General features: G+C 42.4%; 2 protein-coding genes across 4 annotated transcripts; one reads left to right on the forward strand and one right to left on the reverse strand.

Moving 5' to 3' along the window:
• Nucleotides 1–7305: 7305 nt before the first annotated feature.
• PRDM1 (PR/SET domain 1) lies at nucleotides 7306–30598 on the reverse strand. Of its 3 annotated transcripts, XM_030447754.1 has the most exons (7): nucleotides 30480–30598; nucleotides 28491–28739; nucleotides 21202–21321; nucleotides 17792–18044; nucleotides 8948–10056; nucleotides 8508–8636; nucleotides 7513–8088 (listed from the first exon to the last, which is right to left on the reverse strand). In XM_030447754.1, exons 2-7 carry the CDS (start codon nucleotides 28671–28673, stop codon nucleotides 7513–7515), a joined length of 2370 nt encoding a protein of 789 aa, XP_030303614.1. In that variant the 5' UTR covers nucleotides 28674–28739; nucleotides 30480–30598. The 3 variants fall into 3 exon arrangements, with proteins under 3 accessions (XP_030303612.1, XP_030303613.1, XP_030303614.1); XM_030447752.1 differs by lacking the exon at nucleotides 30480–30598 and having other exon boundaries at nucleotides 7306–8088; nucleotides 28491–28772; XM_030447753.1 differs by lacking the exons at nucleotides 8508–8636; nucleotides 30480–30598 and having other exon boundaries at nucleotides 7306–8088; nucleotides 28491–28673.
• Nucleotides 30599–32969: 2371 nt separating this feature from the next.
• On the forward strand, nucleotides 32970–109716 carry LOC115598067 (oleosin-B6-like). Its single transcript, XM_030447555.1, has 3 exons — nucleotides 32970–32995; nucleotides 107217–107605; nucleotides 109492–109716. Exons 1-3 carry the CDS (start codon nucleotides 32970–32972, stop codon nucleotides 109557–109559), a joined length of 483 nt encoding a protein of 160 aa, XP_030303415.1. The 3' UTR covers nucleotides 109560–109716.
• Nucleotides 109717–144179: the final 34463 nt, after the last annotated feature.

Consider the following 144179-nt stretch of genomic DNA (forward strand, 5'->3'; position numbering starts at 1 on the left):
TCCTTCCCTTCCCTTGCTGCTGTCTCTAATCTTGGGCACAATTTTGGTTGGTGGCTTGAAGCCAGGCTTGCTCAGGGCTGGCCCAGGCAGGAACGGGGATGGGCACATGCCTCCTGCAGCTGCCCAGTTTGCAGTGGCCAGACAGGGCTCCTGGTACTGGTGCATTGGTGTGAGGGGCTGCAAGAGGTGGTTCAAGGCTTTAAGGCAATGAAAGGAGAAGAGCCTCAGCCCTGGGGTCCTGACTCTCTTCCCCAGGGTCCTGGCTGTGGCCCCACAGGGCAGTGCCAAGGTTGTGGTTTATTGCCCCTCTAATCAGAGGGTGAGTGTTCTGGCAGATTGGGATGCTCGGGTGAGAAAAAGCCTTCTGGTCATCACCTCCCTCACTGTGCTGTGCTTAAAGTGTATTTTCTCACTTTGCAGTGTCAGAGGGCTGGGTGCACCATGAAGTTATTTGGATTCTGCCTTGATAAGGTTAAGTGCGAACTGTCCCTGCAGCTCTGGAGAATCAAACTGAAACTTGCCATTCAGAGTAGAAAGCACATAACACCCACAGCTACAGACATGCACAAATTGCTGCAATATAGGTTAGAAAAGGAGCCCCGTTCTGCACCCTCTGGTCTCAGTAAAAACACACACACACACACACACACACACACACACACACACAGTTTTCTCCGAATGACTATAAGCACCAGTGCATGTTCCCTCCTGAACACCCAACTAACCTATACCAGTTTATTAAAAAAGCAAATTTTCACTTTTCATATATCCTTGATCCCTTTTGCACCTGGTGGCAGTTTCTGCAACATTTTTAACTTTTGATTGTTTTTTTCATGACCAGCCGTGAATAAAATGAGACTTTTCAGGGGACACCACTCAGCCTGGCTAGCTGGGTACCTGCCTGAGGACACGGCTGAAAAGTGACCAAAGGAAACCAAATCTTCCCCACTTACTAAGGGCCTAACACTGAGAAGAATTTCTGCAAGAGGCTTTGAGGCTGATGTCAAAAGTGAATTTTGTCTTTCAAGATACACTGGTCCTGTCCTTTCTGAATAGAAGAAAGGCCATCTGAATACACAAGGTAAACTAAGGACAGGGAAAGGCAAGTATTTCCTGTGGTTCACAGAAGGACAGTCCTCATGCAGAAAGTTTCATCATAGGAAAGCTGAAAGCTGGGAACTTTCTTGGACTATACTGTCCAAGAAATCCCATAAGGACTGCTGCCTTCCTTGGTCTTCTTCCTACCCTAAAACTACTCTCTGCTTGTCTCCTTTTAGTTAGGATTTAATGTGTAAATCCTGGTAAAGGCAGGAATGTGGAGGTGTCCCTAACTCTTAAGTCTGATATGGCTGAGTCCTCAGCACAGGAGAACTGGGAAAGAGCCCTTCAGCCTCTGTTTTTGCTGTGTGCGGTTTCAATATTGCAGGAATCTTCCTGGCACAGGGCAGCCACTTTAGGGCAGGAATGCTGTAAGGAATCTCACTCAGTCTTTGGATAAGGAAATGATCAAGGACTTGCCTATTCACAATTAATGGGAAGAAAAAAAAAAGAAAAAAAAAAAAGGAGCTGAAGGCCCTTATTAATCATTGCACAATAAGGAAGTCATACTGGTTTGGCTCCCTTCAATAGGCCTATTTGGTCACACCTACCTAAGTGGTTTGGCATCCCAACCATCTCCCTGCACGCAGCCAGGGAGGAGAAGGAGGGAAGGGCCACTCCAGCCGTGTCCCACCAAGGTGCTTGGCCACCAGCTCATGGGGCTGGGAGTGCTCAGCTCCCTTTCCTGGTAGGGCGGGCATCAACCCTCTGCCCAGTGCAAAATGTCCCCGTGCTTTGGCCACAAGTTTCTGCCCCAAGCTGGAGAGGGTCTCCTCCCAGGGGGGCATGCTACCCATGCAGTGACTGCAGCTCCTCGCCCCACTGCTGGGCTTCTGCTTGGGGTCCTGTCTCACCAGGTTTAACCCCCAGATCCAGAAAACTCTGGCTGGATGTGCTGGCTGGTGGCTGCCTCTGAAGTACCAGGAGACAGACATTCAGGTGCTGGGCTTTGGCTGACACACGGGGCTGCATCACCCTGCCCCAGGAAACAGTGCCAGGGAGAATTTTACAGCAACTGGCAGGACAACATCAGCATGGGATGAGGGACTTCAAGAACCCTGACTATAGTTCAGGTGCCTTTGCTGGGTGAGCTTGTGCAGGCTGAAGTTTGCAGAGCTGAACAGCCCAAGGATGCTGGAGGTGGAAAGCATCCCCTCAGTTTCCTTATGCTGGGTTCAGCCATTTGACTTGTGCCAAGCTTCAAGCTGTCATGGTGGAGGTGAGGCCTGGCTTTCAAGCAGGTAAGCAGAAGTGATGTCTTCTTGCATGTATGTCTAATTACCTGCCGATCCCTCTAGCATGAGAATACAGCTTTGCATCCAAAGTAGGCACAAAGGGGCTCAGCAAGGATTAGCAGTTCCCCGTCTCTTCCTCCACCTCAGTGTCTGTCAAAAACGAGCAAAAGCTCATTCAAAAGCAGAGTCCTGTGACGTGTCAGACATCTTGATCCTTTCTTCAGCCTTTGCCTGCAGTTGGTGCAAATGTGACCTGGGTGTGCAGATGTGCTATAAACCAGCACTTCCAGCTGCCTCTGGTGGCAGGATGGCCCTTTTTCAGCATCTGGTGCCAAATTAAAACACCCGTGGTTTTGGGAAGTTTTGCATCTTTTACAAGAAATCATGTTTTCCTGCTGTTCAGGCAGGACTGGTTACTGCTGAAGTCGACAAAATCGCCATCTGTGCCTCCACAATCCCATCCCAGGCAGCTGCTTGTTCTCTGCCATTCCCAAAACCCTGTGTCTGGGAGGGAGACCTCCCTCTCCGTGCCGGGGCGGCTGCCTGGGTGCCGCTGGTGAGTTTCCTTAGGCTGCCATAACAGCGTGTGTGTTTGTCAGATACCTGCCCCGTGACGGGCGCATTCCTCAGCCGCACCGCATCCACTCAGCCCCGGCTCACGCCGTAATTAGCCAAGTGTTTCCTGGCTGCCTTTAATTACAGCCACAACTATTTCCCTCGCTCGAACGTAACGCCTCGAAATGACAGCAAGGGTTTTGGGGCCCAGTCCCACACGGAGCGTGGTCCCAGCACTTGCTGGGTTGCCACCACCGTGCCGGCAGCCGCTGATTTGAACCTGAAAGGCTCATACCCCCTCGCTGAGTCACATCTTTAGTTTTCAACCTCAAGGTCATAATTGCTCGCACTGGGAATTAGCGGTGTTTCCCCAGCACCCAGCTGAAGGATTCTGGGTTTTATAAACCAGCCAGAAGGGCAAGATCCTCCTTAAATCTGCCTTTGAGTTTTATCTCCACTGTGGTTTTTTTCACCCCCATCCCCCAGCAAAGCATCTCAGCTGGAAAAGCCAAGGAAAGAGAGTGCACAGCGCCTTCCTGGCTATGTCATGCTTCACCCCCAGTGCTTTGCTCTGATGGCAGGGGAGGTGGGCATCAAGCCCACCTGACCAAAGGCAACCCTTGGCTCTGCACTGGTGGTGACACAGGACTGTATTTTCCAGCAGCTCCCAAAAGGTTGAGTGCTCCCCCTCCCCCCGCTCCCCGAAACTTGTGAACTCTGTTGCAGTTAGCTGACCTGATGGTGGTGGTGCCATGGCTGAAACCTGCTGGGTTTCTGGTTGCAAGACACCTTCAGTGCCTTCCAGCCAGCTCAGGGGCTGCCAGAAAGCAGTGCAGCAGCTGCCAGGCTCAGCCTCGCGAGGCTGAGATCTATAACATGCATTGTCTTTTTATGTAATGTGTTTTATTAAACATCTTCTAAAGCTTACAAGTGTCCCCAGGACATAACTCTCCAGCACAACGTAACGCTTTGCCAAGTAATGAAGCATGATTTATGGTGGTAATGGTTATCCTATGGTTGTTTTTTTTTTTTTTAAAAATTATTACAGCAATAGCTCCGTCGAATATAGGAATATAACATGCTGCCTTTGGCACGTTTATGACAACCGTGCTCTGGTTTTCTTAACTCCACAGTTCGGTGCTGGCAGTATTTCAAATTCTTGAGACAGATGTTTAAATGAATTTTTTAAGAGGACAGTGAAATACTTTTAAAACATCATACGGCGCTGAGTGTCTCAATATGAGCAGGAACATTATTTCTTCAGCATTCAGGTAGGGCAGGGCAGCACATGGCCTCTCTGGTTTAGATCTCACAGTAGATGATGGAAGTAGCAAATGTTGAATTAGCTTTTCTAGGGCATCCTGGCCTGTTGTTACTTTTTGGCTGAGGCTGTGCGGGGAGGGGGGGATGGACACTTGACCTTCTCCTGGATTTAGTTTGCATTCGCGTCTCGTTTGTGAGCAGTGAAAACAGATGCACATTTGTTTTGAATGCAGTTCCCACCACACTGATACAGGACTAAGTGGTCTCACGCTGACATTTTGAGTGTGTCATTGTGGTCCCAGTGGTTAGGGTTTCAGGCCAGAAATGACAATCATTTGGAAAAATGTAAACGAGAACCCTGGTCATGTATCTGCGGGGAAGATAGCATTCGAGGCTTTCCAACGAAACGCTGAAAATTCTTCATTAATTTTTTTCAAATTCCTTTCTTTGTTTTATGTTTGTTTTTTTTTTAAAGGTATTGGCTGAAACTGAAGACAGTGCCATACTTAAGAAAAAGAGGCTCGGGCACTGCTGTTTGTGACTTTCAGACGTGGAAAAATCAAGAGCCCACAAAGGCAGAAGTAGGCATTGTTGGAGACATCATCGCCCTCGGCGTCGCGCGTGCCTGCGGCTGGGAGGGGAAGCTGCCTGCGAGGAGGCTGCCCACGCAGGCCGTGCGGAGAGATTGAAGACAAGAGAAGCATCAGTAAAGCAATGAACACTTATATTTAATTTACATTTGACAATTTGCACATAAATAATGATGTAAACCAATACGTAAACATATGATAGTTTGTTGTTCTAGCAAAGTAAAAAGCCTGTTAACTTTGGTCAGAGTCTTTCTTAAGAGAGACAAAAAAAAAAACAAAAAAACAAAACAAACCCCAAAACACTGTTGATTGTTGCTACATTCACATGTAAAACTTCTAAGGGAAGGGGGGGAAACAGTAAAGAGAAGTAACAATTCTTAAAGCTGATGCATATAAATTCTTGTAAAATTTGTATCAAATACAAGAAAAGCACTACAGGCAAATAATAGGAAAAGTGTGTGTCCAGTGACAGAGTAGTGATACTTTGGTTTATCCTACAAGCAAGTACTATATTTATAAGCTATTGCTACATTTAAAAGATGTCAGCCTCACAATTTGCAGGAGTGGAAATGTAATGAACTGCAGTCCTTCGAAAGCTGTGCTGAGAGACTTGTATTTCAGGATCGTTTCCTCTTTTTTTTGGTTTTTTTGTTTTTTGTTTTTTTTTTTTTAACAGAAGGCATTGTTTGCTGACGAAAAAAAAAAATCACCAAATCCTGTATTGCTGAAGTGGGCTATTTTAAAATTTGGAAGAACATAACCAGATAAAAAGATACGTGGAGGGGAGGTGTGTAATAATGCTACTTATATTTACACGAGTTGAGTGCCCAGCTCGCTACTGGCAGGGTAAAAACGAAGATGAGGGGCTTACCCCAGCTCAGTTCCATCCTGCCCTTCACCAGGTGTTGTGGACACGCCACGCTCGGGTTATTTGACTTCTTGTCAAGGTCTTTCAGTTACATTTTCTGGCTCTTTTGTTCACTGACCACCCGCCTCCTTCCCTCCTTCCAGTCCAGGCTGCCGGGACTGAGGACCCCACCCTGTCCTGCAAAGAGGGTCGTTTCCACCAAATCTGCTGAGATGCCACAGGTGAGTGACATGGCTCACATAAGGTGTCTGCAAGTGCAGGCTTCACCTGGACAGCTGTTCCTGCTGACTTGCAAGTGACAAATGCCTTTAGTACAACCTTCTGGTTTTTGAGGTCATCGGTAATATGTAAAACTGTATAACATTTGCTTTTCACACTTCGATGAAAAATAGGTTTTATTACATGGTTTGGCTCACAACTTAAGTGGTATAAATATATATACATATACATATATCGTATAGTGGTATAAATATATCTATAAATATACATGTATTCTTTGCTACACCTCAAACGTCACCGTATCATCTTTGGGCTTAGCAAAACAAAAAGATTAAAGGATGTGCATTCTATCTTTCCCTGTGCACATTTTGGTTTCTTCTCTAAAGTAGCAAAGCATTTAGATAAAACAGCATTGTCTGCACCACTGGACACAAGCACTGAGGTAATTGTTGTTCAACAACTTTGCAATGCCCTTTTCTTCTTTAATTAAATTAACCACAAAATGTACAAACACAAATACTGAGAAAAATATGAATCGTACAGGAAAGAAGAAAAAAAAAAAATATGTTATGTGCCAGGAAAGGACTTTGTTCCCCACTTCTACCCAGGCAAAGTGGGAGAAGAAAATACAAGTAAAACCGAACCCCTTCTTTCTCAGGGAATCTGACAATTTATTTATTTATTTAAATCCCTGGAAAGCTCTGGCCAAAAAAACACAAAACCCATGAAATACCCCCCAAAAAAAAGAGAAGAAAGAAATCTGCCATAAAAAATTCCTTTTAGGCAGAATATTAAGAATATTTATGTGTTTGCTTTTCAACTGCTTTTGAAAGCAAATGAATGTGAGATTTTTGTATTGGAAAAGCCACTTGAAGCTGATGCATTCCTTTGGTCATCAAGTTATATGACAATGTGTGGGGCTGTAGCTGTTTATTCTAAAGACCTGTGGTATTGTCCACGGCAAGTAGGTGTTTGCTGTGCCACATCTGTTCCAAGTAGAACCAAGCAGGTAGAATCTCTCTCCTATCATCAGAGAGGCAGGGGTAGCAATTTCTTCCCTGCTTGCATTTTGGTTTCGTTTGTTTTTTTCCTTTTAAATTCCCAGTGGGGTGATTTGCACATAAAAGTACACAGTTGTTTTTTTTTTTTCAAACCAACAGATCTAGGATTCTGCATGTCAAATGTCCAACTTTGGCAATATGAAAAACCACATTTGTTTAAAAGACATTGGTACATAAAACACATTTACTGAAACCCCAATCTTAGGTTCTTAAAACAGATGTGCAGAAAAAAAATATCTACAAAGAATGGCCATAAACCAAAAAATAAAAACATTTAAAGTAAAAATTACAATGAATTTTCCAGTCATTGTAAACATTTTCCTAATTATTGCTTTTAGAATGATTAATTGCATAATAAATTATGAAGTACTATAATTGAAAAAATAATTATGGATAGATGATTGTCTTTTAGTAACTGGCGAGGCAACGCACTGTCCTTTGCCCCTTTTTATGCCCTGAGAAAACAGTAACTTTGGAGTTCCTTCTTTCAGCTGGAGAGCGTAGGGAAACTACTGTAAGCCAAGATTGCTTTGCAGCATTGAAACTATGTACAAGCAACTGCTACAGGCACCCTGACTTGCCAAGTCATAAATAAAAAAGAAAAATCACTTTGCCAAAAAGTCTTAAGGGTCCATTGGTTCAACTGTTTCTTGCTTGACCTTTACAGGTAACAGAGGTAGTGGGTGACCGTGAGGCAACTTCATAATTGACATATCTGACGACTCGTAAAGGTTGCATCCTGAGGAGATAAGTCCATTTCCCAGGTTCCTCTGTAGAGACACTTTCAGATTAGCTCCTTCCATTTCCCTCCTGAGCATGTTCAGTATATCCTTCTCCACGATCGATGTTAAGTCGATATTGTCCTCCATTTCTTCCAGCTTGTCAGCATTGTCACTGATGTCGAACTTCTCGATCTCCTCGTTGATCCGATTCAGGTCCTCCATGGAGAGGTTGGAGGCGGGGGCGACGGGGCAGTTGCCCTTCAGGTGGACCTGGAGGCTGCAGAGGTGAATGTAGCTCTTGTGGCAGTGGATGCATTTGTGGGGACGTTCCCGGGTGTGGAGACGCTTGTGCAGCTTCAGGTGCACAAACTGTGTGAATTTGGCTGGGCAGAGCTTGCACTGGTAAGGCTTCTCTCCAGAGTGGAGCCGCAGGTGGGTTTTGAGATTGCTGGTGCTGCTGAACCGCTTGTGACAAACCTGGTGTTGGGGGTGGCAGAGAAAGAGTCAATGAGTGGGAGGGGATTTTATGAGTTACATTACAGACACCACCTAGGAGGAGACAGCAGGATGAAGCAGCAGCTTTTTTTATCTTTGCACGTTCTCACAAAGGAGAAAAAAAAATCCCCACCTTTTTTTTATTTAAATATTGCTGAACAGCACTTCGAGTATGTCTGATGGCAAAACTGTATCAGGCAGATGTTTGCTCTAGCAGACTAAAGGCAACCCTACTGTCTCACAGATGCTGCTGCACCAGGGCTGGAAACTTCAGCTGTGACAGTGACTACCAGCCCTGAGCAGCCAAGGGTTTGTGCCACAGCTTCCCCCTGCACGTCCTACACAAGCCCTGCTGTCCCTTTGGCCTCCAGGGGAAGTTGTCTCTCTGGCATGCTACTTACCTGACACTCGTGGGGTTTTTCTCCCGTGTGTACCAGATAGTGCTTCTGGAGGTGAGCCAGCTGTGTGAAGCCTTTATTGCAAGTCTGGCATTTAAATGGTCTCTCTCCGCTGTGTACTCGGAGGTGCACCTAGGGAGAGACAAAGCAATTAACAATTTGCAGCTTCCAGTACTGTAAAGAAAGTACTTTCAGATGTTTCCTAATGTTAGCGGAAGACTCCCATTGCCAAAATACAATGTTATCTAGTTAATTATGTGGTGTCAATATTAAAACCCTGCCTTTACAACCATGCTTTCTTGCTGGGAGGTTCTGTATTAAGCCCAGATTGATAAACAGCCTAACAAGCAAGGCAGGCCTGCTCCTATTCTCCCTGGATAACTTACAGGGAGGAAAACCCAGAGACTTCCAAGAGGGCTCGTGTCTTATTCTCCACTGCCTACCTTCAGGTTGGAGAGCTGGCCAAAGGTCTTGGAACAGACGTTGCACTCGTACTTGATCTTCCCGTTCTGCTTCTTCAGTGGGTATGGGAGGGTTTTGTAACCGGTCACATTCCTCTTACTTTTAATGAGATTCATGGCTTCTTCACCGCCGGTGGCAGCCAACACCACTGAGGTAGGTTTAGGTTGCATTATGTGTTCTGAGCTGGCTGCTGTACCAGCTGTGGGAGACCCACTGGTGGGGCTGCATGGCTTGTCCTTCATGCTGGCAGCAGCGCCCGTGATAGAGAAGGCACTGTTAGGTGCTGGTATGAGGAAGTCTCTTGGATGATCAGGCTGCAGCAATCGACGGCCTCCTTCACTGGGCAACGAACTGGGGAGCGTGGTGGGGTTCAACATGTGGTGGGAAAGGCTACCTCCACTGAGGAGGTTGCCATAAAGAGGGTACATCCTTGGGAAGAGATTGAAATTGTTGATGCTGTTGATATTGTTCAAAGCGCTCAGGTTGTTACAGCTCATATTGAATGGAGGTAACAGGAATTTGGGGTAGTGGGGGTTATAGGATGGTAGGAAGGTGGGGGGGAGGTGGCCAGGGGGTGCGTATCCAGGATAAGACCCCAATCCTTCTGAGCCATACGATCCGTTCAAGTAAGAGTATGGCTCTCTGTGCTCTTGGGAAGTAGGTGCCAGAGGGGAAACCGTGACCCCTGGACTGCTGTGAGGGCTTGAACTTTTTAAACTTTGGTCTGGGCTGCTCCTCCCAGAAGGACTCGACGTAGTAGATGTCTGGATGGGTGAGTGAGTAATGTAGCTGGGTCTGTCCATCCCATATGCTAAGGAAGCTTTCAAATAGTCTTCTGGAATGTGAGGTCGGATCGGGTAAACAACTCGAGGGAAGAAACACCTCTCCGGGCTATAGTTCTTACGCAAATCATCCAAGTCTTTTTCTGGAGTAACTGGTGAAATGTTGGTCTGGAAGAAATCTTTTCCTTTTGGAGGATTGGATTCCATTTTCAGGATTTCTTTCACACTGTGCTCCTTCTTTGGGATGCTTTTCTGATAGAGGTCATCTTTGTCAGCGCTGTACTGCTTTGGATTAACATGGGTTTGTGCTGAAATACAGAGACAAGGTAATGATTATTTAGACAGGCCACCATCATTATCTCTTTTCAAAACACAATCTAACTCCTGCAAGTTTAGTGGGAAGGAAGGGCCACTCTCAGGGATGAGCAATCATTGAACTCACAACAAAACTAATTCCTGTGTGAAGAAATGTCTGCTGGTAATAAATATTAATAAATCAGTATTGTTCATTTAATGGACATCAGCCAGAACATACAGATCCAGAAGATGATTAATTTGCAGAGTGGTAGTCTCCACTTTGCAAACTGATTTCACCTTTTTTTCCCCCTAGCTTTTACTAGCTTTGCTGTTAAATGTCTATCGAAGCAGTTTTTCTAACAAATGTTGTAACAAGCATTTGTTCTCAATACAAGTTTAACAGAAGGACTATGCAGAACACAAGCTCCCAGAAATGTTCCTCAGTAAAATAACAAGGCATGACAAATCAGCTTTTGCCAAACCACAGCAGTCACTTCACCAGCCAGTTCAATTACTTACAGTACCAAAAAAACCATGGCTGGCTAGGATGAAAGCCTTCTTCAAAGAGAAGGTATTCTCCATCAGTAAACAGATCATTACTCATTAAATATACTGCTTAGGAACATCTACAACAAAGCAGACTATTTACTGCAGATTTCTGTGGCATTCAGTCTATGCAAAACTCCTCTGCTTACAGCTGTACTTTATAAAAAAAATGCTGAAGCAAAGCAAAAGAAAGCAAGACTGGTTGGCTCCAGCCTAAGTTGAAATGTACTTTAAAAAAAGAAAAAAAAAAAAGAAAAAAAAAAAGGAAAAAGAAAAGTGTTTAAAGAAGGAAGTAGAAGCTAGCATCCATTCAGCTCATTTCAGTCCATACGCTGTTTATTTGTATTCAAAGGTTCTACCTTGTTATCTAGACATAATACAATACATATAGTACACTGAAAGATGTCTTCAACAGAAAAAGAAGGCTGCTTTTATCTGATCTCCCAAAGTTAGTAGTTATGTAATCTTAAAATGATGACTAGCAAGATATTTTATTATAGGGAAAAAACAAGAAGGTTTCATGTGTGTGGTTAGTTATGTGCAAGGTTTTCTATCAGAAGGTACAAGTCAAGGCTGATAGGTATGTGAGTTAAAAGCACTGCAGCCCTCTAGCCAGGTTTCTACTTTTGGGGCTGACTATTCTTACTTCACTAACTGGGGTGAGAAACATTTTTTTCTGATTTTTGCAGGACCAGCTGAACACAGCACTGTGATGAAGATGGGAACAGGCGATGATCATGCTGCTTTCAACACGTATTCTTTGCTTCACTATTCACTACCCTGATGGAATCTATCATTTGGCAACATTACCCTATAAGGCAAAGCAAGAGCCATTTATTAAACGTATCCAAGAAAACAGAGGCTTTCAAAGCACGCTCCTACTCACAGCAACCCACTTTTACAGTAGCATCCTTTTTCAAACGGCATTAGATTATTAGCAAGCAAATTTCATTTGGAATACGTGGGCAGTTTGTGTATTTTCAAGTTGCAGTAAAGTGCAATTGAGCACAGTTGTGTTCTATTAAAATATTTATGATAAAACATAGGGCGTGTTGTACAGCAAGCACGTACACACACAAGTGTGCAGATACCTTCTTATTTCTCTTGATGTTAAAGTTTAATGCAGAGCTGTTTCAAAAATACATGAAAGGCGTGCTGTGTTGTTGGGCATTAAAAATCATCAGCTTTCTTTGGTTGTTTTGTCTGTACTCGTGGACTGGCAACTGGTTTTCTAAAGGTCCATGCTGATTTTTGGGTGTAACATAGAGGTCCACAATGGCAGGGTGGATAAGACTATCTACATCTTCTTATCAGCTGCCTGTCACCACGCCAGCCTCTCAGAGCAAACATTCCCGGTGACGCTATCAGCACCGGGAAGTATCGAGACAGGGAAGTATTGAAAGCTGGGCGGGGAGGGGGAAGCAGGACTTGTGAAGCCCCAAAGTAGAAAAAATAAATATATACCACCTTATCAGGCCCTTATCAGTTTCTCAGTGGGGTCTGTCAGGCAGGAAGTTCAAATTGACACTTTTCTCTTTTAAAGGAAAAAAAAAAAACAAACAACCAAAAAACAGGGGGAGGGGAAGAGGAAAGAGAAGTTCTGGTGCTGCTGGAACAGAAACCAAGGCTGCTGAGAATCCAGGACTGCTTCAGCTGGAGGATTGGCTCCTACTGTCACAAGGTTAAACATTAGGGTGGGGATGTACGTGCCTTATGTGCCAGAGCAAGCTGGCGAGTGACAGAAAGGAAGCTCATACTGAGAATGTAACATTTTTGGGCAACAGGCCCATATCCCCACTTGACAGACTAAAGATAATTGCTCTTTCCCAACTTTCAAAGTTTTCCCAGTAAAGCCTCCCCTCCTACTAATTTCCATGTGTAGACAATATTGCAAGAAACTTGCAATAGTTCCAGATTATTTTTCAAGTCCAACTGTGACAGGTCTCCTTAGTTTGCCAGCTATCATTGGTCCATAAAACTCTTCCTGGCTTTTTCCCCTATTACCTGAGCACAGAGGATGCTCAGGAACATTGGAGAGCTCAAAACATAAACAAGTGTGTTAGCACTATGTAAAATAAGAAAAAGAGAGAATCAAAGAGAGATTCTTGGTTTATCCTGAATGTGAATTTAAACCAGGGCTGAAACTGACTGAGAGGCTTACAGCCTTTCTTTTTTGTTGCTCTTAAAGGAGCCATCTTTCGAAGTTAGAGAAGTGTTTCTTATAAATGGATTTTTTTTTTTAATGTGTGATTTTAGATTTAAGATCCTAGTGATCACCCTCTCACTCCTGAAATGCATTTCTCCCTCCCACCCCCATATTTATCTATACCGTAAATATAGGCACATACTCTTCCAAGATCTGTCTAGTTCCCGTGCTCAGACTCACACAGAAAAGAGGTTCATAACAAAGTAAGAACAGTGCAGTTGCATTTATAAGTTACTGATCTGAAAGGAGAGGGGGGAAAAAAATAAAGAAAAAAATCATGCCTCTCTCTAAGTGCCTGATCCACTCCTAACTGAGTGGATTATTTGCTTAGATGTGAGATTAGTAAATGCATGCAAGAGGACAAGGGACAAAACTCCTGTTATTTTTACATACTTAAGCAGAGGGGCTACCTGCAAGTCACTCCAATGTGGGTGTTGCTGCATAGGTGTAGGTTCTGCTCTCATTTCTTGAGTTCTGAGCTGAAGCCTGAGAAAGACTTCATAAAAACAATAACCTGTTTTTTCTAAAAACTTGAATAACGGTTGTATGCACAGTCATTTTAATAGTAATTTCAGGAGTGAGCTGGTACTGAACGCTTCAAGTGGTGGTGCTTAATTATGCCAATTCACATTTTCAATCTAAATTTAAGTACCCTTTTTGCTAGCAGAAAGAGAACCTCAAAGTTGTGAAGTGGGCAAAACAGAGAGTGTTTCCACTCAAAATGAGAATGGAGACCAACATTTAGAAGTATATAATTTGATCATCTGTTTTCTAAATGTGTCCAAGGCAGGGTGACATGCCTTTGAAAACATTTTGCTCAGAGAAGATCTTTAAGTGAGCCTTCACATAACTCTCAATATTAAGTCAACTTCAGCCCCCAAATTCTGGTTTCGTGAAGACAACCTTTTATAAAATTTCAAAATAATTTTCCTGAGCCCTTTTGAAGATTCCAGGAGGCATTTTTTTTTTTCTTTAGCAAGTACAGATGTTTCCTCTCAATCCAAACAGAAAAGCATCAAACCAGAAAGTGAAACTGCTCATAAGCAAAAGGGAAAGTGGGTGGCAGGGCTTAACTAACGGCTGGTGTGTCAGGGCCAGCAGGAACAAGAAGGGAACAAATCACATTTAAGAAAAGAAGCAACAAAAACTTAATCTTCATAGATTCTAAAGGGTAGCTCATAAACCTGTTAATGAAACAAAGAGATTGCCAAATGCTTTCTAAATATACAACCCGTCTTCCTCTAATTCAAACTTCTTTCTGAAGCTTGACCAAAAGATGTCACCTGCCCATACTTGACTGAGGAGACAAACATGACATGAGCAGCAGGAAGTTGCATCATATGATTGCAATACACAAGCATTATCATCAAATAGCCATGTCCTGAGTCAAGGCAATTTTCTGTGTTTTGTTTTGGTTTTTTTAATATTTTTTTTAAAAAACTGTTACCTTCTCTGCTCTCCATCCCAAAATAATCATCCTACAATGAGGTAGGAATGAAATTCTAAACTATGTGGGATCCTCAGCCTGTCCACTAGTCCAAAAACAAAACACCAGGGATTAAAAGACAACCTGAGGGCTCAGCTGACTCAGGTTAAGCACCTTTAACAAACTACCAAAAGCCGATTTTTTTAGCCAGCAGAACATAGAAATCTTGTGCCACTTGGTATTTAAAACCATTTACTAGACAAAGGTTCCTTCTGAAGGTTAGGTATCTCAAATCTTGATAGAAAAGAACACCAGTGGCCTCAAAACAGGAAAGAGAAGGGGATTGTTTGAAACAAGCCTGAGTTTCTACTGCTAGGACATCCTGGAGTCTTGCCTCCACCACTATTGTGCAACTCCTTGCAGGCACTTCAACAACCAGTCCAAGTTACGTAGTTCCACGCGGAGCTAATCATGCCCGTGAAGGTAGGTGTGTGCTTCAGCGTCTGAAGGACTGGGTCAAAGGCCCCAATTGAAGAAAACACAGAGGACAGGGTTAAACCCATAACTAAGTACATGCCTAATTGCTGTCTTGAGCCTGGATGCTTTCCTTCTATGGCACAAATGAACTAACGCTGGAGAAGTTACCTTTAATTTGAAAGTTTGCTGTTACAGAGGCAAGTAGATGTTATATGTGGATGTGTAAATATATTTATGCTCTAAAGTGGTAGTTCTCTCATTTTTGAGGCCGCTAATTACAGGAAATAAAACCAGAGAAATTCTCTGATACATTTTTCCCTGGAGGCCCATTCCACTCAGGTGCTTAAAGAGGAACTGAGGTGCTGAACTCCAAGACCGTGATCCCCAAGCCCCTGAGGCACCTAAAGCAGCTGCCTATATTTTTAAGTTGGCAAGACTGAAAGCTCTCTGTAGGTGTGTGTCCCAGGTGGCCTCTCCTCTGCCGGGCAACCAGCCAAGACACAGCTCTTCCAAAGCCTCCCGCGGGCACCAGCATGCTCTGCACACCCGAGAGGTGGTGGAGGGAGGGAAACTGGGTGCAAACACAACACGGTGGTGGGGCTGGCACTGCTGCTGCCCCACACTCACGCTGGTGCCTGTCCCAGCAGGAGAGAGTCTGGACTCCAGCCTGTGGTGGGACCCAGACCCAAACTTTCCCTCCCTCTTCCTCAGAGGAAGGAGGAAACCAGGAGCTGGGAGAGCAGTGGTGCTTGCATGCTCCTCTGAGGAAAGCTGTGACACTTTAAAAAAAAACAAATGACTAGCAAGCCATTGGACTGAAGAAGGCTGTGAGCAGTGAGGGGGATCCCCCCGAGCAAGACTTTTGATGGGGCAAAGCCCCATTTCTGCAGCAGAATGTCAGTGATTTGGGGACAAGCCTTCTGTACTTTACTCAGTGTGAGGGCACCGTGGCCAGGTTTGCACTGGAGAGAGGCTGGAGAAGGGCTGGAGAGGCAGTGGGTGCTCACTAATTTTAGATTTAACTGGAAGAAGTGGCCTGGAAGGAAGAGGAAGAAGAAAACTAAACAGTGCTGACATTCACTTTAAATTCAACTGATTTCAGGACTAACACTGGAAAAAACATCTGGGCTCGCATTCTTGCCACAGGGCCTTCAGCAAATTAGCATATTTGGGAAACTTCTGGAATTTTTTTTCCTTATTTTTCAAAAAAGGGCACTGAAACTTTATAAAATCTCAATCCTTACTGTACCTGTAGGGCCTCTGACTGAACTGCAGGCTTTAGGCTTTTTGTTACAAAGATTAAGAAAGTGAGATTTTTTTTCAAATAATTTTTCTGAACTGCTGTTTTCTTTAGGTGGAAGAGGCTAACACAAAATTTCTAAATGGTTTCAATGGAATTATATTTAAAAAGAAGAAGGGATATTTTGATCTCAGTGTCTGGAAACTCTGGTCTTTTGAATGTTAAGGCTGAACTATACAATTATTGCTCAAGACCCCGTCTCCTAAAATTCACGTTTAGCCCACTTTTACTAGAATGGATTATTCTGCACATGTTCAGATACCCCCAGTTTTGACCTGACTAAGAATAATCAGGCAATTGGTTGACACTTTACAAATGCATTCCTCACAGCTTCTGAAAGGCAACCTAAGATGCCTGCAAATGCAAGAAACTGAGCTTGCACTTGTGTATCCTCCTAGGTAGTGGCCAAATGCATCTTGATGGATCTTTGCAAACTCCTCATCCACGGGCACCCTTAATATTCTTGTCTCATCCCACCTGCAGGTCCCACTGACAAGCCAACAACTCATTGTATCAGGAAGTAAAACCACCCAGTGACTGGTGAAATGACATGTGCAAAAATGACAGAACCAGTGAGATATGTTTTGAATAGGAAATATTGCAGCACAGGACCTCCCCTCCCTTTCTTTCTTCTGCCACTAAGAGAAAGCAAATTTTCTTCTATAACTTGTTACACTTAGTAGGGAAAGGACAACAGAAGTCCTGCTTAAAGGACAACATCTATGGAGGAGATGTACTTTTGATTATTATGAATGCCTGACATTATTTTCTGTATGTGGGGTTACATTTTTGCTCTAATAATCCCCAAAGTAACACTGTTATTTTAAAAACCATCATTTGTTGCCAAATAACAGCAAATAGTCTGTTTTATTTTTTAAAAATGCTTGCAGTTTTCCCTTCAGATTTTGGTGGAGGCACTGGCAGAAGGACAAAAGAATGCTCTGCTCTACCTCAAAGCAGGTAGCAGGAGGGAAGGTAGCCTGAGTGTCGAATGAGAAGTCAGAAAGAATCTCTCTCTCTCTCTCCCTCTTCAAGAGGCTCTGGGTGAGGTGATGGGCAGTGATTAAGCTATGAGTAAAGTGCTGAGGCTAGAAATGGTCAGAAACCACAGAGGAACATAGAGCTAAAGCCTCTCCCCCTGCTACCAGTGCTATTACTTTTTAACAGAAAATGAAAGCTATGATACACAGCCAAGAAATGGGGACAGAATACACTGAGCTTAAAAAACAAGTAAACAGATGAGAAGATGACAGCAGGTTTGCTCCCGAAAGATAAGCAAATGTAAATGTAAGTCTGAAAGAACATTATGCAGTCAACAGGTATTTTGTAAGACACCTAGACAGAGTCATGGCACGTGGCCATTTCCTTGTACAGTGAAGGCAGCCCTTTAGGAGCATGACTGGACAGCCTTTAGTATATGCTATCAAAGCTGACTTTTGCTCAATGCACTATGAGATCTGGACTTGGAAAGTCTGAGAGTGAAATGACATCTACAGTTCTGAAGGCAGAGGATATATGCAGGTTGTTTGTCCAGAATATGATCAGATAAGACTCAGACTGTAAACATGCAGCTGTTCAGATTTTTTTAAAAATCTGTTTACATTTGAATGGGCACAGAGAACTCATTCTCTTTTCTTGCTGTGTTTTTTTTTTTAATTCCCCTTCTCCACTCCTAGCTACCTACTGTGACACAATAGATGATGCAGCTGTGTAATTATACAACTTATTATTAGATCACATAGGCAGAAGAAACATTACTAGCATTCCTTGTTTGTACTGTAATCCACTTACTGAGGTTCAGCATTGTCAGCTCTCTGGAGGAGGGATAGTGCAGCCTCTCCGCAAAGTCTCGGCAATACCACACAAGCAGCTCTTGGTTGGCAGGGATGGGCTTGATGGTGTAGAAGTAGATGTTCATTCCATTCTGACAAGCAGCCAAGTTCTGTTCCTGAACAGAGTAGCCAGGATTTACATAACGCATCCAGTTGCTCTTGTCCTCATTAAATCCATCAATGAAGTGGTGAAGCTCACCACTGGAATAGATCTGGAATAGAGAGGAAGTGCCTGTGAACACACACACGTGTGATACACAGTACATGTGCACAGGGTCCATAGGGACAAAAAGTTGTATGTTTGGGGGTTTTTTTGGTAAAATGACAAGGTATTACTGGAGTAAGAATTCAAGCTGGGTTCCCCACTTCCCGGCTATGATATCCTCTGTGTTAAGAAAAGAGATGCTTTTTCAAAATTAAGTCTACAGTCCCCTTTTCCATTTCTGCTTAGCCTGTGTCTCTCCAAAATTTGAAATGCAGAGTACTCTCCCTGCGTGAGCAGCCTACAGGAGAGTCCTTTTCCTGGTACTATGACCAACAAGTGGGTGATGCTAATGACTGCAGGTCTGAGTGCATGCTTGCATTAATGGTTTGAGTCACCTGTGTATAAGACTGACTGGCTGCGCTACGTCAGAGTCTTTCTCGCCTTTTTCTATGGCCTCTGTACTTGCAGTTTCCTACCACCTCCGCCCAAAGGTTTAAACTATGCAAACATCCTCCACCCCCCCAGAGTCCTAAAGCAACACTTGCTCATAGTTGGACTGTAGCCCTTTTGTAGAAAGGCTGGGTGAGGCGAAGATGAACTTCACCTGCCATAACTTAACGAGAACCTGGAGAGGGGCCAGCGGATGAGAAGTCACTTTTCCTATTGAGGGACACGTTCTGGCTTGTCCACAGAGGGGAAAGAAAACATTCATCTAAAAACTGTTCAGCGGCTTGGGGGGAAAGAAGTCCCAATCACTCACAGAAGCTACCGTTTCTTAAGGTGGTAAGAACAAGAAAAAAAACACAACAACAACAATCAACAAAAAGCCAGAAAACACATTTGCTGAAGGCATGTCCCTTCCTCCTGGGGGGAGCTAGCTCCATACTGAATGACAGGGTCTTCCTGGGTTTCATGAAACAGATGATCAGGCAAAAACCCAGGCCTTGAGGACGGAGCAGCTTGCTCCAGCGAGGCACCTCGCTGAGCAGGAAATGCCTTTCCAAAGGGGAGACAGAGCTTATCTCAGGGGGAAAGAACTCCACAGCACGTTCCTGCCTTTGTGTTGGCACCACTTTCTTTCACACCTACCTGGCCAGGCAGCTTGCCCTGCCAGTGCCCTCTGGCCGGGACCTCTCCTCTTCTCCCTGAGTGAGCTGCCAGCAGGGAGGGAGGGGGGAGGCAGCCTGGCCCTTTAACGTGGGCCGTAAACACCAGAATCACTTTCTTTTAAGAGTAACTTCCTGTAAACTGAGAAGGGGGAAATGCATGTGGCCTCATCAAAGCAGCTTGCGAGAGATTTTGTGGTGTGTTTGTTATGAGAAAATGGAAGGGAGACGGGCGAGTTGTGCTGCATCAAGAGGAGCCTTTGGGTTTCTCTGCTCGCCCTGGCTCGGAAACTTCCAGGAACGCAGGGCTCCAGCTCTCGATGCCTGCCCCTGCTTCCCAAACCGACCCTCCACAGCTCCCACAGCAGGGCCACGGATGCTGCCGGCCACCATGCTCTGGGGTGAAGATGCCCCCCACTTCTTCTGGGGAAGGAGAGACCAGATGTGCTGAGTCACAGTGCCGTTCCCAGAAATGACGCCAGTCCCAGGTGGCCCTGCTCCCTGTGGTGGGCACCGCGCAGGCAGCGTCCCCCTGCGCCCGCAGCAGCAGATGTTCCCACTCCTGCCAGCAAACCCTGGATGCCTTTAATAACATGTGGGAAGTTATCTCCCACAATTTCCTTTGCGTATGCAAGCCTGTTTCAGACCCCTAGGAAGGAACTCGCTTCTGTTGCAGCAGTGTGTCTCGAACGAATCAAGAGATTGTAACAGGGAATTTAATGATGCTTAGATGGTTCCTAGGATATTATCTCTGGAGATCCCCCTACATTAAGGCTTAAAATCACACCAGGAGAATGATGTTGTATTTCTCACTGCAATATATGAATGAAGACCTGCATGATGCTTAGCAGCACTTCTCCCCAGTTATTCCATCTTACTAGGAACTGGCAGGGCTAGGGCCGGCATTAGCAGCCTGTTCCTATGCAGGACACAACCTCATGAAAAATTCGGCTACAAGAAACATTTTGTAGGCTTATGAACATAAAAACAAGTCTCCTGCTTTGAAAAAAAGCACTCATGCAAATAACTGCCTGTGCAACGCTGTATTACACTGCATGAAGACAATTTGGGAAAACCAAAATGATGTAATTAGGTAGGAAGAAAAGGGTGTGGGGAATGCTGGTGCTTGCCCCGGGTTTCACCTGGATATGAGGTCGGGGTATTGCTAAGGCAGGCAGGCACCTGGGTAGAGAGGGTTGGATATACTCCCAAATCCACTGACTTAAGACACAGCCTAAATGGCTAGAAGGCAGCAAAACAAATCCATGGAAGTAGATGAGTCTGAAGGAATGTTCTCTAACAATTAATAATGGGTCTGCAAAGGAAACTGAGGATTATGTGAACTGATAAACTGGAAGCATATTCTCCAGCACAGAATTCTCTAGCCAAAACAAATTTGATGGTGCTCCCTTCCAGCTTATTCTTAGAGTACAAATTAGGCATTACTTCTAGTGTTTGTCTGGCATGAATGGATTTTTCACTTCACTAAGATCTATGGACTGCTCTTTTAACACTTTCTGAAGTGGACTTCAAAAGCTTATAACTTGAATAATATATGCTGAAGACCACTACCACTGAGGTATAGCAGTTCTATTCAAAACATGGAAAAATTGCCACAAAATGTATCACAATTCCAGAGTAAAAGATTATGCAGTACTTTCACAGCCTCTTTCTTCATAGCTGGAAAATCAAGGATACGTGACAATTGCATAAACAAGAACTACTTTCTGCTGAGAAGAACTGCAAAAAACCTGCCCCTGCAGCAAGCAGCAGAACTATTTCTTCACACAATCAAGCACCAATCTTTTTTGGAAGCTGGAGCTGGGATGAGATGTGCATCTCCTCTGTTCTCTCCACCCACACTGTCACTACATCCAAGACACCCAAGGCTTTTACTTGTCTTAGTCCACCCCACCGGCTCCGCTGGTGCCTGGCAGTGCAGAGAAGTTGCCCCCTGCATGCACACAGGTCTGAAGCAGGAAGTGACCCAGCTTTTCAGCTGTACTCATTTAGTGATCTGCTTACTGCAACAACATGGTGCTGTTTTTTCCTGCTTACCCGCCAAAAGTATTTTCTGTTCGCATTCTTGGGAACTGTATCGCTGGTATAGATCTCTCCTACCAAGGGTCCGAAGCGTGTTCCTTTTGGGATGTACTCTTTGCTTATAACTCCAGTGACCTACAAGAAGAGCAGCACAGGATCAGTCCGCTGACAGAAGAATTTGGAAGTTTCCCTTCCTCTCCCCTCTTCCCTGAACTTAACAAGGTAAAGCAACCAATGAAAGAAAAATTTTTAGAGACAGGTCAGCAAAACAGAAGTAAATTAACAATTATTTTAGATGATACTATCACCTTTGTTAGGTACTACAATCTTACCAACACAGACAGAAACCAAAGATGAACAGTGCCTGAAAGACGTGTTTTGTGGGAATACATACACAACAAGTAACAGTAAGAGAAATACACAGAGACTGTCATGTATCTTCAGAAGTTATTTTTCCTATCAAAGGAAACCCCCCAGAAAGTCTAGTTCCAGCAAACAAAAAATACTCAATAGCTATCAATCACTTCACTGCTACAGAGCTCACTTTCCTGTTACGTTAGGAACTGGAATGACTGCTCCCCCGATCAAAACGAAACCTGCCCCCCACCCCCACCTTTTTCATGCTATACCCATCCTGATAGCTAAAAGGAGAACAACAACAACAAAAAAGACAACCTACAATTCCCCTACCAGCTTACCGTGGCATACAAAACAGAATATTAAATGGCTATGGGGCGTGTACTCACAGATCACCTTTTATAAAAAGGAGGCAGTAGTTCCAGTAACATATGTTAAGTGGGTTTGGTCAGAAAGGCGTAAGGGTTTTGATGAAATGCTCCACTATGCTAGGTCTAAGAAATGTACTTGAGTTGTTCAGCTTCCTTCTTGACAGTAATTATACCAAAAAAAGTCACTGACCACAAATCAGGAAGCAATTCATCATTATTCAGAAGAACGTGCCTTGAAGTAACCCTTTGCAAAACACTGCTGAGTTATTGGTTTTGTCTCTCTCTGTTCCTCACCAATCTTCTTAAATTTGATGTATCCAAATGATTTTGTAAACAGTTTTGTAAGCCAAAAACCCCAAGCCTTTTCAAGATTGATCCTGCTGCTCAGATAGTGGAAAAAAAAAGAAAGTAAAAAAAAAGTAAAAAAAAAAAAAAAAAAAAAAAAAAAAAAAAAAAAAAAAAAAAAAAGAAAGTAAAAAGACCATTAACTTGGCACTATGACCAAATTTTCATGGCAGTATTTATTAAACCTATCTCCTTTGCACATCTTGCTACTGTACTTTTTGCTTGCCTGGGTTTCAGAACAAGACAGGAACAGCAGAAGTGGCTGACAAACACCAAGAGTTAGATTACTGCTGTCTGTACTCTGCAAGGAACCAATTTTCTTACCAAAGCAGATAAGCACTGATGAGACCTTACAGATAACTAACTTTAGTGAGCGTTTAATTTTCTTCCTTACAGTCCTTTGCAGAAAAGGATGGTAAAAACCCTGGACTGTAGACAGCACTTCACAAGGTAGCTAAGATTTTCTCATGCTACATTTTCTTCTGTTGTATCACCCTTGGTGTAAGAGAAGGAGACAGACTGAGAAATACTGTCCCGTGTATTGGTAAAGATTGAAAACCCCAGTAAACAACTAACGCCTAGCATAATTTCACATTAAATGTCAAAATAAAGGGAATAAATAACAGCCAGGGAATCAAGGAGGTAATCCACCCGGAAACAGATTGCTGGGTGTACGAGCTGTTTGCACCTGTCTGTATTTCAACATGTGTTTCAGCACACTACAAAAAAAAAAAAAAAATTAAATGTCAACAGTAGAGGTAGTTAAATGCTCCAATAATCTGTGCATCTGGACTTAAGAGAGAGAAAAGGGACTTCCAGAAAGTTTCCTACACCTAGCACAAGATGAAACAAGTTCAGTGGCTCAGTTTTATTTTTGTCTTGCTTGTACATTTCTCATATGCTGAAAGAGAGCTGAAAGAGGCAGATGGTCTTCTCGTCTTCCCCATATATCTTCATTTACATCCATCTGCCCTCTCAAGAACAGTTCAGAACCAAGCTATGGCACACCCTACCAGTTTTACTGCATGGTAGCTCAAGATTTTTCATGCTTCTAAAAGATCTTGGCCTTCATTAAAATGACTTTAACGAAATTCTCAGAATCTCTAGAAATCACTCCTTGAACTAGTCAACTTGAAACACTCACTGAGCTGGTGTCTCTGACACAGCAGATACTTTTTGATATCCATCTTACATGTGGTGTTTGCTTCTCCCTGATGCAGCTGAAGACGAAGATGATTTCTCACCCTGTACCCATCAGAAGGTTATTTTGGCAGAGGATGTTCTCCACATCCGTGTGTGTGCCAGCACTGAAGCTTTGCTAAACCAGACTAAAGCTGTCCAGAGGACTTTTAACCAAAGGTGGCTTTCAGGTCAGTAGTTCTTGGTTTCTGTTGTGCTCCCCCACAAGCTCAGCTGCTGTGGTCAAGGAGGGGTACCCTCCAGGAGAGGGGTGCTAGCAGTGCCAGGACAGCTCCACCATAGCCAAAAAGGGGTCCAGCCCTGCCGCGGCTTGGGAAGAGAGTAACTTAACAAGAAGCCACGAAGTACAGAGCTGCGGAAGGCTTGCAGACAAAACAGCAAAGGAACTCTGTATCCAGAGCTGAGGGGGAGCGATCGCCGGGCTGCCGAAAAGCTGTGGGAGAGGAGGCATTTTAGACTTGTGTCCACCAGGTGTCCTTCAGCACACTGCTGCCTCTCGACGAGGGGACCTTCCCCAGCAGCCTCGCAGAAGGGAACCACAGGGGACCGTGACCTGAGCTCGCTTCCCACAAATGAAAGCCTGCTACCCGAATGCAGCCTTCTGGGTCTGAACCCTGCCGTAAAGGAGCAACGCGCTATTTTCAGAACAATTTCCTCTCTGCAGACACCTACCCCCCTCTCCTTTCAAAGGTCCAACTTTCAACACCCCTTTATGCGGGCTGCTACCACATTTTCCCTTCCAGTAATGCGGCGTTTCTAGCACGAAGATGAAGCCACAAGTTACCCCGAAGCCGCACAGCTGGTGTTCCCGGTGCTGCCGGCAGCTGTGGCTCCTGCCGAAGCCGGGCTGTGAGCTAAGCCGCTCTCCCCTCAGTCCCAGCCCCGACAGGATGCGCCAGGACAACCCGGCTGGCGAGAGGGGGAAGCCGGCTGAAAGCCGGAGGCGCTGCAGTGGCGGAGCCTAGAGCCGGGGAGGGGGGAGAATCGGAGCCGGGGGAGGACCGGAGCCGGGTTGGGGGGGGAGAGAGGGGGGCGGAGCAGCCCGGGGCGGCGGAGGCGTCTCTGGAACTGACCAGGGTCCTAATGCGGCGCCGGGGGCCGGCGGAGGGAGCCGGGAGCCGGGCGGCGGGGCAGGAGCCCGGAGCCCGGCTCCCGGAGCCCGCCCGGTCTATTCAACGAGGCTGGCTAGGGGAAGAACATCCCGTCCTGCTCGCTACCCAGATGGGTGAACTCCGGTTCTGAATTTGGTATTAAAAGAGACTTTGAGAAACGAACATTGCTACATCTCTGTTTGGGCAGAAGGCACTGGAAGTATGCCACCAGCCCTGTTAACTCTTGTGAGGGGAGGATGTTTTCATGGAATCACAGAATGGTTTGAGTTGGAAGGGACCATAAAGGTCACCCAGTTCCAAACTCCTTGCCATGGGCAGGGACACCTCTCACTAGACCAGGTTTCTCCAAGCCCTATCCAACCTGGCCTTGAACACTTCCAGGCAGGGGGCAGCCACAACTTGCCTGGGCAACCTGTTCCAATTCTGCAATGCATCCACTAAATTGCTTTAAATTAGAAAACAAAACAACAACAAAACCCCAACCAAACAACACCCCCGCCCCCCCAATTAAGTAAGCAAACAAACAAACAAACCAACCAAAACCAAAACCCAGCAAATGCCAAACAAACTCTTGGCTTCAGTGAAATAACAGTATTCTCCAAATGCAAACAGGGAAGGCCATCATATGTCCTGAAATAACACTGTTTTTTTGTTGTTTTGGTGGTTTGTTTTGTTGTTTTTTTTTTAACTAATAGTTCTACAGTTACATAAGCCCACATCAGTTTTACCCCTTCCTTCAGTGACCAGTTTTCGAAGAGAGATGCCATTAAATAAAATGCTCTCAAATCACTTCCTCACTTCCTCGGTGATCATATATAAAAGAAAGAAAATGAAAGGAATAGTGGGGAGCAAGTGTCTGAGGTCAGCGAGGCACATTTCATAACAGCTCAAAATCACTGCTTTCATCAAAATCAGTGATTCAGGTTCTGTCGCTAAGGAACAGCCTTATCAGAGAAATGCAACAAGTAATGGGTTTGCTGAGATATGCTTCTGTCAAGCTCATGGATCAGGATGAGGCATTAGCAATATTCAAGACAGCAGAATAACTGGCACTTTGTATCAAGAAGGGCTGTAAGAAGGGATGTTTGGGCTTTAAGAACTGAGACCAAAAGAAAAAGCTATGGAAAGAAACGTTTTTAAATGTCTGCATTAAAAAGTTCATTCACATATGGCCTTCCAGAGAATCATTTTGGCACTGCATTTCATCATTTTTTGTCAACTGCTAAAATAAATTGCTAAAACTGGAGAAAAGGATAGTTCATGTATAGATATAAATAAATTACTTCATGTAAATCTAGAATCCTAAAATGTTATGAGCAGTAGTTATTCGTTTTTTAAAATGCTGACACATACTGTGAACTCATAATGAAAAATGTGTCCTTCAGAAAAATCCCCGATCAAGATCCAAGAATAAACAAGAATATGATGTGTCATAGACTCCCTTGCAAATTCAGTAAACCTTTAAAGAGGAGCTACTTGCCTCACAATGCATGCAAGGAAAAGAAACATGAAAAGTAAACCTCTTCAAACAACAGCAATTGTACTTCCTCCCTCCTAAGTAGGCACGCAGTACTTTTCCTACTCCAAGTGGAGATAGACTACTAATCATGACAGCACTAAGATTTCGTGATCTAATCATGACAGTATTAGTGTTTCACAAGCAATGTATTATATGTTTTTGTCAATAAACTGACTCAGCATTTAAAACTCTCAACCTGATGAAGACACAGCTCTCCCCAAAGTTAACAATGAAGACAGCTCACATCTGAAACCCACTGGCAAACACGCACACATGCATCCCCTGAAGTCTTACCTCATCCTTTCACAACTGAAAAAATCCCACCCTATTGAGCTGTCAGGACTTTCATGGTTTTCCATGAAGTCAAAAACAGAATCAGGCTCCCTTGCTGACCCCACAAACACTGATGTGCAATAGCAACATGTACCCAGTCCTGCCCCCCTAAACAAAATCAAAATTGTAAGGAAGACAGAAAGAATGTTTAACACCAGAAGGTGCTAGAAGGAAGGCTGATTATGCCATTTGCAACTATTTCACCCTGCAGACAAGTAGCAAAGGAGAGACCTGTCTGTATATTTGCAGGACTGTAGCTCTCAGTGAAGGTGGGGGGAAGAAAGGATCAGATAGGCCTTTTCTTTCAGAGCTACCTTAGAAATAGTCAGGGTTCGAAAGTTTGTATTGCTCCTTATGGTAGGTGCTATTCAGCTCAAATAAAAGACCGGGGAGAACTCTGGAGAACAAAAGGAGGATGTCCTATATTCAGACTCCCACTAGCAGGGAGCTGCACGGGTTGCATTTTTACAAGGAAGAACCAGGAATCTTTCAGTGACTTCTCTTTCCCCCCACCTCTTACACACAGATGGCAGCAATCCTCCTACCCTGATTCACTGGCCTACACTACAGCGTAAGGGAATCACACCTCGGCATTTCCAAACACGGTGCTGGGAATTTTGAGAGCTCCTCCGAAGGTCTCCTGCTGCAGAGGGGCAGAGAGAGCAAGCAGCCTGAGCAGCCAATCAGTCACCATCCGGCTGCCGAGGATCTGCCCGAGCTCTCCTGCTGCAAGCTCATCTCTCAAGCAAAAACCCCTTCCCTATCATGCAGAGGAGTCTCAGCTCTATCTCCCTCCCCACCCAAGCAAGACCTATTTAACGATGCAGTAACACAAAACAAGGTTTCACACTTTTTTTTTCTAGAGCGTATCCTTTCTCTGCCAATGTTCTGCAGGGCAGGGCAGGGCAGATGGGGAGAGAGGAGTGATTTTACAGGAGAATTTAGCTTCAACCTCTTACCAAACCTAATAGGCACCGCATTAGGCACTGCCAAGCTAAATTTCACAGTGCCAATACCCTGCAGCTGGGGGGTCCGACCCTATTTCAGTACACAGGATTAAACAAGTATCTACTTCGGAAGGAAATATTTGATAGGCATGGATGAGTGTACCTCTTCTTTTCAGCTCTGTGGTCACTGTGTTTAGCCAAAGTAGAAGCACAGGTAATAGCTGCTATACCACAAGTCCCGGCACAAGGAGAAATGAAGGGTTGTCCCTTGGGTCATTACCCTGAACATCACACCTAGCTATAATAGCTACTCTATATGAAGGAGTAAACACAAAACCAAATTGCTCATCCGGGCTCATTTCTTTCCAGCCCTTCTGAAACAACAACAAAGAATGTACCCACTCCAGGGACAAGGATAGGACAGACTCGCACGGCTAGCTACCAGTGAAGATACTGTCCCAGATAAACACAAGTTAATTTGAGCTACGGCCACCTCTCTGTCAAGCTTGCTACTGTTCTGCCATAATTTCCTTAACCGATATGCCGGAGTTTTTAAGAATTTAGGAAGCTGGGAATACAGCAAGCTTATGAAAAGAATAAAGCAATTTCATAACCAAAGGAAAAACAAAAAAAAAATAATTAAACACATTTCCAGGAATTTGGGTGTTGGTTTTTTGTTTTTTTTTTTTCCCCTCTACTTTTTTTAAAGCTATTTATTGGACAACCGAGGCACTTTAATCTCTGAGCCAGAGGCAATGAATGGTCCTGGCAAACAGCAGCCTAGAAATTGGCACACAGAACTACCCCACAGTTTAAATATGCTTATTCAGATGCTGTTCAAATTGTGTGAAAATTTAACTGTTTGCGAATTGGAACAGAATCAGTTTTGGGGATAGGCTGGCTACTATTTCCAGTGAAAATATTACATGACAGATGACTAGCTCACAGGTCCTTAAAAGCTTGATCTGGATCCCATCCTAAAAGCCATCGGGCAGCATTTGGTGGTGTATATGTGTGTGTGTGTGCATTAAAGAATGGAAGCCAGGGTGAGCACACACTTCCCAAAGCACTGTGATTTGGCCTGTCTGACTCCAGTCTTCCCCACAGCATTGCCTCTTACCTCTTTGCAGTTAGATGCGTATTTGAAAGTCAAGTTCCTTGGCAAGGAAGCCTCTGCCTGAGTTAGGGTGCCTCCATCGGCACTGGGATCCAACGGGTGATCATTTACAATGTATGTGCACTTCTCTTCAAAATCAGCTTCTGTCCACAGAGTCATGTCAGCATCCTCCATGTCCATTTTCATTGTCCACTCTCTCCCTTTCACCAGATCCTTGAAACTCACAGCGTCCGAGCTACACTGTGTAGCAGCCTGGAAAATAAGAAAACAGCCTTTAATCCTCATTGTCCTTCAGTGTTGTGGTTTCCGTTGAGACAGCGTGACTAATACAGTAGTCTGTGACACTTTGAAAGCGTATGCAGGATAGTTGGTACAGTTGAGTAATAGCCAAAAAGCAGTGTAAACGAAGCTGCTCCGACTGAAGCAGAGCCTTAAAACACCAGCCTCGGTGGTAATGAGGAGGAAGCCAAAACAAAGAGGGAAAAAAAAAATCCCTAGGCTGACAACTGCTTTACCTTTTTCAGACCCTTTTCCTTACTGCCTCAAAGAGAAAGAAAACATCCCATGCTGAAGAAAACGTGGGGTCATGGCCGTGAGACCACTTAAGTTGCCTGTGGAAAAGCTGCCTCAGAAGAGTGTCACAAACAAGGAGAGGAAGAGGAAAGGAGCTGCTGTCTGCGTCTGAATGAAGCTAAAAATGGAAAGCGCATGTTGGAAGAGCGGAACCCAGCCTTGCCTCTTCCAAATGGGGAAGCCTGAACTTTCCCACCGGCTTTCAACACACAAACAACTTTCAAAACAACCTGCCCCCCCCCCCCTCCCTCCTTCTCCCCCCCCTTTGCCGCCACCTCCCTCCTGACGGCCCCTTATCCTTTGGCATGGAAGGCTGAGAAAGCCGACATCCTGCCAGCATCACTGCAGCAGCAGCCCTGCACAAAGCACTGCAACATGCTCCCGGGGGCCAAAAAATAAAAGGAAAGGAAATGAGCAGGGGAAATATATAAAATAAAATTTTTCCAAAAGTTCTTCTATCCCTTTTGGTTCTGATGGTACCTCTGAAAATTACTATCTCAAAGCACCGGATGGGAGCCTCGCAGGACAATTCCACCAAATCCTCCAGCCCCTCTGTTTGGGACAGAAGCACTATTATCAAACCTATCCACGGACAGGTACTCGGTCGGGCTCTTTCCATAAAAGATTCATTCGGCACCAAAATGTGTACCTACGCCGGCAGCTGGAAACGGCGGGTCAAGCCCGCTATCAAATCCCTTCATTTTTCCTTCTCGGATACGCAGCTACTGCTAAATTCACACCCCTCCTCCGGAAAAAAAAAAAAAAAAGAAAAAGAAAAAGAAAAAAAAACAACAACAAAAAAACCCTAAAAACCCAAACACAAAAACCCACAAAAAAACCCCAAAACCCAAACCAACCAACCAACAAACAAAAGCAACAACAAAAAACCAACCACAACGAAAGCCTAAAAAGACTGAAAGAGCAGGATCTCCCGAGAAGGAGGCTAAGGGGCTTCACTGCCTGAGGATGAAGAGGGGGGGTGGGTGTCCCGGCGCCCCCTGGTACCGCCTCACCCGCCCAGGGGGGGCACGGCCTGGAGAGGCTGAGGCAGGGGGTGCGGGGGACGACACGCAACCCCCCGCGGTCGCCTGGGGACCGTCCCTGAGCACCCTCCCGACGGCAGCGGAGAAGAGCGGTGCGGTGCGGTACTGACGGACTCCGGGTATTAAAAAGGGTGAGCGGAGCCGCACAGCGAAACTCGGGGGGGGAGAAGGGGGTGGCGAGTGTGACAGTTCCGTGGCGGAGCGAAAGGGTTAAGCGCCGATCAGAGGAGCGCTGAAGAGAGGCGGCGAGGAAACTTTTGCTGCGTTCTCCGGGCGCCGCGGCGGCGAAAGGCGGGCGAGAAGAAGGAGCTGGGAAGGTGGCAGGGGTGAGGGGGGAAGAGGTTGAGGGTTGTTGAGGAGGCATCGCTCTCCTTACCGGGGAATAATCCGCGCGCGTCTCCACACCGAAGCCCACCGTCGGCGGCAAACCTGGCTCATCTCTACCGAGTAAACATTTCTCCTTCCTTCCTTCCTTCCTTCCAGCGGCTGGGTCCCCGGGACACTGACTCACACACACACACATACAGACACACAGACACACGCACACACCGACAGACGGACAGACACACACACACACCTCCAGCCGCCGCTCCCCGCCCGCTCCTCCTCCCCCCACCCCCGCCCTCTCTCTCTCTCTCTCTCTCTCTCCCTCCCTCCCTCACCCCCGCCCCCCTTTCCCTCCCTCCCCGCCGCTGTCAGACAGGTGCTGCCGAGCGCGCCCGGGCTGCGCTTGCCGCCGGCAGACGCTGGGGGGCCGCCTGCCACAGCGCCCCGCGCCGCGCCACGCCACGCCACGCCCCGCACGGCGCTCGCCGCTCGCGCGCCCGGCTTGGCGTTAGAGGCACCCGGCACCGGCACCGGTCCTGGACCCGGAGTCGGACCCTCTCCCTCTCTCTCCCTCTCCCTCTCCCTCTTTCTCTCTTTGGCCGGCCGGGTCCTCGGTCCTCACCTCACAAGGGAAGGGGGGGAGGCGGGGGTCTACTTGACCCCCAAACACAACACCACCACAACCACCCGGATTTAAAAAAAAAAAAAAAAAAAAATAATTTCACACACACACAGACGCACGGACACTCTTTCTCTCCCTTTTGACCCAAGAGGTATCGGTCAGGGGAGGGCCGCGGAGATACCCTGCGGCCCGGGTCTGGCATATGGGCACCTCTGCGGCTTCGGAAGGACCGAGTTTGAGCCAGTGTTTACTAGAAATCTACTTTTTCGAACTATTTTAACCTCCAGAGGTCAACAGCTACCCGCTTCTGTCCTGCCTCAGTTTGACTAGATAGAACACTATGACAAAATGACTCCCAGCTAGCAGAACATCGATTTAAATCCAATTCAAAAGCTCTGGCTCCCAAACCTTAACAATTATAGTCCTCGATCTCACCAGTCTGATAGTTTCAGAGCTTTTTCATCCCTTCCCAGAGTCTCCTTCCAATCAACCCTTGCACAAGGAGTTAAGGAAAAACATTTTCTTTTCCTTCCTTTAAACACAGTCTCACTCAGCATCAGCAGGGAAGCCCACAGGAGCCGGGCAAGGCAAACGCGACTCCTCCTTCCCAGCCTGGTAGGAAAAGCTGCGCTGGTGGTGTGCAGGGCAGCACGTCAGACACCATCCAGGAGCACCCTGGTGATGGAAGGAGGGTTAGGATAGCGATTAGCAGACCCTACACCCAAATTTTTTTTAGGTTTTGGTTTTTTTTTCCCTCTGATCCAAGCCAGCGTGCTGGCCGAAGGAAGGACATCCTGTGATGATGGCATACGATGTCCTGTTTGTTTATTATTAAGAGCATTCCTGCTTCTCATTACAAAACAACCAGATGCCTTACTTCCTTCAGTGGTCCTGCCTCTGCAGCAAGGCGTCCTCAGTGATGCACAATTCCATTTATAGCCATCGACAGCCCTGTGCGAATGCTAGCTGCTTCACTGCAAGCCAAGGCTACTGCTTTTCCTTCTTCTTGCACTTCTGTGAGTGTCCTTCTTACCCTTTACATAGCAGCTAGTTTCACATTCTACTTTTAAACACACATTCGGGTGTAAAACACTTACGGAGTGACCTGGGTGTCACATACCTCTTCATGCAAAAAAGTGAGAAAGAGGAGGAAAAAAAAAAAAAAAGCACATTTTATGCAATCGAGCTCCTGTCTGTCTCTAAGACGGCTGTAAACACATCCCTTTCCCTTAACCTGCTCCTCCTCCCACAGATAGAAAGACGTGTGGAAAGGATTACTTGCCATTTTAGGTCTGCGACGCTGAGAATAGTTTATCTGTGTAAAGAGCTTCCAAATGCACTAACACCAGAGGGCTCATGGCAGCAGACGTAAGTAGGGCAACTTCTACCAAGTGAGTGTCCTGGCTTCACTTCCACCGCGGTGTAATTCCACAAGAGAGGTGGCCCAGGCACGGGGCTGAAGGATACAAATGTAATTGGATATACCCGGTAAAACCGAGGCACATCCAAAATGAGGTCTAGGAAGGCTCTGAAGTAGGAAGAACCATTCATTAAAGGAGAGAAATCCGGCCTACTTGATTGAGTTAATTAACCGATGCTGAGTCACACTGCATAGAACAGAAAAACAATGTAGTCATACTGAAGGTGATTATTTTACGAAAAATAGTCTCACTCTGAGAGGCAGCTGTTTTCAGAGCTTTTCACTTCCCTGTTAGCTTGAATGAAAAAAAAAAGGGGGGGGGTGCAGGGGGGCAAAGAAAAAAGGGTTCATGTGTTTCCTTCAGAGGCTAATCTTAACGTGAAGGAGAGCAGGAGAAAAGCAAATCTGCCTTTCAAGGAACTGAGAATGCTTTTTGTCTGGAGAAGCAGAGGAAACAGAGATTAGATCAGATCAGATGAAGTCAAATATTCGTCAGGATGACAGGAGGATGCCAATATCCCAGGTCAGTGTGGCTCTCTCCCCAGAGCCTGGGGAGGAGAGTCCAGCCTGTGAAGCCTACAGACTTCAAATAACTTCGTGGCAAATAACACTCTGAGGCTATCCTGAAATTTGCTCCAGGTGCCTCAGTGAAGCTGAGTTCAGAACCACCATAGCACAAGGAGAAGGGATTTCACTGGTGTGAATGTCTAGCCTAGTGGTGCCTGATTTGGAGTAGAACTAAGTTTATCAAGAAAGAAGAGACAAAAACAAATTGTTAAGAATGTGTACTAAAGTAACAATCACAAAGGAAACTCTGCCATTTAAGAAATATATAGACTGACCTTCTGACCTTCCTCCTTAATAGAGAAACATGAAAAGATGCCCTGTTCAGCCAGCAGTTTTCTGCTCTTTTATAGAAATCTTTCATACCAGTAGCCACTATTGTCTGGAATGTGCAATCTCAAATGTTGCTCATTTCAAAAAGAAAATTTTTAGTCATATTTTCATTTTTTCCTTCTCGCTCATAGAAAACCTCAATAACCGTATTAATCAGCATTTCTCAGGCAGCTCTCTCTGCAGCAGCTTTCAGCCTGGCAACAAATCATGAATGGCCCTAACAGCTCTGATCTCAGAAATCCCCATCCATTTCCTTTGATGCTATCACCACTTCAGCTCAACAACAAGCCTGCCTCTCCTGCTCGACGATGCTGCTGTTCTCCCTGAGCCTGCAAGAGCTGTAATTGTATGGGAAAGAAGGAGGGAAGGGAGCTGGCTCTAATAGATGAAACTTCTTTAGAAAGTTGAAGGGGAGATAAAATGCACACAAGAGATTAAAGCAGAGTCTCATTTTCACATCCTCCCCTTCCCCAAGCAAGGTCAGTGGCAGATTGACCACATCAAGGGTAACTACCAGACCCACCCCCCTTTCCCACTTCCTGCATGTAGGCATCCCTGGTAAACATTTGGGGACCAGTTGTGGTCATTACTCGGAGAAGGTACATGATGTAGTTGCATGACTGCACATCTTTTAAAAGCCAACTGAGAAATCAAACTCAAAGAAGAACTTGCTTTCAAGTTCTGCTGAGATACACTCATGTTTTGGGGCCACGTGTCTGAAAACATGGTTGCTGTCAGACTCGACAGAAAGAGGAAGACCCAGCACGCTATGGTGACTGTGCAGCAGGAAAAGTTAAAGCCTTCCTCTAGCAGACTGGCCTGACCTTTACAAAACACAGCCTATAGGCTTCAGATGCAATCTCAGAGGCTTTGTATGCCCTAGACTACTTCAGGATGGCATTGCCTACAAGGAGAGAAATTAAAATTGCACTTCAATCTACATGAAGGTTTTTGCAAGGGCATTTGGGGTGGCGTATGTTGTAGCCAGGAGGCTTTTGAATTAACACATGCAGCTTTCAGGGACTGCCTTTAATTACAGAGTACCCTGGTCACTGCCTTGTAGCACTTCCAAATGCCTTTACATTTATTTTTGTCTTGGCTGTGCAATACCAAGAGCAGATATTTTGGCTTCACTCTCAGCTACTGCCTAGTGCAGGCCTTAACAGCTCTTTTGATTTCTGTTGTTCTATCCTCTCAATAAATTTTCCTTAAAAAGAGAAAAAGGGAGTCAAACCAAAATACCATTTCCCTTTTTGTTTCCCACTAGGCTTTATTAAAATGCTGCTCAGATGACTTATGAATAAGCCAAAGCAACCCTTCTCCAGTGGAAAAAAACATTCTTGCAGCACACAGAAGCAAGAACTATGCTACAGCCATTTCCTCATGTTGAGGCCTGAGTCTGAGAAGAAGGAGCCTACGCTGTCTGGGCCTGCTATCTGCTACCAGGAGAACAAGAAGTCATCATGAGAAGTTTGGCTTCTCTTTGCTGCATATGCTGCTGAGCAGCAAAGGTCCAACAGCCTGAAGCCACTTGCTCTTGTTTCCCAGAAAGCAAGCTGGGGTGAAGGGATTGAGAAAGCAGCAGCAGCCTAAGCTTTCTCAGTGCACTTCTGTTTTTTTCATTGTGGGAAAAGGGACCAGACTTCAGGGTCTGGATGAAACATCAGGAGTCATCTCCTTGTCCCTTCTGAGAAGGGAAGTTTCCCATGGCAAAGACCAGACCTCAGATGTTCCCCTCTTGATGACTATCAGCCTTCCCATCACATTTCAGAATGATAGTGGTCTTGGAAAAGGTAGGGATGATAGCCAGAAGCTCATACAACAATGCTTTTATTTCTTTGTATGCTTCTACCAATCCAAGCTTATACATGACAAGAAAACCTGAGCATAGCAACTGAGTCTGAGGGCAGGACAACCTGTTCCAATCACTGTCCAACTTTACTGGTGACAGAAGACTGAAAAAAAGGGTGTGCTTTGGGAATTTGTCCCGTAAAACAGTCTGATTTCCTGATTGTTATGGAGGAGGGATAGGATGGTGAACACATATCTGAAAGCTCCCTCCTGTGAATATTTCAAAGACATCAGCCCCACAACAAAGGCACCCAAGACTCTGAAACAGCAAAGCCACCTCAGAGTTTATGGCATTAATTCAACATTCATTGTCTCTTCCCAACTTGGACATCATGACACTTTTTGGAGTGTTCTCCCTTCAGCCTGCCTGGTAAACCATAGCGGTATGAATCACAGTGAAAATTCAGGCTCTGATCCTGCACAGTTCAGTTGCCATTTCAGATACTCTCCATGCTGCTCAATCTTCTGGAGTTGATGAACACAGCAGAAAAAAGGGTGAGATCCATGGGTGGAACCACACCACTTTTCTCAGACAAAGAACTGGCCACAGAGCGTGTTTCAAAACAGATTAACAAAAACAACAGCTACGCACCATGACAAAGCCCATATGGTGGAAACAAAAATATTTACCCACAGATTATCACAGATCCAGCAACGCAACTACTGTGCACCTAGGACCAAAGGATTCCAAACAGTGACTGCATGTTTAGAGCTGATTAGGGAATCTGTCAGGGGTGGGCTGAAGGACCACTTTTTAAGCTCCTAAGAGTACAGTTGTCATTTCTCCAGCTTTCCTACCCCAAGGTGGTGAAATAACAGTCTTTTCATACCTGTGTGTTGGCTGGGGGAGGGAAGAATTCCTCTGCTATTAAACACAACTTCTCATTAAATAGTTGACACCTTATCCTTCTTTAAATGTTGTAATGTTTACTTTGCAAAACCCGGGAAAGCTTTTAAAATAAAGATAGCAGAGAGATTCTTAAGCCGGGTGTCCTTGCTTATCTGCTCTTTATCAACCAGCTATTGTTTCTGGAGGAGCTCGCTGGGGAAGGTGGAGCAAAGGGGGTTAATGTTCAATAGGTATCTATCAGTTTCCCTGAAGGAATAGCACTGCTGACAGAAGAGCAACACTGGGCTCTCAGCTACTTCCTGCAGAATGTGACAAACCAGAGAGAAAAAAACGAGGGCTGCAGCTACTTTTTTTTTATTTTCTTTTTTTTTTTTTTTTTTTTTCTTCTTCACCCTCCCTCTCCCAAAACAACTAGTTTTAAGAAAGACATTGTCCTTAGGAGAGATAATCCCACAATAGAGAGTCCATTAGAGGTATTAAAGCATTGGCAGCCCCTGATCTACAAGAAGGGCTCTGTCCTGACAATAGACAATTAAAGCTGATAAATCTGCACTACTTGTTGCCGTTCTAATTCCTCGTAATTGTATGCTACTTGTCCCTGCCTCCTGCGTCCAGGGATGAAACATGCTTCTTTAATCTCCAGAGTACCTGACCTAGTTCCTATGTGGTCTTTTCAGGACCTGTTTTCTTCCCATCTGGACTTCGTCCCTCCTACTCTCCTTTCCTGCTTCCCTCCCCTAAGCATTAAGGAGAGGTTACGATAGAGGGCACAGAAAACACCAGAGCACAGCACCCGGATCAATAATTCTGGAGCCCCAGACAATGCACTAATCTGCAATAACAGCTAATCATGGTCAATTTGGCACACCAGTGATTAAACTGTACTTTTCATTAGGCTCAACAAGTAGAGCAGACGCACGCTTACAATTCAAATTGCCCTATCAGTGAGAGCAGCCAACCTCCTGAGTACTTCTTTCTGCCTTTGCAGTTGCTGCATCACTCTTCTTGCCAGACTAGGCACTTTGTGGGGGCTTATCTTTTTCTTTTGACATTTTATGGACAGCGACTCTTTGCTTTCTTTAAAACCCAAGCTCCTGACTCACTTTGAGCTAAAAGGGCTCAGTGGGTGGAACTGTGATGTGCTGTGCAGGACACTAAAAAACGATCATTGCAATTACATGTTCCCCTCCTGGTGCTGACAATATGCTTGGTTTTATGTCTCAAAGATATGTGGTCTTTTTCTCAATTTTTTTTTTTTTTAATTCATTTGAAGAAAGCTTGGAAGCCGGCTGGTGACAGAGCAGAAACGTCACAAGACTTGAAATAGAAAATAAGTAAGAATTACCTTACAGCTATTTATTTTTCAAACTGAACTGTTCAGACAACCTCACAAAACATTTGAAGACTGAAGAATCTTGGATTTCCTTCTTTTCAAAGGTGAACAAGTCACTACTGTGACCAGTGTAGATTTAGAAACCTACAAAGCTAACAACCCTCATGTGACATTTTGATAGGTACCTTCCTGTCACCCTTACAGCACAATTTCATCTGCCAAGCATTTTTTCTGGTTATAACCATAGCTAGTGGATCCATTTTACAAACTGCCCTGAAAGCCTCACCAAAGAGTTTACCACAACATTTAAAGCACAGCACCAAATTCCAGGACTCCTAGAGACCGACCCCACACACTCAGGGGTCTCCTTCTGTTTAACTTTAGCTTATCATCCTTGTATTAACTTGCATACGTGTTAAAACTGCACTCCAAGTTGCTCTTAAAAAAAAAAAAAAAAAAAAAGGCAAAGCAGAAAAAAAAAAGTATGGAAGATGTCAAATGAATGCAGGAAATGTCTATTCTACTATTAATATTAATGAATCCGTAATGCATTTGCAACCCACTTGAAGTAAGTCGGTAGAGTTCTTCTGACAGCTATTCCTCATCAAACTACCACTGCTAAAGATGTTGATGCTTTCCCTTTTACTTTGTAATCTTTAAACCAAGTGTAAATCGCGCCACAGCTTACCACAAATGAATGTATTTTACCCTAAGTGAACACAAAGCCCTGGAGACAGAGGTTTAAAACACTGCACATGTCTGCTCAGTTTCTCATTTTAAGATAGGAAGCTGCGGCAACAAACAAAACACCTCCTTGAAAGTGGGACAGCAGCAGATTGCGGTGCAGAAAGCTCTGGGATCTTTTGTTTTCCTGGAGAGCAACAACGGGGCTTTGCAGAGAAAGACAGCAGCCTCCCCTTGCTGAAATCTATATCAGTTCATACAGGAAAGCCTGCCAACTGCTAGTTAGATGGTAACAAAATATTGCAGATAATTCACTTTCCATGATAAAGCAGAAACAAGCAGGCATGCAGCACCCAGCAGGGGCTCAACTGATAAAACGGTGTCAAACTCAAACCATTTGTCAATTGGGAGGGAAGAGAGCAAGCTGAAAGATGGACTCAGGAAGTAGATTTATCTAGTGCGACACATTAACTAGTATAAATACTACGGAAAAAGTAAACACATTTACCCAGCAGTATCTCCAGCCAGCAAAGAAAAGGCTTCTGAGCCTCAGACCCATGCTGGCCATCTAACCACTCAGCTGTCAGCTACACCAGCAGTAGCATTTTTCTTCCCGTGCAGGACTGCAGTGCCACTTTATTCGTGGCACTAAAAGGTTTTATTAAACGTGTACATTATAATTAAGCAAAACAAAAGCGTGACTCCTCTGCTGTTCTAGTCTCCTCCCTCCACCCAGTAGCCAGAACAATAAAACCACCTTGGCAGCAAACGAGTCAGGTAACATACCCCAGAGAGGAGCATGGATTTGTTATAAAATAATTTACTTTGCATCTGGCTTGCTCAAAACTGCCTTATCAGAAACTTCTGTCCCGGAGGCTCCCGAGGCGATGGAGGGGGCTGACAATGCAGGTCAGGCACAGTTAAGTCGCCAGCAGCCTAATGTGGGGCACACAAACAAACTGGAATAATGCAGGGCAGAAGGGCTCTTCGGATGTATGCCTTCCACTGGAAAGTCTACACAAACAACACAGTTTGTGGGCAGCATTACCCCACTCCAGTCTCCGGGAAGAAGGAAAAAGGTTCAAAGGGAGCTAGGATACCAACCCACAAATACATATACACACCTTGTGCCTGTAACTGCCCAGTATCAAAGGATGGGAGGTTGCACCAGCAAACCATTTGAACGCTCAACCAAGACAAAATTCAAAATAAGCAGCAAAGTAAGAAATCCGCAGCATAAGATGAAGATGAAAGATAAGGGAGTTAGTGCAGAAAGCAAAATACAGCACATTTCTTTGTTCAGCTGTACCTTCATGTGTCCACGCAGCACAGGTTCCCCACCTCCAGCTCATGCATCTCAGGATTTTAGTCCATATGGAAGGTCTGTCATTCACTCGCACACACGCACAGCCCTACACACACACACAGACACACACACGCACACAAACACACACACACCACACCCGCACTCTGGCTCCCCAACACGCACTGACTGGAACCTCTCCGAGGATTTTAGAATTTCCTCTTGCTAGCAGATTCCTCCCTCCCCTCGCATCCACTCCACCCCATTCCGTAATTAGGCTTAACAAGAGCAATTAACAAAACAAACTCCTCTCCGCCTGGTGGCCTGATAATTCTGATTGTCATAATGTATTAAGATGTGTAAGCCAGTTTAAAATAAAGGTAAATTACAACATTGCACAAGAACCATTTTGCACCTATTTTTACTGCTTTTATCATTGGGATAATGAACATTCAGCCACGCCTTTAATTTAAAACAGAAAAAACAAAACTCATGTCCAAACAGCAGAAGTCAAAATTATCACTTGTGCACCCATGAGAGCATATTGGGTTTTTGCTGGTTTATTAGTGGGCAGATCCCTCCCTCCCGTGCACAGCAAACCGGAATGTGCTAGTGACCCTAAAAATTTTAAGATGTATAATCAAGTCTGAATGCATCTTCTGGCTTAAATGGCATCCATGAATCACTGTAATTGTTCCTTCTTCCCTGCCTGGTGTCTAATGGCATGATATGGGAGGCCAAAATTTTTTTTATTTTTTTTTTTTCCATGTTTTGTCTAACCACTTTCCATTTGCTTTTTTCAGCAATCATATCAAATAAATTTAGTGTCAGAATACTCAAAAGCAATGATTGAGAGCTGACTGATTTCAGGCAGATAGTTGAGAAATTTTGACACCGTTTTGATTTCCATGAGCTATGGATTCAGTCCACACAGAAAATTCACATGCAGACTGAATTCAATTGGAAAACATATCTAGTTCTTGTTCTGCTTGTGCACTCTGGGACCATGCAATTAAAACTGTTGACATAAAATTATCGCAGATATCACAATCATAAGTGCATAGGAAATTCATGAGCAGAAGACAAGAACAGAAAATAAAAACCAGTTTGGTATGTGACATGGATTCAGGTTTGCATGAACTGAAAAAAAGATTCTGCTCCCTCAGATAAGTATAATCTGATTCACAATACATTCTGCCACTGACCCAGAAACAATTTTAAAAATAAATAAATTAAAAAAAAAACCTAAAGGGTGATGTTCCTAGCAGATTGGTGGAATCCTGTAGTTTCTGGTAAGCTAAACATGTTTTCCTAAGTCCATGATGTCATCTCTGCAGGGTGTCAACATTTGCACAAGAATAATTTTGGGGGTCAGAAAGACATCAGCAAATGAGATTTCAGAAGGTTTCATAAGAGCACAGATTGCTCAAACAGAGGGAAAGGAGCGTTTCAGCTTCCAGAAGCTTACTCTTCTGCTTCTTCATTCTTCCTTCCCTGAAGCTGAGTCAAAGTTCTGTAAAAAGCTACAGCAAACCATCATATTTGCAATACATCAGCCTCACCTAAAAAAAACATACTTTGCAGTGACACAGGCACTCCAGAATGACAGTAAACAGAGACTATCATGGTGTAAAATCAGGCACTCTTCTCAAAAGGCAAGAGGTGCCAGCTGTAGAATTGCATGCAGAAATTCAGTCCTGCACTCCTGGCATATGATGCAACATCTTTTTATTCTCACCAGAACTCTTTCATGTTCAGTGTTTAGAAAGGTGGTGACTAAAAAAGTAATTTTTCAATTTTTTTCTCTCCCCTCTTTCTCCTTGAAAATGCCTAGCATTTACCACAGACCATTCAAATGGAAGACAAACCAACCTTGTCTTTTATTTTCCACTTTGCTCATCACAACAGCATCACTAAATGCCTCACAAATATCAAATAATGACTAATCTGATTTTCACAATAACTCCCCCTCTCCATGTGCTGACGAAGGTGTTTTTGCTATTTTCAGTTGCAGAAGGGGTATGGAGACACAATGACATCAACATCAAAAGTGTACATTAATTTTGGGATGCAGAACAGCTGATTTACTCAGCACGGCTTTTTACTTTCCAAGTTCAAAGCGTTTCAATTCTGGGCATCTGTGATGGCTCTGTCTTTTGCAGGGCTTCACATCAGGTACCCAGAAGATGTCAGAATTAATGATCACATGCAAAAGGCTCTGCTGAGGCAGCTTGGCATGAATCTTACTTAGAACCATGGGCAGAAATAATACTTGGTCTCTAAGAGCACAGCTCACCTGCCCTGAGAAGAGCAACACGTCTTCCTACTACAGCTGTTTTACTTCCTCACACTGCAGCAAATGAAGGGGGGGGAAGAGGTGTCTTAAAGATAAAATTTTATTACACCATCCCAATTCATCTCCCCTAGCAAGCTTGTCTGATACCTGAATGAAGCAAGAAACCAGTAGAAAAAACAGTAATTAAATGAGTAATTACAGACTGTATCATAATGCATAAATAAGGGTATCAAATTTGGGTTAGGCAAACAATCTCAAGTCTAGAGAACTTGAGTTTGAAATTTTAATAACATTCTTCATCAGTTTTTGTGCTGGTTTTTGAAACTGCAAACAGCAAGAGCAGAGATCCCATGACCTGGCATCACACCAGTGCCCACACAAATCATCAGCATTGCAGGGATATTCTGATCTGCCACAGGCAGACCTCTGCAGGGAAGCAAACAGACCTGGCTCATAGCAAACATACGGTTGTTTCTGGCAAGGTCAGCAAAAGCACTGGAAGGGACAGGACACTTCTACTGGTGCATTCCCCCAGGTGACATGCTGGGAGCAGAGGAGTGATGCTTTCAGGCATCGCAGTTTCACGGCAGGTTTGGCATGGAGTTCGTTCCTCCTCCCCTCTCTTCCTGTCTGAGCCCATCTTCCAGACCTTGCCTCACACATCAAATCAGTTTCCTCACCCAGCAAGTCCTCACCTTGTTCCCCCTGGGCCCTCTTGTCGTTTCCCTTTCCAGTCACTCCCATTTCCTCTCCCACACCTATGCTCCCTGTGCATGTCTTCTCATCAAGCCAGTTTCAGCAGTACCTCCTGGTCCCTCATCCGCATTGCACCTCTTTCCTCTCCCTGTCTAAGCAAACAAAGCACAATCCCCATCCCCATGTGCCCCTTCCTGCTGACAAGCCTGGCTTCCACAGCCTGAACACCAGCGTGGTGTAGCCAAAGCCTCCAGGAATCTCCTGGTGTGCCTCTGCAGGCAGGTAGCGGTGAGCTCTGTTCACACTTGGAGCAGACGTGGTGTCAAGCCAACTGGAAGTCCTGTGACTATGTTAGTGTGGCACTGAGCCCGAGCTAATAAGCCCTGGTGAGAAGCCGGATATATTAACTTGGGCTTAGCACCGTGCTAATGCAGTCAGGCAGCTTTTGGATCAGAGCTGGCTTACATCCCACCCGCTTTTAACACCGAGCTTGCTTGTCTTCATCTACAATAACCCATAAAGATAAATCCCTCGCTCTCGTACCAACCTTACTCTCAGTTTTCCTCCTCTCTGACACTGCTGATCTCCAGGCGCTGTCTCTCCTCCTTCATAATCCCCGCCAGGTCCAGCTCTTGTTCACAAGGCTTTTATAAACAGCTCCTTTTGATGACTCTCTGGCCTCAGGACAGTTTGCAGTGAGCATGCACTGAACATGGACTCTTCTCCTTTCAGTTCAGGTACTCAGTTCTAGACTCAACAGCATTCACTTACTGAAGAGAGCTATGATGCCCTCCTAGAGCTCCTGGGGCTGCTGCTCTGCCAGTCACCTAGGCTGGCTCCTAGTTCAGAAGCAATCCTCCTGGGCATGGGAGTCAGGGATGAAAGTGGGAGAAGGACTGACATATGTCCTGGTCTTGCTCTGACAGGGTCCCAACCTAAGCAAAGCACAGGAGCACATGTGCAGATCCAGAAACTTCCAGGACTGCAAAGGGGTCCTGGAAGGAGAACAGCATCCCTGACAACAATGGCCACCACTCTCCCCTGAAACATACAGTCCTTCCCTGGGCAACTGAACCTGTCATTCAGACTTATGCTCCAAGAAGTGTGGGTTATCATGGTGGAAATTACTTTTCCAAAGGAAAGTCACCACATTTTTAATGTTAGCAACATCATTTTTTCCATAGCCAAGTTCTTGGAAATAGATGTTGGGGGAAAATACAGCTAGAGGGAGGTAAAATATGAGAAACAACTGAGCCACATATTTGGAATCTGTCAGATTTATTATGAGCATCTGAAAGTGGGATCTCCTAATTAAAATGGTCTGTCATCACCTGTAACAGGTGATGCTACCAGCCCTGCTTATACTAGAGATCAGTTTCCCAGGATTAATTTTAGAGGGTATTACTAAACATTTTCCTTTGTATGAGAATGAGAATATTGCCATCAGAAACAGATTACGTGCAAGGCATGTGCATAGATTTAAACCCTATTTCCTTGGCCTGCTATTCCCCTTTCAGTGGCTCAGGCCAATGCACTAGAATTCTATTAAATACACACTGTGGCAAAGTTTGATAAAAGCAGAGTGGGTGCTCTTGTTCCAAGAAGTTTACATGAAGCACTCCTTTCCCTATGGTAAATCCTAAAGGGCAATGGAGCAAACACAAATGCTGACGCTACTATTCGTAATCACTGTTGAGATTAAAAAAATAAACAAGTGACAATCAAATTGCAGTAGCTTGCTGCAATAAAACCAGATCCTTAAGTGACTAATCTGGTCACCAAATAATAAGAATTAAAAAAAATATATTTGAAAGACTAATTTGCACCAGTCAAATCTGCAGAATGTGCTGTTCCAGCATACCCCTCCTCTACAACTATTAGCCTTACGTGCACACAAATCAGGCAACAGGGAGTAAGGGAAGATTGCAATCAGACCTAATGTCTTCCCTTCCTCTCAGCCCCCAGTACAGGACAGCCACTTCCTTTCTACAAATGCTTTGCTCAGATCTGTACACAAGACAGGCCACATCTTCCGGGGAGGCTCAAAGTCTTTGCAGACACACAGTTGCCTTCAAAGCATCACTGGAAATCTGTGTGGGAAGACTCTAAAACATTAAAACCATCCTATACTCTTTTCTTCTAAGCCAACAACAACCCCCCCTCTAAGCCTATCTATTCCTTCTCTTTTCAGCTGATTCTGGGCTGCAGAATAAACTTTCTGACTACTGAAAAAGATGCACAAATACATAAGGAAACTGATAGAAAAAAAATCTGTATGTCCTTTCCAGAAATACAGTTCTCTTTCAGAACATTAAGAACATGCCCATATGCTTTTTCTCTATTACCAAAAGCAAGCAAAAAAAGAAGCCTGGTGTGAAAATATTGTGTTTCAAACTGTAGCTTATCTCTCCTCCTAAATCCAAACTGACATACCTTTCGGATCAACACTGCATTTTACCATCGTGCCTGATTTTCTCCTCCCAGAGGCTGCCCTCTAGCAGATTCACAAGTTTATTTAAGCCATGATCTTCAGTCTTAAGAAATCCCCAGCTGAAAGTTTGCTACAGCACTCATAGCCACAGCCCAGCAGCGTGCAGGACGCGGCACTGCTCTTCCTTGCAGGGCACTCAGGCAGCCAGCCTGTGCTTGCTGACTGCAGAGACTGTCATTTTTTCTCAGTTTCCCCATTTCTAACCTGAGAGCTGCCCGGTGCAATGGGATGATTTTCAGCAGACACATCCTTTGTACCTTCTCCTTCCTGCCAGATGTCCTCTGCAGCCAGTTCACGGCTTTCGTTTTTTATTTCGCAATAGCTTAGCAAATTTGGTAAAAATTTGCAGGCGACCACTGCTGCTGAAAAAAGTAAATAATTGTTCTTAAAGGAGGTGGGGATGTCGAAAGATCCGATCTCAGTTAAATCAGTACAGTATGTACTGTACAGACGTGCAGTAAACGTGATTTAGTAAATCAATGCATTGAAGAAATATAAACAAAATCCATCTGCCCGCTTATAAACATGTAAAACTGTTTTAGGGACACAATACATTAAAAAAACATCAACAATAATGGCTTGCCCATGCTTCCAATTATATTCTTTCTTCAATTAGTCTTGAAGAACCTAACACCTCTATTAATCATTTCAATTAACTCCACGCACCACATGACATCCGCACCAGCAGCCCATATGTTGCGTTCCAATCACCCAAATATTAAAGCCTTTTTAATTGATTGATCTAAAGAACGTTCAACAGGCTCAAGGTGGCAGCCAGCCAGGAAATCCCAAAAGAAGATGACAAAAAGGTGGGGGTGCTAAACCAGCTTCCCAGTTTGTTTTTCCTCTTCCTCCAGGGTTCACTAAGTTAATCCAATCACAGCCCATAAAGCCCCATTTTAATAAAATAAATAAATAGATAAGAGAACACACATGTTGGCTTTCCCTCAGAGAAGCCCCCTCTGCTAAAGCCGGAGAGCCATCCTGTTAAGAAAGTGCCGTACATACGAGGGTGCATTTTTTATCCGGCAGAAATATTTAGCTTGGCTGCCCGCCAGGGAATGCTGAAAGAATAGACTGAATTAGGGGATTTACCTTCCACGTGTTTGGCACGCGTCATTAGAGGCTCTGAAGAGCTTGACTCTTTTCGCTCTCTCACTCTCTGTTTTTTCTCCCCCCCACCAGAGCTTTGATGCAGAAAGTAAAGTATGAGCTATAAGAGCAGCTGATGTGTTGAATTTCCAAGTGTTGGCACGGCAGCTTTTGTTCTGTCGAGGGAAACTGATGCCCAGTTTCTGGAGCTAAATTAATTTTTTTTTTTTTTCTTTTAATTCCAGTCAGGCATGGGGTGATATGTTTCAAAAGCATTCGCTTTAATGCGGAAAAAAGTATGCTATTTTTCTTTCTCTCTTTTACTAAAAAAAAATGAAAAAAAAATTGAAAATCTTTTTGAAGTTTTCTGTAGACTTGGAGAAAATGGCTTAAAAGCAAATTCTTTAAGTGAAACTCCAACCACGGAGTAAGAGGTTAGTTTTCTAACAATAACCCGTGAATTCCTCTGTCATTTGACTTTTATATGCTGTCATGTGGACTTATGTTATTTTAAAAAACACTTCTTTACATAAGTACTTTGGTCCTGCAAATAAGTCTTAAGATCTATAACCAGAACACATCAGTCAAGACAGCTGGTCCATACCTCAAGTAACCCATGCACCTTCCCAGAGCTTCTAATTTGTGAAGGGAAAGATGATATTCTAAGTCAGCCTCTGCCTCTCTGAACTTACAGAGGGGGAAAAAACAAGGGGGAAAAAAACCCCCAGCTTTCAGCTGAGTAAAAAAGCATGGAGAACTTTAGTGCAACAGTAAATGCAAACATTTGTGTCTGGCATGCATACCAACCCTGTTTACAGAGCTGAGTTTTGCTGAACAACTCCCAGTGCTACCAATACCCATCCCCTGAACTGGTGTGAGCACTGGGGAGAGCCTGGCTGCAGCTGCTTCTGCAGTACTGTCTCATCACAGGTCCTGTTCACACATGAGTTTTATCATTATTGATTCAAGCAAATCAGTTTAGAAGCTATTTGTTGACATGCTTACTCAAAGCAAGGTTCAAGCAGAGTTTCTGATCTGGTGCTGGCTGTATCTTTATCCCCTCTTCACTTGCAAATAAATCTGGTCTGAGTGTTTCAGCTCAATTTGTGTCACCAGACTGACACCCTGAGATATTTCATCTCTCCTTCAGTAAAACTGATTAATGGTGCCTTGCATATCAGGAGATTCCGGGACTACAGAAAACCAACCAATGGATGGATACTGGCTAAAACAAAATTGAAAACAGAAGAAGTGAGCTCCAGTGTTGGAAGGATGCTGAGGTTCACCTACTTGCTGAATGTAAAACACCTTAGCTGTAAGGACCACCTCATATCTGAAGGGCAGGCCCACAGTTTAGCAGTCCTTGAACAAATAATTCATAATTCATAGACAAGTTGAAAACCACACAAATAATGAGCTATCACTATTACTCAGCGGAAAGTGAGAACCGGAGTTTTCCACCCAAACCTAAAGGCTGACAAGCTCAGACATGTTTTTGTGATCTCCTTCCTGGACCCCACATTTTTAATTCAATTTAAAGAAAGTTAGCCAGCCACTTCCCCCCTGTAGTTTAAATAAATATGTTGACATCTGTGCTAATAATACATCTACCCCTTCTTTTATGAAAGGCTTCAGCAACTACAGAGGTTTTCTTTTCATCACTAGGAAAAAAAAAAACACAAAACCCTGCAAAAATAAAGCTGTTTAACAGCGCAGGGCTGGCTCCGTACACTGCATGGATGCCAGCCGGTGGCTGAAGCACTGCTTTATGCTTCCAGAAGAGCATCTTTGCTGCTAATTGAATCTCAGAACACCCGGCTGTGCAGCACTTAACTACTGCATGCCAGTAGCAGGAGGGACCACAACAAGATTATTCTCTGCCGGTTGTTTCCACTCGCATCAGAAAACATAGTGAGTGCTCTGGACTGACAGTCCCGAATGGGATAATTCCTCTGTGGAAAGACTGCAAGGAAATAATACAGAGAAATAATAATGAATTAGGGTGTGGGTGCTGCAGGCTCACATTCCACAAGAAAGCACCACCAGGCAGCCCACGCTTTTCTGTGCAAACCTGTAAGCGAAGGTGTTGGGTGCTCCTTGCTCCCCCAGCACAGGGCTGACTTTCCTGGAAAACGCATGCCAACACAAAAGGTGATTTCTGTTATCTCTGGCCTCTGTCATGTATGATCACAGGAAAATCCGAGTGTCTGTTCCTGTGACTGGAAACTGCCTGCCAGCTCAGCCTCGTGAGTGCTTACAGTGAGGCCAAGTATATTTCAGTATCAAGATGGGTATTTTGAAACTTAGGCCAAAGAACAGAGCACGATGGCCTCGACAATACCAGTTCAGTGGCAAATTGTTTGATGGATTTGTCACCACTGCAACAAACTTCTTGTGTTCAAACACAGTCTTCTATGCTTATCATATTTACAAATTGAAAATATGACCTTAGTAAGTGAAATAGCTCTCTTTTTTTCCCCTGTATGTCTCCTCCCTCCAATGTTTTTAATTAAAACCAAGAACCAACACATGTATCCACCCTCCTTTCTGTAATAGTTTGGGATTCAGCTCTCAAATACTACACAGATAAAAAGAATCTTCATGTATTGGCAATTCACAATGCAGTAAATTCTCCTTTCCAAACCTGCAGTCTTCATTAAAATCTTATTTGCCTGGTAATCTCCTTTGATCGCTAAAGTTATAAGAAGCCCCCTCCTCTTCTTCTGATACTATCAGTGTAGCTTTTGACCAGAGAGCATGATGAATTAAATGTATGACAGATATGACAGGTGAGGAGTGCTTGGAGAGGGCTTAAACAGCAGGGATAAGACAAAGCCCCCATTTAAGAACAAAACCCCTACCCGATGGCTAGCCCGTTAATGACCAACCACTCTATTTGTCCCGGTGGATGAGGAGCAAGCTGATACTACAGACAAAGCTTTGTTAGCCACGGGGCTGCTCCTCAATCAGGCCACACAACCAACTAATTGAAATGTCCAGTTTCCCCCCCCTCAGGATTTGATATGCAAGCGAGGGGGGGTTGTAGGTATTCTTTTTTTTTTTTTTTTTTTTTTTTTTTCCCTGTAATGTATTAATTCAGCCACCACAAGTTTACAGCTGGACTAAGTGGAATTACAGCATATAAACCTGAAAATCTATCGGCAGGGATCCAGCTAAGCCCCGGAGAGAGACAAGTCCAGCAATACAAATCCAAGGAATTTTGGAAGTCAATCCATTAGGATTACTAGGCCTTTGATTTTGGAAGTCGCAGGCTCAAAATATGGAAGCGATGAACTCTCAATCTTCCTTCATTTTAGCCTCTTTCCAGGGGACTTATTGACCCCATTTTTTAATATTAAAAAATAGATAAACGTGGGCAGAATCACACTGATTTTCCATTACATTTGCAGTGAAGGAAGACAGCAAAATACCTGCTTTCCCAAATTCATGGTTAACACGCCCTTTAAAATTTTCTATGTATTTTCTATGTATTTTGAGTTACCACAAGCAAACTCACCACCCTTCTTGTCAGCTGAAGACAGCTCTCCATCTCTTTAAAGTTCATGTTAATTTTCAGCATGCTGTGCTGTACCTAAGCAGGAGTTTCAGGCTCTAGTTACTTCAAACTACAGGCTGCCTCTCAGAGGTGAAGAAATCCCTGTGCCCCCTGCAGATCAGGATTATATTCTCAGTGGGCAGTCTCTCATTTTTGCCCACCAATCTGTGGCTAGAAGAAGGCCAGCAGCTTCTCGAGGTAGGTGCCAAAGCAATATTCATTGCTAAACACAACCCCTAAAGAAAAGGAAAATTAGATTATAGGGACACAGCAATGAATCTGACTTTATCTTGGCTCTAAGTATAATGGAAAACATTAACCAAAGCAAGAAGAGTCTTCACTTTCAGAAGAAATTCAATTTTTATCTCTTTGCTCCTTCTTGTCCTGCCCTTGCAGCGTGCTGTAGCTGAATTGCAGGTGCTGGTATCAGAAACCAGGGTTCTGTTCTTAGCTCTGCCAGAGGCTTCTTTATGTGGCTTCTGGCATGCCCTGTACCCTCTCCGTGCCTCAGCTTCCTTATATAATGATGCAAATATTCCTACCTATTTCAGAAAGTGTGGTCTAGTGGTTTAAACCACAGAATCAAGACATCAGAATTCTCAAACTGAATATGGTATCAATTTCTGCTGTGCCTTTGAAGCAACTACCCTTACCTACCCAAGGGGTCAGCTTCCCCTGGAAAATGTTGAATGGCCAACACAGGCTTCCCGATAGAATACACATGATACTTCTCAAGTGAGTGATATTTCTCACTGTATGAGAGTTCAGCCTCTCCTTGCACTGAGGCTACTTACTTGGAGTGCAAGAGAAAAGATGGTCCCAGCTACAGCCAAGCAACATTTTTGGGAACTGCTCTCACTAGCAGACTGCTGCAGCCACCCCTCCAAGTGCTTGCCCCCAGGCCACCCAGCAGACTCTGGCCGTGCCATTATGGTCCTAACTCAGCATGTGGAGGCATAAGGCCAGAGTCCCAAACCTTCCCCAAGCAGGACAAAGGGCTGAAAGGATTGCTTTCCCCCTCCCCAGGGAGCACTCTAACTTTTTGGCTATTTTGCAGCAAACCGATGTGTCTCTCACGCTCTCTCCTCCTCCACTTTTCCTTTATAAAAAAAATCCCCCAAGTTTTGAGTCCGTTCCACTCAGAATAAGTAGCAATTTCAAAGCTTTCGGAAGGCAGCAAAAGCATTTCCTGCCTGGCTCTATCTCATGGCTCTCTGGCTCACTGGCCACTTGTAAAGGTTAATTAAATAATGCTTAAATATTTGTAATATGCAAAGTCCCAGACACGAGGTAAGTGTGAACATTATGAAGCATAAAAGGGTCATTCAGAGAGAACAGTACAACAGAAATCTAGAGGAAGATATTGTTAATCTCACACCAATATCTTTTTCTTCATTACGGACTCCAATAAAGCGAGGCAAATTGTTACCAGTATCATCACTAATGTTGTACTGGAAAAGAATGGGACTGATTTTTAGCAAAAGACTGTAGAGGATTCAGGGATTCAGATCAATAAATTAAGGAGGGCAGAAAGGGAAACCAAAAAGCATTAGTTTGAGGTATTTTGTTTTTGAAGAACACACAGATCTGAACGGAAGCTCCTTTTTTTTTTTTCAGACAGCTTTCCAATCTCCCTATTAGATATAATGTTATAGTCTTATTACACATGTTGCCTACTAGATGTGCTCTGACTTTTATAGATGTCAACTCCATTTCTTAATTCAAGCCATTTGTCTCTTGTGATCTCTGCGCCTCTGGGTTAGAGTTCCAGCCAAAGAGGTGAGCCAGCTTGTATCTGCAATGCAGCCATAAAATCCTCTGGCGCTACATCCCCGAAAGCTGCTGCTGGCCTGAGAAAAGGCCTGGATTTTGTCTGTCTGCAGCTCAGCACCCAGAAAGGACATTTTGCAGGAGGGCGCGGTGGACATCCAGGAAAACTGCTTTCAGGACCTTATCTGAAGGACAATACTTAACTTTCACCACCTGGGCCTGGCCCCTGAAAAGAAACAGTCACACTCAATTATTGTCTTTTTCTAGACAATTACTATTTAATCAAACCTCCAGCTGATATTAACTGGTGGAAAAAAGGCTATTTTTAGTCAGGACAGTGATTCCCCCTCACTCCTTTCATCTATGAGTAATGTATTTCCTTTTGCTCTCAGTACCACAAACCAGTCTACGCCAGATGCTCAGTATTAGGTAAAATTAAAAATGTGGGCATCATACCCTTTGAAAGATGCTTTGAACTCAAATTAATATACCTAAACCCACTATTTAAATTAAAGATATCCTGTCTTTCTGCTGTGTAGTTTACCCTTTTATCCAAAGGGGAATTTTAGTCCATTTAAAGGTTTTTTGGTTCAGCTCCACAGACCACGCTTTGACTTAACACATTGTAATTTCCTTTTAGCCACAAGAAAAAAGGAAATGTATGGAAGCAACACCATAATCTTGTCAAGCACCCTCTTTCGTTTCCCTGAACAAGCCTGTCTGAGAAAATGTGAAGCCTAAGGTTTTTAAGATGTTCTCTGGAAGATGTTTAGATCATGGAATACTTTTATTGAAAACAGACATATGTATTTTTAATGCATCTACTGATATACCCACACACATAAAATATATGCTTGCTAAATTCTTTTATGGACAAGAACAGAGCAATCTGCAACCTGCAGAGGTTTTGAAGAGTTCACTCCTCCTGCCTCGTCATTTTACCTTTTCCAGACTTTTGCCCAGAATCCATGTGGATACTTGAAGAAGCCCCACCAATTCTCATGCCTGGGGAAATGTCATCTGAGGATGTAAAACCAGGGAGCGTCCCCACCCAGGCACACCTGTGAACTCTCAGAAGCAAAAATGTGGGAGCAACGTAAAATACAATTTCTCACACACCTCTGTGTATATATAAGAAGTGGGATCCTGAACCACTTGCACCATTTGCTTGCTTCTTTAATTTTTTTTTAAAAACATAATTATTTAAACACAAATGCCACACTTCCGGAGAGCTAGAGGACTTGATGCAGTTTGCTGAATATGTAGACTTTATATCTATATAAGCAAACACCGTCCATCTTCACCCTCAGTCTGTCCCTTCCTGATGTCACCACTGGCAGCACCCAAGAGTACAGGCAGAGGTGTGAGAATGGCCTCTGTTTTAGGCCCCACAGGACTGTGACACATGCCTTGACACCCACAGCCAGACCCCGTGGCATCCATGTGTGTTCTGGAGGTACCCAAATGTGTGCAGGGGCTTTTCTGTCTTTGCGGACCCCCAGGTTTTGCTTGGTCCCTGGTAGCTTCCCTGAGGTACCAGTGGGCACACAATGGGCAGTCCAGCCCTGGCCACAGCACGGGGAGAGAGACCTCCTAGGTGCAAAGCCAACCAACAGGCTGCAGAAACTGATGCTCAACCCCCTGCACTGAGCAAGGGGAGAGGCATTAGGTGGGAGTGCTAACACTGCCAAGAAAACCCGATTTCAGGACAAAGCAGAGGGGCAAGTTAAAGCATCTGCAAGTTCTCTCCTTTGAGTTCTGCAGGTTAGACAGTTATAGCAAAGCAGTTTATCCCCAAGAGCTTTCTCCTCACTGGAGGTGTTGAGTTAACTGGCGGTGACCTTCCCCTGACCCACAGGCAGCATCTGCAGGCGCTGGGCGGCGGTGGCAGCCGGGGGAAGCACTTCTCCCAAACTGCGCCCTTTCAAAACACCACTCCGAAAAGCAACAGCTGAGGTGACCCAGGAGTCAGCCGCCCAGCCCTGTCCAGTGTGGAGGACGTCTCCCTTCACTCTCCTGGGCTTTCATCCATCTTCATTTGCTTTTCCTTGCTGCCATTTCCTCTGACTTTTCAAACTCAGGACACTGGTAGCTATTATTCATTCTCTTGTTTCTCACCAGCCTCGCGGTGATGGGCTGCAGCATTTTATCAGTAAATTACCAGATTGGTGCTTACTAAGCCATTGTTTTAATTGCTGATTTTTTTTCTGCTCAGGTTTCTCTTGAGCACAAGCAGGTTTTACTGCATTGTTAGTTTTGATTTCTAAGAGAGAAACACCTCAATGCAATTATTAAATGTTGCTCTGGGTAGCCACAAAATGACTTGCTACTTAAAACTCTGAATAGAAATAAAAATGGAACTGGGGTATGAAAAAGTAACTGCCCAAACCACTTGAGGTTAAGCAACTATGAACAAACAACTTCATTGTGGACCCTTTTTGCCCATAGAAAGGGTGGAGAGGTAAAGCTGTAGGATTTATCCCTTCTACCATGAACAATGGTGTAAACATCAGAGGCTCTCCAATTTCCAGCTATAACAAATCGCTTAGCTCTGGGTAATAATTTTAGTCAGGAACTTGCAAAACTGCCTAACTAGTATTCAGTTGACATCAAATTTGAGTAATCTTCCCATGTCTGGTTAAGAAGAGACCGATTAATACACTTTTTGGCTTCACAGTGGAAAGAGAAGAGCTAGCCCATCTCTTCCTCTCTACTTCTGTGTGGTTTGAAGAACCACAAAGAAAAGGAGATGTTGAGGGAGCAGAATTGGAGGAGAGATGGAAAAGTGAGAAAGAGTTTTGGTAGCAGATTTGGGTATGGGATCACTATCTCCATTCTAAGAACCGACCCCAAAACTTTCATAGCAGTCATGATCACCCCAAATGTGAAAATGCAGGTTGCCCAACTTCCACTAGTGAACAATGATGGTGAGGAAGGCATACAAATGTGCAGCTGATGACAAGGATCTCTCCATTCAATAGAAAAGACAGAAAGTGTCAGAGATTTTACTTAAGAGGAAGAGATCAAATGACTTTGCCAAGGTTTCACTAAAAGCAGACAGCTGAGATAGGAGCTGAACCCACACATCCTGAATCACAGCCCTTCTTCTCAATCACAAGACCCTCCTTCCTCTTGTATGTTTCACACTATCTGGAGTAATCAAGAAAAAAATTGTCTTGCCCTCCTGTATCGAAAATTGATTGCTAAATCTACAAACCACCTAGAAAATTCCATTGTCTTGACAAAAGGGCAATGGGTTCCAAAGAAATTACAAACCTCAATCTTGTTTCAGAAGGAGGGTGTCATTTCCTATGCTGGTCATCTGTGTTGAATCAAGATGTAGATGGCAATAGGTTAGAAAATGCAAAGCCTTTCTTAGAAAAGATGCAAAAAGAGCCCATCCACACCATGCAGTACACTTGCTGCAAGGCTTGCAGAGCCAGCTCCAAGCCTGGTGACTGTGGAAGAGGGAAGCATCATAGGGGGTACTGCTGTATCACCAGTGGTGTGAATACACTAACAGCTAAGTTAATTAGCCATACAGCTCAGAAAGGCACAAAAACTGAAGTCCAGGAATATATTTATACTGTTTATAAGGCTACTGCAATCACTGCTCATACTCTTGAAGACCACTGAGCCATTATGTAATGCAGGCATGATCTTTCTTCCTTTCTGGCTTTGGCAAGGCTGGGAAAGGATATGGTTGTGCTCTATCGTAGAATCATATTATAGAATGGTTTGAGTTGGGGGACCATAAAGGTCATCTAGTTCCAACCACTCTGCCTGCGCAGGGACAACTTCCCCTAGACCAGGTTGCTCAAATGTCATGGGGTAAACAGCCAGGAGCTAGTTCTTGAGCTTTTTCACCTGAAGATTTTCACAAAATAACAAAACTGAACTAAGCATGTTTGGGACAGAATTTCTTTAGTCTGAGAGAGGCTTTTCCATCCCAGCAGTAGAACAAAATATCCTAGCCTTGGTAAGACAGGTCACTGTTCATTAGTAAAATGGGGTTTTTTTGTTTGGGTTTTTTTGGTTTTTTTTAAAATGAAGTTGCGTTGTCAGGAGACTGGGCTGAGTGACCAGGGAGACCTCCTCTAGACTCACCTTTTTAAGGAAATCTTCCAAGATTTTTCCAAGAGATATCACAGTGGTCTAGACATTTGGATACTTTCAGCAGGATGAATTAGTAAAGCATTAGACATGTATTTTTCAGAGCAGACCATATGTAATAAAAAAAATGTAATGTTCTACATTTGGAGAAAATTCTAGCTGACTGAGAAGTATAAATGCATATTCATACTCATGAGTACACACTATTTTCAGTATCAAGATCATCTTCAAGCAATTTCTTGCTCTTATAATGCATTTATTTTATGTAAAACAGATGTGTATCTTTGGGGTAGACTTTGTTTTTCTCTCTTATATTATGAACATCCTTTTAATTAAAATGGGAAATACAAACTGCCTCATTTAGTTCCAATGCCTTAAGCCCATTGTCACAAGCAGCCCTCTGCAGATTCAGGTAGAAACCTCTTGGCATCCCACAATAAGTCCTGCTGGTTTAATTCAGGCTTTTCAGACATATATAAATCAGTGCAGCTACACTGAACTCTGTCCATTACACCAGCTGTAAAGGAGCTGAACTGGGAGTGATGTATCCATCCAGAGTTTCCTAAAAAGTCCTGAAATTCCATTACAGATTGTTACATTAGTACTATGCAACATGTGCACAGCTGATGAGAATGCCATCCTTGGTGGCATTGCATTTTAAAGCCACTGCTACATGCTATGCCTCGGGTATGAAGACCAATTAAAAGAGAGAGAAGTAGCAAACATTACAAATGGAGATCATCAACATGCATGAGAAATAAATGGAGGGGTGGGGAAGGCAGAACACTGAGTGATCCTTTATGCAAAATAATTCAAACCTAGTTTTCTAATTCAAATGTATATTTTTTTGTCTTCTCTTACGGCCTCACTTCTCTTCCTGAACCCAAATGAAGGCAGAAGCGAATGCTTCCTTTCCTAGTCATGGCAGTGATGCCAAAAATTATTAAGTGAACTTCCTCCTATCCATTTCTTTTTCAGTTAACGTTGTCTGAATCAAATGTGAGGGATAAAAGCGGGCTGTTCTGTTCTGACAAACTACAGCCTTGCAAATTTACAGACAATTGCTCCAGGCTCCCTCTATGCTGGATCAGATAGGGTGTCTTTTGAATGGACTCAAAGGAACACACATTTACACCTGTCAGGCCTAGATTAATATCCTTGCTAATTGCACTTTAGGAACAGCCAATTAGCTCTAGTTATAGAAGCCTCCATGGGTAAGGGGAGAAGCAGCCTGTTAGCACCATGGGTTTGTGTCCCGAACTGTGTGTGCATCTGCGGTTTGACTGGAAGCCCTGCTGCATGCCATTGCAAAGATGCCTTTATCCTAGCCCCAAACCCACTTTAAAGATGATGGAGACAGCAGAAGTGATACTGATCATAAAAGGAAAATAAATCAGTGCTACATTGAGATTACAAAGCCTAACACCCATTTTCAAACCAGAAGCACTGTTCTGAAATGTCTGATTTATCCCAATTTATTTGCTGTCTAAGATAAAATTTACTTTATGCTCAAAAGGTGTAGCGCTTCACTTCAATTGCTCCTGGGAGGAGAAAAAAGCCCAATAATGTTGCTGAATTTGCAAAAGGGGGATAAGAAAAGTTCTGGCCTTGAAGCAGCAGCAAGAGTGACAACCACGGTGTCAACATCACCGGTGGGACGCTTGAAAACAAGTCAGGGACCAAGGGTTAGTCCAGCCATTGGAACGTGACAGGAAGGCTAGTTAATAAACACCAGCTAACCCCTTCAATTACAGCAATAAATTGTTCAATTGGTTAAATGTCCACAGCTTCTACCCCAAACACGACTGTGAACTGTTGAATTAGCAAACTCTTGCATCACAGGACAAACAGATCCGGGTGCACGCACGGGGAGATGCTCAGCCCCTGCGGAGCGAGGGCTGCTGGTGCCCCGTCTGGTTTCCCTCACCTCTGCACCATGCGACCCACACAGTTTTAACAGATTATTCATTCCTTGTTGCCCATTTTTCAACACAGAATTAAGACTCTATGGGCCAAATATGGCTCAATCATCATTCTTTCCCCATCAGTTTTCTCTCTTTCAATAAGGTGCCCCACAGATCACAGCTTCTCACCTGCCGCGAGATTAGATAGCCGTGCACGCGATACAGGCTACACGGAACAGGAGATACCAAGTCCCTGGAAACTGCATGTTGTACAAAACAGACAAGAAAATTATCAGTCAGTGGGCCTGCTTCTTGAAAATATTTAACATGCTAAATTTGGGATTATCTCACTGAAAGTTAAGAACATTCGGAGCTTTTGTAAAATGATTTATCATTGAGATCACTGCTGTCTACAAAAGGTATCCAAGAGTATACCTATGAGGCATATACCACCATAAGATAAAAACAAACAAACAAAAAATCCCACCAAAAATTGAATAAAGCAACAAGTTTCAGGATCAATTCAAGACTCACATAAGTTGCCTTCACCGAACCATAGATCACTGATGAAACACTGATCCTACATACTCTGTTACTAACTAAAAAACACAGATGCAGGGTGAAATATATGTGGGGTTTAAAAATTCTTATATTATTTAGATCTGTTTACCAGGATTCTTGTGTCTGGAAAACAACCAGTCAAAGGAAATACTCACTTATGTTATGTTATGTTTACACAGTGAGGAAAAAATCACATCTCCCAGCCTAAGTTTTCTTAATGAACTAAAACAGAGGTAAATTTATCACAGCTGGGAGTAAAATACTGTAAGTAATCATTCCCCGTCTCTCTAGCAGAAGTACTTCTTCGGAAAAGAGCTTTGGGCAGAAGATGTTAATTTAAAAGCAATTTTTTTGGTAACATTGCAGAAATCTACAGTTTTGCACTTCTTCCTGAGAGACTGGGCCTGCATCCTGAGAGGATATCCAAAGCACAGACAGACAATTCAGATTACTGGGAAAGGGTGGGGTTGGACTCTGTCTCATCCTCCACTTGGCAAAAAGGACCAAACCCTGCCAGTCAACTGAACTCAGGATGTTTCTGGTTGAGCTTCCTGGCTCCTGGGAGTCCTCTCCTGAAAACTAATGTCTCCCCCTGAGCTTCAGCACCAAACTCACACTTGAAGATTCTCCCCCAGGTACCTACCACAGGGGTCCAGATCCACTCTGGGAAACCTGTAGGTTGAGCAGTGTGTTACTGCCTCATGTTTAAGGAGATAGATCTTAAGGAGATAGGTCTTACTTAGTTTAGCATGCACATCTTGCAGAGTTAAGCACACTCTTAAAATCTGGAGTCACAGGAAGACTTCTGTTGACTTCAGTGGTCACTGGGTCAATCTTGTAAAGAGCATTTTCAAATGCTATTTTTAATCTTTATGATGCCAGACCCTACAGAGAAAAATGCTGCAAAGAGATGCTTTTCTGCTAACAAATTACATTACTTACTTCATATTTGTGTGTAGTGTTTGATGTTAAATAGTTCTGTTAAATCAGTAGTATTAAAAACTGTGTACTCACTGAATCAGCTTGCAGGATGCCACATTTTAGTACTTCTGTCTCAGCAGTGGACAGTTTATTTTTTTTCCCTTCCCCCCCTCCCCTCTTTTTTTTTTTCCTTTTCTTCTACTTTTGTAGTACTAGGTGAATTAACATATCTGAAAAGTCTGAGGTTGTCAGGACAGTTTCAGCTGACAACTATTAGCATAGCCTCACTGACTTAAATAGACTGAAGCAATTTGGGCCATTGAGAATCCACAGGGGCAGGGGAGGGAGAAACTACAAATTAGGAAGAGAACAGAGAACACAATACCAGCACTGATGTCCTGGCACACAGGCTTTTATTCTGGAGATAGTTTACAAGCAGTTCATAACCTTTGGACTCCAGACAGTCTGTAGAACCAACACAAGGAGGTTCGAGACTTGGTCTGAACTTTTCATCCAGCCCCAGCACTGTCAATATTTGGAAGGTGCACTGGAAATCAAATTCTCTATAAGATTGCATATAGTGAAACAACAACAAAAAACCCCTGAAACTTGCATTCTTAAATTCATTTTAGTCTTTATTACTTTAATCCAAAAATGCATTAAGGAGATGGTAATATTGATAATCCTGCTGTGTTTAAAAGAGGAATTTCCTGGAAAAACAGCAAGGGCAGCTTTGTTTAGCAAACATGGAGTCCAAAACCAGCCTCTCATTCCAGATTCCTAATTTCAGATTCACTTCAAAATTTTTTATTTATAGTCTTAGCCTTTCCACACACTCAGATGAACTAACAGAGTAATTAATTGAAATGGTCTATGTGTGATTTTTCTGCCTAAGAAAAAAGTGACTGGAGAACTGACAAAACAAAATCATCTGTGTTTTACTTTAAGCATGTCAATATTCAATCAATCTGTTTAGTTGGAATGGATCTCCACTTTTATGCCATTCTTTATTATATATCAATTCTGCTATCATATAGAATTATACATAAAAAAGCCTGTCAAGAAGAAATTATTTTAGCAAAATAACTTCAGGCTATGAATTAAAATTTTGTTCTTTGCTAGTACTTTTAAAAGACTAAATAAGAAAAGATTTGCAGCTAAGTATTTTATTTTGTGAATTAAAGATTCTTAAAATAATCATTATGTACTCCAGTGGATTTCATGACATGTTAACTACACAGTGACATTTACTGTTAACTTAATTGACAGAACCTCTGTGCAAGCAAAGTTAAGTGAAGTATACAGTTAATAAACAACACAAAACTGAGACAGACTTGTTTTTTACTTCTCTCATCATTTTGTTTCTTGTCACATGTTTAATACTCTAAGTGACTTGAAACTTTGTTAAATTAAATGTACTAACACCAGTTCAAGAATAATCTAAATTAAGAGGGCATTGGATACACAACCACGTTTTAACAAAGAATTTTTATCTGTTCAATAAAAATACTTTAAATGCATCAAATTCTAAACTTCTGTCCTGAGCAGGGGCTTCTATTGTGAGCAGCAGATGCTATCAGGTTATAAATCCATTATTTTTGTTCAGAGCTAACAATCTCATTTGTTTGTAGAGGTAGGTTACTTAATTCCTCAAGGGAGGAAAAGTTAGTCTGAAAAAATAATCACAAAGAGACGATTCCTGAAGTACTTAATGTATCTCTTACTAGCCACAGTCAAAAAAACTTGAAATGCCAGCTTACTCTGCCCATAGCTATGAAAAAACAAAATACATTGCATTTGCTCTAGATGTACTTCTGAAGCCTTCCATCCCAAGTTCTGGGTTTCTACCTGTACAAACGATTTATTTGCTTACGTGAAACAAAAGCCTACTTTTCTTATTTCAAATGCATGGAGGGGATTTGTGTTTGCCATTAAAAAAACAAAGAGAATTCCAACTCAACCAGCGTTTTCCTAACAGTTCAGGAACTGTTGAGATTACATTACCCATTTATAAAACCGAGATGATTACTCAAGCTGACCATGAAATGCTACCACTGCACGACCTGTGTTTTGAGGAGAGGTTTCTGCCATTTATAAAATACACATTTTTGCCCAGGTAAATAAATAGTAAGTAACCAAAGCAAGATTGTTACCCCATATGCCTTCTGACAAGCAATTTCCACGAAGTTTTCAAAGCCCCCAGAATATAAGCAAGATCTACAGAGTTTTGACTCACCTGATCTATTAGGTTTTTGCCTTGTACAGAAAGCTCAAAGTTTCAGCACTATCTTGTCCCTTCTTTCACCGAATCTCCACAGAGTAACATCCTGCGTAAAGCATGCTCTTGCCTACTTCTCTCCAGTTTCTCAAAGCTTGAAAGCAAAGTTACACCAACTACCCTGAGAAGCTTTATACCAACACCTGTTCGGACAACAGCCTGTTAAAAAAGCAAACTAACAGCTGAACCGAGGTCAGCCACCCTAGGAACTTCAGGACATACTCAGAGACAGCCCCCTTACCCTCATCCCTCCCGTTTTTATTTGAAAATAGCAGCTCTATCTAGTAACGTGATGCCTTCCCTGCCTTCCCTGTTTGAGCAAGCAGTGAAAGCTCTCCCGCTGCCTACCCCTAAACTGAGAGCATTATTCTCCAACCTGTGCTACGCCTGTCTGCAGAATCCAGGCAACTCATCCCACACTGATAGCGTTTCTTTAAGGAGCACGGCTTCGACAGAGCCGGTTAACCATTAGCTAAGTGCCCAAGGAGGTCGTATTACACTCACTATGCATACTTGCTAATGAAGTTCGGCTTAAGATGAGCACTTGCGGTCCGTCAGTCTTCCCAAAGCGTGGCAGAAGGGTAACACCGACTGTCACAGTGCGGAGCTCCGGGATGCTCGCTGAGCCAGCCTGGGGCACAAGCTCCACCTTTGCAGAAATAGTGCTTGTCAAATACTTCGCTTATACAACGCGAATGTTGATTACTGGTACCAAAAACTGCTCCGGAGGAGACACGGGCACTATAAATTTGTGCTAGAGGTTTGTCGTTTCGACAAATGTCCCTAAAAGCAGTCCATGCAAATGAGGTTTCATTCCCATACATGCAACCATAGGTAGCTCAGCTTTAGAGGCTGAAAACAGCAGCTGTCTTTCTAAAAAACAATGGCAAGTTACCACACTTCTGAAAATATTTTTTTTCTTTTTCTCACAACTTATTCAAGATAGTCAAAAAGTTACTTTGTGCTGCCATTATTTTGCATTAACTAAATCTTGACAAAAACTTTAGCTGTAGTGGTACTCTGTCATGTCACATAAATTATTTTGTCAAGCCCAAAGCTGAAGATTTATTATTATAAGCTTTTATTACAAAACCATTCAGAAGCCACAAGCAAGAGCACTGTGCCAGGCACCGAGCACAGGTGCAGCAAGAAACCTTACCACCTCAGAGAGTTTGCAATCAGATAGAGAAGAGAGACACGAAGTGAAAGAAGGGAAGTGGCATTACCTTCACTTCATAGCACAAACAGAGTATGTACTAAGGCTTAGAAAGAATAAGCCCCTTTTCTCCTGCAACTTGAGATTTAGCACTGCAGCTATTAACGTTACAGGGCTTTCCATGCATGCCAGGGCTCACCAGCACCAGGACTGAAGCAGAAGGAATTGTCAGTCTCTCCAGCAATTTAGTCTTGAACAGACATAGGAACTGAATGCACATTTTTCCTGCCTCCTACCTGTCATTTTAACAGCCCCAGCTTTCCCCACAATTTTATACCTACACACACTTCTTCTTCTGACAGTTGGTCCTACCCCTCTTCCTGGTTTATATTAATTCAAGATCCAAATCTAGTGCCTAGCTTTCCAATCTTTGTAGCACAAATAAGATTAATTTTTAATTTTAAGGCCCTGATTCAGCAAAACATTCAACTACGTCCTTAATTCTATCCCTATTCAGTAAAGTACTTAAGTATTTGCTTAATTCTCATTTACTCCGCTGAGACTTGAACATGTGCTTAAAGATAAGCCTCTTTTTAAGTACTTGGCTGAACTAGGGCCCAAACTGTGACCTAGGAGCACAGAAAAGAAAAAAAATAGATCAATAATGTCCAATGTTATTTCCTTCTAAATATTAGGCTAGATGAGAAGATAGGAAAAATTTTCCTTTGATTCAAATAGAACATACAAGTTAGTACAGGTTTTGTTTTAATGAGAAGAGATACATTTTATAAAATCCTCCTAAGAAATACCTATTTTAAAAGTCATTATTTTTGCCTTACATTATAACTTTGTATTAAGCCAACTCCTCCCTTCCAGTTACATGACTGGAATCTTGAGGTTTTTGAAATTAGGTACCTGATGTTTAACTATAAACTTTTAGAGCAGAATCCAATTCACTGAGTACAGTGGAATAGAATTCAGTCTGTATTCTCTTCAGACAAAAATAATGAAGAAATTGGGAAAGTACCAGGGGAGAAACCTCATGGTAAAAGCAAGAAGAAAAAAAAATAAGTAAAACTCTGGTACTCCACTCGGAAGAAACTGCTGGAGTTTAGTCATCATCAACAGAGATCATGCAGACATTGTGTAATACATTCCATTGCAAAAAGATCTCATCATGGGTGTATCCTTGGGCCAGCATGGAGGTAATACAAGATCAGGATCAAAGAAGACCTTGGCAGGTAGAGGAAAATGTGTCTACACATATAAGCACAGGATTAAATAGCAGAGAATGCAAGAATATTATCTTGAAAAATACAAATATATTTGCTGGTGGCTTATTTCCTTTTTCATTTACCTGCCCTACCCTCTTATGTCTCTGAATCATTCCATAAGACATGTTTCTCTAGTTGCAAGATCCTGAACTCACCAAACATACCCTTTCTTACTGCAGGTTCAGTGTTCAAACTAAAGCAACTTCATTTGTTTCAGGGATATCACTATCAATTCAACTGACATGGCCAGAAAAAAGAGAACCTAGAAGTCAGGCAAAATATCTGGAAGAAAAAAAAAAAAAGTTCTATTTCTTCCAACAATGCATCTGTCACTTCACTGGCAAAAAGTCTGGATGAGCACAAGTACTGGGTATTGGATGCATCATCTGCTAAATGACAGAAAGAAATTCTCACTGTGCGTGTGCCCACATGACTGGAACTGGATGCCCCAATTCCACTCTCAGCAAAACTGGCCCATCAGCATTTTGCCAGGAGAATACATAAAAACAAATGAAGACCAAACACTTATGTGTCACTGGTGTTGGCAAGTCTTTCATGTCATGTCAGCTGCTGCTGCTCTTCCTTCAGGAACTGCTGTTTCTTTGTAGCTGGGGTCACTGTTTTCATCCACCTTTTGATTCCCAGCAAGCAGGAATGCTATTTAATCTTTGCAGTTCCTAACTTACACATGTGCTTAACTTCATGTACTGTGAATGGTTCCACCGAAGCCTGAAATTACAGCACATAAAGCTAAAACATATGCTGAAGCGCCCGCAGGACTGGGGCCTAAAAGACCTGAGCGTTTACTAGCTATTACCCTTTTGATGGATCCATCCCACTATAACGATGGATAAGTGTTTATAAAAAAAAAAAAAAAGAGCTTTGAAGATGAGAGATACTTTGTAAGTACACGTGTGGGGTAGGGGAAGTGGAAAGTGCTAGAGAAAACAGATTGCGTGGGCTGCCCTGATGTTTGCCATAGAAACCACACATCATTATTTGCAGCTGTAAGATTCTGGAGCTTGTGTGGCTGAGGAGGTTCCTCAGATTCTGGCCTTGTATTTCCTGAGCCCTCGGAAGGAAGGAAGGAAGGAAGGAAGGAAGGAAGGAAGGAAGGAAGGAAGGAAGGAAGGAAGGAAGGAAGGAAGGAAGGAAGGAACTGACTACTCCTCATATGGCTCTGCCACAGTGATACCCATGCTCACCTCTAGCACACACAGCTGCCCCTCAGCATTGCCTTTGGCTCTCTCCTGCCTGTGTAGCAGTGGTCACAGCCAACAATGAAGACAGAGGACAGCAAAGGGGTGAAAAATGTTTAATCAGTGTTCCCATTGTCAAAAGGATAGGAAAAGTGACCTGGCCCTCCCATTCTCTCACACACAGAGATGGGTACCTGCTGAACCCTCCTGAGCTGCTGGGGCTGTGGAGATATGAAATAGATTTCCTAACAAAAAGAAACTGGATCACTTGCCTGGGGGAGCCATAACGTTTATCCCAATGACAATGAAAGACTTTGATCACCACAACAGCCATAGGTCTCTGATTGCAGACAGCAAACCCACCTCAACACAGTTACAATGTGTGTACCAGCCTCCTTCCTCCCACCAGGCTGGATGTCAGGCTAATCAGTTTGATCTGACAGATTTTAATTAAATTAATTAAGGCCTTTCTGAATGGACTTGATTACTGTTTCATAGAGGAATCCCTTGTGAAGAGAAACCTTGTCAGGAAAGTCACTAATATTTTTCTCCTCTCACAATGAGAAGTTTCTTAAGTTGTTACTGGATTTTTTACACTGTTAAAAAAAGGACTGCATAAACACAGAGCGTATGATGGTTTCTGAAGCTCGATGCTCAGTTATATTAACAACAGCCTTCTGCCAACTAACAGACGATTTCATGTCATTCTTAAAGTGATTTTGTTACTCTGCAGTTATGCCAACCCCAGCATTTCAAATACAACCACGTATGCCAATTTAAACACAAATATGCAAAATCAAGATGCAAAACAATCCCGATCACTTCCAATCAACCTTCTCAGAGTGCCTTCTGGTACAATATTGGAAACTCAGCATACATAGAAATGTGGTGTTGCTAACACTGTGAGAGGTCACCTTGTTCCCCACACTGGTTTGTGCAAGAACAAAGACCCTTTTTGTTCCACAGGACTTGACTGGGATTGTGTTGGCATCATTTTGAAGGGGCTCAAACCCCTCTTCTCCTCACGGACTCAACAGCATGACTGAGTTAAAAGGCATCATCTTACTTCCCATATCCCATTTGTGACCTGCTAGAGCTGGAAATCCCCTGGTGCTGGAAAATGATGAACAGTGGTCACAGCCACAAGGTCCACAAGTGATGTCCCATGGCCTGACACAGGCACAACTGGTGCAAGCTACATAGCAGGCCCTGCATCCAGTAATGGTCACTGCTGTATCAGAGCTAGTTGAATGGAAATGTGCTTCCAGAGCATACTAAAAAGCTACATGAAACCCTAAGCTTACAAATCGAAGAGCCTGTTGTACTATATTTACCATAAGGTCAGCCTTGACTAGATGATAAACGTAAAAATGCAAGCAATTCTTACAGCTAGTTTAAATTAAACATACTATGAAAAACCAACTAACCTCTAAATCTTTCCTGTTGTTGTTGTTGTTATTATTATTGTTGTTATTAATGTTATTCCTTTCATACCATGCAGAAAATGGACTTCTCTCCCCACTTTCAGTATCTCCTGTTTCTTCCCACTTTGTAGGTTTAATTAAGTAAATGAAGCACCACGAGAATTGCAAAGGGGTTTGAATTCAGCCTGGGAGGAAGTAGCAATGATCTTGGTGTGACTGCAAAGATGCTAAGAGCTCAGATATTGAAAAAACACAACTTCACCTTCCAACACTTCCTTTTCCTCTGAAGCCAGAGTGGTCAAACACTTCAAGTGTCAAAGTCTGGTGAGCCCTACAATTTTTTTTTTTCTGATGTAGACTGAACGGGGGAAAAGATCTCTGAGGAGGGAAAATGCTGCCTTTGGAACAAAAGCCAAAATAAAGGATGATTTAAAAAAAAAAAAAGCAAACTACCAAAAAACCAAAACAATTCTAAAAGGACAGAAAAAAAGAGGCAAAAAGGGTGGATCAAGAAATTAGAGATTAAGACAAAAGGTACTCTCAAGGAAAGAGTAAATGAGATAAGACAAGGGGTAAGTCTGATGTCCTCCAAAGAAAGAAAAGATCCTGAAAAAGAGAAAATAGTGTTATCAGGTACTTTTTTTATTAAACAAGAGGAAAGAAGAAAAAACAATTTTAATTGTTATTCCATATTCCTCTCAGATTTTATTTTTGTATTTTCAACATTTCTGTTATGCTATACACATCACAAAAAAATCCTGCGTTTTGCAAAGTCAGCTCACATTTGCTATAATGTTTCAATAAACAAAACCTCTTCCAGTTTATCTGCTGGTTAGTCTGAATCCAGTAAACCTATCTGTTTTTTCTGGTGCTATTTTGATTATGGTCTCACAGTTCTCTGAATTTCAAAATCATTTATTTCGAGCTTGAGCCAATAACTATGGTGTCCTTACAGTACTGAGATTAGATTTACATATCAATGCAAATTCCACTCTCAAAACCATACCTGGTTTCAGCATCTGCTGCAGACTCAGTCTCATGACCACACTTAGACAAGAAATATAAACTGGTTAGAGGAATTTCATCTAGTAATTTCAACAGAGGGACCTATTTTTGAGACTTTCCCAGACCATTTTATAAGTGCTTGACACAAAGAAGGCTGATAAACAAAAAGTAATAGATTTGCCTTTGCAGGAAACAAAAAAGGGCTTCATTTAATAAATTATGCAAAGCAAGATAGGTTGCAATAAAAAAAGACACATCCAGGAAGAAAAAGGAATTCAGTGTGACTGACCTTCAAGTTCCCTCTACTCTTTTCATTAACTGTCCACTGAGGTGATCCCTGGCTAAATACTGGCAATTCAGAGCCTGTCATAGAATTACAAGATGAATTAGGGACTGCTGCCACAAATTTACAGCTACCAAGGCCTCTGCTGATTAAATTTTCCCAGACTTGAAAGTAATCTCACTGGAAGCACTCCTAATGTGGCCTCAAGATCAGCATCACGACAAATGAGGAAGGGGAATAGCACTTTTCCCTTCCAATTATCAGGTGATTTTTTTTCCTCCCGTGTGATTTGTAAGCAAATAAGACATAATTTAAACCAGTATGACATAAAAGTGCCAGACCTAACATGGACTGTTTCCATTCTAAAAAAACTTCCTCCCAGAAATATTTCAGATGTCAATTCCCTTCAGGAAAGGTGACTCCTGTATTTTCTTCTGACTTCTGACTGGCAGAGATTATCAAATAACTTCAATTATCACGCTGAACAATTACTGACTCACCCCAAAATCAATTGAAAAGCTAATGTAGTTGAAACTGTACACAGATCTGCTTACTACAGGTGAGTAACTCCACATGCATGAGTAGTGTCACTGCACTCGGTGGCATAACTCATGTGCCTAAGTATTTGCAAAACCAGGGCCTCAGACTGTAAACTTACTGAAGCAGAAACCAGATCTTATCTGCCAGTAAAACACCTGGCAGTGCACCTATCTTTGTCACTACATAAATTAATTATCATTACCATCTGAATTTTTTCACTCTCTCCTAACCTCAAATACTGAGTTTCTTCCCAGAGTAATGTTTGTGCACGTGGATGATAATAATACATACGTGGATATCTAACTATTCTGGGATTTAATGTAGAATAATTTCAAATCTTTCCATACAAGATGAAAATATGTATGACATCTGAAAAGCTCTTAAGGTCCGAGGTCTGGGTAGGGTAAGCTAAAACTTTAAGGGTAAAAAATATACTGAATTGAAACCCTGAAACACTTTGACCTTTAAACGGAACCTTCCTCCCCCCCTGAGGTTTAAGATAAGTTCAGCAAACAAAATTTCACCCTGGGCTTGACACATAATCTGCTAAATTACTGAAGAAATAAACAAACACTTTTTCCTCTAAAAAATCTCAACACAATTTTAGGGGGAAGACAGACCCCACTTCTTACAACCAGTGGTGATAATTTCTCCATAGAAGCCAGATATAGGTGGCAAAGCACTCTGATTTTAACAGGAAATACAATCTTGGAAAGACAGAGAGAGTTGAGAAATAGCAGTTCAAAGATAAGGAACTCTGAACAAGATGACTTTTGGTCATCTGCAGAAAAGAATAGTCATCCTCCTTAATCATTTCAGACTGATTGCTTCAGTTTGGTAATCTCCCATTTCAATAGGTTTTTACTGCTGAACCTAAGGACACAGGGAGGGGGGACGGGAGAGAGACAGTCAATTCACTCAACCCTTTGGTGCACCTCAGCTTGTATTTTTAAAAAAAGTTTCTCAGTTTTACCTTCAGAAAGCTATCTATCTGACTTTATTTCCAATGGCAAAAAAACCCTCAACCCTAAACAAACAACAAGCAAACCAACAAACACCCCCCCCAAAATAAAACCAATCAAAAAAACAAAGCTCCCAAAACAACCACGAGTGAGGAACTCAAAGAAAAAAACAAACCAAAACAAAAAACCCAAAATCGATCAATCAAACAAACAAGCAAAGTTAAAGAAAAAGAAATATAGTAGTATATAGGGTTTTTTTTTTCTAATTTTTCCTCAAGAAATAAAATAATATTGAAATATTGAAATATTTTCTTGAAAAAAATTTTTTTTTCCTCAGGAAAAATAAACACAAATTTGAAGAGAACATCGGCATGTCTGATGATCTGCTCTTAAGCAAATCTTATTCATCAAGATAGCAGCTGTCTTTGATTCCTGTATGGGTGTTCAGTGCCACTTTCTGCCCCTGCTCTCTCTTCTAAGGTCTAGCCTTGCTAGGCGGACTATTTAGACAGTTCCTTCAACAGGCACAAAATATTCCAGTAAAGAGTGAAAGCTACTACGTGTTCACCACACCAAAACAAAAGTGAAAAGGAGAGGAAAAAAATAAAAATAAAAAGAAAGGGAGTAAACTTTTCACCCCTTTGTTTAGGTAAAACAGAAATCCTAATCTGCTAATCACACGACAACAAAGACTTTAATTTTAACTGTAGTGAAGAAGTCTCTGATTAAATTACATATTACACAAAAAGACTATCTCATTAAAATAATAATAAAAGAATTATTTTTTATTCTTGTCTGAGACCTGATTGGATATACATGCACACAAAGATTCTTCACCTGCTACCTTATAATACCACTGTCTAAATGCTATTGTTTTTTTATTGTTCCATAAAGCACAAAAGCTCCACAAAGTCAGTTTCTGGTAACATGTCTCTCTTCAAATTCTTAGCTGGATTTGTAAAAAAAAAAAATAAAATTAAAAAAAAAATTAAATTATTTGTGTTTACCATTTCTGTAGGTAGTGTGATGCTAAATTCTATACTGTAGAACCATATTACTATTCTTAAGCACTAAGTCAAAGAAAGCAGCACATTTTTCAAGACTATGGTACGAAAGAAGGGAATGTCAGATTATGCCTGTCACAAAAAGAATTACAGAAAGAACAGTGTATGATTATGATACAATGACAAATTAATCTAATCTATTCTGAAGCTTCACCTCTTTCCCCCACTTGAGCCAAGTAATAGAAAACTGAACACACAATATCGCAGCTCAGTGACGAGCCTACTCACACAACATACACCACTTTGCACACAATAATTATGTACATTAAAAAATATATAATTTAACTCAGAAAAGCGACAAAAAAGCACAACTGACACTTGTCTATACTAGCACTTTCTGAAGCAGTGCATCATCTCGGGGTCTGCGCCCACCTCCAGAAGTGCCCCTTGGCGGCAGCTACTTACTGGCAGCTCTTCCTTCGCATGGAAACCACCAAGTGGAAACCTCACCTTGGATGTGGGTCAGAACATAAAGTGCTGTCTGCCGGGCAGTGCCCAGGGCAGGTGTGTGTGTGTGAACAAGGCCGGTTCCACACTGAGATGCCAGCCAGCAGCTCAGCGTCTTTAAGAAGTGAGAAAGTAGAGCAGAAGCTAAGAGAGTACATCTTTTAAGCAGGATATTTACGAGCCTCTGCAATCCTTTTACCAGACTCACAAATGCAACGTAGCTGCTTTGCTGCTGCCTGTTTTGTTTTTTTTTTTTCTTTCCTTCGCCTCCACTCTAAAAATACTAAACCTTCTCCTAAACCTTCTCCTGAATTACCTGGAAGGGACTTGTAAAGGGGTGGAGTAAGGGAAATCAGTGCAGCAAGTCACCTTTCAGCCACCTATGACATCAGCCCGCTGCCCTGATTCCTTCATTAATACCTTTGAGCTGAAAACAATGGGCCTGCCATTAAGCACCACACAGTTCGAGATAAGAAAGCCCTAAGCAGATAATAATCGGTGCATTTAGCTGGATTTCAAACATTCAGCTGCTTAATCATTTCTTCCTCGCTGCATGCTACCCAAACACAGGGGGAATGCTTTGGATGCCTTGGGCTACGGAAGAAGGAGCTGGGGTGTGGGGAAGAGGAGGGAGAGAGAGGAGCCACAGGATGGGGACTGGGGGGGAGAGGGGGATTTCATGGGCAATCCTCTCCCTGGGAAATGAAAACATTTCTTAATTGCCATTAGGGAAATAGGTTAAATACAGGCTTGGTAAGCTGCTAAAGGCTGGCTCACAGATTAGAGCGGATGGCTGTTGAAGTATACTCATTTCCATTATATGACAGAGCAGGGAATTTTTATTTTCTTAATAGTCTTCAAAGACTGTTCCTGTCAGGCGCTGGGTGTGAGACTGCTAGTTAGGTTTTAACTAGTCACCTTCCAGCTGATGAAATGAGGCCCAGTTCTCTGGCTGTGAATTGACTGCTTTACTGCTTCACCCAAGGAAACAGAAACTGCAGGACATGCTGACGAGGAAGGTATTGTAAGATGTGAGCCTACTTTGCTCACACAAAATAGCAATGAGTAATGGCAGAATCAGAGAAACTAAGGACATGATGCACCATACCTGCCACACCAGGAAAGAAGGGGGGGAAAAAAAAAGCATCTCAGGATGCCCAAACACAGAACAGATTTACGGGATGATTTTGGGATTAACAGCGGCCCTGAGGAGGGCTGAGTAACTCCTCACCTCTGAAACCTTGGGGCCCATGTGGGTGGGAGTATGGGCAATTTATGAAACTCAAATGCCACTAAGATCTTCAAAGCCCTCTCATCCCCACTCACCCACGGCACCTCCTCCTGGTGGGTGCCCTTCCTCTTCAGCTGTGGGTTCTTCCAACACCCCAACTCTGGCCTACAAAGATGGTAAAAAAAGGTTCCAACAAACTGAGCGGGAGCAAACGGAAACCAAGTTTCACTCCAAACGGGCCCAGCCTTACTCATCCGCAAAACTAAAAAGCAGCTACAAGCAGTACACACTGCAGAGCCGAGTGAGGCACCAACCCGTAATCCTTCGTCATGCAAAACTCCCTGGGGCATGAGTGGGAGTTTTATCTGAGTATGGTCTGAGGTTTTTTTTTTTGAGGAAAGCCTTTGTTCTGGGGCAATACACTGAACTATGCAAACGATCTCGGATTGGCAGGTGAAGTCTACAGGGGGTCATTTGAAGAACAAGTTTCTGGCAGCAATGCTGGTTTTAAAGCAGTGGCTGCCACCCCTCTTTTTCTACCTGCAGACACATTTTACCTTCCCCCACCTCCCCAGTCTTCCCCAAGACACAAGCACTCGTACAGCTGGGATCAAGGGACTGCTCCAGCTCTTAATTTACACACACAAACAACTCCGAGGCAGGGAACGCCGTGGCCATGATTTAATAAACGTGGAACAGGGACACACAGACTGCAGACACGGCTGCAACCATTCCAAGGCTCTGCAGACCACTCACCCAGAGGAGCCTGTGTCCAGTCTACCAGCATCTTTTAACCTCCAAGACAGGGCTGCATTCAAGTCACCTACCAGCAAGGACCTCTGGTCTGCCTTTAGCACCCAAACTGTGTCCAAAAATCGTCCAAAAGAGTTCTGGTTGAGTCAGGCCAAAAATGCTAGCCACCATCCCAACCAAAAGTGCTAGCAGCTATCCCCACCAGTTAGCAATAGAGTTTTCCAGCATCTTGGGCTCCTATGCCTGCTGATAAATATGTTGTAAATGTTGGATGGTTTCCTCCATAGGCAGCAAAGGGAGATTTGAGAGAACTGACTCCCAGGTTCATTCACGTGAAACTGGGTGAAAAAGACATCACCCCAGCTCTGTCCGCAGAATCACACTGGAGACAAAAGGAGATCACGAAGTTCGGTTTGGATGTTCTCATTTCCAAGTCAATACATTTGCCACATGCTGAGATTTAAAGCACGCTTACCTGCATGTATAGGCTGATACAAGATCACTGTGGAACAGCAACCACATTGGTAACAAATTCTGTTGAAGGGCGTTTACTCAGCTATTCTGCTCTCACAGGGTCAGCCAGCGCAGGCAAGAAAACCTGTTAATTTACAGAGCACTAGCTGTGTTTTTTTCACTTGGCTACCAATTCCATCCACTTCATTTGCATGTGGTGTACTTCCCAGGAACCCATTGGATCTTGATCTGAAGTCAGCATTAAACTCCACACTTTCCTTGGTTCTTGCTTCCCTTATCATCTCTGATTCAGAAATCTTTGCCTACTTCCCATACATACAAAGCATCTGTGAAGTGACATAAATCCCTGGGCTACGGACAGATATTGTTTCCGAATGATCAAAGAGTTGACAGAAATATAAACTCCAGGACAACTAGGGAATTACAGTTATAGTATGCTTGTTTTAAAGAGCCTGGGACAGATTCTTTGCATCTGCCAGTCATTTCAGGTAACAGGTTTTTCCTGTCACCACATACGTAGCCACAGCCAATCTAAACTTGCCACAATATTGCCAAAAAAGACAACTGAAAAAAAGGATGGTGGCTGCATGTCATACACTTAGCAGCTGGATGCAGCCACTCTGGCTGACTGTAAGAAACATGGGTTTATATCCACAGAAATCACTGTCAATGAAACAAGTTAGGCAAGCCAAGAATATGCCTTTTGTATGAAATTCTGTAATAACATTGAAATCTCTTTTGAAAAATAATTAAGAATACAGTGTCCATTTATGCTGTGTCTTCTCTTTTAGTAGAGAGAACAGCAGGAAAATAACAGCCTGTTAGACAATATAACAGCCTGTTAGACAATAATGTCTACTGTTTCCTCACCTTTCTTGACAAGCATATTTTTTTTCCAAAAGAGGTACAGTTCAAGACGGCACCTTTTAAAATATTGACATCTGGCTGTGAAAACATTAGCACTGCATTTAAGTGTAAGCCTTGACTGTTATGGTTCAACCCCTTTGATTGAGCAGCACACATTTATTCTTGTTCAAGACCATTTGAATACCTCTGAAAGGCACCACATGCTAAAACAGCACAATCCCAATCCTAGTCCCCAATTAAGAAAAAAGATGCCACCTTAAATGTAATAGGTTACATTTTTTTTTCCTTTTTTTTTTTCCCCTGTCAGGTGAGATACTGTTCTGAAGCAGTAATACAGTGGCAAAGCAGTGGACACACTACTTTCCTTGACAACATAAGCAGCATACAGATAAACTGGCTCTCTCTGCAAGTTATGACAAGTCCAATTACTCTGAACCCTACCTCTGGTTTAAGGCACTCAAATTCTCATTCCATAAAACCCTCTAGCATGTGCATTCCTGTAATAGACCAAATTCCTTTTCTCTGCTTACTGCATAAATGTTTATACTATATTTAAATGTAGAAATAATGCATGTATATTAATAAATAATCTTAAAATTAATAAGGTCAACGGAAAAAAAAGCTTTACGGCAAGTATGAAGACTATTGTTGCAAGCAGGGCTTCTGATTCCTACACACTAAATATAAATAACTCCAGATTTTTTTTTTTAAGGTTATTCTTTACAATTTTTTTCTTTTTTACATCTTGAATACCGCAACAGAACACCTCTATTACAATACCATATTCTTCAAGAGGGAAAATTAATCTCATCAGCCATTATGAAATCTCACACATTATGAATTATATCTCAAACCACACTTGGCAAACCAAAAACACTTTGAGGATTCCCAGACAAGTAGTTAGACACAAGTCCAATTGTAATTACATAAATATGTTGAGCTGGGAAATAAGTTGCTTGTGAATTAACTGTTAGAGGCAGACTGATTTTCAACAAGATGTTACTTGCACCCAGTAGCTTTACACCAAAGTAAAATGAGGAACAAATGGACCATAGTCTATACTGGGTGAAAATCTTCTCAACTACACTGGAGCAGCTTCACTGCAACCCAGTACAGACATATTAGCAAGAAACAGAAACTAAATGAGATAATGAAGAAATAAAGTGGATTTTAAAAGATTGAGTTCTATTTTAAATAAATAATAACAAATTGAACAACCTGATACAAAGAGGGTGGGGTTGTTCTGCCTTTAAATCAAGATTCTTAAAACCAAGCTCTAGCGTAGTCATTTAGGACTTGAATTCTGTGCAGGAATTACTGAGTGAACGTGTATAACTGATGTTCTGCTGAAGATAAAACTACCTGATCATAATAAATTTAGGTTATTCATTCGATAAACCTGAAAATGTGACTCACCATTACTCGTGATGTTACAAAAGCGCTCCCTCGACTATTTATTAGAAAGGGAAAACTATTTTTAAAGACTGAGCTTTATTAACTGAGCTTTTCATTATTCAAATACAATTTTTTTTTTTTTTGCTGTCACCCTTCTCTCCCCCTTCTCACTCAAAACACAAATACACAAGCCCTTTTTTAAGATGAGACCAAATGAATGTAGGACTAACTTTGTGCATGAAAGGAAAAGAAGCCTGCGTTCCTATAAAACTTTCAAACCTTCATTCCATCTCCCTTCCCAGTTTGCACAGGGGAGTCTATTTTACAACTTTATCCATGTAATGGTCCTACAGACCACTTCTTCATGCCAAAATTTCTCTTTGAAGTTTGCTCTCCCATTAGCATTTCAGTGTAGGTATTCAAACTGATGGCGCAAGCACAGCAGAACTCCAGAACTGTCCATGTTCCATTGAATACAGTTGTTTCATGTTGCCTGTGATTTACAGTCTTAATTAATGCTCAAAAGAAGAAGAGCACATCTTAGGAGAAGCGTTCCCCCCTACACACGCACATATACCCATATACCCCCTCCTCTTTTTTTTTTCTTCCTTTTTTTTTTTTTTTTTTTTTTACAAACCAGCGCTCTCAGGGGTTTGTTGGACATTGTGCAGGATGGCTTTGCCAAGCAGAATGGAACACACTTAATACTTTTCCTTTATAACCTTTGCAATAAATCAGCTACCACTCCACTTGCATGAGAACGGCCATTAGTGTCCTGTCCCCTCCCCCTGCACTTCCCGAATTTTAAACAAAGTAGGAATAAACTGAAGCTGAGCAGAGCCAGCGAGCCCAGTAAATCAGTTTAATGAGAACTGAATCAGTCAGATGAAGTCCACTACTGAACAAATAAGGTGGACAGGAGAGGCTGAGCTTTCCATGGGGGTACTGGAGATGGAGAAGCAGAAAAGCAGTGCTCACATACTTGATCTTCAGCTGTGAAGTCTGTTGCATGTCTGTTGTGAACACTCTGTTCTTTAAAATCACATTTGCTGCAGCCTGCTGCTGCTGCAATTCATTGTTTAGATTTGGCTGCTTCCTCTCCTGTTTGTGGTTTTGTTCCTCCATGTTTTCCCACAGAAATGGAGTTTTCTGTTTATCCATTTTCACCACTTATCTCCTCTGAGATTCACTTTGATTCTTCATTTATCCTTCTCAGGTCTCCCCTATTTCCACATTTACTGTAAATGAACACATCTACCCACATATATACATACATATATATACATACTACTGTTCCATCCAGGAGCCAGAAAGAAAATAATCCTATATTTGCCAAGTATTAAAGAAACCACACCAACTTTTGTATATGCCAGCATGTAGACTCTGGGCTTTCAGCATTAAAAAAGTCTTCTAAAAAGTGTAAACATGGTCCCCCCAAAAGCCACAAACCCCCCAACCAAACAAAGCCAATATATTGTGTAAGCATATATCAGAGATAACTTACACAAGTGAGACAAAGTATGAATTTTCTTGGCCAAAGGGAACTCAGAGGCCTTTTACCTTGTACAGATCTGTCCCCATCTTTGTGCCACAGCTTCTCCTTATTTGCTCAGTCAGAAAAAGGAGCTGAAAAGATGTACTGATGAGGGAAACTGGGAATTAACATGACCCTTTGCACAGTGCTGTGCTATATTCCTGCTCTAGCCACAAAAACTGGTGGGCAAGGGAGGCATGGCCCAACCAACCAGATCACCTCTGTGTCTCTTCCTTGGGAGTGCCAACTCTCCTTCACTTGGGACTCAATAAAACAACCTCATCCTATTCCAGGTGCCCTGAGCCCAGCTGTAATTGGTTTCTACTTGCAACAGTTATCTCTTTTCAAAATAGAGGGGAAAAATATAGATCACATTTTCATTCTGCTTTCTTACTTCCTCCAGAAAGAGCTACCAGAGCTTAAAAGATCCTGCTATCATAAACTTTGGACCAAGAATATAAGCCTGTAGAGATTATTTGTAAATCTGGTCCTGTTTTCAGAACATCACTGTCTTCACTGTGAGCATAACAGAAGAACAGAATTTGATTTGTCTCTCTGTAATACTTAAAACAGCTATACTTTTACTCCTATTGGAAAATAAAACCACCAGGATGTCCTGTGCTGTTTCTTTGACAGTGCATCAGTTTCTAAGGTGCAATATTGCCCAATCTTTTGCTTGACCTGAAAATTTTCACTCCCTATTCTATTTCCAGATTTGTCAGGTAGAAAACCTATTATTACTGGCATCCCTCCACCATTTCACTGGCTTCTGGGAAAAGACAACTAATTAGAGCTGCTAATTAGAGCAAGAGAAAACACTTTGCACCCTCTTTTACCTTGCTTTCTCCTTTCTCAGGGCAAAGAGGACACACCTGGAGCTGCCAGTCTGGCCTGAGAGATGGAGAACCTCTGCCACTGCAGGCACAGCAGAGCCTGTTCTGTACACTTAAGGGTAGCAGGTGCTCCTTAAGAGTTTATGAGCACAATATTTAATGATGCAGAGATGGTATCTATCAGATGAGGTGAGGAACAGAATGTATTTATTAGAGTCAGTTTGGAGACCCTGCTTATCTAGCATCAATCAAACCTGTACTTTATGCAAGAACAGTTCTGTGAGATCTTAAGAATTCTATTGTGAGTTTTAAAACATATTTTTTTAAAGCCTTGTACTAAAAAATGATGTGATTTGGGAGGAATCTCAGCCTTTATGAAAGAAAGAAGTTAGGTGCCTCATTTTCTTAGTGACAAACAACAGCTTGAAACCAAAAACTAATAGCACCAGACCCAGAAGGCCAATTAAAGAACTCAAAATAATTCTTTCATAACCTGTGATTTTTAAGACAACTTAAGGATTTTATAGCCTGACTTACAGTTCTTGGAAGCTGGGTCTTGATTATATTACAAGTGGTAATCTAAAGACCCCACATACTCTGTACTGATTTTTGTTTTCCCCTTGGCTTTTATGCAGGTTAAAAAATTCTGTCTTGATATCCTAACTCATAATAAAATATTTTCTCCAGCCTTTAGTCCAATGCTTTGCTCTTTGCTGCATTTAACAACTCTCTTCTAGTGAAGCCTGTGGTTTTCTGACATAGCATCAACACTCTGTGCCTACTGTTCTCGGGAATAAAAAGAAAACCAAAATGATAAAAAAACTTCATGCAAAGCAAATGATACTGACAAATAAGCAGTTTCAAAATTCTGTTCTGCAAAAGCACATTGAAGAACTCAACATATAACACATTAACTGGACAAACTTTGAATTTTTCTTTCAGTCCCTGCTGTTTTCTCTGTCTCTTCTTCTGTGTCATGAGTATTTAAACTACCTGGGATAACTATAGATTCAGATAATCCGACAAAGATAGCAGTTAAGGGGAAAAAAATAAATTAAAAGCATCAGAACTTCTTGGCGCAACTAATTCACTGTCATTCTAAATGGTTACATATATCTCTAATCTTTTTTAAAAAGAGAAGAAAAGGTACTGCATTCAAATAGGGCAATAAGACAGCCCATAAATTATAATTTCAAAGAGTTTGGAAAAGAGAAGGAGATTTCACTGGAAGGCAGATGAAGGTTCTTCCATTTCTTTCTACTGTCACCAAAACTTTGCAGGCATCTGCAAAAAGGGAATCTAAAAATGATTTATTGTAACAGACCATCATTCTGGTCATAGCCACCAATGGGCCAGATCCAAAGCTCTCTGCAATGAGTTTCCCTGTTGATTTCTTGGGTTTGGATTGAGACCAATGTTTGTGCATTTCTTTCAAAGAGCAATTTTTCCAAATAAGCCGGGGTTTATTTGGAATTATTCCAAGGGCTACGTGACACTTGTAAGAGTTTATATTCATCCAAGTGACTTTTAGGAGCCAGTTCTCCTTCTCTTTTTTTTTTTTTTTTTTTTTAAACATGGAAAAAGCTTGGAGGAGGGGAGGAAAGAAATACTGTATGAGTCCATCCGGGCTTTTCTAGATACTTCTTCAGAAGATGTCCCTCAGGTCTGGTGGCACAGATGGTAGCACACCATCCCATCTCTTCCTATCAATCTTTCCTGAGGAGCAAACACAGCCTACTCCAGAGTGGTTATGAAGACAGAATTAGTCACAGTGCCCACCCTAGACATTTTTAGGGCCTGAGACTTAGCTAGTGCTACATTTGGTTCACGTGTCTGGATGGGGCAGGTGGGAGTTTGCCTGCCATGAGGTGTCTCCCCTGTGGGGTGAACCCAGCGTCTTGCCATCCTAAAGGTCTGCATAGGGTACTGAGCATTAGAGGCAATGTAACATCTTTCTGATCTTTCACTTTCCCCGAATACTGGGACATCAGAGACTCATGGCGGGGCACGGTGGGAGAAAAATGCTTAAAAATGCATTTGGATCAGTATCTCCTTTACTAGAAATGGGGATCATCATGTGCCTCACCATCTTCAGAAGAAATGTAAAGGAATGAAGTCATGATACTGGTTGCCCCACAACAATATCAAAGCAATCTGGTAACTGCTCTCAAGCACAAGCAAGACAAAATTAAACAACATTTCTCACAGTTATGAGGTATAATTGAAGTTAAGGCTGAAGTACAGAAGTCCTACCTCACTAACTGCAAACAGATTATTTTTAGTGCTTAGAAGCCCTTGTGATAAGTTTAAAATAAATACCCAGCTACAAAAATGCTGTTAACATTAAAATAATGTGAAAAATCGCTCAGCAGACCTCTGGGATCTACCCAACCAACATTCAGTACCAGAGTGCTTACAGATACATAGTTAACACAGCTTGAACCATTTAGTAAAAATGTTAAGCACCCTGAAAATTTACAATTTTTCAGCAGTACTTCTGCACAAATGCAGTAATACCATGATTTGTTGCAGCAGCAGCCTGATAGAATAGCAGTGAAGACAAGACTTTGTTTATTAAATCTCTTAACTTCTGCACTCTGGTTTTCCTTCAGTGAAGGCAGAAAGGTAATCAGGCCCTTCAGTGCTGGAAGAGTATTCAGGTGGTCTTTAGGCCCAGCATCCTGAAGCAGTTAGGTTCTACACCTCTCCTAAAATCAAACAGCTTTGTTAGTATGTGAGGGATGTATTTTGACTCTTTAGCAACTTTTTATAGTATTCACATAAGAAGCTTTCTGCCAAAAGGGCAGGCCAAAAAGCCTCACTGCATGCAGAGCTAGACCCACCAAATTTATATTAGCTACCCTGAGCAGAAAATACTGTGTCCATAAAACATTTAAAAACTCTTGTTTCAACACGAGCTGTTCTACAGACCTGCTCTTATTCACTTTGCCATTTTGACTTCCTCTTGCAAGCAGTACTGTGAAAACTCAAAAGCACTTTTTCAAATGAAAGAAAATCAGAGTATCCCATGTCGGCAAGCCTTGTAAAGTCCATACATGTTTACACTTGGCATCAGATTACACACATTTGACTTCTTGATTTAGTGTGTGCACTTGTGTTTTCCCTTCTTTTGTCAGAAATAAAATACAGCTATTCTTAAGAGAAGTCTTTGTTTTTAGAACGACCTAATTTGTACTGTATGTTAGAGAGTTCACTTTTCGCCCCACCCAGAGAGAAGCCTGATCCAAACACAGGGTGGGGGGGAAGCAGAACACTGAAGAGGTTAATTTGGGTAACGGGATGTCTGTTTGCCAGACATAAAAAGGAGACACAGAGAGAGACAGAGGACAAACAGTAGAGTCCTTGCTCAGGGTTTTTTTTTTTTTTGGGTTTTGGGGTTTTTTTTTTGCTGCATCACAAAAACAATTCTGCTGAAATCTTACTCGGAACATTGCCTGAGTAAAAAAGAGAAACAGGGTTGTTAAATTATTTTGTACTTTCCATGTGTAGAGGAACAGTCAGAACTGTATGGGGTTTTACGCTTTCTTAGTGGCCAGCTTATCAACAGCATAGCGACCAGTCTTTCCATAGGAAAAACAGTGTTCTGGGGATAATAATAACATGACTATCTCCTTGCCTTTCAGGAGCAAAGAAAGCCTTCTACCCAAATAATGTGTGGTATTATTTTAAGTATTAAGTATCTATTAAGTATCAGACAACCAGAAAGTAAAAATAATAAAAAAGAAACATTAGATGAGAGCCAGGAGCTGGGGAACAGTGTTACACCACTGAAAAATTTGTACAAGTTGACATTTCTGCCTCTTATTTCTGTGATTTTCCAATAAGAATATTACATTAACATTAGATTAAATGGAGCGGGGGGTTTTTTGCACAATGTGTGTTAACAGGCCATCAGGTGGGACATTGGTACATAAGTGTTTGTAGATTCAAATTCATGAAGATATCAGTAGCCACAACAAAGTAAAGAACTAGGTGAGACCTGAAATTTTCAACATACTTCTATGGATATTTACATGCAGGAGAAGGAAACTCATCCAAATGTAGCAACCTGGTCAGATAAAACCAGTTGTATGATTAGCAAGATAATTCAGACCTTACTCTATAATTGACCATTATGTAAATAAAAAGCAAATTAAATCAAATACCATTAGCACTGGTTAATACTTTGAGGGAAAAAACATAACCCAAACTGTTTTTTTTCTGAATGTAACAAAGCAGCTTTGGCTCAGAACATGGCTTGGTGTCTTTTTCACACAACCAACCTAAGACCAGCCCAAAATAAACCATTTACGAGTGAACAAGCAAGCAAAAAAACACTGAGTTATGAATCTTAATATCTCTCTGAATTGCCTGACTGACAAATGAGTATACTTAGCCTTGCTGCCATGGGCATCCTATTAAATGTTTGCAGAACTGGTGCCTTTGTTATATTTCCCCTGTCACCTAAAGACAATATATTTAAGGGGGGGAGGTGACAAGGAGGGGGAGAATAAAATCACTCTTTATGCACATAACATATCCCAAAGGACATATCCCAAAGGAACCCATCCTTTTTTCCCAAGTGTATTAACTTCACAGCATTTTTCATACATTTCCTGTAGTACCTCTTACTGCTTCTTACATAGTGTTTCTGTCATAAATCTGTTACAGCTTTGTAACAAATTAATGGTGACAGATAAATGTATATTTTCTTACTTCTATGACACTTAATGTTGGAGGCTGTGCTCTGTGAGCTACTGTGTGTTCTGAGCTACTGTGAACACAAGAAACAAATTCCAGCTCACATAAAACTTCCCTGACAATGCTGCAAGTGATAAGCTATAAATAATCTTTGCATTACTTTTCTGTGTGTTATGAAGTTGCCAATAGCTTAAAAATTTGTATTAATTCATGATCTTAGCTTGAAATCATGACTGTAAATAAAATTCATGGTCTCAATACAAAACTAAGTTAAAACTATATTTTTCCCCATTTCAATTTTGCCATTCATTCAGAGCCAGAACCTAGGACCAAATCTGTTAGAGAGGACACAAGCACAACTCTAACACATTATGTGCTGAAACCTATGGAGAAGAAAACTTTGGAGTTTTGTTTTCAGCTGAGATTGAAATATCCTCCTAGGAATTGGTATGACACAGTAATTTGGGACCTCTACATTCAATCTGCAGACTTATTATTTAGGCATAGATGTTTCCACAATAAATAGCAACCTTATGCCTTCTCAGGAGTTCACTTTATGTTGGTAGAAATCTCTGATCGGGCAGTCACCTCTGTACTGGGGAAAGCTGCAGCTTTGCTATTCATCATTCTTTCCTCATCTAAGAGATCTTAAACCAGTAGTATAGCTTATCATGAAAACAACTTGCAGAAGCAGGGAAACCACATTTTAAATTATATATATTAGGGATCATTTTAATGAGTTTTGAATAACTTTTTCCGTCAATTTCATTAGAATTTGGAAGATAAACTGTGATGTACTGATGAAGTCCAACAGAGGAAGGCAACTTCAGTTTCACTGTTTATATGAAGAACAAGAATGTTTCTCTTCAGATTAGCAAAAGAGAAAATGGCATTTACTGTATATGATTTTTTTAAATTGCTGATGTCCAATCATTTGAGCAACTGAACTGTGTGCTTAAGTTTAGAGAGGCTGCTTGTCTGTTTTAATAACCATATTGATTTATAGTTTCATGCAGAAATGTCTAGAAAGTAGAGATATTACAACAGTAGATCACACTTCCTGAAGTGGCCTTTCTCATGGAGAATTTTGATGGGGCACACAGAGGAGTGCTCCCAGGCCCTGGCACAAAATCCCAACAAATCTTGTTTAAACATTTCCAAACAGAAGTGCGCTAAAACTGGAACCTTCTTGGCCAATGCCAGACATCATTCCTCAGTCATAAAATTCAAACCATAATCTAGCACCATCTGAGACAGATGGACATTTTGGTCACAGATCCTGCAAGGAAGCACCTTGGGAAGAGGAAGCTGTGCAAGTGAGTCCACACCAGCCAAGGATCAGTCTCTGTCTACCTTGTAGAAAGCAACTCATGAGACACTTGCTGACATCTACTCTGCCCTTCTGCTGCTTGTGATACTAGAGTGCTACATGAGCTGAGGACTTGTGAGGCTTTTTTCACTTGTCTTTTCCCTTTTAACAATCTTAGTTTTCCAAAGTCTGTTGACATACTTTTAAACTAACTAACAAGAGTATTTCCAGTTTCTTCATTGACAGGATACAACGATGCCTATGTATGGGACCCTCCCTAAAAGTTCTTATGACACAAATGACGTAAGAAATAATCACTGTTTAAGCACCACAGGGGGCTGCTGGAGACTCTATTAAAAAGCGTCATGAAATCATTCACCTCTGATTTCTGGTTAAGAGCCATAAGCTTTTAAAATATTGCAGCATTTCTATGCTGGGCAGCACAGAAGAGAGTAACTAGGATTGTAAAACATGGAAGTGTAACCAGAGAGCTTTGCACAATTGATATGGTGTTTGCCATTCAGATATTAAATTACAATTTGATTAACCTACTTAGCGAGGTTCAAGATGATAAATGTGACTTTGGTGAAATTATTTTTCTGGAAACAAAGACTTCTTTAGATTACTTAAAAGACATGAGGATGTTAAATACTGTAGCAGTGATTTAATGAGTATTTGGTTTCACTGCGACACTGAAAAATCAAACAAGATAGTTTCAGTTTGAGATTGAGTAGATTCTGATCAAAGGCTTTTGGTATTTTCATTTTTCTTTTACCAATTTCTTTAATTTTTCTATTGTTGAAATTATTAAAAAAAATTATCTGCATTGTACAAAGTCTGTGTCACTTTCCTTCTCTAGCATGGTGAGAGGATGCCAGCTGCCAAGCCCATCTTGCACAGCTCACAGAAGGACGTGTGGGGTTCACTTGGCAACTGAGATCTCCTGGGCTGCCTCAGGTTGTGCTGGGCAGTAGCACACTTCACACATCAGCCTTTCAGACTGTGGCTCTCCAGATTCAATACTATTAGAAAGAATTTCTTTACGGAGCAGGTGATCAGGCATTGGAATGGGCTGCCCAGGGAAGTAGTGGATTCTCCGTCCCTGGAGATATTTAAAAAGAGACTGGATGTGGCATGCAGTACCATGGTCTGGTAACTGCAGCAGTAGTGGATCAAGGGTTAGACTTGATGATCTCAGAGGTCCCTTCCAACCCAGCTGATTCTATGATTCAGTCGTTGTACCTAACCCCTATCTATCTGCTAAGCATTGGCTAAGGGGCCAGTTCCTTTTGCTCTATCATTTGTCTCTTTTTTATTAGCTCAAGACCTTCACCTTTCAGCCAGTTCCCTCCTGGTGACTGCTGCACGCCTGTGCCTGTGGCTTTTGGAGAGCAGCTGCTTTTAGCCATGTTATGGCCAAGGCCCTTTGTGCAGTGATGTATTTCACACTGCTGTGTGGTAAAGATTGTGTAGCTCCATTGACTGTTCTGATAGGCATGGGTCTCACCTGGAACCTCCAAGTTCTAACACAGACAAAGAAAAGTAACTAGGGCAAAGGAAATACACCTCTGAGTAAAACTAATTTCAAGGAAAAAAAAAACAACCCAAAACCAACCAAACAAAAAAACCTGTGGCAATTGAGAATGTCTTATTTAAAAAAAAACAACAAATAAAACAATTTTAGATAAAATTAGCAATTGTACAGAATATTTCCACCATGGTAGCCAAATGACAATGAGAAACAGGAAATCTCACTTACTTGCCTAAGTGAGAAATACTGGAGGCCTTTAGTAGTCTAACTATAATTTCCAGTATTTTGTATTGCTCACTTTATGGAGCCAGAAATAGACAAGAGACCCCATATAAACACAAAGCAGTATTACAGGAAACATTCATTATTTTTCTTAATTTCAGGGAGGTGCTTGCCACATTTGTTTACAGAATCACTCATTCTGTTTACAGGGACATTAACTCCATGAGCATAGTTTTTCCTCTCTGCGATTTTTATACACTGTGCAGTCATTCTGAAAGTAAGTCAGAGGACCCTGTTTCATGCAGTTCAAGCCTAGCACTGCAACACAGTCATTGCAGGGCTTCCTACAGACATTAATTCTTGAAAGGGCTGACCCCAAAATAAAACCATGCAAATCACACTAGCACTCAAAACCAAATTGCTGCTGTGCTGGGAGAAGCAGAAGGGCACAAACACATCTCTGGCACCACCATGACAGCAGGGGCTGCTCAGCCAAGCTGCAAAATCCTCTGTCCTGGCTGAGGAAGAGGGAGGAATCCCAGGGCCAGCAGCTTGGAAGGAGAGGGGGGAACCAGTGGATCCGGCATAATCACAGAGGAGAAACAAAAAGCAAAAGGTGGGCGGAGGGAAAATACATGCTAAAACTTGAAGGAAACCAGAGTGGAAGAAACAGGTGTGGACATGTAGATAAATGGTGAGGGGGAAAAAAAAATCAGTCATCATTCTTATTTTCAAAAATAAAAGAGTAGATGAGAAGGGAGGAGCAAGGCCACCCTTCAGACTGGACGCAGGAAAAGGAAGGGTGAGAAGGAAGGTCAGCATGAGAAATGGAAAAGAAGGAAAAGAGAAAAAACCTGAAAAGAAAAGAAACACTACAAAATTGTGAAGCTTTCAAATAACAGTTTTTCCTTGTCTTCTTTTTCTTTTGGCAAAATAAAATGCAAACTACAGGAAATGGATTACTACGGTCTCACAGTAAGGAGATAAAGGAGGGGAGCAAATTGGATATCAACAGTATTCATCAGAGAATATGTCAGGGAGTAGCTGAATTCAAGAACGCTGCAATGCAAAATGAACATTTCTTCAAGAAGGAAAACTATCTGTCTAGCAGAATTCCTGAAATATTACTGCAAGCCCACAACTTTGTCCAAAAAGCAGTAAATAAAACGTCTGTCTGAAACTTTTCCCACCATTCAAGACAGTTGGTATTTAATCTAAATAACCTCCTGCTGAGTGTTGATCGCAGCCTGTAGCTCTGCAATCCAGCCTCATCATGGCCCAGTCTAAATAGAGCTTTAGTAAATACTCAGCTTAAATTCACTCAAATTCCAGCTTGTTTAGAGCATGATGTCAGTTTCTGAACCCATAATAGCTGAAGCAAAAACTGTAACTTCATGGCGTTTGGGGAATGCTGAATTGCGTCTCCAGACTTAGGATTGTTGTGAAGCCACTGCTGTTCAGTGTATCAACAATTTTGCTTGGGAAAAACACATGGGTTTGGGCCCTTTTCTGCCTACAAGTATGAATCTGCATTATGGGAAACAGGGAAGCGAGACCAGAATTGTTTCTGATTAGCCCAAGTTCTTCCCACTTCACCCAATATGCTGCTTTTACAATTGGTTTGCTCCCACTCCTCCACATTTACTGCACAGGCACATCACTGCCTGTTCTCTCCCCACCTTGAATACCACTGAGCCACCCCTCACCACAGTAAGTCCTCACTGAACAGTAACTGATTTATGGACATGCACAAGGGTCCAAATGTGAGAAAAATCAAGATTCCTTCAAATCCAGACTTCTTTGGAAACTGGAAACAAAAAAACTGCAGGCACCATTTCAAATTACATGGGCATTTTAAAGCTTCTTAGAGACCCTGCTGCCCTGATGACAAGATATTTTTTTCTCTAGGAAAAAAGGGAGCATGCCTGTTTGGAAGCAAATGGGAAGGGCTCACCCAGACCTCACTTAAATGGAAAGCACTTGCTACCACAAGAGAGGTGGGACCCCAGTTGCTCCTTTAGCTGGATACCTCATCCAAAATAGCCTCTTCCCACCTGCCAGCTCCAATCAGCAACCCGGAGGAAGGCTTTTATGGAGTCCAGCTATCATTTTCTCCTGCTTTAGATCCAGTGACCCAGTGCTAACATCATTCCCCGCTCCAACATTACTGCACTGACTGACAGGGTCAGTCCTTGCTCGATGTCACTAAATCAACATCCCTCCGGGCTTTCTTTCCAAAGGAAGAATGCTTTCTTCGGGGTGACCTTCGGAGTTCACAAGCGACTGAGGCAGAGGCCTTGTGCCATCCATCACTCGGGCAGGAGGGGACATTTGCAGAGGGTCAGAATGGCACAGGACTGCCCTGAACTTCCTGCACCCTGCTTTCCTGCATACCGAGCCCCACTGCTGCTAGTGATTCATTTCTCTAGAGGAGGGAATAGAAGGTGAAGTCAATGAAGCTGCATTGGGTGCAGCAGGGGTCAGGCCCAGAAGGGAGCCCTGAGCGCACATCTACACATCCACGAGACACACGGAGAGACAGAGAGAGGGCAGGCGTGTTTTCTATTAGCTGCCTGCTATAAATATTACCTTTCAGGTCAAATATTTTGTTTTGAAAATAGCCAAATCCCAAGGACTGCTTCCACCCATCAATCTAAAAGGAGGGGAAAGAAATGTCAATGCTTTCTTCATCTGAAAACTAGCTCAAAACAAACAAGGTCACAGCTGCTTCATGGCTAACAGCAACAAGCAACTTCTATCAGCTCCCCTTTTGTTCCTTATCCCCACAGATAAGAAAAAAAACAGATTTCTGCTGCACTGAGGAGCCACTCCAGGGACAATACGTGGAGGAGCTATCCCTCATATGAGCTGTGATCTGAAGTGCCTTTACAGTGGATCTAGAGCTGACCAAACTGATTTGCAACGTGAACATGTGATACAGCTCAATGCTTTACCATATGGAGATATTAAGCCATATAATCAAAAGTAAAAAAATCACAGGGTAGATTAATTTGCCAGGAGGTATGAATCCCTTGTGATTAATACCTCCTTTACAGTTAATAATTGCCCTTAAAAAAAAAAAAAGAAAATAATTAAAAAAAAGGAACAGAATACTGCCTCCTTTGCCTTACATTACATGTTGCTCTCAGCAGAGTATTTGCAAAAAACCAACTGCTTGGCTGACAAGTAACACCGAAGGCCTGATTAACAGCCCTGTTTCCCTTAACACAGCCCTCATCAGGGTTAGGAGTCCAGCAGACACAAATCAAGAGACCTCTTTTCGGATGCCCTCAGCCTGTCCTGTTTCAGTAGCTGTGACAGCTCCCAGCTCCCTGCAGGCGGGCAGTCACGAGTACACCTGCAACCCACTGGCCAATGTGGAAACCATGATGGTCACCTTTTCCACCTCCCTGCCCTCTGAATATATCACCACCCACTTCACAAAACTGATTTTTTTTTCATTCTGGCAGCTGCAATTATGTATGTTAATTCCTCGTAATGTATTTTTTAATGGCTTGGTAAATACCCTGCAGTAAGTTTTGAAAAATAAGAGGAAGTTAATAAAGGGGGACCCCACTACAGCCCAGGAGCAGACTGCACCTATGTGGCTTGCTGTCTCTGCCCTGTGAATCCATCGGGTGGGAGGAAGGGGCCCTGGGCACACCTCACCGATCATTTCTCATCCTTGTACTCCCCAAGGTGAAAGCACAACAACCAGCTCAGTGCTCAAGTTCTTCCCTCAATTTCAAATACATGCATTTTCCTTAAGCACATCCATGCTAGCACTCACACTGCATAGCTGGTGACTAATGGGGTTTTTTTTATTCACTAGTGCAGCCAGGACTGTATGGGCAGAGGCAGAAATATCAGCACTTTCCAGGACTTTTTTTCCAGCTGTGGGTGCCAGGGTCTGGGGGAAGGCTCAAGAGGACACCCTCCTGTCCTGCAGCACCCTGAGTTGCTGCTGCACAGAGAGAGCCTACCAATGCAGGAGTCAGATGTTCTGATGTGGTAGTATGTGGGACACTCTTAATTTTCAATAATCAAGTAGATCATGTCCTTAACTAACTACTAAATCCCATTTTCTGCCATCTTTACAGTCTGAATTCTGAAGGAAGTAAAAACCCTCTCCTATACGTGCCTGACTGGCTGCTCTTACACAAGTGGTACCTATGCAGGAACTGAAGATTTCTTCTCAAACCAGCCAACAAAATTTCATGGCTGAAGTACAAGGACCAATGATCCATGTAATAGCTTCATTACATTAATGTGACTGGAATGACATTTCTTACCTAGCAGAATACCTAATCCCCTTTTTTCCAAAATCTGAAGCTACTTAAAAGGCAGTGGTAGTGTGAAAGGAATACAGCAGAAGGGCAGCGAAGGTGCCTCATCACAGGCTCCTATTTATTTCATCCGTTACTATCTTCCTACCATACATACTGCCTTCAAAAAACAGTATTGGAAGGTTTACTGTATTCACATCTCCATGTATATAGATCTAATCTGTAAATAACTATCTCAGTACTATGCTGCCAGATCAGGAATACCAAAACAAGCTCCTTTATGGAGAGAGGGTGCCCGGGAACATGAAGGCTGGAACAAGAGGAAAGCATGAAAAAACTTATGTACTTCCTATGCAGGTCTTGCCCCAAGCACAGAAAGAGGTAGAAGTAGCAGTGGCAATGCTAATATTAAGAAGAGGTGTCCATTTAACAAAGTATGAATTGCTGTAGGTAAAGAAAGTGCCATGTGTGCCAGAAACCAGAGGGAGACACCAAGGCATCCTTTGCCACCCAAGGTGCTGCACTCTGGGCAGCAGTGTTTGAGGTTCCCCTGACTCCCCAGGCACCTCCAGTGAGTCTATGTCTGCAACAAGCAGCTGCTACACAATTGTTTATGGCTGTTATGGCTGCTCTGGTTTATGCACCGGAATGGGATTATCCAGGGTTTTAGGTGACTGGGCTGGGATGATGACGAGTTGGCTGAGACTGAAGCCAGCCAAAGTAGAGAGAGATCACCCAGGAGGTGCAGAAGGCGAGTGGGGGTGGAGACAGGGAAGGACAAGCCAGTATCAGCCCTTCCACTCAACCAGCCTTTTATACACAAATCAAGTTTGCAGTGCAGAGGTCTTGTTAGAGACAAAACTGATACTGCACTGCAGCCACATCAAAGAGCCTTTTTTCTGTCAGTGCTTGGTAAAGAGTCTGCAACCTCTTATTTCAGATGTGGATTTCTGACATTTACCATATTCTGGTCACCTCAAGGAGAGGCTACTGTCGTGGCTTTACTTGCTTTGGTCCTTAAGATTACTCAGAAGCTGAAGTGAGATCTGAGGTTCAACGGCCTTAAGCATGGCTTTATGATTACTTCTGCTCAAAGGTTTGCAGGTTGAGAATAATGCAGTCGTGTGGGTTTTTAACTGTAAATGATTTTACTTTCCCAAGATACCTGTCTGCCTTTGCTGCCACAACAGAATTCAATAGCACTGTATGTCTCCATAAGACTACTGGTGTGCAAGAAGCAGCATGATCTAAATGCTAATCCTCAAGTTTGTCATCAATTCAGTGGGAAGGGAGACTTCTCTTGCAATTCCTTTTGCTATTATTGTACTTTTCTCTCAGTTCTTCCTGGTTATGCTTGGTTATTGAGAATGTTTTATATTTCCTAGTAAAGGTAAATTTTACATGAAATATAACCAGGCAGAAGGACTGCTAGGCAGTGCATCTCAGAAACAATACACACAAACCTCTTAGAAACTGTTTTGACTCTGTACAGTGCAATTCACTACTCTGAATTTGATGGCTATGCTGTCTATACCTATTATATACAGCAGTTACACTGTATGATCGTACAACTTTCAAAGATTCCTGTACAGTGGGATGAGATGCAGTAAGATAACCACTTCCCACACAAAATTCATGTCTAGGATATTTAAATATACATATGCATATTTAAATATACAAAGCTGTATCACAAGACACATCTCCCTGTAAAGTGAACTCAACATTTCTCCTCAGTATAAGATAATGTAGAAGATATTACCTCTACCACCATAAAATGTTTTTTTCTCCTTCCTATCATCATCTTTCTAAAATGGAAAGTTCTGAAAAAGTTTTTCTGAGAGGAGTTTTCAAAAATACAACAGTTTACAAACTTCTAAAAAGTTTAGTAAACATGCTTGTGGAAACAGAAACCTCTGCGATGTTGCCAACATAAATGGTGCAGCAAAGTGTTGGTGCATGAGGACCAGAAAGTGAGACAGGAGTTAAAATTAACAACCTCAGTGCCACATCTGTTTACCAAGCCATTCTCCAACAATATTCTCAACTGAGAAACACCAGAGAAATAAGCTGAGAACCTAGGTAACTGGAGAAGTAACAGATTTCTTTTTATTCTGAGAAGAAATAAACTTTTAAAAAATATATAGTTTATTATTAATTTTAATTTACAACCAACTCTGAATGCAGATTAAGTATCTGCTCTTGGCAAACTGACCAGTGCTGAGTGCTGCAGTATAAACAAGTTTACTTTTTCAAATCAAAAGACATTCTGCTACATTGCTTCCCTTTATTTTTTTCAAAAGTCTGGAAAGTTTGCTTCAGCAACTTCAAGCTACACTGGCATACCAGATGCTCTACTAGTCAGATCCAAGGGATATACAAAAGGGAGTGGTGGAGGGGAAGAGAATTGTCTCAAAACCATCTGAAAGGACAGGAGAGCTTTTTTGGTTGGTTGGTTGGTTTGGTTTGGTTTGGTTTTTTTAATTTTTTTTTCACAGTGAAAAAAATAATTGGTTTGGGACAAATGAATAATGTTGCAACCGAAAACTCTCCCAATCATAACGAGAACAACAAATGGAATCCATAACCAAGCAAGTTAGTTGCTTTGCTTTCCAGAACAGCACATTTTGACAAACAAAATTTTTGTTAGTCACAAAAACATATTTTACCCCATTCTATCTGAAGACCACAGGACTGACTTCCCAAATTTAAGGGACAAAAAGCTGCCAAGACCAGCTTCAGACCACAGTATTCCTCTCTGGTTGCCAAAGGCAGCTGACTGCCACCAACACATTATTTTTCCTCAGCTCACTTTGGAGATAGGATAGCCAAAAGATAAGGGAGAGGCACGGAAATTCCCCCCAACGGGAGGAAGGCTGGAAGGAGGGGAAGCATGCTGGGAATTTCCTTCACACAAGGTGGATTTCCTGGGAGCTGTGCAGGATGGGGTGTTTGCGGGAAAACATAATCCATGGCTGTAGCAGAACACTATTTCAGCCTTATTTCCACGAAGGTGAAACTGGTAACATCATTTCATCAATCAAATCTGGTTTGTGATGTACTTCAGCTACAAAGTGTATGAAAAGTTTCCTAATTTTCTTGAGTACTTCTCTAGTTATGTTCCCCCAGCAGCCTTCATGTACATAACTTTAAACCACTGGCCAGGTAACCTCACTGACCACAGATGCTTCTTGCTCTCTCCCTGCCTAAACACACACCACTCCCAACATCAGTTTTTAAAACCTTCACTTAAATAGGAATCTCCTACAGACTGAAAGCTGATGACCATTGTCACTCATCCTTTTTTTTTTATTTTTTTTTTTTCCCACCCCTTTTAATTCACAACAGGTCTTTACCACTATGCGTACTTGACTACCCTTGTGAAAGGGTATCAAAAAGATATCAAAAGGATATCCAAGGGTTTCAATTTTTGTTTTTAGATTTTTTTTCCCCTGCTTTTTTCCTTCAGGAGTATCCAAAATGCCCTGCAGCACAGCATGCCTTAAAAAAATCTGTGCTACTACTCAGTGTCTATTACACTTCCTCCTTTTACTTACTGATTGCCACCAGTTAGTGGGAGCAGACAATCTTTACTCTGCTGAATAAGTCTTAGTAACGTTATTAATTAATCTTAGGGAGAAAAAGTGTAACATTACATTACAAGTCTATTGCTCCTTGTGTTAATGCTTTACAGGACAACTGAACTGATTATTCTGACACCTACCAGACATTTAACTTGCTCTTCACTTTCTCTAGAAATCTCTACACACACAGACACACACACAAAATCCAAACTTGGTTGTGTTTCAATATATTTTATAAAGACGATTTTTTGTGTGTGTCATTCTTTGGGGGAAGGAAAAAAGGGAAATTTGTTGCCTTTTTCCAATTCCTCAACTTCATAACTGGCAGTGAGTAAGCCCCGGATGGTTATTTCCCTCTATCATCCATCGTGGTGAAGCTGACATGGTAATTCCTAGCATACAGTCGCCAGGAAAACCCCCATGATGTGTTAATTTTCTTCATACAGCGCTAAAAGGATGTGCAACTGCAGCTAAGCTAGCTGGAGCTATCACCTAAAGCATATTATAGCTTCCAGAGTATGAATGATCCCAGCCATTAAACCAGTACCTTTGAGAAGTTTCTGAGGATGCCAAAGGGAGGTGTGGGGGATGTGTGTGCCAGTGCTGAACTCGGTAAATCAGCCTGAGCTGAATACACACCTGTCCTGCAGTGGCAGCAGGGGGACATTGATGTAAAAATGCTTGCAAAAATACTTGCCTTTGCCATGTGGCTCTCAGGCTCAAATGCACCTGCGCATTTAAGCTGAGCTGAACTAAGGACAGCAAGATTTTAAACTGTACATTTCCCATCTTGAGGGCAGCCAGAATTACCAGGGTAAAACCCCAGGGCTGCTCAGGCTGAGGGTTTCAGAGATCACATCAAAACTCCCTGATGCAAAGAGAAGCGAGGGGGGTGCTGGGTGAAACCACAAAAATAAACCAAATACATCCCACCCCAAAAAAACTTCCATGGATTTTCGCCATATAAAGTTGTTGCAAGAGGTGCCAAAAGAAATAATTTGGAGCCAAAGAGTTGGTTTGATGGCTGGGCTAATTACAGGCCAGGGCTGCTCCTGCTGGGCTGGAGGAGGCCAGGGCTTGTTGTCAGGCAGACGGATTAGCCACTGTTGCCCATTAAGGCCACCGCTTGAGTGTAGACAGAGCCGTGGAAGGAAACATAAGAAGGCGGCATGTGCATAACCAAACAGGCTACCTCGCTGAAAAGAAAACCCCTAAAGCCACATTCTGCTTCATTAGCACATGAAAATAAGGTAATTGAATACTTCATTCCCCCATCCAGAGCCAAGATCCTGTCACTCATGGAAATGGAGTTTTGATAAGGTGGGGTGTGTAAATGAGGCAGAAAGAGTCTTTGAGTGTGTGTTACTTTGTTTATCTGAGGGAAAATCCCACTTCAGTATAAGTGAAAAAGACATAAAAATCACTTTTTCCTATGAATTACTGGAACACAACAAAGCCTCTCCGAGAATGAAACTGAAATGCACTTTAATGTTTATATCAAAAGCCACCTTTCTTGGGTTGTTTTCCTTTTCTTTCCCTCCTTCCACTCGTAATCTCACTAGCTATTTTTGCTGGTTTTTGCATCACCTATATCAAGAGACAAAAACTTTAGCAAGGGGCCAGGCAAGGTATTTTAATCCGACTTTTTGTTTGTTTTTTTTTTTTTTTAAGTTATGCACATTGTAACACTCAGGTTTTGGAGTCAGTTTTTTTTCAACCCTTCAGCTGTTGACCAAAATAAGAAAATTAATGTAATAAAATATTTATCATTCCCGATTTCAGACTCTGACAAGTCCTACTTAATTTCTTTAGCTTTGTTTCAGGAAAACAAAGCCAAACAAAACAGAACACAAACAAACAAACAAACACAACCAGCAACAACATTAAAAAACACAGGAAAGATTAAAAAATCTACTATTTAAAAGGAAACAAAAACAAAACCAAAACCAACAAACACCCAAGAAAGGGTTTTATCTGCTTTAGCAAGCTAAACAACAACCAACTCATTTTCTCCCACTGGCTGATCACCTTAAGTATGAAGTACAGTAAGTGGCATTTCCTAAAAAAAAAAAAAAAGAATTTATGTAAATACTGCAAATAGGCTCCTTGCCTCAGCCAAAAATGCCTGCTATGGTATTGCCAAGTCTTTTGCAGAAAGCAAGAATTAGAGATGCATTGAGACTGCATCCTTGTTCCTTAGGCTTAAGTGGTACAGTGTCTCAGTTTGGAAATCGTTATGCTGATAGATTATCTCCAAACATAAAGAAAAATAATATAACGATAAATACCAGCTCCCAGTCACTGGCAACCACAGAGATTTTTATAGCATTTGGGACATAGACACACACACACTTCTCAGGCCCTTTAAGAGTGATGCATAAAATGTCCTTAGCTTTTGTCTTGCTCTCATGTGTACAGACGTGATAAAACAATGAAAATACTTTCCTGGTTAGAAATATGTGTAATAACTACAGGGCTAGCAAAGAGCTGCATTTTTACACCACTTCAAGGGTAACTAAACTGTGTTGGTGCTAGGGCCATGTTACTACTATTCCCACTTCAGGCTGTCTGCTCCCACCACATCCATCCACTTCCCATTTCAGGAAGTTAAACCTGCAGAAAGCCACTTGATTTTCTGTGGCTTCATCTGCAGGTTGAAGGCTGTAAAGTGGCTTATACAGATGCAGGATCAGCTGTAGGCCAACTCCAGAGCAAGGGAGGAGGCTGGAACCTTCTAGAAGGAAAGACTACTCAAGCTGTTGTGGACCTAGAACTTTAGAAGCAATGACATTTTGGGCAGTCAGCTGAAGATGGACTGAAGGGCAAGATCCACTAAGCAAACATTTTATCACCCCTACTCATAGCCAAAATAATGATGGGAAAATTAAAACAGATTAACATCTGAATGCAAACATCCTTCAGCCTGAAGCTTCAGGGAGGAATCTTTAAGGTAATTACATCCTGATCAAAGTTGCAAGCTTTGAAATAGGCATAGAAGCATCACCTTAAAGTTAAGTCATTATTTCATAGCTTGTCAACCCCCAAAGTAGAGGGCAGACAGAGCAAGCATACAGTACCACTGGCTGACAAAAGACCACACTGTCACCTTCTCATGAAGTGATGGGCAAGCAAAGGAAAAGCTGGGATATAAAGGTTTTACTGAGAGGGAATTACTATAGCCCATCCTCGTGATTGCGGCAGCACGTGCTGCTGTTGCACCACAGCTGCCATAGGCAAGAGCAAGGCTGGTAACTCTTCTCTGTGATGATGGCTGAGCAGACCTTCTAAGCAAAATTAGCAGGCCACGAATTATCACCCCCTTTACCGCCTGCCAACAGAAAGCAAAAATAAAATAAAACCATGTGGGCCAAGGGTTGTGTGAAATGGTGTCACAGGGCTTACTGCATACTTTCCCCACCCTTCAGCTGGGAGAACACACAGTGAAAACTGTGCAACTAAAGCAAATGTTTGCAAATTGTACCCAGCTTGTGACTTTCTGTGGAATAAATCTGGATAAAGCAAAATGAGGACTTGATCTGACTCTATCTTGGAAAGAACAGATCAAACTGTCCGAACAACAGCCTTTATTGCTGGTGAGATGTTGATTTTCCAGGCCTGAGTACAGTAAACAATGTGACCCAGGAATTAGTCCAGAGGAAACTGGATCTGCAAAGCCCACAGGAAAAGAGAAAAATGTGTATTATCAAAGTACTAATAACTTTCCACAACATGTTGAGAAAAGATTGCAAGAGGTCTGTCTTGCGCACACTGTTAGCAAGCTGAGGTCTTGATGACCACAGTTACCCAACACCCTGACCTACTACTTCTTACCAAACGTGCCTCAAAATCAGACACATGAGTAGTTTCCCTTAGGCCATGTCTACACTCGGATTTCCGTGCAAAATTCTCATACTGCTGCTGCTGGTTTTGTTGAGCAAATGGAAAATTCTTCCTGAAATTCCCTGTTGCTGACAAAGCCCGAGTGCTGAAACAACATGATAAATTACATCATAAGATGCCAAGCTGTCTATCATGACCAAAATGTTAATGCAACAGAAGCAGAAAGTCACCGAGGAGGATAGTTTTGAGTCTCATGTCATTTTGACTCTCATGTCACCTTTGTTACACAGAATTTGAGTTGGATGTGTATAGAAGCAAGCAAAAAATTCGACGGTTGAACTCCCTCGACCTTAATAAATGAAAAAGCTACTATTTCTGATTTAAACAAATTCACTTGAAGATGAGAATTACTGCCAAGTGTCATAGAATACATTATTATGACACAAATATGGACCAGCACAAATCTGACATAGCAAGAAAGCAAGCACAGTCCTAGTTATTCTGAAGATATAAAATTAAATCTGAAAATTAGACTTTTTTTTTTTTTTTTTTAAGTGTGTTTAACAATAGAGGAGGATTTAACAGGTGTTACTGTTTCTCCCAGGTGTAATAATTTTTTCACTTGCTCATAATGGAAAAGTCATTTAATGAACAGGCTGAAAGTGATGATTAATTAACAACTTCCAGGGCCTGGGGGATCCTCTTCGTGTGGGACACACTTCCTTTAGCTGTAAGCAATATGGAAGGCAAGAGATGGACAACGACTCAGCTTTTTGTTTTAACTGGCACGTAGTTTTAAAAGGTCGAAGATTCTTAAGCTAGTGTGTGTCTGAAGCTGTTTCTCAGCTTACTTGTCAGCCTTTCTGACATCAATCATCCACTCATTGCCTCAAAACACAATGATTTTTATGTAAGTACTTGTGACAATATCCCAGTGTCATCCAGTGCAAGACTGGGCATCAGTTTTGATATTTAAGCTGCTGCACTTGGCTGATAGTATTTCTTCTTTTAAACACTGAGACCCTAATCTGTCACTTCTTGAACTGAACGTCCATGTGCCCTGAGTAAACCCCTGCAGCAAATCACCTCCTGGAAGCAAGCTCATGCGACTGATTTTCTAGTGAAAACTTGCAAACACCGAGCAAGAAGACAGGTCAGGGTTGGTAACACATGTGGCCCCTTTCCCTTTTTCCTACTACAACAACACCTAGGGGACCTTTGATCTGCACGGCAGCGGCGGGAATACACAAACAAATACTCTCTTATTATAAACTCACAGGTGGACATTCCTCAAACTGTTACATTCCATTACTTTCAGCTGTGCTGGGAAACAATAACCCCCAGAAGTTGACCCCTTCTCTCCTCCGAGGATCCGAGTACAAAGCCTCACAGCAAGGGGAGTGTTCTGAACGCTGGCAGCGATCACGCTGGCAAATCCAAGCAGCACATCCAGGGACAGGGACGAAGCTCTTGGAGGAGGATGCTCTGCATTTCTTGCACCGCGCGGGGCTCCACAGCTCGCAGAGAAAGGGTGCTGCTCCTGCTCAGCAGGAAAAGCTTCTGGGCCAGGCAGCCGGAGTTTTTGATGCTGACAGAGTTGTATTTAAGGCTAACTCGGCATGGTTTTGCCAGTGCAGCACGAATTAGAAACCTTGCTAAAACAGACGCGGCCCCCGTGGACCTTCACATCACTCCCCGAAACAGCGTGCAACAAAACATCTGTTTGGGCTTGGGATGCTGAATATAAAAGCACGTCCTATCATTGTAGAAATAATGTTCCTCCTTTTTAAAAATTAAGTCTCCGGCTTTGGCAGCTTAACATAGGAAGAAGCACTCTTCTCCTCCTGTTAAAATCATACCAGTATATTTCAGTAACTGGAAAGGAGGAGAAAAAGCGTGAGGAATTTGTCTATTTTTCTCTCTGACTGTTCTGCTCGGTGTTTATCAGCAGGCTGGTACTGCATCTCCTTTTGTTAGAAAATTAAAAGTCGAACTGCAAGCATAAAAGCCACCATGAGCCATGCAATAACCTTCAGGCATTTTAAGAGCAGCAGAGGTTAGAAGGGCAGCTCCTGACTCTAAACAGCACCTATTGTTTCTCTTTCTTCTTGAATAACAAAAGCAGGGCTGAAAGCTATTTACCTGGTTTTACCTCAGTCAGATCTCATTTCCCCCTTTATTTTCAGCAGATGATCTTATCAAATAGTGTCATTTCTAACAATTGCTTTGATCAAATATATTTTTCTTTTTTTTTGTTGTTGTTTGGTTGGTTTTGGCTTTTTTTCTTTTTTGGTTGGTTGTTTTTTTGGTCGTTTTACTTTTTTTCCTTTTTTTGTGTGTATGTGTGTGTGTGGTTTAATTTTTTAAAGTTCTAGAACAGATAACTCAGCATACTAAGTCACAGCAGAAGAGCCCTTGGAAGACTTTAGGGCTGTCGGTGCGCATTGAAATTAAGAGTATTTTTTAAGCTTATGAGTTACTATGCTTTCATTTTGAAATCACGAGGGCTAACTTAGAGTGCAAGGCTCTGGTTTTCCAAACACTCCCACGCCAACAACTTTCTGTCTGCACTGTCCCATGCGTTCCCCTCCCGATCCATTTAACTGGGCAGTGAACTTGCACAAGCTGACTGCAGAGCAAGGTTGGAAGCATAAAACTCCCGATTTGCCAGACTTTTGGGTGTTCTGCTATTCATTGTGACATGTCCAGTATATTACTCAAATTGTTTATAATGCAGAAGAAAAGTTTTATTTTGAAACATAAACCTTACATGAGTAGGCACTGTACAGAGTTTGTGTGGCTAGCTGGGAGTGATCTGTGGTTTAACATAAAAAATCCTCTGAGATTTAGCCTTAAAAAAATCCTTAGTACAGAGAAAAGCAATCCACAAAATCCAAGTCTTTTCTTCCACTGCTTTATCACATTTATTAAACTTTAAAAGAAAAAAAATCTTTAGGGGGTGTTCTCCTCTTTAGGAACAATTTTCACACAAAAGAAACAACTTCCAGCTTTACTGATTTCTACCTCAAAAATTATATTTTTTTTTTTACCTGCTCTAAATCACTTTCCAACATCTACCTTTTGTCTTTTTTTTACACTTCTGCAATTTCACTAAAAAGGTACCAAAAATTACTTGAAAATATTTAACAGAAATTATCCTGTAATTCATAAGCTGCTGTTTTTACATTCTTAAGGAAGAGAACAGAAAAATGGTTTTATTTTAACTATAAATTAAGTCCCAGTTAAGTATTTGTAACCTTGAAACACCATTAGAAATAATAATCTGCACTCTGAATTTATAACATTTGATTCTTCATCATAACTTGGAGTTCACAAATAACATACAGAAGCTTAAGAAAACCATTACAAACAGTGAAATAACAGGACTTCCCTCTCCTATGAAGACACCTTATAAACTTGTATTTTTAAGAAATTCATGGGTAAAAATACAGAAGTTCGTTTTTCCTTAGCATAACATGGAATCTGATTTAACTGAATGTTATAAGAGCAGGACTGAGGGCTCAAGTCAGTCTTGTATCAGATTCTCAGCTGCTACAAACTGTGATAACTCAACTGGAGCTGATGTCCCACTAAGACTAATTGGAGACCTGCAAAATGATTCTCACAATAAAACCTATCAAAAAAAAAGACTGAAAACATGTCTTCTTGCACAAGCTGGAAGGGTATTGAAGAGACACACATTTCTGAAAATAGCCAACTGTTAACAGCCTTACAGTCAAGTTTAGAGATTTGTTAGCATATTTTCAATTTCTGCAAAGGCTTTATCACTCAGTGATAAAAAAAATAAAATCAGGACAGGCTCTGAAACACACTTTATTTTTTTTAGCATCAACTTTTGCCCTTTTGCAGCTCCACTGCCATTCATTTTTTTCCTAACTACAAACGAAAAGGAAATCAACATCTGAGTGCCTGTAAGAGCTAAAATTATTGCATATATTATTGGCTTTCTATGTACCCCTATTGAGTCACTTGAAATGTTGTAATTACATATATTTCCTGCTTTAATAAAATGCTGGTGAAAGGTTTAGTTACTACAGTCCTTTATAGCTCTGGAAGAACTGGCAAGCTGGAAAGAGGAAAGTAACTTTCCTGTCAGTTCAAAGGAAATGGAGTATGCTCATTTCTACTTGCAGAATCCACTCTTTATCTTGCTCTACAGACATTTCTGTGTGACCTTCTGCAGTACAGCATCTGGGCACAATATTTTCATCTTATTACTTTTTTTTTTTTCACTGAAGATATTAGTTTAGAAAGCTCAAAAAAATCCCTAGGCATAGGGTGAGAAGATGTTTGAGCAAAAATGTATCATTAGGCAGTTAATCACGTTCTAATCATAGCTGCTGGGGGTGAATATGTGTGTGTGTGTGTGTGTAAGGATTTATGATTTCTCTGTTACTTCCAAACCTAAAGACACACACACACATTGAGAAGTATCCCACCCTTCTTCAAAACTATCCATTTTGGGGAATCACCTAACAAAACTGGTTGCTTTTCTGCATTACTTAAAGCAAGTTGTGTTAAAAATATTTATACTGAAATTCTGAAAATGGCATTATACTTCAAGAGGAAAGAACAAGATCTAGCTTGTGCTTTTGAAAATGAGTGGCTGCCTACTCTACAGTTTTCCCATGTCTAACAAGAACTTTACTAACATTGCCTTAAACAAATGTTTATTAGAAGCTTGGAAAATAAAAAAAAAATGATGTATTTCTTGTTTTTACAACCCAGTACAATTTGAGACTTCCTACTGCACAAGATGTTCACATTCAGCATTTTCAGTTAATTCATATGGATGATCCAGTTTTGTAAATAAAACATTAATACAGTTGGCAGACACAATAAAATAATTCTGGGGAATAGTTGTGGGGAGCAATGTTCCTATACTTCTTCACATGACACAAGTTGCTAATAAGAGAGTTACTAACAACAGCATTTAGGAAAATTTAATAATAAATGCAGTATGATCAGGAAGCTATTTACAATACACCTGCATCTGACAAGCCAGGCAAAACTGGCATGTTTCTGAATATAATGACATTTCTTTTCAGGTCCGATTTTGAGGAGGATGGCTGCCTTCAGAAGGGGAGGCTGTGGCATATATAACTAATAAAGTATACATCATCACACCAAAGAAAAGCCACCAAAGGAGAAAACTAAGAAACGTTACCCCATCTTCATTCCACACTTCTGGAATGTGGGCAGATCATAGTAAAAGTTTAAGTGGCAAGAAGATTAAAGGAAAACTCTTAAAGCCAAAAAGGGACCCTCACATCATCTGGTGTAAGTAAGCCATTTCTCTACAGACTTCAGTGGAGATACACTGATTTACGCCAGTTGATGTTTTGGCCCCATGGCTTCACAGAAGATACTATTGATTAAATGTGTGTTCTATTGCAATTAAAAGCTTCTTTCGCTGTCAGAGCACATCTTGCCCCAGCTGGAAGCCACTCTGGCATTTTTCTTTTTGCTAGAAAGTACCCTATAGGCAAATTCCAAAATAATAATAATAATAAAAAAAAACCCTTACAAAAATTGTCAACTACTGTTTGTTATTATTTATCATTTTTGGCACACACAGGGATGCCAGGCACTTTACAGAAAATATTTCTAAGACAATTCCCTGCCCTGCGGAGCTTGAAAGACAAGGGCTACTCCATTCTGCAAACACAAGGCACTGCCTTACCAAAAACTGCTCCAATTACTTCAGTGCCATTCCTCTGAGTAGTAAGGCTGTGCTCATTACACATGCTAGCAATTTCAGGTCTTAAGTGACAAACATGGCAAAGAAGGGAGGATAAAAGAGAAAGATATTTCAGAGAGAAATGGTTCAAGCGCGCTACATCTGTAAATCTGAACCCCAAGACTTTTTCTATTCAGTTTGGTTTTTTTCTTTAAACAAACAAACAAACAAAAAAACCCCAAACAAACAAAAATCCCAAACCAAACAACAAGTCTTCAAGGCCTTATTTTTCAAAATGTCATTACGCAAGTATATGATGCTTAGTGTGTGGCTTCTAATGTGATACATTGCTAATTAAGAGATCCTTTGTATTGGCTCTAATAAGAAAGAGGAATCAGGGATAGTGGCAAGGACTCCAGAAGAGCAACACCCATATGGTTTCAAGCACAGCCACCCAGCCCTGTACATAGCAGTATAACTGCAAACCCTGACAAGCCTCCCCCCCAGCCTTCAAAGCAAAAAGAAAAGTGGAACATGAGGCCAACTGTGAAACTGAAAGAGCTATCAGGTCTGAGGAGGGCTGCAGGGAAAAAACTCATAAATTACAAGGCTTAACAACGAAGATCACTTTTAACTTCATATCCTGAGTCTTGGAAAGCCACTGTCACAATTTCAGAGCATCAAAAAAGGAGTGACCTCTCAACTATTATGAAGCATTTCACAAAATACTACGCCTTTTACATCAGAGTACCTCTCCAAATGTTACCTGAAACCAACAGACAGCGAAAATAACACATAGAATATATAGTGAATATATACATAAAGGCACATTCCCTTCTTTGCCCCATTCTCTGGGCCCTAAGAGTTTTGTGGTGTGATTCCAGTATTATGTCAGGTTGCACCTTTCAGTTTTACAAAAGCTAACACTTGAAGAACTTCTGTTGTGGATATAATATGATTTATGACACACAAAGTAAATATAAAAACCAAATCTGCCACATTTCTTAATTTGTACAAGGCTTTTATGAAAGTAATAGAAGATTTTAACTATCTTTGTAACTTTTAATACATAGTTAGATTTCTATTGTCTCAAAGGAATTAATTTTGCAAACAAAACCCCAAGAAATCAGACCTGTGACATTAGACAATCTGCATTCATGTATTAATTTTCAAAAATACAATCTTGGCCATTAAGAAGAGCCTTTCAAAACTTATCACTTTAGCACACATATATTTCAATCATAGCCACAAGACATGAAACACATTAAGTGCTTTACCAAGCTCTTAACAGCTGCTGAGAACATGAGTGTTTCTACAGCTTTTGGCAAGATTTAGCAGGTCTGAAAATCAGGAAGATGAGATCTAGCAATGATATTTTAAGGATCAACTACCTTTAAAAATCACAATCTCAGCAATCATACATGCAATCTGCAGTTAAACTGTCAGTTGTACTAATCTGCCTCTTCTGTAGTTTCATATTATGTCATAATCCTTTAATTCTACAAGGGGAAAAGCCAGTATGAGCACTAGAGGTACTAAAAAATGTTTTAAAACTCCCACTGAGAAACAGTTTGCCACTATGCATACTTCTGGAATTATATTAGCTGTTTTTTAAAGGTTACCTATTTCAATTTGAAATTGATGGAACAATCATTTTCACCTCCATACAAAATACTTTGCAGGAATTGGAGACTGTTTGAATTTTTTTATACTGCCTGAAGTACTGTAAAATTATTTCCCCTTTTGAAATGTTTGATAAATATTAATTTGAAGGATGCAGTGTCCCACATAAATTTGTTACTACAGAAAAACTTAAGAAAATTAAACTGCTAGCAGTAGAATCCATGGGAACACTTCAGCATTATAAAGCCTTTCAGATAATCTAATTGGCTCTCATATGTCTGAAAGAAATCACATACTCAAAGAAGAGAGGTATGTTTTGCAAATTCTTTTAGTTCACCTGGAATTAGCATTTAATTTTTAACAGAGCAAAATGGAGCTCGTCTGAGCAGGAGAGCTAGGATTTGAGTTAATTTGTCATCCACGATTATCACTTGAAAGTTCACTGAGTTTATTAAAAACAACCACTGTGTGATAAGGACAGTAGAGACACTATTAACCATGTCATTTAAATTGCTCGAGCTGGCATGGTGCCCAAGTCCCTCATGTCAGGATATCAACACACTTGTTGCTGGCAGGGAATCATTTAAAGGGAAAGGGAAGAGGAACTCTCAGAACTGAGTGTGCTATACAGACTGCTACACAGCTTATTTCCAATTCCCAGACAAGCAAATGACAAAATAACGATAAACAAGCGAAAGAGGCTGTTCTTCCAAAGAGAAAAATAATGGGAAAACATTTCTACAGTTTCATTTGAAATTACTTGACTTTGCATTTACCGGAACAGCATATTTTGCTTGAAACTGCAACACTGACAAACTAACAAACACACCACCCCTCAATCACTTGCTCTGCCAAATTTTATTATCCCGTATCTCTCCCTCCCTTGCCTCCTCCCCACAATCTCCTGCTTTCACTTAATTAAGCCTGCAGAAAGGAGAAAAGTTCTGGTGGCTGGACAGTTTATTTTCAGAAGCAGCTGAGAGTCATTTTATTTCACTTCAAACAAGAATCGTGCCACAAAAGTAACATAACTACACATTTGGGAAAGCTGCAGCTAAGAAGGTATAAGGTTTTAAATTTTTTTTTTCCCAATTTATACTGAAATTAATACTACCATCTTTGCTGGAAACAACCTATATGTTAAATTATGTAGAAAACAGTTGCAACAGAAACTTTTTCATTGTACATTTTATCTCCTGTTTAGAATCATAGAATCATTTAGGATGGAAAAGGCATTTAAGATCATAAAGCCCCAACCCTAAGCTATGTCCTGATTAAGAAAAGAAAGGGTATTCCCCCCCCCCCCCCTTTTTTTTTTGTTTTTTTTAAAGGAAGGAATTTATCAGCTCTAACAAGCATCTCAGTGAGTAAAAGCAGCTTCCTTGTTTGCTAAAAAAAAAACAAACCGCTGTGATTCCTAATATCCACACCATGACCAGCAACATCATAGCATTCTCCTATTCTCTCACCTCTCTGGGACACAGACCCAGGAGTGCGCTGGATCTGCGGGCCCGAGCAGATGCAAACACTTAGGTAGCCGCACAGTACGTGGCCCAAAGAAGGCAGTCACTGAGGGGAAAAAAAAAGCTTTTTTACCTGCCAAAAATCGTCCTCCGGCGTCTTCAAGTGAATGATCTGGAAAAACAAAACCAAAACCCTTGAAGTAACAGCACAACCCGCAGTCAGCCCCGTTGCTTTGCAGCCCCCCATCACACACACCCCCCTTCCACTACCACCACTCTGGAGAGACCCCACCGCTTGCACTACAAGGGGCAATTTTCCCGTCGCATTTTATTTTAATTTTTTTTTTAAATTTTTTTTAATTGGTGTGCCCTAAAATTGCCTGTTTGTCCAGTTAATGCGAGTATCATCGCTTTCATTTACCTTTCACCATCTCCAGGGAAGAAAAGCAGAGAGAAGGAGGGGGAGTTGGGGGGGACAGAAATGCAAATGCATAAGAAGCCTCAGAAGCACGAGTTTCAACTCATTTACGATCCCAGATAAAGGTTAATAGTTAAGCTCCATCCTCTCCCTCCCACCCTCGCAATTATTGATGCCCTTCAAGAAATGAAATGGGTTTTGTTCTCGTTTACCAGAGGCTAGACAAACTGTCAACATCTCCACTTTATTTACGGGTTGAGCAAGAGCAGTTCCTCAAACATCAACATTTTTTACGTTAATCCTGGAGAGAATCCACTTCTCTAAAAGTACAAAATTTGCCAACTTCTGTAGTATTTATTTTTAACGAACGAAAGCGAGAGCCTTGAGCTATCCTCCCTGAACTCAGAAGGGGAGGAAAAGAGACAGAACGACTCCACTCTCCCAACTTTAAAGCCCTGTTCCCCTGCTTCTCGCACCACTCAGCCCCTGGCCACTCTCCGTACAACCCCAAACCCACAACCCCTCAAAATCTCTCCCCTCCTGATCCCCCACCTGCTCCACGTCCAGTGGGATTTCAAGGGAGGATACAAAATCTGCCAACTGGTTCCTTTTTCGGGCGTTTTCTTCAACCCGTCTGGAGGTTTAAACCTGAAAAACAAACACCTCTATTGAATGCAAACTAAGCTTTGGGGGTTGCCGAGTTAATTCCTCGGCAGACAGCTACTCTCAGTGTTTGGTTACACAAACATACCTACAGACAGGTTGGAGGGGAGTCCCTCAGAAACCGACCAGGGGGTACAAAAAAGGCAATCAAAATAAGCACTGAGGTTGGAGGAGGGGGGTGGTGGGGATGGTTGGAGGCGAGGGAAAGGCACCCAGCAAGAGACAGTTTAAATACTGGGATGGGGAGTCTTAAAGCAAGGGACAATTTGGGAAGGGGCAGAGACCCCAGAGGTCTCAACTGGGGATGGGGTGGGGGAAGGGAGGAGGTGTCCTTTTTGGTTGGCGGTGATAACAGGTTTTTACGCACAGCCTCAATAAAACAAAAGAAGGAACAAACCCGGCCGGCGGCGCGGGTGAAGAGCGGGGCTGCTCCAGGGGCGGGCGGCGCGGGGGGAAAGAGGAGGGCGGGCACGGGGTGTCTGTCACTGAGCACTGCCGCATCTCTCCGCGCCCTCCCCGCCCCGGGCCGGGCCGGGCTGTCCTCCGAACCGGCACCTCACCCGCCCTCCTGCCCCCGGTGCGAACAGGGGCTGCCCTGCCTGCCTGCCCGTCCCCGCCCGCCTCTTGCCACCTCCCCGCTTACCTGCCGCTGCCCCCGGGCCCCGCGGCCCGGCAGTGCCCGCCGGCAACCGGCCCCTCGCCTCATCCCGCTGGGCACAAAGCGGGAGCCCCGGGAAGAGTGGTGATAAAGAGTGACGGTAAGAACAGTGACAGCCGTGGAGGAGACGGCGAGGAGGAGTAAAATTTAAAATTATAATTAAAAGAGGGAAAGGGAAAAAAAAAAAAAAAAAAAAAAAAAGAAAGAAGAAAAAAGAAACAGGGAAACGACCACCCCCTAATAAGTTGCCGTGACCATGCCGGAGAGGAGAGTCCCTCCTCCCGGGGGCTGCGCTGTAGGACGCGCTCCTGCTCTGCCCTTCCCTGCCCTGCCCTGCCTGAGGGGGACGAGGTGGAGGGGAGGAAAGGGCGAGCCGCCCGCCCTGCCCTGCCCTGCCCTACCCGGCCTCCCTCCCCGCCGCTTCTAGGGACGAGTGCGGCCGCGGAGGGAGGTGCCCGCGATGCGGGACCTTCGAAAGAGGATGGGAGGGAAGCGAGAGAGGAGAAGCGGCGTGGAGCTGTTCGGCGCTCTTGCCGTGCGAGCGGGAAGAGGTGTGTGTGTGGGGGGCACCGTAGCAGTTAGAAATCGTAAGATCCTCTCCTCCGTCCCTCCTCCGCCTCCCGTTAATCGCCCTCCGCAACCCCGTGCGGCCGCGCTGTTTCTCGGCTGTCACATGGCTCCCTCCTGCCACCACCCCCGAAAGGGTTTCGGGACTCGCTTCGCTTTCACTTTGGTTCCACCAAGGGACTCCCGGAGGGCTGCGGCGCCTGGCAGGGAGCCCCCGCAGAGAGGTGCTCAGCCGCTGCCCCTCTCCTTCCCTGGCTTCAGAATCAGCAGAAAGAAACCACCTTCATCCCCCTCCGTCCTCCCGCGTCCGGGACCGCGGAGGGGCAACGGGCACCCCCCAGGCCCGTCGGGGTGCGGGGCCACCTCTGGGCACACTGTGGAGGCTGCGGCATTAAGGACCCTGCTTGCCCAGAGCTGTCAGCCCACCTCTGGCGTTTTAACTTGGAAAAAAAGAGAATAGTAACAAAATAACCGGGTCCGTGGGAGCTCCGGGATGGGGAAGGACATTTAAGGCTGCAGCAGAGAGACTGGTGTGAGTGGGGTGTTTCAGAGCTGCAGGCAGACTTCTGATGGGACGGTTCTCATGTCTGTTTAGTCCTCCCCTCAACCTACTTGAACCCTTGATGCAGTTTAGAAGAGGTGGTGAAAATCCCGTTGGAAAGCCAGCACTATGCCTAGTGAAGAGTGGGTCACCTCAAGCAATCTCCAGTGTCCTGCACACGAACACGGTGGAGTCTTTGCAGGTCCTCTCCCTGCTTCCTGCCAAAACACTGTGCTTATGCCTATGGGCATGGAATGCTTGTGTCCATCAGGATTACCTCACTGTCTCAGTCCAGCCAAACCATGTTTATTCCAGGGATGGATCTGGCCTGCCCAGATCCAGTGTCAGTGTGTTTTTGAGCTCAGAATATAAGCTTCCAGGGTGTGAGGTGCACTCAACAGAAGTACGTCCAATGCTGTTGCCTCCTCACTTCATTTTGAAAGATTAATTAAATAGAAAAAAGGGATTTATGACTTCTGTTTCTCTCCCCTCTCTTACTGTAGGCATCCCACTCTTCTGAATGCACCTCTCCTCTATGAAAGAGGAGATTTTTGTAGGAGAACCTGTGGTCTAAGTGTTGTTACCATTCAAACCAGAGAGAGCCAGAAAGAGCCGTGGCCTTCTCCAGAGAGGCTCTCATTGTGCCTCCTAGGAAATGTCCATAACCTGCATGGCATTTATGGGCAGGTGGTCATTAACCATTTAACAGGGCTGGTAGCTCCAACAGTTCCCAAAAGACATGGCAGCATTTACTTCATGAATTATGGCTTTCATATCCTTTGTGCAGAAGCAGTGTTGTGTTGTACCGAGTTAGTCAACTGGCATTATGTCCTTGTTAATGCTTCTAGGTAAGCTCTTTCTCTCTGGTCTACTCTTAGCACTCAGCAAATGTGACAACCCACGTTCATCGTCTGTAATGAGCCAGCCTGTAGCCACCCTATCCTGAGCCCTCATCACAGGAGGAAAAAAAAAAAACCTTTGGGTTTTGCCAAAGCTTGGATGAAGCCACTGCCAACCACCAGGCTATGCACGCAGTGAAGAACTATTCTGCACCTCAGCCTTCTGGATGGCCCAAACATCTGGCATGTTTTAGGCAGCACGGACAAGCAAATTATCATTATGGTGTGTTTTGTTTGGGTGGGGGTTAATTTCAAAGTGCAGTTGGATAAAAGATTACCACCCAGAATGTAAATTCCAGTGACAACAATTTATGTCCCAACACCACACGTTTTAGTATTTTAGTATTCATTTTAGCATTCTGTCCTGAGGTTTCTGATTCAGAACTGCAACCATTAGCCATGAAATTCACTGTTAAATGGAACAAAAATTTCTGTGCCGGTTGTTTCATGTTTTCTTCCCTTTCTTTTGTACTGTTTATCATGAGGCAAAGAGAACCACTGGTAAATCAGACCGTGAACAAATGCTCCCTCAACAGCCATCATGTTGCATAGATGGATATTCTTAGTATTTGCTAACTTGAAAATAAAACAGTTGTATGCCATAACATTCATTATCTTTCCTTAGTTTTCCCTTCAATTACAAGACAAATTTGATCTCTTTTTTTTTTTTTTTTTCTGCTAGAAATGCCCATGAAATCAAGAGCACTAGACAGAAAGCTACTGCTAACTGGCAAAATAGGGCAGAATCTGTGCCTAATTATATAGTTCCCTTCTCACATCCCCTCTCCAGTGACAGCATGCTCACTACCCAAGAACAATGGCCTGAAGTTAAGAAAGAAAACATTTTACAATAAGTGAAATACAAGGAAACAATAGCCTAATTTACCAAACAAGAATAGTGAGATATGTCCCTGGAAAAGAGTTAAGAGTAATCCAGATAAAAGAAGAGAGAGTGAAGAGATGATCAGGCAGTCATTCAGGCCTATCTTCTGATGCTGCACAAAGATTAAATCCGTCCTAACAAAATAGAGCAAGGGCTTGGAATAATGTTATCTCCCTTCTCCTCCCCCTCCCCACCGCTCCTATTTTAATCAAGTTCTATTAGCTTCAGATGCCTGCAAAACAAAAGCAAAGGGTGAAAATACTGAAAATGATGGGAAGGAACTTTTCTTTTTTCCTTTTTAGTTTGAAAAGAGTGATGAACTTACTCGTTTGTTATCACACTTTCTTCACAGAGCATTTTAATTTAAATACTTTCAATAAAAGAAGCATTGGTTCTACTTACAAAAGATTAAAATTAAAAGAATATCAGTTAAGTGTTCACAAGTGTCCATGATTTTTTTTTTAGGTAAATTGAACGTCTTTGTTTATTTGTTGGCTTTTTTAATACCAGAAAAAGTGGTCTCAGACAAGTGAAACACTGAAAGTTTTTTCACCCTCAAAATTGCTGCCTAGCAGAAAAGCATACTAATCATCAAATGCCAAATGAACTAAGGCTGTGTTTGCATGTCAGGGTGCATACAGAATCTGCTCCAGGGTGCTGTGCAGTGAAGAGAGGGATGAACTGTCCTTTCACATAGTTTTCTCAATATCATAGTTTACCAACATGTATAAGCAAAAACCAAAAAGGAATGCTAAATTGAAATGTAGACCTGGCACACATTTTTGTTGCCAAATACTGTCACAAACTGTGATTTAAGTACTTCTGAAGTTATTTATGCTAATGGTATGCATGAGTCTTAATGGCATCCTGTTCTGAAGAAAAGAGCTGGTGGAAAAGTGCTTTGGGGCAGTCTACACCTTTTTTTGGCCTTTGGCCATAAAGACAACCAGTATGTATGGTTGATGCTGTGCTAGGTGGTGTGGCCAGATTAAATATAGTGTAGAAAAGTAATCTTCCAATGGTAATTAAAGAAGAGCCTTCTGTTCCTGAACTATAGAGATGTCCTATAACCCTGGGTAGAATATTGTGCCCTGCTTTTTCTGTATTTTTGGGTAATGTAGCCTTGTGTATCCTGGCAATTGCAAGGACTGGTGCTTTCAGGTTTGTAACCTGCTTAAGCAATCCTATGGGGAAGGTGTTTAATCCAAAGTGGTGAGGAGTCCAGTTAAGAAATTTTCTTTCCTCTGAAATTTCGTCTGACAGAGGTATTGATATTGATGCTCACTCTGTACCAAGGGAGAAATTGCTGTATTAAGAGTCATGGAAATTTGCTGCTTGTTTCATTCTAGGCTTCAAACAGCTTGACTCTACTGAAGGTATTTTCTTTCAGGATACAACCTCCCTACACTTATTCCCTTGCCTTGAATAGGTGAGTGTTTGTAAGGGCAAAGAAATAGTGCAGTGAGCCTGTAAAGGGAGTTGATGAGTGTCAGTTCTTGGGTTTGTTTAATTTGAGATTTTTTTGTTGTTGTTGTTTAAAATTTAAGTCACTGTGTTTGTCCAGGGTACTTGGAACACTGCATATGCAGGCACTATCTGACAGTCTGCAAGCTGCCCAGATGTATTAAATTAAAGTTGTTCTTATTACGAGTTAAGGAACAAAAATAAGAGTGGAACTCTTCTCTTTGTAGTTGAAAAGATATTTTACATTGCATGTTTGTACTCTTTTCTAGTTCCACTAAAAACAAATCCGAGTCCCAAAATTAGAACACAAATATAAAGATTTCCTGTAGCGATTACTTGAATTGGATGGAAAAGTCAAACTGACTGTGCCACATGTGAAGAGTCAGAAAAATGGTCACAATCTTATTTTGAATGGCTCAGGAAGGAAACAGTCCATACATTACACTTTATGATTTAGGCAGTGGGTAATGCATTCAAAAGTTCCCAAGTCTCACCTTGAAGAATTTGAAAACTTAAAAATTTTTCTGACAGTCATCCTAGTTAAAATAGGTTCAGTAGGAGCATGGAGGAAAGGGAATAACATTAGTTGACTTGCTCTACCTAATATTTTAGTACCATATTCAGTACTTCTGTGATTTCAGCTCCAAACTTGGTGTTAGCAGGAAGGTCTAAAATCTGTCCAGGAAAGAAAGTTGCTCTAGGAGACATGTAAAACTACAGGAATAGTCATACAAGATCAGTCCAAGTCTTATCCAGTATTCAACCTCAAAGTACAGCTGCTATTGGCTACTTTAGAGGAAGGTGCAAAAACAGGCAATAAAAGCATTTCTAGATTAATAATGTTTCTTCCTACATTCTGTTATTTAAACTTAGAGATGAAAATTTGTTTTGTTTCTGAAAGTGATAATAAAAAAATTTATTGTCTGCAATAAGATTAACTCTCATTATCCATATATATATTTTTGCTTTGAGTTCCATCAAGACCTTGGGTTTTATGGCATCTTATACCAGTGCATTCCACAATTTAACTATGCTCTGTACAGAAAATTTCCAAGATCTCTTTTCCATTTCCTCTTGTCTTGTTTATGTATTACTCGTCCAAGTCATGAGGGTGACCATAAAGTTCCTAATGTACCTTATATAACACCAGTTATGTTTTATGCATCTGTGTTATTCCTCTGATTGTCCCATGCTCCCCAAAGCAGCCATGGTCTTTCAGGTGTCAGTGTTGTCTACATCACTGACAATCCATGGTACTTTCCCCTAAGCCATTTTATTTCTGCTCTTCTCTTTTTGAGATCTTATTCCTGGCAGGGGCTTCTCACCAATTTACTTGATGACAAAGCTTATGTAAACCCTTCTCCCACGCCTGTCTCCCCTTTCCTTTGCTACCCAGTATTTAATCAGCTTCCCTTACTGTTGCTGCCCTTTGACCAGAGTTTTTGTTGTCTGCAGTGATGTCCAGATTTCCATCCTGAGTCACTACAGCGAACTGAGAGGCAAATCAGTGAATGTGTTTTTTTCAGATCTTGTGTCTGCTGTTTAACATTTGCCAGTCTGTTGCCCTTTCTCCTGGCTGCCTTGGGCCTCTCTGAAATTCCTCTCAGTCTGTCAAGCATTTGGCCAAAGTAACCACTTCCACCGTTTAAGATGGATACCACTTAGTTGTACCGATCCTCCTTTCCTCTGCCAGACTGTGGGCAGGCTGCGGTTACTTGATAGAGTTTAGGAAAGAAAGTGAAGGAGAGCAGTGAAGCTTGAGCCATCTTTGTGTCAAAGGGCCTGACTTTCATCTCCTGATGATGATATTCCTCGTTAAGAGGAAGTCCCTTGGGAAACGATGCCTCCTCTGCAGAATGGGATTGCCGGAGCTGTTGCATTTGCAGCCTTTTGTGCAGTTTGTTTGAATCCTGCTTATCATCAGCTGGACCACGGAATTTTGAAACAATTTTTTTTATTATTATTTTTTTTCAGTAGTAGCAGAGTGCATACTGAAGTGGGTCTCTTATTTTTTCCAAAATGTCCTTCAGTATAAGAAATACTACAAGTGATTAAACATCTCTTTTCCCCTTCTCTGTTTGGATATATCTGCTACAGGCACAGGAGATAGCTCCTTCCCTTCGGATTAGTGTTCAAGTGAGAGACATTGTTAAAAGGCTAATAAAAAATCAAGGAGCAATAAATACTAAGTGATTTTTAAGTAAATATGGTGGTTGTTGTTTTTCTTTTTTTCCCAAGGAATGTTCAGCTGTTAGTGTTACGTTTGACAGCTTGTAAAAAGGTGAGTTTTCACTGAAGAGCAAGAACAGGTCAAAGAGAGACAAAGGCATATTCTGAGATAAAGAAACCAAGGCTAGCAGAGGTATCTGCTCCACAGATTGAAGGTGTTGCATTACTCTGCGCAGTGTCCAGAGAGTCTTGGAGAAGAAGTCTGCACAGCAAAATGGTCATAAAATACATTTTTGCAAAGAAGACAGGAAATATTTCTGTCCAAAAAAAAAAAAAAAGCAGTCCCTTTGGTGCAGTTTTCCCATCTGGTGAAACTAAGATTTCTCCCTGCCCCCTAAACTAGGTATCTCAAAACCAGCACTGTGATTTGTAGCAGCAGTTTTATATCCAAGAAAGGCACTGAGGCTTGCTCCCCAACACCCCACGGTGCTGGGTGTGTGTGGGAAGCTCCTCTAGCCCTGCAAGCCTCCGGACAGCTCTGGCACCTTCTCTGGCAGCTTAAGCAAGACAAGGCAATCAAACAGACTCTCGCTGGGCTTGCTATAACATCATGGCTTGTTTAAGTATGTAACTCAAAGGTCACTGTCTTAGCCCTGAGGAAAAACACTTGCTGCCTCGTTCTTCCCTCGGGGTTTATTGCCAGCATGATTATATTTTCAGGAGTGACAGGGAGGCCCTGTTCTATAAATCTAAGGTAGATAGAGAGTGAACTGATTATCAGACACCTCTGTCCCCACTCCAAAGTCAATAACCTCAGCATCTTGCAAGGTTACTTTCTGAAGGAAAACAATCTCTCAGCCAGGTTCTGCCTGTTTGCATCTGCTGAATTACAAATTACATTCATCCTGTCTTCCCGATAGTGGGGAAATAGTTTGCCAACCAAACCAAAGCCCCAGTCGAGCTTTTTTTTTTTTTTTTTTAGGAATGAGAAAGAGGCTGAGGACCTCACTGGTTGAGGTGATTTTTGGTTTGAAAGGTGTGATTTAGGAGGAGAGTAAGTGTTTCCTTGAAAAAAGATCACTGTCCTCTGCTCCCCAAACGCAGTATGTGTATCTCTTCCCCTGCCACCACTGCACCTTGTGTCTGTGCACACCACGTTCCCCCAATTCTTCCAGGATGTTTTAATCACCGGGAAGTAACTAGAAGACTATGCAAAATGTTACATTTAGCTCAATCCAAAGAAGACAGCAGCAACCTCCCGGAATCTCATTTCAGCCCCCGGGGTAAATTGAATTCTAGCAGGTGAGAGTTACCGTAACCCCAAAGGCCAGCGGTAAACTCCGACAGCCGATAATAAGAGGTCGCGTAGCTTCTGAGGAGTCGCTGGTCGGTGGGAATCCCTTGTTACAAACCGTGTATGAAGGGACGCATTTGAGATAGTCCCGGTGAGTGGCTCCCAGTGCCGCGGAGCCGGTGACGGGCTCGGCTCGGTTCGGCCCGTCTAGGCTCGACTCTGCCCGTGTCAGCCCAGTCACCTCACGCTTGCAGCATCGCGGTGCGGAGTACCGAGTTAACTTCTCGGACCGAACCTGAACCCTTTGCTGTGGGAATTACTATGTTTTATCATAAAGTAGTGCGGTTTAAAGGGATTTTTTCTTTCACATAGACCTCCGGCAAGAACAAGAACAAAAGCAAAACCAGATGCCCACTTTCCTTCCCGATACCGGCCCGGCTGCGTTTCCTGAGCATCAGGACTTGCCCCTCCGGTGACTGATTCACCCCACAGCACAGGAACCACCGAGAAGTCCCTTCTTGTTTGTGGTCCGCGCTTCGGAGGCACCGAAGCATCCGGCTGTGCAGGGCGTCCGCGCAGTTATTCCAGCAGCAACTGGGGTGAGGGGGAAGAAAAACAAATTAAAAAATAGCCCCTGATCGTGCTGGGCAGCTGCAAAACGGCGCAAGAGACCGCTCCACTTGCCGCAGCTCCCGGCAGAGGCTCCGCGGCATCTTGAGAAGGGGGGGAGGGGGCTGGGAGGTGGGTGGGCTCGGGGCAACAGACCTGCCCTGCCGCGGGATCTGGGGGACACCGGGGGGTTGGAAGGGCGCCTCGAAGCTCCTAGCCCAACCTGCGAGATGTGTCCCGACGCCGTAGTGGCGGAGACAGGGGATGGGAGCTGAATAGTTAGCGCAGTGTTCGTGATCTCTCTGCCTTTGCGCCGCTCTCCTGTAAGCAATCCTAGCCCCGCGGCTTCTCTCTGCGGGGTGGCCGAAGGGCCCGGCCCTCCCCACCTGCTGCTCCGCGCCGAGGACCTGACCCGCTAGTACCAGGGGCCAGAATCACTGGTACCGGGGGCAGCCGGCTCTGCGTCCCCGGTGCGGCGGCTGACGCGGGGGTCTCCGACGGACGGAGCTTTCCCCGATCAGGCTCGGAGCAGACCCTGGAGGGTTTACCCCAGCGACCCCTCGGCACCACCGAAAAAAAAAAAACCCAACTTATTCCCATCATGTTTATCTTTGTTAGTTGCTGCTTTTTATTTTCTTTTATTATTTTTTTTTTTACGCACTCCCAAAGCGCTAGGACGAAGAGCGTGATTTAAATGTGAGATCCGCCATAGTCCTGGCTCTATCAAACCACATTCATTTTCACATCCTTCCCAAAATCTTTTCGCCTCGATTCCCTTGCTGCAGTTTGCGTAAACAGATTTACTATGTAACTATCGGGAAACACGCAAAGGAATAACAGCGCCGCAACCGGAATGAATAACCCTGGGCAAAGCAGGCAGAGGAGAGAAGAAAATAGAGATTAATCTCTCAGAATGTGTGGGTTTGGTTTGTTTGGAGTTTTTTTCCCCCTCGAGCGGGGCGAGGTTATTTAATTAAAATATAGTTGGTTTTTTTTTTTTTTTCCTTGTTTGATGTGCATTGCCGTAGCAGCAACATCTTGAAGAACAAGAAAAAGCAGGCGGACTCGGGCGCCTCTAATTAAAGAGCAACGAATGCCGGCATTTAATAAACATTTGGGTGGCCGGTGGCGCAGAAGGAAACACCGGAGGGGTAGCGCTTCCCGACTGCCTCGGGGCCAGCGCCGAGATGGCTCCCCGTGGGGGTAAACCAGCTCCGATCTCACCGCCGGGATGCGGAGCCGAGCGAGGACCCGGCAGAGAGCCCTGCCCGCTGCCCGCTGCTCGCTGCCCGCTGCCCGTGCTCTGCCTGCGCGTATCCTTCGCGGGGCGCCACGGACTCCGGAGGGATAGAGCGGGATGATTTTTATCCGCGGGGGGGATCCCTGCCCCTGCCACTGCCCGCTCGCCGGCCCGCGCACCCTTTCTTCCCACCCGAGGGTCCCTCCCGCTCTCGTCCCCGCTGGTGGCTGCTCCGCGCAACCCCGCGTCTCCCCGGCTCCGGGGAGAGGGCCGGCGCGCAATAGGAGGGAGCCTCGCAGTTGGTGACGGGCAGAAAACCCCGGCCTCCCAACCCCTCCTCAATCCATCTTCTGGGCATGGCAGCAGACTGACGGAACGGGTTGAAGAAAAGGGCTTTGTCTCACTGGTGAAAAGAGGGAGAAAAGAGGGGAGAGGAGGGGGGAGAGGCAAGAGAGGTCTGGTGTAGAGGAGTATTGATACAGGGTGGGAGGGAAACCACCTGGAGATCAAGCTGCAAAGGGAGTTAAACACGCAGCCATTCCTCCATCTGTCCAAGAGTCTGTCCATCCGTCCATCCATCCATCCATCCTACTGCTATCTCCCAGTTCTTCACCCCTGTGCATCCACAGCAGTGCCTTGAGGTTGGGAGCCACCTGGGGAAGGTGTGGCAGGGTTGTGGGTGTGCAGTGCACTCCGTGCAGTGCAACATGAAGCAATGGAGATCAAGGAGAAGAGTTAAGGGCAGCCAGAGTGGGGGTGAGGGTCCAGACCTGCCTGATGCCCCCAGCACCAGTGGCCTCCATGGATGGACCACAAAAGGTTCACCTTCGTGAGCTTGGACAGGGGTGGATGAACTTTTCCCCATCAGCAGAACGCTGGGCTGGTGTCAGTAGTTGGCAAGGGAAGGGTTTTCCCCACTTGAATTACACTGGTTTTGCTTTGTCCAACAAGTGGGGAAACAAGAGCCAGCTGAGCCCTCCTGCCAGCTTCTCTGGGGCTGAAGTTGAGTTCAGCAGAGCATAGAACTCCTCTAGGGAAGGAGGAAACAAATGTTCATGGATCAGGTATCGACAAACTTGATCAAGTGGGAAGAAGAGGGGCAGAAGGGGAAGTTGTAGTTGCCTTCATAAAACTAAACAGCGATGTTGGGACGGAGTTGAAAGGAAATTAGCCAGCAGCTGCTTGGAGTTTCCCTGGGAAGTGGTTTTTTTAGTGAGAGAGGAGAAAGCCCTTTACGGGAAACAAGAAATCTCCCCATCCCCGGTAACTGCAGCCTGTGGCAGAAGTTGGCTGTCCCCTTGCAGGTTCCCCTCTGGGTTACAGCCAGGCTGGTGAGAGGGGGGAAGCTGGAGAAGCAATCTCATCACTGCTGATTAAGGCCTTCACACGGGGACACAAAGTGCTTCAGTGTCCCAGCCCTCACAGCTCCTCCTGCCAGGCGAAAGGTGACTGCCCCTTCGACAGGCTGCCTCTCTGTTCAGGTACTTATTAAAATGGCCCAGGCTGCTGGCAAGGGGAGAACTTCCCATTGATTTTTACAAACTGTGAAACCTTAAGCCTGTATCAGGTGATGAGAGAGAGGGGGAGATCAGGGGGTTTCAGCACTTGCAAATCTCTTCATTTCATCACTTTAAAAAGGAATTTTTATCTCCAACCATACTGAGGATAAATGATCTATTAATAACAATAAAAGGGAGTTCCAAGAAGAGAGATCCAGGTATTCAGGATTTTAAATGGACTTCTGGTTTAGGATTGATTTTCTGAACAATGGTTTGGTGATGGTTTTTCATAAGATACAATATTTGATTTTTCCACGAGATATCAAGAACAGATGCATCTAAGTAAACAGATACATGTAAGTACAGACATTCACAGAAGGCAGTGCTCATTTTGCCCATGTGAGCTTGGAGAATGATTTAGTTTTGTAGCCCCTAAGCATAATAATAATAATAATAATAGAACATATGTGTCCATTTTATTGCCATATTTCCCAAGTTCATACAACTCAGCAAGCAACAGGCATTTTTGTTTCAAGATGGACCTTAGGCTGTATACTTTATTAAAAAAAGAATTCCACAACCCCCAGAACTGGTTAAAATCTGTGCAAAGGGCCAAGGAGTAGCTTTACTGCAACAGCTGTGCCTAACATGCATGTGAACTGGCTCCATTCTTTCTTGCTCACCTTAGCAGAAGACCTATGATACCCCAAGCTAAAGCTGTATAATTATTCCATTATAAAGTACACATATCTCAGTTGTAAATGCTCATGGTAAAGATGTATTTGTGGATTAAGTTTGGTGCAGAGGGTGTTAGGACATATTTTCCACTCTGAAAGACTTAGAAATAAAGAAATTTAGTTAATTATTTGGGTTTGAAAGCAGTGGAAGACAGATCTTCTAAAGTTATAATATATATATACTACTATTTTATATATATACTACTACTACTACTAGATTGAGAAATATTCTAGTTTTAAAAATTATCTTCAGTCATTAGAGAAAGAACTTGAGCCTAGAAATAAAAGGTTAAGGGGAATTTGTAATGAAGTTCAGCAGAAATGACACAGAGCTCAAAGTCTTTCTTGGCAGCTATATATGGTATCTAGGCCATACATTGGAGGAGAGCTTAAGTTTCAGAAATCAATTTGGGAATATAAGGGCAGTGAGACTGAAAAGTTATGATGAGTCAGCTACTTCAATGGAATATATCTGTACTGCATGTGATATCCCTCAAGGTTCTGCTTCTGTGTCATCCTGTATGGATGGGGACTCTTTTAATTTGTCAGTGAAATCCAGGATGCAGGATGTGGTAACAACACAGCCATGCTTGTGGGGGGGAATGAGTTTTGTCATCACACATGATGCAGTCAGCCAGGACTCTGTAGGCCAAGGACCTATTTACAGCTAAAGGTCTTGTGCACCAGTTATTTCAAGAAATGGTTCTCAGAATGGGATCAGAGTAAAGACACTGGGGTACAAAGTTTTTATTGGTGGTCATAGCAGTCCTGGAAGTGTTTCTAATTGTGGCTGGATTCCTCCATTCTGATTTTATGTTTGCTATATAGACATAGGTATTAGACACATTGCATGTCAGGATGCAGTGAAACTGTAGATAAAACCACCAAAAGTACAAGTGTGGGAGGAGGGGATGAAGAAAAGGGTGGGGTGGGGAAAATCATCAGTATCCTGCACCATAGATTGACTGACTGAATTAAGGATGTAACTAGTGAAACTGTAGGAAAGGCCTGGTGCCAAGGGACAGTCACCCACTGGAAAAGAAAGTCCCAAGACTCATGACACATCTCCACCACTGTGGAGTTGCTCCACCTGTGACAGAAACAAGCTATTTCTCAGCAGAATGGGTATCAGCATGCTCCACCAACACCCACGGTTGTCGCTGCCACTTAACTGTGCTGCCTCCAGGCCCTGCTGCAGAATGACTGTAGATTGCACATTCATTGAGACCAGACAGCTTGCACAAGCCATGTGTAATGCAGTTTCACTGTGTTACATGAGCATGGTCACACTGCACATGGATATCATTTAGCACTGCGAGTCATTCAGCACAATGCTGGGAGACCTTTACAGAAAGTTGGAAGTATCCAACATAATGCACATTGAAGGCTGATCTTCAGATAGGCCCCATGTCCAGACCCCTCTGAGCTCATACTGTCTGTCATTCTTTTGCTCAGGAGATGACATCTGAGCAGTTAAGTATACAGAGTGATTCCTAGTTCTGCCTCCATGGTAGTGCTTAGTATCTCTGGTGCTGCTGGTGCTGGTGAGGCCCATGTTCAAGTGAATGGATTGCAAAGTTTAAGGAAAAATGGCATGTGAACCTGAGGGAGTAACATCTACCTCTCCATTAATGCCATCGTGTTATGATATTGCAAAAATAAAAGTTAATAATGAGAAAGAAAACAAAACCCACAACCAAACAATCTGTACAAGTGGGAACCCAAAAGCTGAAAGGAGTAAAGGAGACTGAGAGGGAATGTTAAAAGGGAGGCAGTAGCAATTCTTCATTTCTTAGTTTGAAATTGTCAAGAACAAGGCCGATGGACACAGTTCCTGCCAGCACCAGGGGACAGGCCCAGTTGACAGAACAAAGTCAAAGAAAATGTGGCGGGTCCAAGACTCATCTCCTGTAAATGCTTTTGGTTCCACTAGTGGCTGTCTTTCTTCTTTGTCACCTGGCCTGGTGTATGTTTGGGCCTCTCCAAAGTCTCTGTCTCTGTGGTCCAGAGATCCCAGAACAAGCAGATTATGTGCCCAGTTCAGCACAAGGTTGATGTTAATGGCCTCCTGCCCATAACCACCTTGAGCAGCTGAGACACTGTCTCAGGGCAATTCATCTGGTCCCATTGCTTCTCTTTTTCACATATTATTCATGTTACCATTGCTAGTTAGAACTCCCCAATGCCACGTCCTAAGTAGCTGCAGTTCAGTGTTGTGTAGAGTATTATGTAGTAAGATGCTGTGGAATGAAATGCAAGAAAACAAAGCAAAACAAAACAAAACCAAAACATTATTTTGTTTTCCCTGTGCTTTAGTACTGCTCAACATCTGCTAGCAATATTTAATCTAACTTTTGAAAGTGTGAGTTTAGGTGCTATCAAATGGATGGCTCTGATCCTGGGAACCTCTTAAATGCTCAACTCTGACATACATTAATTGCTTTCATTTAAGTAAGAAGATTATTCCTTTATCATCAGGTAATTGATTTAAAAGTGTTTCACCGTATGTTTACACTTGACACGAATTGGTGTGCCCAAGGATTTAATAATTTAATAGATTTAGTCATTTAATGAAATCTGATGGTTGTTGCATTCATTACACTTACATCTGATGATATTTACACAGCTCTTTCTGAGGAGGAATTATGCATCTCAGTTTGAGTATAGAAAGAACATTTCTATACTGGGATTTTAGAGTGTAATTTTTCATCAAAGGCTTTTAAAGGGAAAGGTAGGCCACTGGGCTGTGTGTGCATGTATCAGAGCACAAACTCACAATGCATCCTTTTTTACTGAATGCGGAGTGATACATTGCTGTCTTTGTGGCTTTATCCATATACTGGTTTGCTGTGTTTTATGGATTATTTTTGGGAAGATTACTGTTCATCCCCAGTCTGCCTTGTTTGGTTGTTACTGCCTAGTTGGTGGATGGTGGTGAAGATATTCTCAGAGAAAATAATAAACTCACTCTTGTGCTTTTAGACCAGTTGAGGAGGCAAAATGTTGCCAAGGACTCAAAGGTCCTTCTGAAAACCAAGTGCCAAAAAAAGTTTTTGACTTTTTCATCCTAGTAAGGTGACCAGAAGGCTAATGCAATAAAATATACTGCATTTAGCCTTGTTCTTGTAAAACAACTTCTATTGATATGCAAGAATGTCTGAGAAGTCTTTCATTTGGCTTTGCATGTATCTCACAGTAATTTGCAGGCTGGTTATAAGCAATCTTAGTGGTAGTGTTCAGCAATAAATTTTAAAACTAACAACATAAAAATGCTTTGCAAATATACAATCACTGGAAACTGCTTTTCTGACAAAAATACTTCACTACTCTTTTTGCTTAAAGTCCTGTTTTAATTTCTGGTTGATGACATTCATACCTTTAAAAGCATCTATGTCAGATTCTCACTCTCAGATATTGAAATTATTCTAGTTCAGTATGCTTGTCCCTGAGATCCTGTTGGCCTAGATTCAGTTTTGAAATAATTTCAGTGGTTTCAGAGAAATGTTATTATTGCTCGTAAGACTACATGAGCATGGGGTTATGTTTGTTTTCTACACATTTGCTCAATGCAATGTTTTTTTTTTTTTTCTTAGGACATGCATACCTGTGACATAATTTAAAGTTTACAGCAGTTTTGTTCATGACTGTGAATATTTTCCTGTGTTCTACATTTATTTCACCAGTGATACTATATCTCCTGAGATATTCAATAAACTCTTCATTAGGTCCCAAAGCAGCATGTTTCATACTTTTTACCCTGGAGTTACCTAGTTCTTTAGTGCCTTATTGCAGCTGATAGAGAGTTAATATTCTGTAGAAAGACAGCTTCATTTCAGTAAACTGCACACTTTTTCTTTTGTGACTATGAAGATGCCTTCTCCCTCCTCACCACTGCTGTCTTCCATAAAAAAAAAAAAATTATAAACAACACTTATTACTTTGGGTAATTCCTATTTTTAAATCAGTCATCTTCTGTTCCCTCCCAAATACCACAAATATGTTGCTCAGCCTTTGAGACAATAGCTGTAACTTGGCTATAATTAGAATCTGATCAGAGCAGGGAGAAGGGGTGAATACAAAAGAAATCATCAGATTCCAGAAATATGATACTATAGGCCAAATCCTTCTTGCTTTGCTAATGAAAGCTGACTTGCATGAGTTAGATTGACACAGTTTTAATCAAAAGAAAAAAAAACAAACCCTAATTATATCAGCTGTTATAGAGCCTAAAAAGAAAGAAAGAAAAAAAAGAGCTGAGGTCATTCAGTAAAAAAAAAAAAAAATCTTCAAAGGCGTATAAAGTATTTTGGTTTAATCCTGCTAACATCTGCCTGTTTTGAACCTGAAAACAGCCTAATGTTTATCTAATAGTCTTAGTACATTTTGTAATTAAACTAATTAAGGAAAACATCTTACAGCTTTTCCCTGGAAAGACAGCCCCCTTCTCCCTCTCATAACAGAAACTGAAAATAATCTCTTTTGTTTGCAAGGCAGATAAAATGAATTCCCTCAAGTGTATTTTTCAGCAAAACCCTTTCAGTTTTGGAGCTTCAAGAAGCAACTGAGTCCTATCAGGGGGAGGCAGAAACTGCTTCCCCCTGAAACCTATTTCTACAGAAGGAAAGTTTTTGATCTTAGGAGCTCTGCTTCCCCCTACTCTCAGCTTCCAAAGTCCATAAAAATGCTTCTAAGCAAAATTAGCTTCCAAGTCCATAAAATTGCAATATATCATTTAAATCATGACTTTTATAGCATCCTTTTTTTTAGTACTGGAAAGGGGAAACCCATGAAATGGTGTGAAGACATTCTAGGCTTTGAAGATGGTTAGAGATATGATGGCATTTTCAGCACACCTTCTTATCGCCATGAAATGAAAAGTGCTTAGTTGATTAGCGGGCTGATCCAACTGAGTGAACTGCAATTAAAGTCAGTGGCAGTTTTTACCAGAGTAAGAACTGCATGAACAGCCATCCAGGGACTTCTTAACCACTTTCTCAGAACTGGAACGAAATCTCTATTTTTTTTTTCTAGTGCTCCATCTACTTTTTCTTCCTCTTTACAGCTACTCTTGCTTAGACTCCATGAGTTCTGGTATCGAATAATTGTGTTCACCCTTATGCATTTAAATGAAGCAACGTCTGCATAGTGCATGGGCTTACTGACCCAAGGGTTGTCTCTATTTTCACCTTTTGAACAGTGCTGACCCTTGTACATTCTAGCTCTGATTCATGAATAAGAAAGACCAGAATCACTGTTTTAGTGAGGATTGCAGCATACTGAAAATAGCACATTTTCTGGTATGGTCTAAGTAATACTGGCATTAAATGTTACTGATACGAGTAGAGTAGTTAGTTACCACTCACATATATCTGCGAACAACCAAGACAGCATGAACCATGAAAAGACTCCTTTTCTGAGATCTGCGCCTGTCTGCAGGTGGCATCTTAGACAATGTTAGGGAACTCTGCAAGAATTTGCTCCCACCACAAAACTTTTCTTGCCTTCATGGGGTGAACACATACAGGTGTGGGCTCATGCCTGTTCTTGAGAAGCAGGATTCCCTGGCTCTCCCGGGAAGCCTCTAGGCTGCAAGTCAGGAATTGTGTGTGACCCTCTGTCAGATCTGCTCCACTGAATAATGAAGACACACAGGGTGGGACCAGGTGGTCACCCATGGTGGCTTTGAAGGGGCTGGCAAAAGGCTTCTGATGAATGTTAGGGTCTATTTACTAGATAAATAATTCTGTTCCCTGCAGGAAACAAATAGGTATATTGCATTAAAGGATGTAAATTGACAGCAGTTTTTGAAAACAAGTGTTAAAAATGTCTGTTACTATTTCCATATTTTTTTCAATGTTAACTCCAGAGTTAAATACTGTATCCCTACATAGAGTCTGTTACCTTCCAAAAACATATGGCCATGATCATGATTTTACACTAGTGTTTGGCATGCAGTTGTTTTGCATATTGTGCAAGTGAATTGAAATGGCCCTGTTAGTTTTCTTACACTTACACATTTTGATGACTACATAAAGCACAAGAAGTGTTGTGAATTGCTCCTGTCAACTTCAGATGGTCTCATCAGTGTCAGGAAAAGTAAATCAGGTCCAAAAGGTTTCTATGCAAGTCTAATATAGTGTTAAAAACAGATCAACAACCCCTTCCTTCCAGCAACAAGTTCACATATTGTTTCATCCAGAGAGGCCAACTGCAAGGAAGAACTGAATTTTCAGAGGCTGCCAAATGTCTGTGCTTAGCAGACTCATTTTAATTATTAAAGAGAAACCACCTCACTTGGCCAAAGAAAAAGAGGCATTCAAACCAACTTTAAACAATGATGGGTCATTGTTATCACTGCTTTGGCAAGTGACAGTATTTTGTGCATGCAGCTCTCATCTTTACTAATAACACTACCCATTGGTAATGTTTTAAATGAACCTATGAACAATAAATGTCAGACTGGGAAAAGCTTAAACTGAAGGTGTGATTTTACTGATCAAGTTCAGGGGATAGTAGCATATAAAATTTTGATGTTTCTTATATTCCTGGAGTTATTTCTGCCTTCCCTGCTACTAATTACATCTTCTGGTTTCCGTTCTTCCTTTCTTCATTCCTTATATTTCTAATGTTGTCAAACTGATTAGCCACTAAATTACATGGCATTCAGGTAACGAGATCTTTGTTATTGATTTGCTCTGAAGGCTTCTTTGACAGACAGACTGGCAGAATCCTTCATCCAGGTTAAAGAATAATCTATTTGAAGGTTTCTTCCAGATGTCACTACTATAGCAACAGCTTCTATAGTGTTAATGCTGATATTAAATAGGGTTCAGCCCTGCATTACCATCCAGCCATATGGCTCTGTTTTTTTAAACTTGAAAATGAGTTTGCTGCTTCTTCCATAGGGAAGGCTGCCTGTCTGTATCTTCTCTTTATCTCCACTACCTACTTCATTTACACTTCCAAAAAGAGATTTTAAGCCTCTCATAAAATCATTAAGAACAATTATTTTTTAACCTGTAGCTTTGACTAGTCTTTGCAGGTAAATCATGGAAATCTAGAACTTTCTATAATTTTATTCCTGTTAAACTTGGTATTTTGGACATTTGCTGTTTGCTTTCAGCTGCTTCCGTTCGTAGTTGTGCTGAACTGTGTCCACTTTACATTCTCACATTTCTTTTCCAAGTCTTATTCGCAGAAGTCTGAGACCAATCTCCTTTTTCTTCTAATTTCCAGAAACTCCCGACATTTCCAGGAAATTTGATATTCCTGGAGCCCCAGGTCTCCTCCCCCTGCTGGCAGAAATCTTCTTGCTAGATCATCCCCACCCTACCACAACCATCTTTAGTCTTTTTTTCTTCCTTTTTATTGAAGTATGAGGGATAATATTTGGCTAGCCTTTGTTTGCTATTACACCATTTCATTTGTTTCTAGCAGAATCACCATACCCATCATAGGACCAACCCTGAAGATCTCCAGGTTCTCTTCTCTCCAGCCCCACTAACCAGAACATAACCAGTGAAGTGAGGAGACCACACCAAACCAAACCAGAAGGCAGTGGCAGGGTTGGTCCAGGAGCCTGAAAGAAGGGCCACGGAGGGATCTTTGGCCAAGGAGCAGGGGAGGGTGGTGTGAGCAGGTTGGGCACCCAGGTACAAGCTGTGTGGGAGGGCATCTGCTCAAGGGTAGGTAGCAGTTTCATGGGGACAAGGAAATGCAATTTCTCAGCCAGGCTCTAGGGCTACTGTTTCAAACCTAGTGACTGGAGTCACCTGAGATCACGCTGCAGGATGTAGAGAAGGCTTTTTTCTCCTGTAAAGCATTGCCCAGCTCATGAGGTACTTTTATAGATAGAGTTGGACGGGACAGATAGGACAGTCTTGTGATTATGGAATTCATTGGCAAATCAGGAAATCTGGGTTGAATAACCACCCGTGACACAGATTTCCTGTGTGACCTTCTTTAGTTCTCTTACTCACACTATGAGTCAAGTCCCAGTTTGTAATATGGGGCAACAACACTTCTCACATCTTTTGTCTATCGTGTTTATTTAGGCAACTCTTCCTTGGGGCAAGTGTTTCCTCCAGCTACACACAGCACCTTGCCCCAAAGAGATCACATTATTTTGGTTCCCTTCTCATAACTGATATTACTTTGGTATTACTTCAGTTGATGTAAATCATCACAGGTTCCTCAAGAATAATCTGAGTGTTTTGACAACGTGTCCACGGACATTTAGTTTTGAGGAGACCCTTTTCTTCTGAAGTAACTGTATTTCAGAAGAGGAATTCAAGTACAGTAATAGGAAAGGTGATCCCATTGATATATCACCAAGTAAAATCTGACGTGCAGATATAATGAAAACATGAGACAGTTTAATAATGAAAAATGTATAGTCCTGAGCTAATGGCTGAAAAATGTTTAGTGAGAGATTACACTGAAGTAAAAAACCACAAGAAAGAAATTCAGATGGATTAAACATTGGGAATTCATTTGTAAGTCCAGACAATCTATGGTCTGTAAAGTACTTTTATGGAACAACAGGATGTAAAGAAATCATTTTTGAAAGACTTATTATCCTTTATGGTTGGACTTCTGTAGTCTTCATCAAGCACTACGAATCTGCCTTTGAAATTCCTGTCTATCCTCAGGGTCTTTTGGTGCCATACCCACTGAGAGATGGGCAGCAGACCAAGAGTCCAAGGCTGCTTAATGGAGAATGGAAGTGCTGCCTGTAGCCAGGGGGGGACTGAATATTAGTGAAAAAAGACTTTGTGAGGCCAGACTGAATTGACTCACAAGCGAATCACTGCACAGAGCAGCGCGGTGGGACTGGTTGAGAAGGGCCTGGCATAGAGTGCTGACAACAAATTGAATGCTTGCCCCATGTGGACAACAAACAGAGCTTCACCATCCAGCAAACAGGAGGCTACATATAGGGAGGGAGTTGGAGGGCATCTAGAATCTGCCCTTATAGCTGAGAAAACAGGATGTTCTGGGGGGAGTAGAGCTATTTCCAAGTATTTAGAGAAATACTGTGAGTAACAATAGTTGATACTTGTAGCAGAACCAGACACTCCTCTCAAGATTAAATAGATGTAAGAATTAACAGTGTTAATCAATTTTATAACTGATGGCCCAGTATTGCATTAAGAACAAACACCCAGAATGCTAATGTGAAATGTTGATTGTTACACAGTTCCAAGGCGAAGAAGGTCTCCAGAAAAAAGGTCTCCAAAAACCAAACCAGATCATTCTTTTCTGAAAATGTCCTATCACAGATAGGGCAGCTGTGGCTGATGCTGTGGTGCCTTGGCTCTTCTTCATCCATGCCTGGCTGTGCTTACTTGGGAAGTCACCTAAATGTTCTGTTGCAGTACTGTGCTTAAACCAAACATGCATGGGAATATGTTAGGCTTTTTTTCTCCTGTATGAAGATTTGCACGTGACCAACCTTTTTCTGCTGGCATGAAGACAACCTACCTCTGCCATGTTTCTAAAAAAGGTGCTTTCCTTTTTCCAACTACTCATCAACATGTAAAGGGAACGTTACTTCTTTTATTTGTGGCTTCTCAGTGTTTTAACCACGTTATTTTTTTTTCAATGCCACACAGCTGCAATCAGACTCAGCACTTTGCAGTAGAGGCCTTCAAGAGATAGGAGAGATCTCCAGCCCTCTGCTCCTTCTCTTTTGGCTTTAGTTATATCCTCTAAGATTTTTTTCTCCTTTTCCATCACCAATGACTTCATTTATTTAACCTTTGCCTGGAAGTGTGTAGTGTTGATTGGATTATGAAGAAGGTAGCTTTTTCATGGTTTTGGACAAGGTCTAGTGGAGGATGGGGGGGCCAGTGGGACCAGCTCTGGAGGGTTATGATCAGCTTTTAGGGGTAAGTGAAGAGACCTGCTTTGCACAGCCTGTCAAACAGCTCTTTGTCTCAACCACCCTTCTTCTTTTTCCTGAGATGGGGTGTGTGAGATCCCAGGACTGGCAAGGCTCCAGATCTCAGGAAGCCAGGCTGGGAGGGGTCTGATGTTCCCCATTTGCCAATTATGGCTTAGAGCCATTCCTTCCCCCCACTGAATGCTTCTTTGCATGTTAGCATTACCATGCCATTAACTGGGAAATTGTCTCTAACAAAGTTGCTGCCCACTGCTTAGGCACATTTGGTGCATCTTAACCCACCTGGGTGTCCCAGTTAAAGCCTTTCTATCAAGCTCAGTTGGGACCAACTCGATCATGCTTTTGTTCTCCAGTTTCGTGGTCTGGGATTAACTCTTCTCATGTCTCGACATTTTAAAAATCAATGTTTTTGCAGGAGCCGCGATCTCTAACGCATTCAAAATGTACCCACCAACAGTTTATTTGAGGAGGGCAGTGAGCAGGGAAAATATTTTATATTACCAAATTACCAGGAGTTTTGTAAAACATTTTCTGTACAAATTTCTGCCCTGTTTTCTAATGCAGTTTTCCAGCATCTCTTTGTGCTTTTTTTTTTTCTTGTGCTTTTTTTTCTTCCTTTCATTATTATTATTTCATTTGTAGTGTTTATTCTAAGCAAAAGGCTCTCTGCATAAAAATCAACATAAAATCTTTTAAGAGCAAGTTTACATTGACCAGATGTCTACAGAAACAGAGAAATGTGTGGGATAGTGGTGGACACTATGTGTACAGAGGAAGGGAGGCATTTTAGAGTTGTTAAATCCTATTGCTAAGCCCAGGGCTTAACAGGCTTCACATTTTTTGCCTCGGGGTATCACGGTACAGTGAAAGCAAGCTGATGGGCTCCATTAGCATGAATGATAGCTTCCTTCTACACACAAGTCAATTTGCAGGTAAAGTTTTTTTTCACACTGTCAAGAGATAAAGAAAGCTTTTCTGAAAATGTCCCCGAGCTGATCTTAGGGCAAGGGAGGGTCTTAGTTCAGTCAAAGCAAATGTTTGCTGACATTGTTCAGCTATTTTGGAAACTGTTAACCGTTGTTTTCAGCCTGACAATATTAATACGTGTATTCCCTGAAACTGAACATTAATCTCTGTCATCACTCTGCTTCACTTCTTTAAACTTCAGAAGTGTTTTTGTTAGATTCTAACTTGAATTTAAATAATAAAGGGATCCCTTAAAGGTCTAGTCGCACAATAAATGCTGCCTTAGTTTTTAAAAACTATTTTTTTTTTTTTTTAAAGATTAGAGCAGCTTTATAAATACCCCTTGCAGGCTTCTTCTTGATTCCTTTGCCATTTGATTCAGTTGGATCTTTTGCCAGTGAATGAAGTGGGAGGACATTTAACAAAAAATAGACTGTAAAACGAAAGCAGCCCATGTGTTAGGCTATAGAAATCTAAAGAAGACATTATTAGTGCCAGGCGCAGAGTACTTGAAGGATTAGATCCCAAAACAGCATGAGTATTACATGAAGTATGTTCTAGCTATTAGGCAATACCTGATGTCACCGTTTGCATCTTTAAAGAAAAAATTCACCTGCATGGTCTAATGCATTAGAAGAGTTAAAACACACAAGTTACTGCCTAAAAAGGCCACATGTGAAAACTCTAAAGTGGAAATGCTGCTGTAAATATTTATGGTGGAGTTAGGCACCTCCATATAGCATGCCCACAATTATTTAACAAGCTGTGATTATAGCAGATATGATGGAAATTGTAAAAATTTAACTAAGAGCAGTTGCCATGTGACTGATCCAGAAAGTGTGTGGAAGTGCAGTGGTGAATTTTTAGAACTTCTGAAAATCGGAAAAAAAAAAAAAAAAGTGACTTGATCAAAACATTTTGTTTGTATCTGATCTCTTCTTATTTCCCCTCACAAACTTTCAGGGTCTGAGCTTCATGTTGTTCTTTTCATGGCAGCTCTGCATGGAGCAGTTGAGAGCATTGCTTTAAGCAAGGAGAGTCAGCAAGGCTCATGATATTATCACTCAATCTGCCTGCATCCTTTTCTTCCTGAGGCTTCACCCCCTAGGGCTTAATGTCATTAAAATTGCTGAAAATACTACAAATAACAAAGATAGCAGCACTTTCCAAAGACTGATAAGGTCGCCTGCCAACTTCTACAGATCAGAGTGAAACTCTGTCCCCGTGAAGTCAGTGTTAACATCCTGCTAACTTGAAGAAGGTAAGAATTTTACTTTTTATGTGTATCTCTGTTAGAGCACGCCATCGCTGCCCCTTTGTGCTTTTTCATTTTCCATTTCATTACTGAAAGAAACCCCAGCCCTGGTTCACAAGGTACCAGGAACTAGAGGTGTACAAGGAAATTGGCAGGAACTGACTTTTGGTTTATGGGCAGACAGTCTGCATTTTTAATGAAGCTTGTTACAGGAACCTCCATGGCTTCATAAAGGTTCTGTTCTCTCTCCAAGGACATCATGGGTCTCTCTCATTTATGGGCATGGTGCAGCATGCCTTATTCACCCAGTAATGCTTGCCATAGTCAGACATAACCTTTAATATTCACTTATTTGGGGGAGATACAACATCATGCTCCAATGTGGATTACTAAAGAAGGAGGGTTGTGATGAACAGAGTTTCTGAAGAAAGTGTTTGCTACACCTCTGACCTGCAAGTTGCTGGAGGCTAGGACAGTGTGATAGGTTGGGAAAGTGCAGCAGCAAAACATTGCCATATTTGTTTTTCTTTGGTTTATACTCCTCTAAAGTTATCTGCTTTTGGCCCCTGTGCCCGTGTTTTTTCCCATTTAGGTGGGGGAGGAAGGCTGTAGCTCACAAAGGCTTAAAAACAAACAAACAAAAACCCCCTCAAAAAGCCAAACCAAACCAACCAAACAAACAAAAAACAAAACAAAAAACCCCCCGAAACAACAACAACAACAACAACAAACCCACAAAAAAATCCACAACAAAAAAACCAAACCAAAAAAAGCCATGGAGGAAGGAGGGATGAAGATAAGACATTAGATAGAAAAAAACCCCTAAATGATTACAAGTAGCAAAAGTTATTAAAAGAGATCTAGGGTAAAGTCAGTGAGTTAAAAATGGGACAGCTGACAGGGCACCCCCTCTGCACCCACTGCTCCCTTGTGGCTCCAGATGCTGACCAGGAGTGCCCTGCAAGATTTGGCAGACCCAGGCATTGGGAGCAGGACCTACAGTCCCTGCCTGTCAGATTTCCCAGGACCACAGAATTAGCTCTGAGTGCACTCTGACCCACTGATGCTCCTTGCTTTCTCCCAGTGGGGAGAGCTCTTAACATTTTGGGTGGGATGGATTGATGAAGCAGTGGAGTGAGAGGGCAAGAACTGGTAAAGTTGTTGTCAAAACAGGGTGCAAGGGCTGTCTCTCTGGATATCATGTTGTTTTGTAGAGAAGCATGCCAGGGGGCACCTGGCAGAGCTTGTAAATTTAATCAAGATAAGAGAAGACTGCAGCATATAAAGGCTTCTTGGAAAACTGTGGGATTTAATCATGCCCTGGTGCAGATGGGAAGGGACAGAGTGCGAGGAGCATTCTATAAGCCAGGCAAAGGATGCATCTGGTATTCACTGTGGAGATCTGGAAACTCCAAGGAGCTCCCAGGTTGAGAGGAAATCCTGACAGTTTGAAGAGTTGTATGATAAGGCATCTCAGGTTGATGGTGAAAAGCTGCTAGCTGTGTTGGGAGTGTGTGTGAGAAGGCAGAGTACCCTGCTCCAAGCTGAACCACCTATGTTGTCACTGGGACCTGGCCATGAGACACTGTCCTGGTCATTTCTAGATCATGTTCCTCAGCACAGACTCAGACTGCAACAAGTTGGTCTTCATTTGTCATCTGTGATGGAGAGCAGCTCTGAGTGCAGGTTCTCCAGGCTTCAGTGACCCTCTCTCTGTCTTTGACCAGAGGCTGTCATGGCCCTCTTGCAGAGAATGCAGGGCACCATGCTCTCAGAGCACTCACTCCAAACACCTGTGAGATCTGAGCTAGGATAGCCTATGGATAGCTAAGGATTTTAGAGGAAGGATGGCTGCAGACATGTGAGTATTCAGCTGCAGAGAGAAAGGAGGTAAAATGAAGGACCAGCCTGCACACAGGTGAAGATTTGCATGGTTCTGGGGTGTAACACTGGCCATACCAGACCTTTTCTTTTGACAGATGGTGGTGGTGTCTTGGGAGGTGTTTTCAGATTTCTCCATCTCCTGCTCTGCTTCTCCTGGTCCAGGCAAAGGAATGGGAGGCAGGGAAGGAGCTCTGGGGCAATGAGCTGTTGCAGGCAGTACATCAAGGCCCTTCCTCTTCTCTTTGACACTTGCAAAGACAGGGTAGTGGGAGTGACAGACTTATGGCCTAATTCTGTTGAACCACACTTCTATTAATCTATTTTAATTTGCTGAGCAATTTGAAACCACTTCCTGTGAATTGTGAGCCTCCTGACATATAAATGAAATTGGAAAGAGAAAAGGAGAGAAAAAAATTAATTATACCAATAAACAATATGTGGGAGGATTACAATGCAGAAGGGATTATCTGCCAGTTTCATAGGAACTGTAAAGGAATCATGTTATGTGGAGCAGCCCAATGGTAAATGGGAATGCTCTGAGAGAGCTGAGGCTGCCAGCAGTGTAGATGGCTCAGGTACAAGACTCAGCACTGCTCTTCTGACAACCTGGCCTTAAAGTAGTTTTGCATCACTCTGAAGCAGGGATTAGATGTTCATCTATGTCTTGAGTGCTTTTCACAGCACCACTACACATCCCAGAAGTGCAAATTTAACCAGTCTGTTTCCAAATGTCCAAAATTCTCTGTTTCCAAACTGCAGAGGGTCTAAGAGAATGCAAAAATGGTGGAGGTGATCCAGAGATGAGGGCTGTCATGGGTGAAAGATGGACTCAGAGAGAATTCTTCAAGGGCTACAATGTGCTGCTGCAAGGTTGTGTCCAGTTTGTCATGATTTTCTAGATGATGACCTAGGAATGTTCTTTGGGATACTTAGTGGACCTGACTTTTCATTTTTCCCATACATAGCATGAGTATGAAATAGTGGTTCAAAAGATTTTACCAGCAAAATATGTATATATTTTTTCAGTGCTTAATGGGAAGAAATAGTTCAGCAGAGAAAGGGAGCATGGGGGGAGTGAAATTGAAAGAATATTTAGAAAAAAATTTGGTAGACACTATCTACCATTTCTGATCCATACCATTTGGACTCTGAGGCACTTACTGTGTCTTGTACAAGAAATTTTCAGCACCAACTTCCTGGAAAAAAATTAACACAGTCTCCAGTAAGTTTTCTATAAAATGGGTAGATGTGGTGTTTCAAGAGATGATTTAATGGTTAAGGTGGTGTATGACTGACAGTTGGACTTTGTGATCTTGAAGGTCCTTTCCAACCATGATGACTGCATGACTGTATGATTGTATGTTTGTATGATTCTATGATTAAGAAATCACACAGGACACTTTTGAGCCTGAAACTAGCATTGGAGATCTCTTTAATATAATTTTGGCTGAGTAATTTACCAATTTTATTTAATTTTTTTGAAAGTAACTTCATATCTTCTATGAAAAGAAATGCTGGTTCTAATGCACACATTGGCCTGCCTGCCAGTGTTTAATTATCAGGTTTAGTGGGGCTTCTCTTTAGCCAAGAGTGGGACAAAGAGGTGGGAAACCATCTTTAGATGCAAATTGTTGTAGTTTCTCTGTTTTCTGTTGTAACTCCACGTGGTGGGATCCTGCAAGCCCTGGATATCAGTCATTGCAAGTGAGGCAATGGAAGATCTGCATTTCCAGAGGAAAGGCTCACGAAAAGAGAGAGAATCATATTCAGCCCAAAGTCCTCTGTTCAGTGTTTTGAAGTTCCTTACTATGTTCCTTACAGGTGTTATAGACCATGAGCTGCTGCCCTAATGGCAAGGCACTGCTCTATTGAAAGCTGGGAATGCATCCACATTCCTCCCTCTCTACTTCTCCTTTCATGCTCTCCTGTGTTCCCTTCACTTCTTCCTTGGGCACTGAGTCCATGATTTCTCACAGTGAGATCATTTTGATGGGCTTAGCTTCTCCAGCAGGGTCATTGCTTCAGAGAGATCTCAAAGAATCATTTTGTACTGAACCACAGCCACTGTTGAAGGGGGAATGTTGTTGCTCTCACCACCCACCACACTAGGCTGGCTGAGGAACCTGACATCCTGGAAGAGGAAAATCCCTGCTCTCGACCACCTATAATTTCCTAATGTATCTGTTGCTGGTATATTTTCATGTAGAGTTGTCTTTATGGAAACATGAGTGAATACCTCCACAGCCTGTGTTACGGGTCCCAGGAATTAGCAGAATGCATCTACTATGTCTCTTTTGGAGATTCTTCTTGTCCTCCATCTCTTACATAAGCAGTAGACTTGCACCTGGAACCACAGAGAAGCCAGATCTCCACCCATTTCTCTGTCAAGTGGATATACCTCAGTAGAATGCACTTTCTTTTTCTATGCCTAGCACAGGGGCGGTCTGAATTACCCAATATCCTACCCATCCTAACCCTAAATCCAAGGTAAAACAGATTTAGCCCAGTGGGATGACATGAGACTGTTCACCTGCATCCCACTCACCTGCACTGAGTGATACTCAGTGTTTTTTCCTTAAGTTATTCAAGTGAGGTGATTATGGGAGTTTTCCACTCCCCCACAGAGGTTCTCAGCAATTTAAATTTCAGTTGAAGAGGAAGTTATTAAAATGTGAAGATTAGAAGTGACCTAATTCTTACTGGAAAATTTAAACTAAAGTCTGAAACTTTCATGATCTTCACAGCTGAGATTTAATAAGTAATCAGATGCTTGTGTGACATGGGGATGTATGTGCCCTCGGAGTGAGAAACAGAACCACATTTGAAATAAAACCTTTCAACTTCTATAAATGTGATTTAAATTATAAAGTTCAGTGTCTTCTCCAAGAAACTTTTGGAAGAGAATGAAACCATGAAAAATGTTTGTTTAAGTCTCCTCAGACTTAGCTTATCCTTTCTCTGAAGTATTACCTTCTTTGAAATTTATAAAAATAATGAACATTATTATTAAAGCTGATCTGCATGCACATTGAATGGAGAATGTACTCCAAACACATCTTTATTAAAAAAAGCACTAAAAGTACTGTTTAAGTTCTCTTCATCTTTCTCCCTCAGCATCTCAGACAACTTTATGTGAGAAAATACAATTTACAGACTGCTGTGATTTTTGCAGAGATCTTTGTTTGGATCTTTGGCTTCAAATCAACACAAAGAAAAATCAAGCAAACAAGTAAGTTCAGTCAGTCTGTCTGATTATCTAGGCACCTATCTGGGTTTTATAATCTTGTTAGTATCTGAGTACACGCTACATAAAATCAGAAACAACACCGCAGTCTCTGCTGAATTCTTGCTCTTCAGAGTCAAACCCAAAGTGACTTTCATCTTCCCATGATTTCACTGCTACTTTTCCCTATTTTTTCTCCCATATTTTGGAGAGTAAAGGTAGATTGATGGAATACAGCACAGTATCTGTTTCAAGTTACTTTTCTGGTGAGAAGACATTTTTAAATATAAAGATTTTGCTGAATTTCCTGAAGAAAGACAATCTCCAGACTCACTCAGCTGATGTAATCTGGATGTGTGGTGGGATCCTAGGGTTGGGGGCTGGCATAACCTCCTCTTCCCACAGCACTGCCCGGGCTCTACCTCTCCCAGCAGCCACTGAGCTCCAGCTGGGCAATGTTGCACAATGAGGACCCAGTTAGAAAATTTGGAATTCATCATCTCTTCTTACATATGCTTAAGATATTTCAGAAGTTTATATGGGTGATTGAAAGTACTACTTGTAAGTTTACAGAGTTTACAGTTATTTAAATACCTTTCCCCTTTAAAAATCCTGCTGAAATGATTTAGATCTTAAATTAGTAACTTAGACTCTCTATTGAATAATATATGTTTCAGCTTGAATCAGGTTTCAGGTCATGTTTCATTATGCTTATAATCCAAATGTAAGGTAAAGAAGTTAAATTCTGTGGAAAAAGCTGCATTGCAAAAAACAAAACAAAACAAAACAAAAAAAAAAAACAACAAAAAAACCCCAAACACAACAAATCTCTTTTCTTCGTTCTGGCAAATCAGAATGATTCATACTCCTTATGACTAGTCTTGATAGGCATTCAAAGTAAGTTTCAGTGGTGTGTTTCAAAGTATTTCATAAGGGAACATGGGAATATTATGATTCTTCTGTTCCTACAGGTATTATCTCCAGCAAGAGAAAGTAGTCCTTGAACTGGAGATGAAAAGTCTCCTTTTCCTAAAATGAAGCCTGTTGTTATTATCCCTTTACCTCTGCAATAATGTTAGCTTGTTTAGGATGGACTTACCTGGTTCTCTCATGGGTCACTTTCATCATGTGGGTAATTATTTCATCTGTACTTAGATAGTGGTAGAGGATGGATATCTGTGTAGCTTGCATTTCTGTTCCCTCACACGCAATGCTGACCAAAGCACAAACACAAATAATTTTCAAGATCTGATCTGACCTGCCCAATCCAATAAGGACCACGGTTGCCTACAGATCATAGGCACAACACCCGCTGATATCTGACTGCCCAAACAGATATCCAAAACCTGGGTGAGGGCTTTGGGATTCTTGTTGAGTCCTTGAGGAGGATTTGGCATCTCAGGGTAGGTCTCAAAATGTGCAGTGCAGTGATCCACCTCTTGCTGATAGCTGCCTGGAGTTAGCCAAGGGGACATCTCATGCATCATAGTTTCTGGTCCTCCAGTGTCTGACTTGAAGGTGCCTGGCTTCCTCTGCTCTGGATCTGTCACTGTGCAAGGTGTAAACCTTTCTGTGATGACCCAAACTGCTGATCAGGGATGGCTCTTTTCTCTGAAACTCTACAGGAGGGATGAGATGACATCTACTCACTTAATCCATGCTGTGAGTAGATGTCAGGGCCCTCACCCCAGTTTCTTATTTATATTCTCCTCCACCAGTGATCATGAAGTAGTCCTGAGAGTAGGGTCAAGAACCTGCATCTCTTTCATCCTGAATCTGCTGTATTCTCTCCTGCTTGGGAAGTCACCTTGGCTCACTATGGCTGTGGGGTAGACATAAGGCAGCTCAGTTTTTGTTGTCAGGGTAGCCCTAGCATTGCACACAGGCCTGTAGCTAAACATCTCAAAAGCTTTTGATCAGCAAAGGCCCTTTGAGGTTTTGGTGGCAGCTGACCAGGGCCTTTTAGGGTGGTGGATGTGGGCTATGTCTACAGGAGGCATGAGAGTCAACATAATAGCTTAGCGCTCTTGCTGGGGGAGGTCCCACTCTGACCCTTCCCATACGCACTACTTCCCATCCTTAGCCTTGTGTTCCTTCTCGTTATGTTCTGAAGTTCATCAGAGTCTCTGAACCAATGCAGTTTATAGCCTAGCAGAAATTTGACTTTGCAAACACACACACAAAAAAGCTAGATGGGGCAGGAGTAGGCAGACTACCAGAGGACAAAGAAAGAGGAGCAAGAGCACTGTAAGCTCTGGCTCATGTGGGGCTGCTGGCTGACAGCTCAGTTTGCAGCTGGGGAAAGAGCAGAAACTGTGACTTCAGTCCCACCCCAGTCCCCTGTTTCCTGTTACAGGCCTTTTTAAAACTGGTTCAAGAATCAAAAAAAACCCCCAAAACAACAAACCAACCCCAAAACAACAACCCTGTTGAAAATGGAAGAGGGTCCAACCCACGTAATGCCGAAGGTATTTTATCTGGAATTATCCTCCTGTTTAGCCCTTCTGGAGATCAGGGATTGTAGAGGGATGTTGAAATCTCCACCAGAGCCTGGGTTTTGAGAGTCAAATTCCTATTTAATAACGACCAACATGGCTCTGTGTTGTATGATGAACCTCCCCCATCACAAATGGGTTGGGATGATCTGTCCTAGCTGAGAACCTGCTTTTTATTCCCCTCTCAAGTTACATGGAAAAATAAATTTTGGTAATAACATCACAGTTCCTAGAATATAAGAGGGCGTCCCACAGCTGGTAACCTCTGCTGTGGAAAGAAGCAGAGCAGGACAGTGTGGAAGTCAAGACTGAAGAGATCTGGCAGGGCTTGAGGGGAGCTGGAACAGCTCACACGGCATCTGCAGACGCACCACATGTGTGGACCAGCACTCAGAAAAAAGCCAGGTTGTTAATATGCTGTACGGAGAGATAATTTAAAAGCCTCCCCATAAAGAGAAAAGCGTCATCCCCAGAGCAGTAAAAGGTATTCCCAGCTCTGCTAGTATTTGCTCAGCCCCCAATCCTACATCATGCCTCAAGCTCAAGAGTTTTGGAAGCGATTATGCATGCATGTGCCTATTAAGCCTGCCCTGATTCAGGGCCTGCCCCTCCACCATGCATGTCTGAAGCTGTGATTAGCCACCTACTTATGCAGAGGTTAAAATCTGGCCCTTAACCTCTTTCCTTTTTAGTTAAGCTCTCTCTGAAATGGGGTTAACAAATATAACTGGCCTGTTATTTAAAGTAATGCTTTTAATGAGGTGACTAGTAAGTGTAAACAAGTACCTAGCTATTAGGATAGGTGTATCTGTTTAACCCACCTTATTTTTCCTCAAGGAGTTTTTCACTTCAGAAATTCAACTGTATTGTCAGGTTGTCGAGTCCTCACTATCAAAGATTTACTTGCTAGTAAGAAGGCTGCTGCCATAAAGGGAATTAGGCATCTCAGGTCAGTGTGTCAGGACGTGAGAGAATTAATGCTCCTACAAGGCTCCTTCAACAAGCTCTTTTGACTGTAAGATTTAATTGCTTAAGGAGTTTGCACTGGAAAACCAGAGTGTAAGTAACAAGAAATTACAGCAAGGATGAACCACCTCATTTGCCTTTGTGTTCTGGTAAGTGTAAGGTTACAGTGATTACAGCATTGCAGTATTCTCACTTCCTTCTGTGAGGACTTCTGGCTTCCTGCTTTTCATCTGGTGGCCCACAGACCGCTAGAGATCCTCAGACTTCTTCTTTGGGGGTCCCTGGAGGTACAAGACAAGCAGCCTGAGACAAACACCTTCAACATTTGCCTTTCTCAGGAAAAAAGTTATGGATATGTAAAAGGATGAAACTCCCTGAATTAGAGGCTGCATTAAGAAACTGTGCTTATGTTCTGAAGGTGAAACAATGAAAGTGATATGGGAAAACAGGCTACTGTTGCTACATACCTTTGTGAATGGAAGTAGCTTTGTGGTAATTACGTGACAGCTCTGATGGCTGATTAATAATGTCCAAGAAGAACAAGGGTTTCCTAGCACTTGTAGCATTTAAGAATCAGGTTTGCATAAACATTTGAAACCTTCTTGCTTCAACACACGATCTTGTCCAGAAAGGAGTAATAGCCTCATCTCTAACATCACCGAACTGAATTATCAGTGGTTCAGAAGGGCAGCAAGCTCCCCGGGAAATAACTCTGCAAATACACCACATAAAGCATTGGCCCTGGCTACCAGGGCTAAAAGCTTTCAGCACCTTTGCTTGTTTCCAAATGCAGGAGAAATGGCTCAGATGCCTATTCAGCTCCACCTACTCTTTTGGGAAGTTACAGGTGCATTTTAGCATGGCTCAGCTTTATTGCTGGTTATCTGCTCTGTGTCTGGAACACGTGATATTGATATGGTGCTCATATCCATCTAAGCAACATATCCATCTCATATTGCCATGATGTAGGGAAACAGGGAGAGGAAAGCCAGCTAAGGGTCACCTGGGAAAGAAACCAGAGCTGAGTTCACGTTAGAAAGTCATTAGAAAGCAAATGAGGACACTAAATGGATGCATGGGTGGGTAAAAAAAAGCAGAAGGATGATCACGAAGAGCAGGCAGTGGAATTAGGACATTCTCCAGATGGACTTTGCAAGGATTAGGCCCTAAGGCCATAGTTAGCTAGACTGGCCTTGGAGGCTAAGCTTTCTCAGTAAGCTACTAGTACTTTTCCCTGTTACGAAAAGCTATCAGTTCTTTTTTTAGGCAACTGAAGTTATTTAAAGTTTCAGTGTTTGTGATACATTGCATTTTAATTAGCTGATTATTTAAGAGCAAGCCTCAGTATAAGGTCAGTTTAAAACCCAGTGCTATATTTGGTCAGACCAATAGGAGAAAAGAAGTATATTCCGTTTGGATCTGAAGTTATCTTTTGGTTATCTTTTGTTTCTGTCATTTCTTGGAGTTGGAACAGTGGGAACAACAGGCAAGAAAGGAGGTGAGGTCTGGTGTAGTGACAGGCCCTGCTAGAAGTGGACACTGAAAACCCCAGAACATTCTTTGCCCCACAAGATTTCACAAGCATAGGTTGACACTTGATGCTGTTGTCCTAAATTTATAGCTTCAAACTAAACACTTTAACAAAGGAAACAAAAGAAATGGTTTATTGGCATTATTAGAGGCTCCAGCTATTGATATGCAACAACACTGGTCACAGTGTAATTGAACCAATTCTCCTACAGCCAGTGAGGGGCCATTAGACCCTAATTAGAATTGGATTCTATTTTCTGTTCCATCTAAATTTTAAGTTTTACAAAGAGGCCACTTGAAAAAAGACCTTTCTCCCATGTCTTTAGAGAATATTTAAGAGAGTTTTATTTAGCAAAAGCCTGCTAGTTCTCCCCTTTTTTTTTTTTTTAGGGAAAATATTATGCTGTAGGGCAACCTGAACTTTTGCACACATCTAGTCATAGGAAATGGCAGAAGAAAATGACCATAGAAAAAAATATGTTTTTGACTTGGATGCTGCGGTGTAGCAGTTATTTTAATATCTGGGGAAAGATTAGGGAAGTATAGATGATGGTATTTTTGCTTGGTTTTTTTTTGCATGCTGCTGAGTTCAGCAAATGATAAGACCTATTCCCACTAAATTTGAAATTAATAGTAAACACTTTCTGTAATTATAATTTATGGCAAAAGAAATAGGAAAGCCTATTATCCCATTTACATGAAACCTTAATTATTCTATATAGATTCTATATAAATTCTATATAAAAATAAAATGGTGCTTTCATTATTCATACACACTTTTTCTTTTCAGTAAAGGCTCATATTCAAAAGAAAACTGATTTTCTGTACCACTACAGACATACTTTCATTTTCCTCCATCTTAAAACAGGAGTGCTCTTTAACATCCCTGGTTTTATGTCAGGCCAACTTTGATGTAGCTTGAAACAGAAATTCCCTTTCATTTCAGACTTCTCAAAATTAGAACTTTAAAATATTTTATTCTAAGGAGACACTGAAACAATTAATCTTAATTCCTTATCTAAAAACCCAGGACTGTTAATTTTGATCAATGTGAAATTAAGGCTTTTTGACAAACAAATTACCCATGCAAGAAGAAAAACATTGGTCAGATTTCTGCTTGCTCTCTTCTTGTTCCTCTTGTAAGTCTGTATTGCCATTCCTCTGAAGGTGAAGAGACACACTTGGGAACTACTTTGCTAATGAAGTCAAGAAAAACTCATAACAAATCCCAGCCCTGTTGTTGTCTTTAGCCCAGGTTTTCATAGTATTCGCCTTCCAGGGATGGGGCGTGGGAAACTCCTCTTTGTAGGGGCAGGGATGCCACTGCAGAGCCCAGTGGGTGGCCAGGATTTCCCCTAGTGCCTTATGGCAAAAAAAGGAGGAGACCTGTCTTGGTGTGAAGGGAGGATCAGCTGCTGACCTAAAACCAGGTGACAACAGCATAATTGATGTGCCTCAGAATTGATGGCACAAATAACCCTGAAATTCTGGTTAAGCACAGTACGAGCAATGGCATCACTTCTGTGCATCCTTCACCCGTTTCAAATTTTGAGGTAAAAGTTTTTCACAAAAAAAATTATGTTTTTTAATACTTCCTTTTCCAAAGGTGAATCACTTAAAAAAGAACTTATTTGGCTCATCACATGTTTTTCGAAAAGAAAATGTGCAGCTTGTTTAGTTGGTCATTGGATGCTGTCCATTTTCCAGCAGGGATTTAGTTCTGCCTCAAGTGACCAGTTTGTGCTTTAACTTCTGGACACAGGAATAATAAAATTGGACACATGCTTTGTTAGATTATCATCTCCAGAGCTGGCAGCAAGATGAATGGAGCCAAACTCGCTAGTCCCAAATCCTTCAATGTTTGGACAAACTGTGAACTCAGAGGAGGGAAGCAAGGGACAGTTTTGTAAGTGTTATACTACCTATAACAATGAGTTATACCAGAAAGGATGAAAAAAGAGATGGAGGTGGCAGAGAACTGAAATTAGTAGAGATGGGAAAGTTTGCTGGTAACACCAAAGCCTGAAGTTCCTATCTGGCAAACAGAACACAGTGTATGGAAACTCAAAATTCCAACAAAATCTGTATATTGTATTTCACTCCAAAATGGTGACTGAAATAATGAAAGTCTGTGTTTCCCTTCCCCCACCTCCCTGCTTTTTTTGGCATCTTGAGAAAAGGGAAGCTTTGGGCAAAGCAGACGTTTAGGGAATTCCCCAGTGGAAGGCCTCCTTTGCCAGAGAGACTTTTCCCTTTATTAGTAAGTCTCAGTCACTGGATGATCCAGACAAGCCCAGCCAGGAGGCCCCTTCACCCATCCCATGGGACCAGGCCAAACTTAAATGTCTGTGACCCCACTCTGCCCCTTTCCTTGCTTGTACCCTGTGGCTGCCAACCTGCACCTTCTCCCTCATTTTCTCTCTGCTCTATCCGCTCTGTGTCCCCTCATTCCCTTTTTCCACTTGGCCATATTTAGAGACCTACTGAGTTAGGCAGCATACAAAGTGAAGGACAGGGTTTTGGTTGGAACCAGATAACATTCCAGGTAA

Source organism: Calypte anna, chromosome 3 (genome assembly GCF_003957555.1).
Source record: "Calypte anna isolate BGI_N300 chromosome 3, bCalAnn1_v1.p, whole genome shotgun sequence".
In the NCBI taxonomy this organism is placed as follows: domain Eukaryota; kingdom Metazoa; phylum Chordata; class Aves; order Apodiformes; family Trochilidae; genus Calypte; species Calypte anna.

What these genes read in the sequence shown, in the direction of transcription:
- LOC115598067 (XM_030447555.1), top strand. Translation starts at nt 32,970, where the DNA reads ATGACAGGAGGATGCCAATATCCCAG. An exon ending in GGAGGATGCCAATATCCCAG is followed by an intron (nt 32,996 to 107,216) that starts GTCAGTGTGGCT and finishes TTTTACGCACAG; the next exon opens with CCTCAATAAAACAAAAGAAG. An exon ending in AGTGGTGATAAAGAGTGACG is followed by an intron (nt 107,606 to 109,491) that starts GTAAGAACAGTG and finishes GTCTACTCTTAG; the next exon opens with CACTCAGCAAATGTGACAAC.
- PRDM1 (XM_030447752.1), bottom strand. Translation starts at nt 28,772, where the DNA reads ATGAGGATTAAAGGCTGTTTTCTTATTTTCCAGGCTGCTACACAGTGT. An exon ending in ACAGAAAATACTTTTGGCGG is followed by an intron (nt 18,045 to 21,201) that starts GTAAGCAGGAAA and finishes TCTCTATTCCAG; the next exon opens with ATCTATTCCAGTGGTGAGCT. An exon ending in AAAAACCCCACGAGTGTCAG is followed by an intron (nt 8,089 to 8,507) that starts GTAAGTAGCATG and finishes CCCCAACACCAG; the next exon opens with GTTTGTCACAAGCGGTTCAG.